Here is a 144,179-nt window from a genome sequence, read left to right as displayed (position 1 = left end):
TCACAGTACAGAGATAATACACACAGTGATGTCACAGTACAGGGATAATACACACAGTGATGTCACAGTACAGAGATAATACACACAGTGATGTCACAGTACAGAGATAATACACACAGTGATGTCACAGTACAGAGATAATACAGTGATGTCACAGTACGGAGATAATACACACAGTGATGTCACAGTACAGGGATAATACACACAGTGATGTCACAGTACAGGATAATACACACAGTGATGTCACAGTACAGGAATAATACATACAGTGATGTCACAGTACAGAGATAATACACACAGTGATGTCACAGTACAGGGATAATACACACAGTGATGTCACAGTACAGAGATAATACACACAGTGATGTCACAGTACAGAGATAATACACACAGTGATGTCACAGTACAGGGATAATACACACAGTGATGTCACAGTACAGGAATAATACATACAGTGATGTCACAGTACGGAGATAATACACACAGTGATGTCACAGTACAGGGATAATACACACAGTGATGTCACAGTACAGGAATAATACATACAGTGATGTCACAGTACAGAGATAATACACACAGTGATGTCACAGTACAGAGATAATACACACAGTGATGTCACAGTACAGAACTGCAAAAAAATTTATTTTACTGTCTCACATTTGCGAGTGGTCTACAGTACTAGGCACAGCCAATTTTATACGCATGGTGCTATGTCTGTATACACAGAGACTCCCTCTTAATTCTTTGTTTGGTGGTAGTCCCAGGGGTTGGACCTTCACTGATCAACCTTTGATGGCATCTCCTAGTCTTGTAAAAACCTTCTTAGGGTTCACACGATACAAAATGGAGCGCAAGCTGGCACGTATACGGGCGCAAAATAACGCGGCGTATACGCTCGTAACTCCCATTGAAATCAATGGGATCTTTTCGAGCACGCAAAAGGCTGACACGCGTATACGTGCCAGCTTGCGCTCCACTTTACATCGTGTGAACGCACCCTTAAAGGGGTTGTTTTTGATGTTTTCTTTGCATGTCCTATTTCAACTCAATGTTCAGAACAGGGGCGTAACTACCAGGGTAGCAGTGATAGCGGCTGCCACAGGGCCCAGGACATCAGGGGGCCTGGTGGCAGCTGCTACCGCTGCAGATTTTTTTTTTTGTTTAATGGGACATCACCTGCTGTAGTAACTCGGTCAGGTGGTGGGAGGGGGGGCATGTCAAAAGCATGGGGCCCCACCATTCCTACTTACGCCGCTGGTTCAGAAACTTCTCCCTTTCCAGCAGCTCCATAGTATGATATGGTGGAGAAACGTACAGTATAGCAGACTGTGTATTCTAGAAATGAAATGCAATTACTCAGATTGGACAGGAATACGTGCCTTGTCATCTCCCCAGCGCTGTACATCACTGTCCTGCCTCAGGGCGCAGCAATATGGAGCTGGGAGGTAATTAGCAGACGCCATTACTGTCACTTCTGCTAATTATCCATGTTTAGTTAATGAGCACTGTATCCTTGTACATCTTCATCCCTGGAATGCTACTGACACAGCCAGAATGACTAGTATGTATACCTGCCAAACCCAGATAAAGTGCAATTACTAGCAAGGATTGTTTCCCTCTTGTTTGCTGGCATTGCGGGGTCAGTCTGGAGGGGAGTCCTACAGAGGCTTCAACCACACTACAAACCCATGCTGATGTCTCTGCTACTTATACTCTTGGTAAACAGACATTCAATTTTAAGGCTAAGGCCTCACAGGCCGTAAACGCAGTGATAAAGCGCTGCGGGAAGAACCGCTGAGTGATCACATTGCGGTTCTTTCCACAGCGCTTTGAAGAGAAAGTTCACAGAGTTTTCCTCTGTGGACTTTCTGTTCCCATTATATCTACGGGAAAGCCGCCCGCGTTTACGTAGATATAATTAACATTCTGCGATTTGCAAAACTGCAACGGCTTTGCAAATCGCAGCGTGTCCGCACTGCGTTTTTTTCCACAAAGTGGGCAAGGGATTCTCATGAGTCCCATCCCCTTTGCGTGCACTGTAAAACGCCGTGATTCTTCCCGCAGCGTCTCCGCTGCAGGCAAATCGCGGCGTTTACGTCCCGTGGGGCTCTGGCCTAAATGTAGATTGTGTGCCCCATATAGGAATCACAACGTACTTTTTTTTTCTTGGGAGGAAATCCACGCAAACACGGGGAGAACATACAAACTCCTTGCCGATGATGTTCCTGGTGGGATTTGAACCCAAGACTCCAGTGCTGCAAGGCTGCACCACTGAGCTGGTGTTGTCCTGTCTGTGTGATGGATTGGTATGTGCTGTAGAGGGGGATTGTTTGGATTACCTGAATGCCTCTGCTGATGGAGATCTACTTGTGTATTTTTGCTGACTTCTATATAGAAGATTTGTCCTGTGTGGTGTAGTATATAGAGGATCTGTCCTCTCTCCTGTGTGGTGTAGTACAGTGGGGCAAAAAAGTATTTAGTCAGTCACCAATAGTGCAAGTTCCACCACTTAAAAAGATGAGAGGCGTCTGTAATTTACATCATAGGTAGACCTCAACTATGAGAGACAAAATGAGAAAACAAATCCAGAAAATCACATTGTCTGATTTTGTAAGAATTTATTTGCAAATTATGGTGGAAAATAAGTATTTGGTCAGTAACAAAATTTCATCTCAATACTTTGTTATATATCCTTTGTTGGCAATGACAGAGGTCAAATGTTTTCTGTATGTCTTCACAAGGTTGGCACACACTGTTGTTGGTATGTTGGCCCATTCCTCCATGCAGATCTCCTCTAGAGCAGTGATGTTTTGGGGCTGTCGCTTGGCAACACGGACTTTCAACTCCCTCCAAAGGTTTTCTATAGGGTTGAGATCTGGAGACTGGCTAGGCCACTCCAGGACCTTGAAATACTTCTTACAAAGACACTCCTTCATTGCCCTGGCGGTGTGCTTTGGATCATTGTCATGTTGAAAGACCCAGCCACGTTTCATCTTCAATTCCCTTGCTGATGGAAGGAGGTTTGCACTCAAAATCTCACGCTACATGGCCCCATTCATTCTTTCATGTACCCGGATCAGTCGTCCTGGCCCCTTTGCAGAGAAACAGCCCCAAAGCATGATGTTACCACCCCCATGCTTTACAGTAGGTATGGTGTTTGATGGATGCAACTCAGTATTCTTTTTCCTCCAAACACGAGAAGTTGTGTTTCTACCAAACAGTTCCAGTTTGGTTTCATCAGACCATAGGACATTCTCCCAATACTCTTCTGGATCATCCAAATGCTCTCTAGCAAACTTCAGACGGGCCCGGACATGTACTGGCTTAAGCAGTGGGACACGTCTGGCACTGCAGGATCTGAGTCCCTGGCGGCGTAGTGTGTTACTGATGGTAGGCTTTGTTACATTGGTCCCAGCTCTCTGCAGTTCATTCACTAGGTCCCCCCGCGTGGTTCTGGGATTTTTGCTCACCGTTCTTGTGATCATTTTGACCCCACGGGGTGAGATTTTGCGTGGAGCCCCAGATCGAGGGAGATTATCAGTGGTCTTGTATGTCTTCCATTTTCTAATTATTGCTCCCAACAGTTGATTTCTTCAATCCAAGCTGGTTGCCTATTGTAGATTCAGTCTTCCCAGCCTGGTGCAGGGCTACAATTTTGTTTCTGGTGTCCTTTGACAGCTCTTTGGTCTTCAGCATAGTGGAGTTTGGAGTCTGACTGTTTGAGGGTGTGCACAGGTGTCTTTTTATACTGATAGCAAGTTTAAACAGGTGCCATTACTACAGGTAATGAGTGGAGGAAAGAGGAGACTCTTAAAGAAGAAGTTACAGTCTGTGAGAGCCAGAAATCTTGATTGTTTGTAGGTGACCAAATACTTATTTTCCACCATAATTTGCTAATAAATTCTTACAAAATCAATGTGATTTTCTGGATTTGTTTTCTCATTTTGTCTCTCATAGTTGAGGTCTACCTATGATGTAAATTACAGACGCCTCTCATCTTTTTAAGTGGTGGAACTTGCACTATTGGTGACTGACTAAATACTTTTTTGCCCCACTGTATATAGAGGATTTGTCCTCTCTCCTGTGTGGTGTAGTATATAGAGGATCTGTCCTCTCTCCTGTATGGTGTAGTATATAGAGGATCTGTCCTCTCTCCTGTGTGGTGTAGTACTGTAGTACAGTATATAGAGGACCTGTCCAGTGTGGTGTAGTATAAAAGAGGATCTGTCCTCTCTCCTGTGCGATGTAGTATATAGAGGACCTGTCCTCTCCCCTGTGCGGTGTAGTATATAGAGGATCTGTCCTCTCTCCTGTGTGATGTAGTATATAGAGGATCTGTCCTCTCTCCTGTGTGGTGTAGTACTGTAGTACAGTATATAGAGGACCTGTCCTGTGTGGTGTAGTATATAGAGGATCTGTCCTCTCTCCTGTGTGGTGTAGTATATAGAAGACCTATCCTATTCGGTGTAGTATATAGAGGATCTGTCCTCTCTCCTGTGTGGTGTAGTATATAGAGGATCTGTCCTCTTTCCTGTGTGGTGTAGTATATAGAGGATCTGTCTTCTCTCCTGTGTGGTGTAGTATATAGAGGATCTGTCCTCTCTCTTGTGTGGTGTAGTATATAGAGGATTTGTCCTCGGTATTAGTGTAGCATGTCTCCACACGTTTTTGCTCTAGTGTAGCATGTCTCCACATTCAAAAAACTCATAGTAAAGGGAACTGACGAGCAATTTCAGCAATGATGTTGCGAAACGGAGTCTCTTGATGCTGCAGTCTCCACCAATATTCAGCCAAATGTCCTGGCAACAAATTCGGCGAAGTACCACGCATCTTCCACAGAATTTCCCTTTTGACATGACCCCAATTTGCCTCGATTCTCTGGGTGTTGACGCCGGTGAAAGGGTTTATAAAATTTTGTTGATGATTTACAGTACAATGAGTGTACTGAAAACCAAGCCAATTTGGAATATTTGCATAAGCTGCCCACTCGTCCGACCAAATTTCCAATCCAGGAGCGATGTGACACTGAATAATGGCCTGAAATGTCGGTTAATTTCGGGGTAGGACGTGAAACATCCTCAATTCTTGCACTCCATCCGGTCGCTTCCAAGCAATGCCAAGCCATGTATCGCGTTGTTACTAAGCCTGATATTTATACCTACTCTGCACTTTCGCGATGTGGAGAATGACAAGGGACCCCCAAAGCAGGCTTGCTTGGGGGACACATGGTGGCATGGTACCCCAAAATGTGTGGTAAATTAATAAAAATTACTTTTTCTCCTTAGGTTCACTCAGGGAAGTAAAGATAGTGTAAGCTGTGCTCTGTAATTCAAATTTCCTGCCTTTTTTCACTTACCTCAGCTGATGTGTAGTTCAGGGTCAAAGGTCATCACTAGGCAGATTTCACTGGTTCTTCTGGAAGACGTGGAGACATACTGCACTACGGTACACATTATGTGGAGACGCGTCTAATCATTTTTGCGCGCTTTTGCGATGTGGAGATGTGGAAACATGCTACACTAATTCCTCTGTCCTCTCCCCTGTGTGGTGTAGTATATAGAGGATCTGTCCTCTCTCCTGTGTGGTGTAGTATATAGAGCAGGGGTCCTCAAATTGCGGCCCGCCAAGCACTTCTGTCTGGCCCCGCAGACAACGCCGGCAGGCGTGCATTTATAATGAAGCTCCTGGGGAGCTCAGGCCAGGCCATGGAGCGCACTTCACTTTACCTATTGGAGGGCACCGCTCCCAATGTCTGTGCGACCTGCTCTTCCTCCGGCCCACTGTTTTAAAAAGTTTGAGGACCTCTGATATAGAGGATCTTTCCTGTGTGGTGTAGTATATAGAGGATCTGTCCTGTGTGGTGTAGTATATAGAGGATCTGTCCTGTGTGGTGTAGTATATAGAGGACCTCTCCTGTGTGGTGTAGTATATAGAGGACCTGTCCTGTGTGGTGTAGTATATAGAGGACCTCTCCTGTGTGGTGTAGTATATAGAGGACCTGTCCTGTGTGGTGTAGTATATAGAGGATCTGTCCTGTGTGGTGTAGTATATAGAGGATCTGTCCTCTCTCCTGTGTGGTGTAGTATATAGAGGATCTGTCCTCTCTCCTGTGTGGTGTACTGTAGTATATAGAGGATCTGTCCTGTGTGGTATAGTATATAGAGGATCTGTCCTCTCTCCTGTGTGGTGTAGTATATAGAGGATCTGTCCTGTGCGGTGTAGTATATAGAGGATCTGTCCTGTGCGGTGTAGTATATAGAGGATCTGTCCTGTGTGGTGTAGTATATAGAGGATGTGTTCTGTGTGGTGTAGTATATAGAGGATCTGTCCTGTGTGGTGTAGTATATAGAGGATTTGTACTGTGTGGTGTAGTATATAGAGGACCTGTCCTGTGTGATAAGATATTCCTTTAATAGTCCCACAATGGGGAAATTTCAGTGATAGTTTCATAGATGGTACAGTAGTATATAACAAGAGAGAAACACATACAAGCTCATGGCAGATAGAGAAATCCTATGAATCATAGCAACTAAAACGAAAGAAACACAGACACACTGCAGGATCATTTAGTTCTCTGTGTGGAGTGATGTTAATAATACAGCAGAATGTGGTTGGAGGACACGAGGAGGGGGGGTCACAGCATGTAGATATAACAGGCAAAAAAACATTTTTGCAGAGGTGGGGACATATGCAGCTATCATGATAACATGTGGTAGTTCCTTTGGTAGGTAGTGAGATCTCCTGCTCACAGCTGATAGTTCGGTATCTTGCATCAGCACTATTGTCCATTAACCACAAAAAAATGCCCCAAATGTCCTTCATCACTAGCCCTCCTCCTCCTCCTTACCACTGTGTTCTACTTCCCCAAAGAAGTCTGAAGCCATTCAGGTATACATGGTGCTGTTCTCTTGCCAAGCTTCCATAACTCCTGGGGTAGGTGGGTAATGGTTTCCAGGCTGTAGCAGAGTCCCACGTGTCCACAGTAATAGAAAGAAATACCAGTCAGCTGTAGCATCCTCACACATCAGCAATAGACACCAAAAATCATCTCCTTGAACGAAGAAGTCCGCATTTCCATGTAGGTTTTCCTCCATGTCGCATGGTGTCCTGGGGGGATGGTAATAGGCACATGTGTAGACACAGGAAACCAGCTGAAACCAGGTCTTGAGTCCATGTTTTACAATAGAAACAAAAGGAACAAAAAACTCCACAGGGTCTTCCATTCGATTTCTAGTTGCTAATTCATAGTGCTAGTTTCTTGGTTACAGGATTTTTGAAGATACAGAGAAAAGAGTGAGAAAGGAAAGATAAGGTTGCTCCCAGCTTGGAGCCCTGTATTGAGGCAGCCACTAAGGGCGCCAGGAAAGGATGCCAGGAGGATGCCACTAAGGGCGCCAGGATGTAGTATATAGAAGATCTGTCACCTTTCCTAATTTACCTACTTTAGTAATTTCTTACATTTTTCATGAAATATCAATTCTGGAGCACCTCTTCTTATAACTCTGCATTTGACGTTCCTCTGTTATTCCTCCTGTTAGGGAGCATTCACACTACTCCGTGCCTGTCCTTCCCTGTCCGCAAGTGAAGATGTCCGACTTCTCAAGCAGACAGAAGAAACCCTGCATGCAGGGTTTTTCTGTCCGCTTGAGAAGTCGGACATCTGTGAATGACAGGTGTCACGGACACAGCTAGTGTCCGCTCCTAATGTCCGTGCCAGATTTTGAGCGGACACTAGGAGCGGACACTTGTCCATTGTGTGTTAGTGTTGACGTTGTCAGAGGGTTGCACCCCTACACAATATGAACCTGTCTGCACTTGTCAGACACTGTCATCCTTTGAAGCTACACGCCCTTACCTGTGCAATTATTTATACATTTCTAGGAGGAATAACAGAGGAAAAGCACAACGTATAGATCTAAGAAAAGATGCTGCAGAAGTATAGATGTATGCGCAGCGCTGACAGCGCCTCTTTAAGCGCACCGTAGACCTTTAGGGGAAGAGCCGGAGCTTTTATCTGTAGCACATCTGGTCCATAAACTATATGAAGAGTGATCTATCCCCGCTGCCCACAAAATATGATTTGCACTTGAACCACATCTTGTGATTCTTTATGTGCATAGACATGAGGCGTCGGTGCGGCGGCCGCCTCGTACAGCAGCCCCGCGCTCGCTGATTAAATTGTGCTTATGTTCACAGCTACGGGCTCTTCCCTTGAAATTTCACAGCGCCTGCCGGTGTTCATTTGCATTATTTGCCGCACGGGTAACTGGCAGGATTTTTCTTTTTTCCCGCGCTGGTAAAATATGTACGTCGTCTGCCTGTTTATTGTGTGTGTCTGATGGATCGTCCAGCTTTGGCTATGTTTGTTATAGACTGAAATAGATGGAGGGCTGAAGCGTGCCGGGTGCCTTTGATATGCGGAGATGAACCTGCGTGATTTACTGCGGGGAGCGTGAGCTGATTATAAAACCCGGCTGATAAAGAGTCAAGGAGACATCTTTTATGACAGCCGTGTATACAGCGCCACAAAGGTGCATGCATCATAAATGACTGCATAAAGCAAACGCCGGCATTAGGAGACATTACATCAATACATCCCTGGAGCCGGCGGCCTCCTCGGCACACCTGCGGCAGACGGAAGATGCTCATTGTTTCCTTAGGAAACTTTCTTAGCTTGGATGGGGTATAGAAGACCTTTTAGTGCCCAAGATGGAGGGTTTCAGAGTTTGCCCCTTTATCCAAGTTTGGTCAATTGCCCTCTCCTTGTTCCATGTTGGTTGCCCATATTTTTTAACTAGTGTCACGCTTAAAGGGATTCTATCATTAAAATTGTATTTTTTCTGCTTACCACGTCGGAATAGCCTTAAGAAAGGCTATTCTTCTCCTACCTTTAGATGTCTATTTCGCGCCGCCGTTCAGTGGAAATCCTGCTTTTCGTTGATATGCAAATGAGTTCTCTCGCAGCATTGGGGACGCCCCCAGAACTCTCCAGTGCCGCCTCCATCTTCGTCTGTAACAGCCTTCGCTTTGCGTCTTTTTCCGGCGCTGGGTTCAAACTACGTATGCCCGCCGGCCACAATAAAATGGCCGCTCACACTTAGTGTGTAAGCGGCCATTTTCTTGTAGCCGGCGGGCATGCGCAGTCGGCTTTGCCCGAGGTCTAGCTGTTTGAACCCAGCTCCAGAAGACGCATAGAGGCCGTTCCAGACGAAGATGAAGGCGGCGCTGGCGAGTGCTCTCTCAGCATTGAAGACGCCCCCAGTGCTGTTTGAGCGCTGGGGCCCGCCCCCAGTGCTGCAAGAGAACTCGTTTGTATACCGACAAAAAACGGGATTTCCACCGAAAGGTGACGCGGAGAAGACATCTAAAGGTAGGAAAAGAATAGCCTTTCTTACGGCTATTCTGACGTGGTAGGCAGAAAAAATACAATATTAATGATAGAATCCCTTTAAGTTTCTTGGGCCCACCAGATTCCAGGGTCCACTCTCCAACAACTAGGAAATAAACCATAGTGCCCTTTGGGTGTCTTCTTCTGGACTATTACTATATAGCCTCGCCCCCCCAGAGGATCCGCCAACACTGCCTAGGACACTTCACTACTTAGGAGACCTCCAGCAAAACCACCGGACCCAGAACCTCTTCTTTAGACCATAGAAGGAGACAATGACAGAAACATCCCCAATGTCTGTCATTCCTCAAGGTTTCGCTGCCAGCTGGTCTTCTTACCTGTCCGGCAGTATCTATATGACTGGGGGGTTATAGGTTGGACTTGATGGACCAGTGTCTTGAGCCAACATCTACTGTGTAAGACCTGTCTGCTGGAGTCTGAATGATGTGGGCCCTAATTTGTAGTCCAACCTTGATCCAGCCCTACCTGTCCTGTGCTGGTAGATCCAGTTTGTATATTGAGTAGCAGCTAATCACTGGGTGTCCCAGGTGTTGACCACTCACTGACCTGTCCTAAAGCTGAATGGCCATATACCTGACATTAGCATACGCTTGGCCCGGGATATTTAGACAAGTGTGCTTCAGCCTCTTTTTCGCAGTGTTGACTAAATGGCTGACTCTAGATTGCAGCAGGTAGGTGTCCAACCCTGGATATCTGCATGAGAAAGTCAATCTGAATGAGAGACCATATGTCTGATCAAAGACGTGTGCACAAGAAAGTGTAAGCCTGGCCCGGGGAGTCTGGAGGATGAGTGTCCTCTAATGCAAGGATGCAGAGGCATGAGCGAGGGACTTTACTCCAAATCCTAAAACTGGAGCTCAATATCCAATCCAATGTAAATAGTAACAACAAATGGCTTACCTATAGTCACTAAAACAGGACAAGGAGTTATAGAAATGGTTATGTATCTGACTTTCTGCTGTATCTATCTATCTGCTGTATATATCTATGTATCTGCTGTTTATATCTATGTATCTGCTGTATATATCTATATATCTGCTGTATATATATATCTCACATATCTGGGCCACTGATATTTCTTGTTTATCATTTTCATCCCTTTCTTTTTTCTCATAACGTTCTATTATCTATCTCAAATCCGTCTTTTCCCCACATTTATCTATCCATCCATACAACTATGTATTATCTATCTCATATCTACCTTTTCCAACATCTATCTTTATATCTATTCTTCTTTGAATCCATCCATCTATTATCTCATATCTCTGTTTTTCTCCAATAATTACAGGAGACATCATATCTGTATTTTTGCCATATTTATCTATATCCTATCTCTCTCTCTCCTATCTATCTATCTATCTATCTATCTATCTATCTATCTATCTATCCATCTATCTATCTCCCATCTATCTATCTCTCTCCTATCTATCTCCTATCTCGCTCCTATCTATTTCCTATCTGTCTATCTATCTATCTCCTATCTATCTATCTCCTATCTATCTATCTATCTATCTATCTATCTATCTATCTATCTATCTCCTATCCATCTATCTATCTCCTATCTATCCATCTATCTATCTCCTATCTATCTATCTATCTATCTCCTATCTATCTATCTATCTATCTATCTCCTATCAATCTATCTATCTATCTCCTATCTATCTATCTATCTATCTATCTATCTATCTATCTATCTCCTATCTATCTATCTATCTATCTCCTATCTATCTATCTATCTCTCTATCTCCTATCTATCATCTATCTCCTATCTATCTAATATCTATCTCCTATCTATCTATCTATTTATCTATCTATCTCCTATTTATCTATCTTCTATCTATTTATCTATCCCACATCTATCTATCTCCTATCTATCTATCTAATATCTATCTTCTATCTATTTATCTATCTCCTATCTATCTATCTATCTATCTATCTATCTATCTATCTATCTATCCCATATCTATCTATCTATTTATCCATCTATCTATCTATCTATCTATCCCATATCTATCTATCTCCTATCTATCTATCTATCTATCTATCTATCTATCTATCTATCTATCTATCTATCTCCTATCTATCTATCTATCTATCTATCTCCTATCTATCTATCTATCTCCTATCTATCTATCTATCTATCTATCTATCTATCTATCTATCTATCTATCTATCTATCTGTATCTTCCTCCCACATCTCTCCTCCTATTATCTATCCCTCTCCATCTTTATAGATATCCTCTGTGGCCATGTCAGACACTTTTGCCCTTCTGCCTCATTGCTCCATGGTGACCCCATCTCTATACTACTACCATTATACATGGCCGCCCCTTCATGTACCCCCGGCTATCTCCTCAGCAGTATATGACCCCGGCCCTCCCTCCTCTGGATCCTTCTAGAATCCCCCATAGGCAGTGTCAGTCATTGCAGGCTTTCACCACTAGGGGAGCTCCTGTCTCCATTCCCGGGTGTGGCGGCTGTGGAGAAGCTCAGGGGCGGTGAGTGTGATGACGTAAGTACTGTGCGTATATAGTATATGGTTGTTACACATCTCTGACACTCTGTAGGTCCTGCGGACTGTGAGTACTGCTCGGCTATGTATACTTGTAGTATGTACGTCAGGGAGTAGGGCTGAGGCCTACCTGCTGCAGGCTATGCTGAGACTTGTAGTCATCCGGGGAGTGAGCCCAGAACTACTTGTGGCTACAGTATATATATATATGGTGGTATATAATGTTACAGACAGAAGCCTTGTAGGTCAGTACAGATGTGTGTAATACATGAAATTACTACATGTGATAATTGATAAACATGATGGTTTTATCCTCTATTATATCTGTAATATAGACCATATAGAAGGGACAGCTATTACATCTAGTGGTGACATATATAGATCAACATCTCGCTATATATACTCACATGTATTATCTTACGATCTTGCACACCTTGCACCAGTAAGCCTCAGTTTACACACTTGTACTTGCACACCTTGCACCAGTAAGCCTCAGTTTGCACACTTGTACACCTTGCACCAGTAAGCCCCAGTTTGCACACTTGTACTTGCACATCTTGCACCAGTAGCCTCAGTTTGCATACTTGTACTTGCACACCTTGCACCAGTAAGCCTCAGTTTGCATACTTGTATTTGCACACCTTGCACCAGTAAGCCTCAGTTTGCACACTTGTACACCTTGCACCAGTAAGCCCCAGTTTGCATACTTATACTTGCACACCTTGCACCAGTAAGCCCCAGTTTGCACACTTGTACTTGCACATCTTGCAACAGTAAGCCTCAGTTTGCACACTTGTACCTGCACACCTTGCACCAGTAAGCTTCAGTTTGCACACTTGTACTTGCACACCTTGCACCAGTAAGCCTCAGTTTGCACACTTATACTTGCACACCTTGCACCAGTAAGCCTCAGTTTGCACACTTATACTTGCACACCTTGCACCAGTAAGCCTCAGTTTGTACACTTGTACTTGCAAACTCTACACCAGTAGCCTGTTTGCTCACTTGTACTGCACACCTTGCACCAGTAAACCACAGTTAGCACACTAGTACTTGCATGCCTTGCACTTGTAAGCCTCAGTTTGCACACTTGTATTTGCACACCTTGCACCAGTAAGCCTCAGTTTGCACACTTATACTTGCACACCTTGCACCAGTAAGCCTCAGTTTGCACACTTATACTTGCACACCTTGCACCAGTAAGCCTCAGTTTGCACACTTGTACTTGCAAACTCTACACCAGTAGCCTGTTTGCTCACTTGTACTGCACACCTTGCACCAGTAAACCACAGTTAGCACACTAGTACTTGCATGCCTTGCACTTGTAAGCCTCAGTTTGCACACTTGTACTTGCACACCTTGCACCAGTAAGCCTCAGTTTGCACGATTGTACTTGCACACCTTGCATTAGTAAGCCTCAGTTTGCACACTTGTGCTTGCACATCTTGCACCAGCAAGCCTCAGTTTGCACACTTGTACTTGCACACCTTGCACTAGTAAGCCTCAGTTTTCACCGGTGTGCCTTGTAGTGTAATCTTGTGCTCCATTCTGGTGTCGGGTTTTTTTTCCATTTATTTGATCTGATTCATTGTAATACACAAGTGCAGAATAAGGACGTGTTCACATAGGCTACTAAGAATGTCAGTACACGCAGACTATGCTGCAGCAGTGTCCACATTTATCTTATCTCCTAAATCTCCTGTGTGAACCTATCAGTACATACCCTGTGTAATAAGGGAGACTTGTTATTTACAGGCAGGTTTGTGGTTATGTACAGGGAAGTCATCTCAGGTAATAGAAGGGGAACAAAAATATGACTGTCAGTCTCTTATAGCAACGTATAGACATATAGATCTGTCAGCTACACGTGGGTGGGGGAAAAGGAGCGCCATATGTGCAGACAGTCTATACACTAATAGACAGGCAAAATGAGAGACAGAGAGACTGCTATGAGATTGACAAATATGAGAGATGGATGGATGGATGGATAGATAGATAGATAGATAGATAGATAGATAGATAGATAGATAGGAGATAGATAGATAGATAGATAGATAGATAGATAGATAGATAGATAGGAGATAGATAGATAGATAGATAGATAGATAGATAGGAGATAGATAGATAGATAGATAGATAGATAGATAGATAGATAGGAGATAGATAGATAGATAGGAGATAGATAGATAGGAGACAGACAGACAGACAGATAGATAGATAGATAGATAGATAGATAGATAGATAGATAGATAGATAGGAGATAGATAGATAGATAGATAGATAGATAGATAGGAGATAGATAGATAGATAGGAGATAGATAGATAGATAGATAGATAGATAGATAGGAGATAGATAGATAGATAGATAGATAGATAGATAGATAGATAGAAGATAGATAGATAGGAGATAGATAGATAGATAGATAGATAGATAGATAGATAGATAGATAGGAGATAGATAGATAGATAGAAGATAGATAGATAGGAGATAGATAGATAGATAGATAGATAGAAGATAGATAGATAGATAGATAGGAGATAGATAGATAGGAGATAGATAGATAGATAGATAGATAGGAGATAGATAGATAGATAGATAGATAGATAGATAGGAGATAGATAGATAGATAGATAGATAGATAGATAGGAGATAGATAGATAGATAGATAGATAGATAGATAGATAGGAGACAGATAGATAGATAGATAGATAGGAGATAGATAGATAGGAGATAGATAATGAAATAGATAGATAGGAGATGATAGATAGATAGATAGATAGATAGATAGATAGATAGATAGATAGATAGGAGATAGATAGATAGATAGATAGATAGATAGATAGATAGGAGATAGATAGATAGATAGATAGATAGATAGATAGATAGGAGATAGATAGATATATAGAGGGATAGATAGATAGATAGATAGATAGATAGATAGATAGATAGATAGAAGATAGATAGATAGATAGATAGATAGATAGATAGGAGATAGATAGATAGATAGATAGATAGATAGATAGGAGATAGATAGATAGATAGATAGGAGATAGATAGATAGGAAATAGATAGATAATAGATAGATAGATAGGAAATAGATAGATAATAGATAGATAGATAGATAGATAGATAGATAGATAGATAGATAGGAGATAGATAGATAGATAGATAGATAGGAGATAGATAGATAGATAGAAGATAGATAGATAATAGATAGATAGGAGATAGATAGATAGATAGATAGATAGATAAGATTGATATACAGTATATGAGATAGATAAAAAAAATACACTTTTATAGCAGCACCTTATATATATATCCTTTCATAAAAGAAGGGTGCACACCTGAAGGATTCAGCATGAGATCCCAAATATGTGTATAGCAAGAGTAAGCAGCGCTCCAAAATAGTGAAAAAATCTTCAGTACATTTATTCCAACTGAAACTTTCTCAAGCAAAGACGTAGTGCAAATGTGTACAGTGTGCGTGATACGTGTGCATTGTCACTGACCTGTATGTGCCGTGTCACTTATAATACATAGGTACATATTTGCTCTATGTCTTTGAGAAAGTTTCAGCTTTTTGAACCGAAACGTCGAAGTTGGAATAAATGTACTGAAGATTTTTTTCACTCTTTTGGAGAGCTGCTTATTCTAGATAGATAGATAGACAGATAGATAGAAAGAAAAGTAGATGGGAGAGAAAGATAGATATGAGATAATAGATTAATTGATAGAAGGATAGATAGGCGATAGATAGATAGATAGATAGATAGATAGATAGATAGATAGGAGATAGATAGATAGATAGATAGGATATAGATAGATGATAGATAGATAGATAGATAGATAGATAGATAGATAGATAGGAGATAGATAAGATAGATAGATAGATAGGAGATAGATAGATAGATAGATAGATAGATAGATAGGAGATAGATAATAGATAGATAGATAGATAGATAGATAGATAGATAGATAGATAATATATAGATAGGAGATAGATAGATAGGAGATAGATAGATAGATAGATAGATAGATAGATAGATAGATAGATAGATAGATAGGAGATAGATAGATGGATAGATAGGAGATAGATGATAGATAGATAGATAGATAGATAGATAGATAGGAGATAGATAATAGATAGATAGATAGATAGATAGATAGATAGATAGGAGATATATAGATAGATAGATAGATAGATAGATAGATAGATAGATAGATCGGAGATAGATAGATAATAGATAGATAGAGAGATAGATAGGAGATAGATAGATAATAGATAGATAGGAGATAGATAGTAGATAGATAGTAGATAGATAATAGATAGATAGGAGATAGATAGAGAGATAGATAGGAGATAGATAGATAATAGATAGATAGGAGATAGATAGATAGATAGATAGGAGATAGATAGATAGATAGATAGATAGATAGATAGATAGATAGATAGATAGATCGGAGATAGATAGATAATAGATAGATCGGAGATAGATAATAGATAGATAGGAGATAGATAGATAATAGATAGGAGATAGATAGTAGATAGATAGATAGATAGATAGATAGGAGATAGATAGATAATAGATAGATAGGAGATAGATAGATAATAGATAGATAGGAGATAGATAGTAGATAGATAGTAGATAGATAATAGATAGATAGGCGATAGATAGAGAGATAGATAGGAGATAGATAGATAGATAGATAGATAGATAGATAGGAGATAGATAGATAGGAGATAGATAGATAGATAGGAGATAGATAGATAGATAGATAGATAGATAGATAGATAGATAGATAGATATTAGATAAATAATAAAGTACAGTACATCAGTGATAGCTAAGGCTTAGTTCACATCTGCGCTGGAGTCTTCATTGGAGACATTTGCAGAAACGGCCAAAAAATTGACAGAGAGAAAAGTATTGCCATTTTCGGTTTGGAAACAGCGTACTCCATTATAGTGAATAGAGTCCCCTGGTGTCCGTATGTAACCGCTATTTTAGCGGAGCAGAACGATGGAGAGCCTGGTGCAGAGGTGAACCTAGAGTCAGATATGAAACACTCTTATGGTACACGAGCCATATGTCACTGGGTTGGAGTCCTGAGATTTTCCGGACCTGTAGGCACCGTGCACCACCATATAGTGCCTCCCTGATGATAATACAGTATAGCATTACTATTACGATCTATACATCCATTAGTAAAATATATACCGTATTTTTCGGACTATAAGACGCACCGGACCATAAGACGCATAAGGTTTTAGAGGAGGAAAATAGGGAAAAAAAAAATTTTAAGGAAAAAAAATTGGTGAAATATTTAATAACCTAATAATGTAATATTTCACCAATGTGAATAGAACTGGGGGCTTTCGGACAAAGAGATACCAAATGTGTATGTGTTTCACAGTAATGTTTTTGTTTTATATGTATTCTAGGGATATGGGGGTGATTTGAACATACCTATCTATCTAAATCTATCTATCTATCTATTCTATCTATTCTATCTAATCTATCTATCTATTCTCATCCATGGATGGAAAGAGACACCCTGCAGTGAAGCTATGCAAGAAGAGAAAAAGGGGCGGGCCAGACGGGTGAAGGAGGTGTGGTTTTCTAAGCAAACTTGAAAACACGCCTCTTTCACCCGTCTGGCTCGTCCCTCCTTCACTGCCTCTCAGATCTTGCTCTTGCAATGAAGCCACACAGGCAGGGAAGTAGGGGCGGGCCAGACGGGTGAAGGAGGCGTGGTTTCGAGCTTGCCGAGAAAACCACGCCTCCTCCTCCCGTTTGGCCCGCCCCTCCTTCCCTGTCTGTGTGGCTTCATTGCACGAGCCAGATCTGAGAGGCAGTGAAGGAGGGGCGGGCCAGACGGGAGAAGGAGGCGTGGTTTTCTCGGCAAGCTTGAAACCACGCTTCCTTCACCTGTCTGGCCCGCCCCTACTTCCCTGCCTCTCATATCTCGCTCCTGCAAACACGCGACACAGACAGGGAAGGAGGGGCAGAGCAGGCAGGCACCGTGCTGCTCTCCTTTTGATTCTCATAGACAGGACACAGACGCTGCACACGCTGCATTCGGACTATAAGACGCACACACATTTTCCTCCCATATTGGGAGGAAAAAAGTGCGTCTTATAGTCCGAAAAATACGGTACATACTTCCCAAGCATAACGGATTCAGAGGGATAGTCCTGGATTCTTAGAGGGGGACTGGGGGCAACTGGAGGGGGACATTAAAGAGTAGAGGTAGCTGGAGGGGGGAATTAAACTGGAAGCAACTGGAGGGGGACATTAAATTAGGGACAAGTGGACGGGGCATTAAACTGGGGGCAATTTAAAATCCGGGACAACTGTAGTGGAACATTAAACTGTGGGGTTGCACGGGGATTTTATACTGTGGGGGCAATTGGAAAACATAATATGCGGGAATATCATGTTAGGATGACCGTAGGGGCACAAAGACAATTGGATGGGATTGGGCGGAGTCAAAGTAGAAGTGGGAGGGGCTAAATTTGCAGCATGTTGTGCGTTCCGTCACTCTTTCTGTCCTTTAATATTCGGGTCGGATGTATACAGTAGTTATTATCTATCATTAATTTCTGTACATAAACTGTGATGACTCTGCTCACTCTGTCCCAGCCTACACATCCAAGCTAACAAGTGAGCCACCGGACACAGAAGATATCAGGTCTAGAGATGAGCGAATACTATTCGAAACGCTAGTTTCGAATACCCCGCTCCCATAGGAATGAATGGGAGCGGTCGAACTGCAAGGGGTTAAGTGCTGGTTGCCGGTGCCAGCCGGCGCGCGGTCGCTCCCATTCATTCCTATGGAGTTTCGAATACTATTCGCTCATCTCTAATCAGGTCGTTGCATGTATCTAGTGGCCGATGTTAAACTGGAGTATTATAAAATAAAATAACATTTTTGGATTGACACAAAAGTACGGTAGATATTTGCATATTTTTTTGCAGGATATACGTCTTTAATAAACAAAAACATAATACGGACCATTTCCATCCCAGAATCCATCCCCCCCTCCCCCATTGTCATCGTGTACAGTTCCAGCTCCGCGAGCGCGAGTATCTCCCAGAAACAGATCTGCGTTTCTTCTGATAAAACTGTTCAGTGGGATGAAAATAAATGTAACTTTGATTTATTATCCTGAGTGAAATTGTCATTGCAATTTATCCTTGTGGTAAGTACATCATGAAACGGAGGAACTACATCGTTAAATCAGCGCACCGCCGCTCGCCTCTAAAACTGTCACAGCTTGATAAGACGGGTGCAGGGTGTACGGGAAAAAAAATACCGCACGGTACAAGCACAACAATAAAATAATTATGGTAACACTAAACAAAACAGCCGCGTGACAGCGCCGGTAATGGGGCCGCGTAAATGGAATTAAAACTGTGTCGTGGAGGGTAGAGGTGAGTAATGAAGAGAGAAATCACTTAACAGGGACGGGCGCAAGGGTACGGGGAGTGACCTCCATATAGCGGCACGTTCCCGGGAATTAAAGGAGTTATTATAGGACGGCAGGAGTCTGACAACCGGAATCCAGGTTCGGTTCACATCTGCGTTTGGGCCATTCCCGTTCCCCTCTCCGCATGAAAAATGTGGACAAAAAAGTCCTGAAAGCAGCACTTTTCTCTCCACGTTTTTCGTGCGGAAACCACATGGACCCCATTATTGTCTATGGGGTCTGTGGGTTTCCTTAGGAAACCGCTTTTTTATGCGGATTAGATTTCCATTCAGGGGGTCTTCCCAAACAGAAGCTTAGGTGAAGATGTGAAGCGGGCCTCAGATATTCTCACAAATGCTACAGCCATTCCAGTACTTACCAAGCACAGAGCCGTACAATTGTATAGCAGGTGTGCTTGGTATTATAGCTCAGCCCATTCTCTTGAATGGGACTGAGCTGCGATCAGACAATGTGACCAATGAACATGACGTTGAAGGGATCCTATCATTAAAACGCAATTTTTTGTCCCTAACACGTCGTTTGGTATAAATCACGTTTAAATCACATTGTTCGGAATAAACAAACAGCAATGGGGGGCGTCCCCAATGCTGCGAGAGAACTCTCCAGGGCCACCTCCATCTTCTTTTGGAACGGCCTCTTTTCGCTTCTTCCGCCGCTGGCTTCAAACTTCTAGGCCTCGGGCAGCTGAATGCAGGCCACAAGAAAATGGCCGCTTACAATATTGTGTTAGTGGCCTTTTTCTTGTGGCCGGCGGGCATGCGCAGTCGGCTGTGCCCTAGGTCCGAGGCCTAGAAGTTTGAAGACGCCATGAAAACCCCGTTCCTGAAGAAGATGGAGGCGGCGCTGGAGAGTTCTCTCGCAGCATTGGGGACGCCCCTTATGCTGTTTGAGCGCCTGGGACCGCCCCCAGTGCTGCGAGAGAACTCATTTGCATATAGATGAAAACCGGTATTTATACCGAACAGTGGCGCGGAGAAGACATCTAAAGGCAGGAGAAGAATAGTCTTTCTTAAGGCTATTCCTACGTGATAGCCACACAAAAAATTGAGTTTTAATGACAGGATCCCTTTAAATAGATTGTGAGTGCTAAGGGAGCATCGCTGCTTGCTTCAAACAGATGATTCATGGGGGTCCCCAGTGTCAGACCCCATTGGATCTTCAATTGATTACCTATCCTAAGGATTAAAGGCAGAGTGCTGGAAAACCCCTTTAAAGGGAGTCTGTCCACTGGATGAAGCTTATTAACTACTTCGCTCCCCATGACGTAGCAATATATCAGGGGTGGGCGCCTGCGAGTGTGGGTGGGTGAGTGTCTTTGTATGCGAACCCTTAGGTTCAAAACAGAACCCATTGAAATCAATGGGCTGTTTTGGAGTGCCACGCTCCGACATGTGTATACGTGTCTAAATGAGCGGTGCGCTTACGCCGTGTGAAGGGGCCCTGACTTTCATGCCAGTGCACCACACAAAGTTTAGGGCATTAAAAAATGATGATGCCTTTTTTAAACTTTTTTCCTCCTGGAAAGAAAGGGTTAATATAATGTGGTCAGTGAGCTCAATATTTCCCAAAATGGAGGAGTAGAAAAGTACAACTCTGTGCAAAATAACAAGCCCCCCCCCCCCCCCTATGACTGTATCTACATTAAAATGGAAAAAGTTATGAACGTGACAACGGAAATAAAAACCAAAAAAGGGCCCATGTTATTAATGGGTTAACCCATCACCACAGTTATACGGGTCAGGCTCACCCAGATGTAACGCCTTTTGGAGTGCGGAGCGCAGCTGTTTGGAGCAACGGAGCCGCCCTCAGTGCTCCCGACTGCTCATTTACATATTGTGAAGTAAATGGATATCTCCACAATGGAGGCGTGGATTTTCATGGGGAATCTTAAGTTATCTAATTTTACAGGTTCAATATGCTTCACCCTGTTGATAGACTTACATGCAGTTTTTGTTGCAGAATAAGGGCTAGTTCACACGGGGACAAGGAGGCGGATTTTGACAGTGGTTTTCGCCTCAAAATCCGCCTCCACACAATGGTGGTCTATGGAGACCATTAGCGCAGAAGCAAGCTGCGGCTTTCGCTTGGCGGCAGCAACTTCCGGGGTCGGCCCATTCATTTGAGCCGACTCCGGAGGGGGGAGCCGCCACCACGATGGTTGCGGCAGGCGGGTTTTGGCTCCCCGCATCACTCTCAGTGCCAAAATCCCCCCCCCCGTGTGAACAAACCCTAAGTCCTATTTGTATGAATGGCGCTTGCAGAAATGCATGTGCTTGATGCCGAAACAACCCTATTCAGATGTATGTATCGGATCTTCTATCGCAGAAATTTCTGCCTCAGATCTGCCACACATCATTATGCTAAATGTATTGCCTTTGTCTGAACCCCTTTGCGCCCCAGGCCGTAATTGTACATCATGGGAGCTGTGTAGTTGCCGCGAGCTGCCTTAATATTATGGGACTACAAAAACGCAGCAGTTCAGCTTCGCTTTGTACAGACAACACCCAGACCGTGCTGACGGAATTGGAGATAACTCAGATTCTGGCTGATTGACCCCCCTGGATGCCGCGAGCGATATTGATCATGGCATCCAAGTGACTACAAGTAGACAAAACGTGGGTAGCAAGCCATACAGAAAAATAACACGTTCATGTTCCTTAGTGAGACGGAAAATAAGGTATAACTGAACCCAGAATGTTAAAATGATTAATGGGGAACACAAAAGATATATTTACAATGCAAGAATAATTGTTTTATAGGCACCTCACCTCCCCAGAAAAAAAGAGTGATCGAAAAAGGTAAATTCACACAGGGCTTTTTGGACCGGAACCTGAAGCGGAGGCCGTCTCAGGTTCTGGTCCAAAATACGGGTAGCCGCAACTGAATGCCGGGAGCCATCTTTTTGGTCAGGATTTTGAGGCGGATACGGCCTCAAAATCCTGACCAAAAAACTCTGTGTGAACTTACCCTTATACAAAATGATACCAGTATAAACTACGGCTAACTCCACAAAAAACAAGCCCTCAAATAGCAGTAGTCATGAAAATAGAAAATTGGTTGTATAAGCCGATGTTCATACTTGTGCCAGAGTCTTTTCTTCTTCCTGCATGAAGAACTTTGGGTTCATTCACATGGAGTTTTTTGGAAAGGAAAAAATCCGCTTCAGGAATTAGGAAATGGTTCTTTGAGGCTGAAGCCCCACATTGCAGAAACGCAGCTTTTTTTGTTGCAGATTTTGCTGCGTTTTTTGAGCCAAAGCCAAGAATGGATTTAACTGAAAAGAAATGTCTAAGTGCTTCCTTTATATTTTCCATTCCTTTTCAATCCACTCCTGGCTTTGGCTCAAAAAAACGCAGCAAAATCTGCAACAAAAAAAGCTGCATTTCTGCGATGTGGGCCTTCAGCCTCAAGCTGTTTTTGGAGCGTTTTTTGAGGCGTTTTTTTTTTTTTTTTCCTCCAGCGCAGTGTATGGAACTTGAAAAAACCACTAGCGGTTTTGGCAATTCCATACTCAAATCCGTGACGTGGATTTTCCGCCTCCCATTGACTTCGTTGGTTTTTGCAGGCGGAATCCGCCTGAGGCCGGGGTCCCACTGGATGTAAACGCCGTGATTTGCCTGCGGTGGAAACGCTGCAGGAAAAATCGCTGCATTTTACAGTGCAAGTAAAGGGGATGGGATTCATGCAAGGTGGCTTCATGCAGGACAGGAGCGTAGCGATGTCTCAGGCCCCGGCACATGTGCCGGCGTCTAACCCTCCCCGGCATTCGCCTTCCTATTACAGCGGATGCTGGGTCTGTATTAGACTATAAGACACACCCTTCTTTTCCCCCAAAATTTTGGGGAAAAAAAGTGCGTCTTATAGTCCGAAAAATACGGTAAATAAAAAAATTCCATTTCAAAAAATATTCAAAAGAAATTATGGTAAATATTTTTTTTATGTTTCCCACTTTTGGCCACTAGAGGGAACATCATTTGTGGCAATGCACACAGCTCAAAGGAGAATTTGGACCAAAACTGACCCTGTCTGCTATGCTGCTGCATATTAAGTTGTTTAAGGACCATTGATGAGGTCTTCATAGGTCCTTAAGCAACAGCTGTGACACATATACAGATCTGCACTGCTACACTAACTTATAAGAAGTACTTAATGGGTTTTTATGGCCCCCAGGGGTTTGATTTATACTGATAATCTATCTGCAAGTCCGATTGATGCATGTTTGATATGCCCATGTCCCAGAGGTGGAATCTACTGTAAAGGATGGGGCCAGATGCAGCTCGCATTCTGTTCAAGTATGGGTATGTTCACATGGGAGAATTTGCTGAAGATTTCGCCCCCGAATCCAGGGCAGATTCCACCCAGAATCCTCCTCCCATTATTTTCAATGGGAGGCAAAGATCGCAGCAGGACACGAAAAAAAGAAGCATCCTGCTCAGTCTTTACACTCGGCACTCCCTGCCCATTAGGCCCTGCATCGACATACCGGCGGCGGAAAATGAAGAGGAATTTCTCTTCATTTTCCACCGTGTGAACTTACGCTAAGGGTTCGTTCACACAGAGTTATTTGGTCAGGATTTTGAGGCCGTATCCACCTCAAAATCCTGAGTTCGTTTTTTCCAGGAGCCATTTGTTCCGGCTCCCGGAAAAAGAGGCAAGATGCTCATTCTTCACGCCTTTTTACCTCGTGATTCAGCCTAAAGACTCCCTCCTCCCAACTAGGCCCATTCATTGGACCTAATCCGGAGTGGAGTGCGCGACAGGATGCCGCAGCTTTCAGTCGTAGCTACCTGTATTTTGGACTGGAAACTGAGGCGGCCTCCGTCTCAGGTTCTGGTCCAAAAAACCCAGTGTGAACTTACCCTAAGGCTCCGTTCCCACGGAGTAACGCGCCGCTCATTGAGACACGGAGCGAGGCGCTTCAAAACAGATCCCATTGATATCAATGGGTGCCGGCTTACGCGCAGTACACATTGAAATCAATGGGAGACTTTATAACCCATTGATTTCAAAGGGTAGCGCGCGTAAGCCGGCACCCATTGAAATCAATGGGATCTATTTTGAAGCGCCTCACTCTGACACGTATTTACACGTCTCAATGAGCGGCGCGTTACTCCGTGGGAACGGAGCCTAATAGCAACCTGATCATCTGATTAGTGTAGGGTCCGGGTGTCGACCCTTCCCTCAGATACTGATGTTCTACCTGCGGGTCATAAGTAAAAAGAGAACATCTGGGGTCTGGAAAAACCCCTTTAATATGTGCTGGTCAGATAGCTGCAGCAACCAGATGAATGCTGTCTTTTTTGCTGTTTAGAAGCTTCAAGTGTAGCAGTGGAAAACTGTATTATTTGTCAATGTGATTGCTTAAGGACCTTTAGTGATGTGATCAAGGGTCCTTTAGCAGCTAGAAATTGATACATTGACACAGTACAGAGATAATGCTCCCTCTAGTGGCTGACAGAGGCAAATTTAAAAAAAGAATTTGATCATTTTCTATTTCCTTACATATGAAACAAAAAAAGCTACAAAAAAAAATTAGTAATTTTCAGTAATAAAACTTTTTTTTGTGGAACATTCCCTTTACAGAAGTTTTCCGGGTTAATATATATCAGTGACCTGTTATTTGGCCATCCGTATCAGACCAGCGGAGTGGGGGTGGGGGGTCCGACACTCAGTACCCGTCCAGATCAGCTATTCTCACTAGAGTACAGAAGCCAACTCTATTCTTTGAATGTGGAAGTGCAGTAACCCGGCCCGGCCTATCATTAAAACTCATTTTTTTCTCACTAACACGTCGGAATAACCTTAAGAAATGTTATTTTTCTCCTACCGTTTGATGTCTTCTCGCAACGCTGTTTGCTTGAAATCCCGTTTTTTGTCGGTATGCAAATGAGTTCTTTTGCAGCACTTGCGGCAGGCCCCAGTGCTCAAACAGCACTGTGGGCGTCCCCAGTGCTGCGAGAAAACTCTCTCCAGCACCGCTCCCATCTTCTTCAGCAACGGCCTCTTCTTTCGTCTTCTTCCGGCGCGTAGAACTGCAGGAGCGTACTGCGCCTGCTCGCGTAAGCGGCCACAAAAAAATGGTCACTGCAAACCCATTCAAGTGTATGGGTTTGAAAACTGGCTGCCGTATTTCCATCCCCTGTCCAGTTTCTCGGGGCAGTAGATGGAAACCCAGCAGGATTGCTTAAAGTGGGCACAGGCGCAGGTGTGAACCCGTACTTATTTGTCATATATCAGACGTACATTTACAGGTCTCCTAAGAACTTAGATATAAGTGATGGAAATCAGAAAGATCTTGACATTAATACTTTGCTCCTTTACAGCCAAAATGACCGGACGACCTCCAAAGAGAAAGTTTTCCGATGCTGGTCACAGCTCCTCTGGTGGATCACCTCGCCAGGTATGTCGCAGCGTATGGACATAGATACTGAAATGATGTCGCTCAACCTAGAATCAAGGCCTTATTATTACATTTGTTCTGCCATAAGGTCTTGGTGGCCTTTTTTGTCTTGTGGCCTTTTTTGGACTACAAGCTCCAGCATGTATAGAACCTCTTTAGCAAAGCCATTAATACATCTCACAAATCACCCGTCAAGAAAAAGACAGGCGGAATCCGCCTCAAAATCAGCTATTAGAAGGCTTTTTTTGTAGGCTAATTTTGAGGCGGATTCCTGACCAAAAAAAACCATGTGAACTCAGTCTCAGGGTAAGTTCACACAGAGTTTTTTGGTCAGGATTTTCAGGCCGTAATCGCCTCAAAATCCTGACCAAAAAGACGGCTTCCATTGAAATCACTGGGAGTCGCTCAGGAGCTTTTTCTGACTCCCGGAAAAAGAAGCGACATGCCCATCCTTCTGGCCTTTTCGCCTCACAATTCAGCCTGAAGATACTCCCTCCTCCAGACTAGGCCCATTCATCGGCTTTCAGTCACGGCTGCCTGTTTCTTGGACCGAAACCTGAGGTGGCCTCTGCCTCAGGCTCCGGTCCAAAAAACCCCATCTGAACTTACCCTCAGGTGTATTCACATCCAACACGTCTGACTGTTTCATCCAACGGTTTCACCTGACAGACCTCATTGTAGTCAGTGGAGTCCATTGGACACTGCTGTTTTAGTGTCTTACCCCTGACAGATCAGAACAATGGACGTGCAGGTGTGAACGTCATCTTATTGGTATTTTTGCACTCATCTTGCTTGGACTCTAGGACCCCCGACATACCTGGTCCTGTACTCGCCCATCCCTCCCCCTGCATTACCGAGAACAAAAACATCCATATTCTTCTTTACCGCAGCTGGAGGTGCAGTGATGTATGTGGATAGGATATGAAGCCAGGTGTCCATTGTTCTGATCCGTCAGAGGACCTGAAGAACAGACAATGGACTGGTAAAATACCAGACACCAATGGAGCCTGAGGGACCCCATTCACCATAATGGAGGCTGTTAGGTGTCCATGGGATCTCCGTTCTTTTTAACTGGAGTCAAATTTGTAGGACTTTTCCATCCAGTGATTTTAGACGGACACTGCATCGGGGTAATTGAACAGAGACTCCGACCCAGATTTGGCCTTGCCTTACACCACCTGTTTTTTGGCTTACCTTGCGGCAGATTTTGGTGAACTGTGACGTTTTAAGTCACTCCCCTTTCCAACAAGCCTTACCCTTTCGCGCCCCCTTGTCAGATAAGGTAAAAAAATTGCCTAAAGCTATTAATAAATGTGGTAAAAAGTACAATTGGGACATGATTTTGGTGCATTTTCACTAGTAGATCTCCCCCAATGACTTGCTTTTGCAGATTTAGCACCATTTTGCTATTTTATTTTTTAATATTATTGTTTTTGACCTCCTTTTTGCATCTTTTGTTTTTCCCAGGGTTACTTTCGAGATGATAATGGATCTGCCAGGGACAGCAGTCATGGCAGCAGCAAGGAGGATAGCAGCACCACATGTATGTATGCCCACTATTAGGGTGCATGCACACTACGTAACGCCGGGCGTGTATGAGAGCCGTACACGCCGGCATTACAGCAGACTGCCGAACACTTCCCATTCACTTCAATGGGAGTGCTCGTAACAGCGGCGTTTACGAGCGCTCCCATTGAAGTGAATGGGAAGTGTTCGGCAGCCCTGCTGTAACGCCGGCGTGTACGGCTCTCATACACGCCCGGCGTTACGTAGTGTGCATGCACCCTTACTATGTACTTTTGGCATGAAAATATGTGATGTCATGACCCATCCTTAGAATAGGTCATCAGGATAAGATCGAGGGGTAAAAGGGGATATCAGAGGTCTTATGATTAACTGTTTATTGAAGTCTCGGGTTCATTGGTCACATGGGCATGCTGCAGCTCCATCCTTTACAGGAGATAGAAATTGAGCTGCAATACCAGGCAAAGCCACTGTACAATATACAATGCTGTGCTTGGTAAACAGTTAAAGGGATCCTATTATTAAAACTCAATTTTTTCTCACTAACATGTCAGAATAGCCTTAAGAAAGGCTATTCTTCTCCTATCTTTCGTTGTCTTCTCAGCGCTGCCGTTCGCCCGAAATCCCAGTTTTCGTCGGTATGCAAATGAGTTCTCTCGCAGCACTGGGGGCGGTCCCCAGCACTCAAACAGCACGGGGGGCGTCTCCAATGTTGCGAGAGAACTCTCCAGCGCCACCTCCATCTTCTTCAGGAACGTCCTCTTCACGCGTCTTCTTCTGACGCAGGCTTCAGACTTCTAGGCCTAGGGCAAAGCCGACTGCGCATGCCCGCCGGCTGCAAGAAAATGGCTGCTTACACAGTATTGTAAGAAGAAGAAGACGCGTGAAGAGGACGTTCCTGAAGAAGATGGAGGTGGCGCTGGAGAGTTCTCTCGCAGCATTGGGGATGCCCCCAGTTCTGTTTTATCGCTGGGGACCGCCCCCAGTGCTGCGAGAGAACTCATTTGCATACCGACAAAAAACGGGATTTCTACAGAACGGCAGAGAAGACATTTAAAGGTAGGAGAAGAATAGCCTTTCTTAAGGCTATTCCTACGTGGTAGGCAGAAAAAATTAAGTTTTAATGATAGGATCCCTTTAAGAAGTTGCAGTTCTCACCTAGACACCGCTTCCCCTTCATATAGTGCAGGGGTAGGGAACCTTCGGCTCTCGAGCTGCTGTGAAACTACAACTCCCATCATGCTCCATTCACTTCCATGGGAGTTCCCAGAACAGCAGAGCAAGTATGCATGCTGGGAGTTGTAGTTTTGCAACAGCTGGAGAGCCGTACGTTCCCTACCCCTGATATATTGGTTCAGAAGTCAGACCCCCCACTGATCCGATATTCATGACCCATCCTGCATCCTCCTTGAAGTATTTTGGTTTCAGCAAACTGAAACTGCTGCCAGGAAATCCCTTTCAAGGGGCCCTATCAGCAAAATGATGCTGTATGAGCCCCACATATGCGTGAATAGCCTTTAAAAAGGCTCTTCAAGCACCGCTAATCTTATTTTAAACCCCCGTCCCGTTTTAAAATAAAACCATAAAAACATATATGTAAATCATACCTATCGTGCACGCTGGGCGGTGATGCATGGTCAGATGTCATCTTCTAACACACCTTCCTCTTCTTTCAGCGACGCCCTTCGGTCCTGCCTCTTCCCCGGCTTAATCGTTCTATTCTTTCGGTGGGATTGGTTCAAATCCGGCGCGTGCGCTTTAGCACTGTGCAGGCTCCGACGCCATTTTTCTCAATGGCAGATCGCGAGCGTACTGTGCATGCAGTACGCTCGCATAGTTCTAAGGGGAACTGAGCATGCTCAGTATCCCATTGAGGGAGGGAGCGCTACTGCGCATGCGCCACATTTCAACCAATCCGGCCGGGAGAAAAGGACGATGAAACCGGGGAAGAACCAGGACCGGAGGGCGTCGCCGAAAGAAGAGGTAGGCGTGCCAGAAGATGACGTCGGATTGTGCATCACCGCCCAGGGTGCACGTTCAGGTATGAATTACATATATGTTTTTATGGTTTCATTTTAAAACGGGACGGGGGGTAAAATAAGATTAGCGGTGCCTGAAGAGCCTTTTTAAAGACTATTCACACATATGTGGGGCTTGTACAGCATAATTTTGCTGATAGAGCCCCTTTAATGACCAAAAAGTTTTGGTGTTTTTCCATCTTCCCATACCAATAGCCAAAACATTAACTACCGTGATGACCGTCAGCCATGTCCGTTGCTATTGTCCGTTACAAGATTTTTTCAATGGACCCTAGCTGAACCGTCAGAAATCTATTAAAATTTCCATTCATTTCAATTGGGATTTTATCTTGTGTCCATTTACACCCAAGTCCGGTTTTTTCAAAAACAAAAAAAAATTGTGGGAATTAGTGTACACAAATCCCAATTTTTTTTTCTTTTTTGCGATTGTCTATGTTCTGTACATCTTAGGGGACATTCACACGGAGTAACGCCGGGCGTGTATTACAGCCGTACACGCCGGCGTTACGGCAGATTGCCGAACACTTCCCATTGACTTCAATGGGGGTGCTCGTAAACGCCGCTGTTACGAGCGCTCCCATTGAAGTGAATGGGAAGTGTTCGGCAGTGTGCCGTAACGCCAGCGTGTACGGCTGTAATACACGCCCGGCGTTACTCCGTGTGAATGCCCCCTTATACATCTATAGAGCTTTTGTTACCAAGTCCATTTTATTCCAGCAGACATAAACCTACATGCAGGACTTTTCTGACCAAAAATCTCCGTGTGGACTTAGCCTAACTGTATGAGGGTTTGGTTTTTGCAAGACAAGTTGTAGTATTTAATGACACTATATTAGGGTAGATAGGTCGCTCAACTTTTTTTTTAAAACTCTTTCTGGGAAGGAATAGCAGAAACAGCAACACTGCCATTGCCTTTTTATGCGATGAATTGTGTGTGGCTGAAATAATCTGATAAATATATTCAGTGGATTGATATGGTCACATTCATACCAGATTTGTATACTTTTTGAAAAAAATGTTTTACTTACTGCAATGTAAAGGCCCTCGACACTCTCCAAAACCTAACTTTAACAAAACCTAACTTTAACGTCATTATTTTTTTTGTAAGAAGACCTGACGTTTTTAATCGATGCCATTTGGGGAACATAAACACTTTTTTTTTTGGCATCCGAGAAAAAATTGCAGTTGTGGCATAATATTTTGGTATTGACGAGTCACAATGGACACAGCAATACTCGATGTTAAATTTTTTATTTACTATTTTTTAGTTTTTAGTATAGTTTGTTAGGCTTACATAATACATTAGACTACCTATGTACTATAATGTATTACCCTTCGTTCACATTTGCATTGGTATTCCGTCTGGGGGAGTCCGCATGGGGACCCCGGAACACAACTGCAATTAGTGTGCAGTAAAAGCACACGGACCCCATAGACTATAATGGGGTCCGGGTGCTTGCCACGCGCTGCCCGTAAGAATCATGCGGGCAAGAAAGTAGATTGTGAACTGTGTGCAGAAAACCAGGCATTGCTCATCACCTGCCCAATACAATCGCAACAGTGAAACATGGTGGTGGCAGCGTCATGCTATGGGACAGGGGCAGGACGACTGGTTGCAATTGAAGGAAAGATGAATGTGGCCAAGTACAGAGATATCCTGGAAGAAAACCTCTTCCCGGGTGCTCTGGACCTCAGACCGGGCCGAAGGTTCATCTTCCAACAAGACAGTGACTCTAAGCACACAGCTAAAATAACAAAGGAGCGGCTTCGGAACAACTCTGTGACCATTCTTGAGCCCTGACCTCAACCCAATGGAGCATCTCTGGAGAGACCTGAAGATGGCGTCCACCAACGTTCACCATCCAACCTGACGAAACTGAAGAGGAACTGCAAGGAAGAACGGCTGAGGATCCCCAAATCCAGATGGGAAAAACTTGTTGCATCATTCCCAAGAAGGCTCAAAAGGGGGCAAATTCTCAACACTGAGCAAAGGCTCTGAACACTTATGACCCTGTGAGATTTCGGTTTCTCTTTTTTAATAAATTTGCAAAAATATCTACATTTCTGTTTTATTTCTGTCAACTGAGCGCACATTAATGAGAAATAAAATGAACTTTTTTGCTTTTAGCGAACGGATGCAATGAAACAAAGTGAAAAATGTGAAGGGGTCTGAGTACGTTCCGTACCCACCGCCTGTCCCATAGCTTATTGAGTACAACCCAGACATATTCATCTTTTTATGTATATGCAGATCAGTTTCCTGTGTGCTGGGGGCGAGGACTGTCAGATTTGCTTACAGACAGCGGTGACACTAGTATTGGTTTTGAAGGCATTTTGGAGGTGACAGACTCCCTTTAATCCTCTTTACTGAACTGATCAGCGCTGACTGGCCCGGGGTACTGTAGTGTTCCCGTTCCTAATATGGTTCCTTGTGTTTTATTTCTACGCGGTGTCAGATAAGTGATTTACCCGGGGAGCAGAGCCAACATTCACACATTTTAGATGTAATCAGTTTGTAGTTGGGTGACATGAGTTATATATCGGCGCTGTCAAGATCCTCACTCTGAGAAGGATGACGGCTGTTTTTTGTTTTTTTTTTGATGTTCTCTCGTCATTTGGAAACTCGAAACGAAGAACGTTTTTTGAAAGCACATAAAATACCCGATGGTCCGCACCGAACTAAGAGGCTGAGGTGCGCTTCATTTAGCATGCAGCACAATATAGAAAGGAAGAAGACGTCGCCTTATGAGAAGTAGCTCCAAGTGTAAAATACAAAGCGTGCCATACACCGGCACGAGAACAAAGGGTCGCAGCTGTATTGGGGAGTTTGGAAACCTCAGGTTCCTTGTCTACGTGTCACTCATCGACTCCCGCAGATGAAGAGTGAAGCTGGATCCCGCAGAGCCGAGCGCCCCTTCAATATTCTGCCGTGACAGGACCGCAGGATACGATTTGATAAGAATACAGCACATCTGCTATTAACAATTAGAACAAGCATTGGCTCCCGAGCGATCTGTTCAGGTGGGTTTAATGCATTCTCCTCGGAGTGTGAAGGATTGGCTTTATTGGCAGTCAAAAGTCGGCACCTGGGAATAGGTTCAACTTTAAAGAAAAACTTAATAAAAAAAGAAAACATTGCAGTTTTTTAGTCTCTGTTCACATCACGCCATAAGTGTATATGTCAAGGTTTTTTCCAAATGTATACGCCTGACAGAAGGCTCCAACAGTAGGGCTCTGTCTGTATATAGGCAAACTGTACAGACAATAACCTATCTGAATAAAAAGTTGTGTGTTATGTGGTTTTTGTGCCTGTTTATAAAAGTGTGGATGACAACGCATTTCAGCACAGTCCAGTCACATTAATGTGACCACCTGTCAAAATCCAGAATAACCCCCTTTGGCAGAGCGGACCGCTAGGAGACGTGCAGGAAGAGAGGGGATGTTATGATCACTGGGATATTGAGCCATGCCGACTCCAGTGCCGTGGCCAGCTGCGCTAGGTTACGCGGTTGAGCATCCATGGCGCAAACAACCCGATCGAGGTGGTCCCACAGATTCTCCATTGGGTTCAGGTCTGGGGAATTTGCTGGCCAAGGGAGTACGGTAAACTCATCCTGGTGCTCCTCGAACCACGCACGTACACTGTAAGCTTTATGACACGTCGCATTGTCCTGCTGGTAGATGCCATCATCCTGAGGGAAAACATTTCACATGTAGGGGTGAACATGGTCCGCAAGGATAGATGCATACTTGTGCTGATCCATCGTGCCTTCCACAATGATGAGTGCACCCAGATGGCTGATGACACGTGCCTTCTGCCATTGGTTATTTAACGTTGACATCAAAAGTAGGCGGTGGTCACATTAATATGACTGGACTGTGTAAAATTGTGGTCAACAGCGCATTTCAGCACAGGAAAAAATTATATATGATGTATACCAGTGTGACAAAGGAAAAGAGGATACTCCTGTATGCTGGGGCCCCACGTTGCGAAAATGCAGGCAGAAACGTTGCACAAAAATGCTACATTTTACAGTACCTGCATAGTGCATGGGATTCTGACTATTTCCCAGCCACACATTGCTGAAATTTCAAAAACTTCTGCATTTTTCTAAATCGCAGCAAGTCAACTGGTATATGGAAGCTGGAGTATTCTGTATAGGTATATTAGGGGCAGAAAGTTTTCCTCTGCAGACTTTCCATGAAAACGTGATGTGTTTCTGTCGCTGACATTTATTTCTGCACTGTTTTTTGGCATTGATTCACTGCATGGGGCTTTAGCTTTGGTTCAGTGAATGGAACCCATTTGGAGGGAGGCCAAGAGATTAGGACAAGTAGTAATGGTGGTCATGGTGGAAAGGATCTCTACTAGATCTTCTTCTTAATGGCTGGTGCAGTACTGAGGGGGTCTGCAGGTTGTGTGATGGTGGTTGTAGAGTTTCCCCAGGGACACATCCTAAGCAAGCTGTGGAGTCATAGAGTCATGAAGTCAGGAAAAAAGTTATTGACTCTGGCTTCATAATAAATTATTTTTAAATTTTTTAATGACATTATACAATTAATAATATTGTATGGTTAGATCTATAGCTTTTTGCATAGTTACTTTCAAAGTAACTATGTATCTGAGTGACTGAGAGTTTTACTGCCTCTGGCTGACCGAGCCTGCCAGACACTTGTGAAGGAGTCAGAGTCGAAGCAGGAGTCCAGCCAGTAAAATCTCCATTAACCTGATGGTGGTTGGAGTACCCTTGGAGGTCAATGCAGGGGATGGTGGTTGGAGTGCTTTTGGTGGTCAGTGCAGGGGATGGTGGATGACGCTCCCTTGATGGTCAGTGTAGGGGATGGTGGTTGGAGTGCCATTGATGGTCAGTGCGGGGGATGGTGGTTGGAGTGCCATTGATGGTCAGTGCGGGGGATGGTGGTTGGAGTGCCATTGATGGTCAGTGCGGGGGATGGTGGATAACGCGCCTTTGATGGTCAGTGCAGGGGATGGTGGTGGGAATGCCCTTGGTGGGTCAGTGCAGGAGATGGTGGTTGGAGTGCCCTTGATGGTAAGTGCAGGGGATGGTGGTTGGAGTGCACTTGATGGTCAGTGCAGGGGATGGTGGTTGGAGTGCTCTTGATGGTCAGTGCAGGGGATGGTGGTTGGAGTGCACTTGATGGTCAGTGCAGGGGATGGTGGTTGGAGTGCCATTAATGGTCAGTGCAGGGGATGGTGGTTTGAGTGCTCTTGATGGTCAGTGTAGGGGATGGTGGATGACGCACCCTTGATGGTCAGTGCGGGGGATGGTGGTTGGAGTGCCCTTGATGGTCAGTGCAGGGGATGGTGAATGACGCGCCCTTGATGGTCAGTGCAGGGGATGGTTGATGATGTGGCCTTGATGGTCAGTGCAGGGGATGGTGGATGACGCACCCTTGATGGTCAGTGCAGGGGATGGTTGATGATGCGGCCTTGATGGTCAGTGCAGGGGATGGTGAATGACGCGCCCTTGATGGTCAGTGCAGGGGATGGGGGGGGGGGGACATCACAGTTTACAAACTGGGTAACTGGCAGTTTCCTAATGAAGAACAGGCAATCACTTCTTCCCGATGCTGGAAGTGCATTTCTTAGGCGTGTCCACTTAAGATGGTACTTCTCCTTGTAACAATCTGTTTCTCCTTTGCTGGGACAGTCTGTATCTTTAACAGTAGACTTTCATTCTCTAAATCTACAAGATGTCTGCAATGCCCTGGCTGCAGGGGGGTAGCCATGCAGGTATTTTGGATGCATGCTTTCTATTAAACCCAATCTGCTCTATCAGTGATGCACATGGTGACTTGAGACTAATCCTCAGACAATGAATCGCCTGCGTTCCCATAAATACTACCGACACGGCATGTCAGAGCCAAATCACCTCAGGTTCAGTACCTGAGCAGTGTCTTTCTTTCTGTGCCACACGTTACTTCTAAAGCACTCCGAGAATAATGACTACGGGGGATTAAAATTCTGAACCTGGCGCCGTCCCCAGCGGAAAAAAAGCCAGAAAATATAAGTCTTTCATCTTAGAATCTCAGAACGAGGAAAATATCACATAAATATAGATGATGTTTATTATGGTGAAGAATGTTTGAGAATGAAATTGATTTTACCTTCAGAGTGACACTAGATCTTATTATATCATGGAGGGAAACGGGAGAGAAATGTCTGCAGGGCGGCAAACTTCTCCTTGTCTGTGGACTCTGCCTAAGTACTTGTTTCTAGCCGGTGACCATAATATAAATGACACCATCATACAATGCCCAAAATGAGTGATGAAACGGAGCCGCCAGTACCCATACATAAGTCTGGTCAGTGGGAGAAGTTGGCAGTGTGTTGGTGGTTCGGAACAAAATTTCTGAGTAAAGAACAAAGTAAACCCAGACAGGACTCCTAGGACAGACTGTGAGAGTCCGGATAACACCTCCCATACACCATGAATGACAGACTACAGTGTAGACACATCAGTGATATAGAACAGGGGTAGGGAACCTTCGGCTCTCCAGCTGCTGTGAAACTACAACTCCCATCATGCTCCATTCACTTCCATGGGAGTTCCCAGAACAGCAGAGCCAGTATGCATGCTGGGAGTTGTAGTTTTGCAACAGCTGGAGAGCCGTACGTTCCCTACCCCTGATATAGAATGATAGACACATCAATAGGGAGAAGTCATTCAATCGCCGTGCGGGAGGGGTTAACAAGATTCTCAATGCCAATCACTGTACCTGGGTGGGGTAATCAGGACTCTCTTATTCTCTCCTAGGAGTCCTGTCAGGATTAACTCTGCTCAAGATAATATAACCCTATATATCACAGAGCTCAGCTTCTCTCCTCTATCATATAATCCTATATATCACAGAGCTCAGCTTCTCTCCTCTATCATATAACCTATATATCACAGAGCTCAGCTTCTCTCCTCTATCATATAACCCTATATATCACAGAGCTCAGCTTCTCTTCTTTATCATATAACCCTATATATCACACAGTACAGCTTCTCTCCTCTATCATATACCCCTATATATCACAGAGCTCAGCTTCTCTCCCTCTATCATATAACCCTATATATCACACAGCTCAGCTTCTCTCCTCTATCATATAACCCTATATATCACAGAGCTCAGCTTCTCTCCTCTATCATATAACCTATATATCACGTAGCTCAGCTTCTCTCCTCTATCATATAACCCTATATATCACAGAGCTCAGCTTCTCTCCTCTATCATATAACCTATATATCACGTAGCTCAGCTTCTCTCCTCTATCATATAACCCTATATATCACATAGCTCAGCTTCTCTCCTCTATCATATAACCCTATATATCACAGAGCTCAGCTTCTCTCCCTCTATCATATAACCCTATATATCACAGAGCTCAGCTTTTCTCCTCTATCATATAACCCTATACATCACATAGCTCAGCTTCTCTCCTCTATCATATAACCCTATATATCACAGAGCTCAGCTTCTCTCCCTCTATCATATAACCCTATATATCACAGAGCTCAGCTTCTCTCCTCTATCATATAACCCTATATATCACAGAGCTCAGCTTCTCTCCTCTATCATATAACCCTATATATCGCAGAGCTCAGCTTCTCTCCTCTATCATATAACACTATATATCACAGAGCTCAGCTTCTCTCCTCTATCATATAACCCTATAGATCACAAAGCTCAGCTTCTCTCTTCTATCATATAACCCTATATATCACACAGCTGAGCTTCTCTCCTCTATCATATAACGCTATATATCACCGAGCTCAGCTTCTCTCCTCTATCATATAACCTATATATCACAGAGCTCAGCTTCTCTCCTCTATCATATAACCCTATATATCACCGAGCTCAGCTTCTCTCCTCTATCATATAACCCTATATATCACAGAGCTCAGCTTATCTCCTGTATGATAAGACTACCCCAGTATTAATGGCATATGATACGTGGGGGCCCCTATCTCAGTGTACTTAAGATAATGACTTTTAATAACGATTTATTGATCATTTATGGCGCCTTATAGTTTTATTTAATGCACTCTGACGACTTTATACTTTAATATTTTCACTATAAAATATGTTTTTTTATATATATATTTTTACTATTACCCCATTATCTGCTTCTTGTGCAGTTCTTATTGAGGGATATTTTTTTTATTAGTTTAGATCTCATTCTTCTTTAGGTGCCCAAGGAAAATCAAAGTGTCTGGAAAGGGAAATTGCATCTGGCGCTCCCATATTATTGTATTTATTTCCAGAGACTTGTCTATGCTTTAATACAACCATTCATCTCTTTATAGCAGCTTCTTCCCGGGTCATATTTTTTCCTCATCCAGAGGGCTTTTTTTTTTTTTCTTTATATGAGGGGCTCCGGCGGCCATAAATTGGCGCTGTCAGGGGACGGGACGGGGGCTTGCCATAGGTATAATATGCTCCTCACTGATTAATATTGCCCTGAGTGATGCTGCGGTTCACCTACGGGAGGAGAAAATGTTCTTCAGGTCGGCAGTTTCATTTTTTTAAGACCGTCCTGTTGTTTATGTTGTCTGAGCGAAATCTCTCTCCAGACAGTTCAGTCGTATCGCGCGTCCGCTTACTAGTCTGGGGATGAACTCGGAACAGACAGGAACAAATTAGGTAGTGGTCCCATCTCCAATTGTTTTTCCTCCATTGCAGGTCAATTACCAAGCAGAAGGATGAAAAACCGCAGCGCGCACTTTGTCTTTTGCACCTTTACTTGGCGTGTAGAGTCTTTTTTATGCCAGAAGATTTCATAGTCCAAAGCCAATGATAATGTGCATTGATAATAGGCAGGGTCCAGCAAATGTGCAAATTTTGTTGCTATGGAGTATCCAGGTAAAAACCAGAATATAAAATTAGGCTAAATTAAGAAGGACCTTTCATGTCCTCGGGCACATGCGGGTTTTAATACTGGTAGAAAGCCGACAATGCGCTGAATTCAGGGCACTGTTGACTTTCCTGTTACCAGGCTGGAGATATCCTTGTCATTATAAGGGCAACAATCTCAGGCCACTGTCAGAAGGGAGTTCCTGATAGTCTAGTTGGGCTGTGAGGAACGCCCCTCCTGACAGTAGCCGTCCATAGACCATAGTACTGGCCGCCACTCTCTCTTTTCCGGACAGCCTATTTGTCTTTTTGGCGTGCCATTATTACCATCAATTATATTATATTATTACTACCTATCTACAGCGGACCCTGCGGGCTTCCTGAGCGGAGGGATCTTTGTGTACTCATCCAGGAATACCCTAAATTCTCTCTAGACAATTTGAAGAGTCTGATGAAGGCACTGAGGTGCCGAAAAACATTTTACTCTGCTCTACAGAATAAATTTACGTTACTTCGCATACCTGAAGTGTGTCGTTCCATTTAATACTATATACTGGGTTGGGACCCTACGACCACGAAGTTCCATTCAATTGGACCTTGCATCCCTCTACTACAAGTAGGTCTTCGTACACCCTCTGGGTCTCATTAATAAGAATCAGCACCCCTTGAAATGCGTCGTAGGGCGGGTTCACACCAGTTTAGCCTATCTGGCAGGTTTCCGTCTTCCGCCCCGAGAAACTGGACAGGGGACGGAAACCCGATGGTCGGTTTTCAAACCCATTCACTTGAATGGGTTTGCAAAGTGACCACCCGTATGCGTTTTCTGTTTGTCCGCGACAAAACTATTTTGTTAACCGGACACAACGGGTTTCATGGCTTTTATTAACTGCCAGTACACGGCTCGATACAATATAATGGATCTATACACACAACCATTTGTTTTAATGATCTATACAAGTAATCCCTTAAATAACGTATATCCATCTAACAGGCCGCTTTCATGGTTCCCTCAATAGAGTAAAATCTATTATGGATCCGTGAACGTGAATTACCCTCAAATGTATACTCAGTCATGAAAAAATTCCTTTTCATAGCCAAGTACATAGTACTGTCGTGTGACATTTCAACCAATCGTCCATTACCCTGACATGTACAGAAACCACCTCAAAATCCTCATCAAAATTTCCTCCCGCTCATTTCAATGGTCAGTAGCAGATTTTTTTCCTCTAGCTGATGTTTTCTGCTAGAGCGACCGATAGCCACATGGCTTATCTTCAGGCAGATTCCACTATTTAAAGGGATCCTTTCATTAGAATCCCATTTTTTAAGACTAACACGTAGGAATAGCCTTCTTCCCCTACCTTGAGATGTCTTCAAACGTTAGGGGCGTCCCCTGTGTGACCTCTTGTTCCAATGGTTTCTTCTGGATTTAAATGTTGGGCAGAGCCGACTGCACAGTTGATGCCATTTTCTTGTGGCCGCTTACACAAGCGTACTGCGTAAGCGGCCACAAGAAAATGGCCGCGGACATGCGCAGTTCTGATTGCGCATGCGTGACATTTAAGTCCAGAAGAAACTATTGGAAGTAGACATAGCAAAGAGGCATGCCAGAAGAAGACCGAGGCCGTCACTGGAGAGTTTTCTCGCGGCATTGGGGACGCCCCCAGTGCTGTTTGACCGCCGGGGACCACCCCCAGTGCTGCAAGAAAACTCATTTGCATACTGAAGAAAACCCGGATTTCTACCAAACGGCGTCACGGAGAAGACATCTAAAGTAGAAGAAGAATAGCCTTTCTTAAGGCTATTCCTACGGGTTAGTGTTAAAAAAATGGGATTCAATCCCTTTAACCCCTTCCCGCCGATGACATATTTCAATTTTCGTTTTTTAATGCCCGCATTCCAAACCCCATCACTTTGTTATTTTTCTGTTGTCCGAGCCATAGGAGGGCTTAATTTTTGCAGGACAAATTGTTCTTCATTATGTTACCATTTATTATTCTGTACAATGTACTGGAAAGCTGGAAAAAAAATTCAGAATGAGGGGTATTTAGAGAAAATATGCATATTATAGGTCACAATGACATGTCATCTGTATTCTATGTTTCGGTACAATTCCAGGGATACCAAATTTATAAAGTTTCATTTACATTTTAACCCCTTAACAAAAATCTAAAACTTTGCAAAAAATTTTTTTTTTTCTAAAAGTCACCATATTTTGACACTCAAGTTTTTCTTGTATGTACATGTATGTCAAAAGGGTTAAAATTTGCCCCAAGAGCCCCGACAGGAAAAGTTTTCTCTGGTCAGGGAAATGAGTATTAAGGGGTTAATATAATATAGTGGGTGAGAACATAGTTCCATGGTGTCCAGTGAATCCCACATGATGATCTTCTTCCTTTTCTTCCCTCTGCATTGTCTTAGGTATGGTGTCTGCTGGAAAAGGCCCGAATGTGGTTGCAGAGCGGGGACGGCGACTTAAACACATTATGCAAGATTTGGGAATCACCACCAGGTCGGCCATGGCTCATGTTAAGAACTGCAAGACAGGTATCGACACAGTCACACTAAATAAAATTACTGGGGGGAATTCATCAATCCCTGTACGCCAGAAAACTGGTCCTCTCCTGTCCCATATGTGCATCACAACCCCCCTTGTAGGTGGGACAAGGGCCCCTCAGCCGATATATTTATTAGAGTTCACGCCAGTTTAGTGGCATGAATTATAAAGGACATCTACACCAGTCTTAGGGCCCGTTCACACGGGCACAGAGGGGGCGGTTTGTGGCGTGGAATCCACGTCATAATCCACCCCCTCACAATGGTGGTCTATGGAGACCGCTAGCAACATGACCTTTCTTGAGGCAGATTCCGCCTCAGGAAGGCAATAGAAGTTAATGGGAGGTGGAAACTGTGCCACGTTTTTTTTGCTAAAAACCGCGGAATCCACGTCATAATCCACCCCCTCACAGTGGTGGTCTATGGAGACCGCTAGTGTTCTTTTTTCCGCCAGCCGCATGTTGTCGCTAGCGGAAAAAAGAAGTGAGCTGCCCTTTCTTCAGGCGGAATCCGCGGCTGACTCAGCCACGGGATCCGCCTCGCGGCAGCATGCTTCGGACTAGGTCCATTCATTTGGGCCTATGCCAGACCGGAGTGCCACGACTGTCGGAAGTTGCGGCAGGCGGATTTTGGCCATATTCTGACGCGACTTCCCACGTCAGACTATGGCCAAAATCCGCCCATATGTGAACTAAGCCTGTCATGTGACTTAGCAGAAACCAGCACAGAGCAGGTGAGTACCCCTTAGGACCTTTTATGTAGGGGGCATTGTTCTTGAATTTTTAGGATGCCAATGAAGACTTGGTACTGGATTTCGGATGTTCGAAGCCGCTTTTTCTGATCTCCGTCAGTCAGTGTGTCCTAGTCATCCTGCGGCAACACTGAGAGAGTTGATGGAATCATGACTGCTGGGTCAGACTATACCCTGGGTCTGTTTGTAGTCTGTAACCATAGAAACATATTGATCTGTAAAAGGGTTGTATACACGAAACAGCGCAAGAATTGTATCCAGCAGATGTATGACATGTCGTATCGGAATGGTAAGAGTCTGAGCTCTTTGTCCACATGCGGAGTAGAAGGAGTGTATGACTTATTCTTTTCTTCAGGTTGCTGTGTAAAATCTCCTCAGGTGAACACGTAACCGAGGTCTCAGTAATAATGTATAAAGTAGCACAATAAACACTCGCTTCCTGCGGTTTGTACTTTATTCAGCCCAGAACCCCGCTGCTTTACCCAACCGTTCTGCCGCGCTGCCGGCCTGCCTATAGGTTATCTGGAATAATGACAGTCAGGACTATTTATTTTCCATTTCATTGCACGAAATATTTTGTGTTACCGGCAATACCTTTACATGGAAAATGCCGTCTGTAGAAGAAATGACCTTAAAAGACAAGATAAGAGTAGAAAAGAGGAAAGTAGTCGGGAGAGTTCATAGGAGAAAATGTGTTTTTTTGCGTGTCGCTATCTTTCAGGGTGCTGGGCAACTAACAGAAGGCCTATAGGTTTGGATTAAAGAGGTTTTCTGGGAAATAATGTTATTTTTTAAATAGGCCAGGGGAGGTGAAAAAAATAAAAAATCATACTCACCTCTCCCGGGTGCTTCGGTGTCCTTCCAGCCCGCACTGATCCTGCTGCTTCGTTGTCTTGAAGTAAATTCCTCCCCTGCTGTGATGTCCTTTGTCCTTCACTGAGTCCAGTGAATGGTCTCAGCGGTCATGTGTGCGCCTGCAGGACCCGACAGTGCTGAGAGCATACCGCAGCACTGGGGAAGGGGAGGAAATTTTTTTTTTTAAACTTATATAAAAAAAAAAAAAAATTAATTACAGGATTACATAGAGCAGACTTAGATAGTGCATGCTTAGGCGGGGTCACAAGGGGTGCACCAGCATCCAGTCGCGCACTCGGATTCACGAGGCGACTCCACCTGAAGAATGAACATGTCCGTTCTTTTTTCCAGGAGCCAGAACAAACCGCTCTCGGAAACAAGAACTGACCAGCTCCCATTTATTTCAATGGGAGCCATCTTTTTGGTCAGGATTTTGAGGAGTATAGGGCCTCAAAATCCTGACCAAAATACCCCGTGTGAACTCAGCCTTAAAGGCGTTAAGAGAGAGATTCATGAGTGTCTGGCTACTGGGCCCCCAAGGATTAAAAGAAGGAGGTCCTGGGTAAACCATTTGAATGGCAAGCAAGAATACTTTTAAAAACTTTTCAGACATCAGTCTCATTTAATAGCCCATGAGATTCTGGACCAAAATGTAATGTACATTAATTAAAAATATTGTTTCTTTCTGTCTGAAAAAACTCAGTAGTTCCTGCTACTATGAATCTCTCTTCTACCTAATTTGCAGTTCATTCCCTGTTAGTAGGGAAGATCTGTCCATAGATATCATTATAAAGTAAGATGTCTTCACAAGTGAGTGGAGGGTCTTTTCTCTTTAATAAATTGAATCTAGAGGGGAGGAGATGATTCTCCTCACATCCTCCACAGATGTCTGGAAACTGCTTTCCCTGTGCCCTGGACTGCACTATCTCACAGTTGACAATGTAAGACAAGTCTTCTATGTACGATGTACTACTCTTCTATGTATCTACCTCTAGCTGCTTGTGCAGTTACAAATGAGATATTAGTCACATACCGTTTTCCTGACTGTGCTCATAGAGTGCTCATTTCCTGTGTCAGGGATATTTTTAGTAGCATCATGCCTGGATGTATTTGCAGTTCATTGTCCCTGGATCTCCTATATTATGCCCTTGGGCTTCTGTCAACTATTTGTTTCCTATTTTACAGTTACTGCTGGCAGAATTACATGTAAATAACCCAGTAGTAGTTATGATGGATAGGGAAGGGAGGGCAGACTGCCCACAGCCTCAGAAACAAATGTAAAATGTGCTGCAGCCATAATGGGGCTATTAGCTTGAAGAACTGATAGGACACCAGGAATGAAGGCTTGTATGGTCATAGAACAGACTATCCAGCACCGCACTGCACCCTGCACATGAAAAGTCAGGTACCCTTTAATAAGAGCAGACTGGTGACTACACGGCCCCAAACATTAGAGACCACATTTCTTTTTTTTGCTAAGGTTAGGACATCAATTTCCCGAACTCATAAATCCCCTCTAAAGTCATGTTCTTTTTACGATATAAATATATGACCACTTGCCGCCAAGACTTTAAATACTTGCACAGTCCATTACACGTCTGATAAATTATACATCCAGACAATGAAGTGAGGAGGGGGGCACCTCCCTAGATAGGGTCCAGTCCCCTTAGTAGTTAAAAATTGATGGTTAAATAAACCTGACATAATGCATTATCATTATTAATATTTGATCGCCGGTAAATGTTTCGTGTATGACCTCCACCATGTCTGACTGTTGGCGTTGTCTTCTTTTTTGTAGGCCTCAATTCCATTCTTGGTAAATAGTAGAATGATGGGCTTTACCAAAAAGGTCTTGGGCTCATCTGTCTACAAGACGTTTCCCAGATTAATTTTGGCTATAATCTGCAGCGTAGCTTTTTTTTAATATCTGGGCAAGCAGTGGGGTCCTCCTGGGTATCCGGCCTTAACCTTTAATTCACGTTGACAGATTGTTTGCACCGAGACTGATACCCCCTAAGCCTGAATTTCTTTGGAACTACATTTGGGCTGCTTATCCATCATCAGGACTTTCCTGCGTTACAACCAGTTTTTCTCTTCCGTCCATGTCCCCAGGGATATTAGCTACAGCGCCATGGGGTGTAAAATTCTGGATTATGTTGCGCATCATGGACCAAGGAACCTCAAGCTCTCCGGAGATGGACTTGTCACCTTGAGATTGTTGATATTTTTCGACAATTTTGGTTCTCAGTTCTCTTCTCCTCTTTCTGTTCTCCATGCTTAGCGTGTGACAAACAGACACACAATGCAATGTCCGTTGCGTGCTTTATTAAAAACAATTGCACCGATCCAGGGGACATCGAGAGTTGGTGCAAAGCCATCGAGAAATGCAGGATTGGCAAACGTTATGGCTGCATGGTGGGGCTGAGATACTGATGACACAAGACTGAGACTCCTCCTCAGATATTTCACGAATTGTTGGGAGGACTTCTTTGTGGTGTGTCTCTGAAGTTTGGGGGGGGGGGGGGGGGGGGGTTGATTTCTTCCTTAGAAAAATTGACTAACTATTCATAGAAGTGTCACGTACCTTCTTTATCAGGTCATCTTGGCCATGTGTTGTCGGTGTATGTCTGTCTAAGCTCATGGTAGTCCATGGCTAGCATCCTAAGGTGGATGGGAAATAGGAACAAATAATGCCCTCACAGGTACAAGATGGTGTTATGGCGCAAGACTGAGATTCCTGTTCAGACGTTACATGACATGTTGGGTGGTTAAACTGTGTCCTCCCTGTCCTGGCGGACTATCAAGCTAGTATAGGGGTTATGGCCGTAGCATGGACTGTGGTGGTGGCATACTCATCAAACCCATCCCGTGAAGTTGTATCACGTAGCGATGTCCATGGTTGAGATGACATCTTTCTTCATGGAGTCCATTTGTGGTTGGTTCTGGCTCATGGTGCTCCCTGTGCTGGCTGCTCTCTACTGTTGGTTGGGAGGTTTGGGTTGGAGCGGATGTTAATGGCTGGTCCCTTATACCATAGAGGGGATATTTTTCTCTTATTAGTGATGTCACCTAAAATTTGATGTCTGTCTTCTAGAGCTCTTCTCCAGAGCTAGATAGAGCAGACATAGGAAGAATGAAACTCTCTATTAAAGAGTGTTCTTACAGGGCCGAGATGGTATTAGGCTACGATGAGATATTAATTCAAGAAAGAACAGAAACATCGAATTCGGAGCCACAAATAAGTCAAGAAAATGGCACCGGTGTGACAGTGCAAAAGTGTCTTCTAGATTCTTAGACATTTTAGTATGGAATAGAAAGTTTCCATCTCTAGATGATTCATTTGAGATATTAGCTTTCCATTTCACTTCACCATTACATATTTTCCTAGCCGGTCTGACAACCTACTGAAGTAGACGTTAACTAAATGGTTAGTTTTACCTTTGTCACATGTTATGGAATAACAAGTGAGAATGTGGGGTTTATAAGTCTGTATTTACACGTGCAGTTTTTGTTGCAGTTTTTAGGCAATAAAATGATCAATTGCAGGTACGGACACGTTCATTTCTATGGGCCCAAATATCTAGCTGTAGTTTTCCCAGCTGTGTCCAAAACATAGTGAAGAGCCACAATACATAGAGTAAGTCCTAGACTTGTCTGTTTTTACGCCTCGGTCTATTCATTTCAATGTATGGGTAAGTGACAACCCATCCGGGTGTCATCTATGCTGTTTTTTTACGCTGTACACGGACCTGCACATGAGACCTTATAGTAAAACACAGTTATTGATGGAAAAGTATGGAGACCTCTTTCTTATTACTTTTTGTTCTTTTTGGATCCACTCCTGGTAGAAGCATCGACTTACTGTAGGCACATGATGGCCCTGCTACTAGGTATTGTGGAGTGAACTTCATGAGGCTTAAATCACACATTTAGTTTTTGATGCAATATAATGTACAGGGGACAATAGGGAGAGCATTATACTGTGGGGGGCACTAAGGAGAGCATTATACTGTGGGGCATTGAGTATGAGGAAAGCATTATACTATGGGGCACTGGAGAAAGCACTATACTGTGGTGGAACTGAGGAGAGCATTATACTGTGGGGGCACTTAGGAGAGCATTATACTATGAGGGCACTGGGGAAAGCATTATACTGTGGGGGCACTGAGGACAGCATTATACTGTGGGGGGCACTGACGAGAGCATTATACTGTGAGGCGTTGGGGATGAGGAGAGCATTATACTGTGGGGGCACTGAGGAGAGCATTATACTGTGTGAGGCACTGGGGAGAGCATTATACTGTGGGGTACTGGGGAGAGCATTATACTATGTGGGGCACTGGGGAGAGCATTATACTAGGGGGGGCACTGAAGAGAGCATTATGCTGTGGGGGGCGCTGGGGAGAGCATTATACTATGGGGCACTGAGGAGATCATTATACTGTGGGGGGCACTGATGAGAACATTATACTTTGGTGGGCACTGGGAAGAGCATTATCCTGTGGGGGGCACTGAGAACATTATACTGTGTGGAGCATTGGGGAGAGCATTATACTGAGGGCATTAGGAAAAGGGGGTCACTGGAGAGTATTATACTGTCTGGAGGATTAGGCTCTTAGGTATTCTTTTCATTTTGGAACTTTATGGTGAGGGATTTCTTTTGTATATCAATGAGTTAGTCTGTGACTAGCACCTTCTGTTGAAAGAATGAGACTCATAGTGTACTCTATTTGCTCAGGGGTCATCTGTTTTGGTGCCCACCCCCAATCTCTCTCACGGGCTATACATGTAACTTATTCGCAGCCTTATACTCAGTATTGACTTACACACTCACATTCCCGGTGGTCACAATTATCTGTGATACTTCTACCTGAATGGAGGAGGATCTCATCATTAATATTGATGGTGTGATAGAAATGTTCCGTATTATGTAATAAACGCTTCCACCTCTGTGTTATTAAATATACTGCTATCTACAGGTTCTTCATCCTCACGCGGTTACCTTTTAATAGACGGGTCATGTAATGAAGCAGAAGCAGATTTCTTGCTTGGAAAATGCCGTCACCCCCTTACCGGAGTGCGTGCAGAATAAAAACCATAAATAGCGCCTTCAGTGGCCCGATTAAGTCGAGCCCAGTAATAACATGGACCCGTACCAGGCTTTGTGTTCTCCTGGTCATTGTGACACCTGGCCGCCTGAACCACGTAATCTTCTCGTACTCCTTTGTGCCTAGATTGGACATTGTTACGGCGTCAAGCTGTGTACCCAGGGTGGAATGGATGATAAATAGAACGAAACGCGGCCAGAATAGAATTTACCTACAACAAAACCTTCACGTATATCGCCCGAACATTCTGCTTTTTCCCATTACAGCTGTCCGGCGCATTACAGTAAGCGTACACACAGTGTGAATAGAGCCTTATGTAATTAGTTCCCGGCTTGTTAACAATCCTTTCTCCAAGTCTTATACAAGAATGGAAATGCTGCAGCATTGTAGTGCAAGACCTTGTTCACACTACTGTTTTTTTTTTAGCTGTATTTTACTCACAGCTCCTTTTTAAAAGGGGTTTTCGTAGGCAGTGGTGAACCTAACCTCTCTGCTGCCTGAGGCGGGCAATCAAAAGATCAATTGAGTCTGGGGTGGTGTTGTTCATCTTTTGATTGTCCGCCTCAGACAGTGGGGGGTTGGGGGTGCTAGCGGTAACATTACAATAAATACAGTGCAGTAATATTTTGTGCAGTAATACTCACAGGAGACGTCTTCCCACATTTCCTGTTTCTTCCCTTTGGACCGCCATCAACACTTCTTCCAGCTGTGACTTGACTCTGTAAAGTTTGCGACACATAAATATTTGACTCCTCACTTCTCCACGAAACCAAACACTATATATAATGTCCCACAGAGGCCCCTGCAGCCTATATTATGCCCCACAAAGTTACAATAGACTGTGGGGCATAATAGAGGTTGCAAGGGGGGGGGGGGGGCGCTGTGGTGCATAATAGAGGTTACAGGGGTGACGGTGGACTCTTCAGTGTTTAGGTTGGAAAAAGTTTTTTTTAAAAATTGCCTCAGTTGCCGCCCCTCCGGAGTGCCGCCTGAGGCTGTTGCCTCACCTCAATAGAGGTGCAGCGTTGTTCCCAGGATATGGTATAACATGCAGATCAATCGAGGTCTGACCGGTCAGACACTCAATAATCAGAACAAGGAAAGTTTCTTCACCCTTTCAGTATGGAGCGGTGGTCGGAGAGTACCCATTGAAATAAACGGAGCAGTGCGCGCACTCCCTGACCAACTCCATTCACAACATGGGACAAAACTTCTGTTATCCTATGGATGGGGAAAAACTTGTTCCATGGGAATACCCCTTTAAGACTGTGGGATCTAATTGAGACCAGATACATGATGAGTGTCATGACTCTTTAATGAGTATCAAGTACCACGGACACCTTCGTAGATCTTGTGCAGTCTATGCCTTGATGAATCAGAACCATTTTGGTGGCATGTGGGGGACCTACATGATATAAATGCAGGTGGTCATAAAGAGGTATTCCCAATCTCAGAATCCCGGCTTTCTTATGATACTATAACTATTTTTGTAGGTAGTATAAAACCAAAGATACAGTCATTTAAGGCCGGGGCCAGAAACACGGCGTTTTACAGTACTTGCAAAGTGGATGGGATGCAAAGATCGTTGCGGTTTTGGAAATCGCAGCATGTTAATTATATCTACGGAAATGCCAGCGGCTTTCTCGTATATATAATGGTAAGAGAAAGTCCACGTAGGAAAACTCCGTCAACTTTCTGTTCAAAGCGCTGCGGGAAGAACCGCAGCACTTTAGTACAGCGTTTCCGGTCCCTGGGGCCTTAGCCTAAGAGACCATCCCTCCTATGGTAAATGCTTCAGCTCTGCAGAGTCTCAATATAACTATGTACGGACTTTCCCTAGTAACAGTTAGAGTTGCCAAGGAGAATGTTACAGCTTTTTTTACAACAAGAAGGAAGTTAGATAGGGTAATAGCGTATATTACAAAATATGGTTATGGGAAAAATATGCAAATCTGCTTTCCAAGATGTAAATAGGAAAACAGTGACTCTGCTTGCTAGCGGGCCCCAGCGCTCAAACAGCAATGAGGGCGTCCCCACCGCTGCCAGAGAAGAGTCTCCAAGCGCCGCCTCCTTCTTCGCCCGCCGCGTCATGTTCAATGTCTTCTTCCGGCGCAGGCTCGTAACCTAGTAGATCAGACTGCGCAGGTGCACAGGCCACGGGAAAATGGCCGCTAACAATACTGTGCAAGCAGCCATTTTCCCGTGACCTGTATGCCTGCGCAGTCTGCTCTGCTCTGCTAGAAGTTACGAGCCTGCTCCGGAAAACATTGAAGATGACGTTGCGGACGAAGAAGGAGGCGGCGCTTGGAGACACTTCTCTGGCAGCGGTGGGGACGCCCTCATCGCTGCGGGAGAACTCATTTGCATACCGGTAAAAAACGGTATTTCTAAGGAACGGCGCAGCAGAGACCACGTCTAAAGGTAAGAGATGAATAGACTTTCTAAAGGCTATTCCGACGTCTTATCCACAAAAAAAAATGTTTTAAAGGGGCTCTATCAGCAAAATCATGCTGCTAGAGCCCCACATATGCGTGAATGACCTTTAAAAAGGCTATTCAGGCACCGTAAATGTTATATTAAACTACCCCCTAGTTTTAAAATAAAACCCTAAAAAAGAATGTTATTTACTTACGCATCGTGCACGCTGGGCGGGCATTCAGGGTGTCTTCTTCTTCATCCACGCCTCCTCTTCCTCCGATGTCCTCCGGTCCCATCCTCCTCCGGCGCTCGCGGACTGACACTGATTAAAAAAAATGGCCTCGGCGCCTGCGCAGTAGCCGTAGTAGAAGCCGCATGCTACTGCGCATGCACCCAGGCCATTTTTTAATATCAGTGTCAGTTCGCGAGCGCCGGAGGAAGACGGGACCGGAAGACATCGGAGGAAGAAGAGGCGTGGAAGAAGAAGACGGCGTACCCTGAATGCCCGCCCACAGTTCACAATCCGTAAGTAGATCACATTCTTTTTTAGGGTTTTATTTTAAAATGGGGGGGTAGTTTAATATAACATTTACGGTGCCTGAATAGCCTTTTTAAAGGCTATTCACGCATATGTGGGGCTGTAGCAGCATGATAGAGCCCCTTTAATGGTAGAATCCCTTTAATGCTATGATGCGAGATCTAGCCAAACTAGTCTGGTTTGGCAGAGAGGAGAGACTTCTAGACCAGGTTCTGGGGATATTATCACTCCTTTTTGAACGAAGGGTAACTGAGGCTGGTACATTTAGCCCCAGTTGCAGGAGAAATCCAGCCTCCTGCACGTTGGTATATAACTTATAGAGCTGATCTGGGTCTTGTAGGACCCAGCAGCTCTTGTAAGACGCTGATCACGGTGGATCACCTGACCGCCAGGTCAGAGGGCAGCCGCATCATAGCAACGCCCATAGCAGTGTATACAGCGCTCATTGAGAAGGCTGGGAAGGTAATAAACCCTCCCTGCCTTCTCTTTGAGAGCTCCGGCTGAAGTTACAGCCAGCTCCCTGTTTCAGCAGCTTCTTGATATCGTGCAGTTTCTGAGTTCTTCTTGAACGTACCGGTATGTCCTTGCAGAACTAGACAGCCACCTTCCAGACATATATACCCAATGGGTACTCCGGAAGTGATTAAGAACTGAGGCTGTCTGACCCCTGTCTCATAGCCACATTAAGTGGAGCGGTGGCCATCTGTTTGCAGCTCTCTCCATCCAATTCTATGAACTTTTCAACAAGTACAGATGTGTGCGGCTCTTTGGATTGTATTGAGTTGGGGGATTTCGTAGGGACACAATCCAACTATAATTAAAAAGAAAGAACTTCAGCACTCCTCTTTGATGTTGAAGATTACAGTACTTTATTTAAAGTGATCCATATTTAGTATAGGAATACAGAGAGGGTAACGTTTTGGCTCATTGGGTCTTCATCAGACTCTCCACTGTGGTAAATGGAGAAAAGGATATGTAGCTAGGACGATCCCAATGACGGAGTAGGGGAGCTGACTTTCAGTGACTGACGTTAGCAGTGGGACTGCCATAAAGACATAGGCCTTCATATAATGCGGTGAGAATACCCCTTTAACACGGTTGTTTTTTCTTTCCCCTTTTGCATCGTACCACATGACGTCGTATGGACAGCGCGTCTGTATTCTGGCCTATTAATAAATAATGGGGGTTCCGTCACTCCGCGGCGGGCACAGGGCGACTCATTCTCTTTCTGCTGATTATTTATTTATCGTCTGTTGTCTGCGAGCCGTCGTTTTCTAAGACATTCTTAGAGCACAGACAGGCCAAGGCTGTATATAGTTCTATACATCGAATTACAGAAGCCTGGAGTCACAGCTCAGTGTCTCCTAGAGAATTGTATGGCGTACACCTGTCTGCTATAAACTAATTCTGGGGCATCTGTTTATAGAACTACATTGTGCCGTTCCTCTGTTATCCCTCCTGGAAATGTATGGTCAACTGCACTTTACTATCCTTCTTGTCTGTTTGTATCTATTACATAGTATGGCGCCACCTGGTGTTAAGAGTGCACAACTATGTGCATGTCCACCTAAATGAGCTGAATGCTGGTGGACACACATTCTCAGTCGCTCTCCCCACAGCCAGGTCTCTCCATAGTGACCTTCTGTTTACTAGGGGGCAGCCAACAGAAATAGCTTTCAGCCCTGCTTGCTGGAAAAGGAGAAGAAAGTCTACTGTAGGTGGCAGTATAGCTGGGAAGACTGAAATGGGGAAGAGGAGACTATATTGTGAGCTGCCAGAGGAGGAAGGAGACTGACTTATCCGGGGTCTGCCGCAGCAGCACCAAGGAGGACTCATGGAATCAAGAAACACTGCAAGTTATTAAAAAAAACACCTATTAACAGACTTTAAGGTTTTTCAGTATGAAAATGATTCAGGGGATAATCGTATTAAAGGGGTTTTCCAGTATTATATTTATCGATGGGGTCTCTTCACTACTTACCAAGCACAGCGCCGTATATTGTATAGTGGCTGTACTTGGTATTGCAAATCAGTCTTCTTTTGAATTGGGACTGAGCTGCAGCACGGCCATGTGCACGATACACAAGATGTCACTCGCCCGAGGAGAGGAAGTGGAGCTCAATATCTTAGTCCTGTGTAAAGCCACTTTAATGCCTTTCTGCAGCAGGTGGCCACCAAACTTTTTGTTCTTGTTTTTAGGAACAAGTGGAGAGCCTGTCAAACTTCTGACAAACATTTTTGGCTTGGGACTGCCACCCCAGTGGTGTCTGTACCAGTACCATGTGGACTACAACCCTGACATCGCTTCAATGAGACTGAAGGCGGCACTGCTGTACAGTCATGGAGATGTCCTGGGATCCGCCCGCGCTTTCGATGGGGCCGTACTTTTCCTGGCGAAAAAACTTCAAGACAAGGTAAGAAATGATAGCGTGCTTACGGTACAGCTTTCGGTACATCAGTACTAGTTTAATGGGAACCTGTCAAATCGCACTGTTTTGAAAAGTAGGGGGGGAGTATAAAACTTTTATATTTTTATTATGGGAACAGATAGCTTTATAAAAGGGTGATTTGGGGATAAACCCCTGGTCCATAAGGGCCTGTGGATGGTTTAGTGTCCCCTATAAAGGGTTACTCCCATCTCGACAAATAGCTACAGATTAGGAACGCATCTGCCACGAGGCAACATCAGGCTGTCGCCTCAGGCGGAGCCAACTATTTAGGTCAATGATTTTTTCCGCTCGAGGAAAAAGGAACCTATTGAATTCAATGTGAGGCGGTTTTTTGAGCCGGATTTTGACGTGGATTCCGCATCAATATCCAGACCAAAAAATCCCCTGTGAACCTGGCCTTACAGGACCCCACTGCCATGTGTTATGTATAATACATAGTATGCTGTAATGAGACCTTTGGGAATTTTTTTTTTTTACTTTTTTTTCGACTAGACTGTGATCTACTGATCACTGGTATAGTTCTCATGAAATACTAAAGTGTTGCCATGTATTATGACTACCCTTATAGAAAGTGGAATGCAATGTTATTAAAGGGGATGTCTGCTCAAAAAATTATATATATATAAAAGTCCTGTTGTTTTTTTTCACCCATAGCAATTTATTTCACATTTTATATATGAAGTCCACTCGTTGCCCCCAGGCACAAGGCAGAGCTTCCTATTAGAGATGAGCGAGTACTGTTCGGATCAGCCGATCCGAACAGCACGCTCCATAGAAATGAATGGATGCACCTGGTACTACCGCTTTGACGGCGGCCGGCCGCTTAACCCCCGCATGCCGGCTACATCCATTCATTTCTATGCGAGCGTGCTGTTCGGATCGGCTGATCTCTACTTCCTATGACAGCATGACATTCGATCTGCCCGTCACATGGTCTGTTTTTCCGTCTGAGTGGGCGGAGCTAACAGGAAAGTAACAAAAATCACCGCCTCATCCTGTCACATGATCCCTCCCTCTTAGTCAAATAGCCACGCCCCCACGATCTTTCCTGATTCCTGCTAGCAGGGTTCTGGAGTCGGAGTCAGGGCCAGTTTAGGTTGGAGTTGGAGTCCAGCTTTAAAAAAAAAAAAAATCATTATTTTAAATTATTTTTCAATTTTTAATATCGTATAGTTAATTAAATGCAGAATTTGCTACATATTTGCTTTTGGTCAGTAGATTTTTAATAAATTAGAGGATCTTTACTGCTTCTGACAGACATTTATTAGAGGTGGAGTCGATTATTTGGCCTACCTACTCCACAGCCCCTCCTGCTAGCCCCACCCACTCAGACTCTTAGCCCCACCTCTTTATGGTCCACCTGCAACTGCATTTACTAGTGAAACTTATGTCATCCATGTCTTGTGTAGGTAACAGAACTGACCAGTACCACCAGAAGTGGGGAAGTAGTGAAGATCACGGTGACCCTGACCGGCACACAAATACCCGGATCCCCCATCTGCATCCATTTCTTTAGTGTTCTGTTCAAAAAGTAAGTTCTCTGGAATTACAATTGCAAATATTTGCAAGCTTTAGGATTATTTTTACTATAGATAGAACCATGGAAGTTAAAGCAATCCTATCATTGGATACCCTTTTTTTCCCCCTCCCTAACACGTAGGAATAGCCTTAAGAAAGGCTATTCTTCTCCTACCTTTAGATGTCTTCTCCGTGTTTCTGTTCGGTAGAATTCCGGGTTTTCTTCGGTATGCAAATGAGTTCTCTCACAGCACTGGGGGCGGTTCCTAACGCTCAAACAGCACTGGGGGTGTCCCCAATGCTCCGAGAGAAATCTCGACCGACGCCTCCATCTTCTTCAGGAGCGCCCTCTCCCTGCATCTTCTTCTGTCCTGGGTTTCAACCTTCTAGGCTTCGGGCAGAGCCGACTGCACATTCCCGGGCCACTAGAAAATGGCCGCTTACACAGTAAGCTGGTGTAAGCGGCCATTTTCTTGTGACCGTTTACACAGTAAGCTGGTGTAAGCGGCCATTTTCTTGTAGCCCAGGCTTGCACAGTCGGCTCTGCCCGATGCCTAGAAGATTGAAACCCAGGACGGAAGAAGACACAGGGAGATGGCGTTCCAGAAGAAGATGGAGATTTGGCGCTGGAGATCTCTTTCCTAGCATTAGGGACACCCCCAGTGCTGTTTGAGCACTGGGGCCCGCCCTCAGTGCTGCGAGAGAACTCATTTACATACCGAAGAAAACCCAGATTTCTACCGAACGGTGGCGTGGAGAAGACATCTAAAGGTAGAAGTATAGCCTTTCTTAAGGCTATTCCTACGTGTTATGGAGGGAAAAAAAGGGTATCCAATGATAGTTGGGCCTTTATATAGATTGGGCCTTTAAAAAAAAATCACTTTATATAAAAAATATGTTTTACATAAAAACTTGATTTGGTCACACTTTCCCTTTAAGGATCAGCAGTTGCCTGACTTATTTTACAATCGTCTTCCCAAGTCAGAAATGTTTACAGGTCACAAACAGAACATACGGTTAGTGTCCCTTTAACTGGGGACGTCTCTGTCATCTTGTCCCGCACGTCTATTCTTCACTTATAGTATTAAATAATTTTTTTTTTATCAAAACACAGCAGAAAATATAACGTTGCTGACATTTCCTCTTGTGTCGCATCCACAGAAACCTCACGATCTCAGCGGCATCGTGCACAGCAATTTATCTCTGTATATAACAGATAATAGAAGCCTGTTCTGGCCGCACTTTACTCTCCAGGAAAATAGAAGACGCCAGAAATCCTGGAATTATAATCAAGTGTCTATAGGATACAGCCCATGTGCCGTGAATATTATATAGCTGTCTGTTGTCACATACATGATGACAGCTATATTGCTCCGAGGCATACACATTGTAAACCACAGTAATAATACCTCCTTTTATTGTGGTGTTTACAAAAATTTACAAAAATTTGCATTGCTCTGTGTGACCATTTTCAGGGTGCACCCTGTTACCTCTAACATCTGTCTTACCTATATAGTTTGTATTATTTTTTTATATTTGATGTAGTAATATCTGTATTTTGTGCCGTTTTCAGGGTGTTTAAATGGCTCAACATGTACCAGGTGGGACGTAACTACTTCTGCCCCTCAGACCCCGTGAATATTCCTCAGCACAAGTAAGACAAATACTGTAGTGTTACTCTGTCACTATATACCATACATAGACACATCTGTACCATTTTACCTCTCCTCTTGGTTCACGATGACTAGCTTTTCCAAACAACACGATTTCATGATATTCTGTCACAAGATGTCTATGCCCTGTGTGTCTGTGGGTGGCCACCCAGTGGTTGTGATGTGCATTGCAGCCTGCCAAGAGATTGCATGCTTCAATGTTGTATTAAATTGGTTTTCTGAGAAATCCGAGTTATTAATCAAATTAGAGCTAAGACAAGGGTAGACACGTCATAGACTAAAGAGAGTCAGTCTATGTGAAAAATCTCACAGCGCCCCCACAGGGGAATCTAAGTATTGCGTATGCGATTCAATTGGATGTCTGTACAACACAGGACAGATCCTCTAGAGCAGGGTTCTCGAATCTATGGCTCGCGAGCCAGCTGTGGCTCTTTTGATGGCTGCATCTGGCTCACAGACAGGGAGGTAACTACCGGGCCGCGGGCCCCACAAGCAATATTATACTCGGGGGGTCTTTTCAGACCCCTGAGTATAATGGTCAGAGGCCCAGGAGAGGTAAGTGAACATAAAAAACAGTGTTACTTACCTCTCCGGGCAGGCTTTGGGCCTACTTGCATGACATCCAAGATGTCACATGACCAGGGCTTGCATCCATATGCGTCGCGACAAAAGCCTCCCGGGCACATGACGTCCTAGATGTCATTGAAGATGGCCAAAAGTGGCGGAGAGTGCAGCGGAGCCAGGGAGAGGTAAGTAACAGTGTTTTTTATGTTTTTATCCCCCCATGATCTCTGATTATTATACTCGGGGGTCTACCATTACTTTTTGATAGAATGTGTCTCAGTAGTCAGACTTTAGAAGGAAGGAACTGCAGTGCTGTTTTTTTTATGGCTAAAAATATTGATAATCTGTCCTAAGGATAGGTAATCAGTATATTGGTGGGAGTCTGACATGCAGCACCCCCACTGATCAGCTGATACACAGAGAATGCAGTGGCTGAACTGCAGCTTAACTCCTAGTCAAGTGAATGGTCTGCAGTACCCGGTCTGACCACTACACGGAGAACGGGGCTGTCTGCTTCCTCCCCATATTCCTTTAATGGATGGAAATATGTAAACAAGATGGTACTTTCTGACTTCTGTGTAGGTCTGGATGGATATTATTTAGTATTTCCTCCACATAGTTCTAAAATGCTTCCCATAAAGATCATGTCACCATACACCTCAGTACAGATTGTGCAGTGACATTTTGTAAATAGCTTTTTGTTGAAATGTGAATTAAAATTTTCAAAATCTCATTAAAGAACCCAAAGTAATACAAAATACTAGTAACTATACATTCCTGAGGTGTGAGACAGGCGTTACATAATTGTATTCAGTTATCTGTCACTTACTGTGTACGCTATACCTGTGATACTAAAGATCAGACCTAATGTGCCCGCTCCTTATCTCATTCCAGAAGCATGGGCATAGATGGATAGATAGATAGATAGATAGGAGATAGATAGATAGATAGATAGATAGATAGATAGATGATAGATATTAGATGGAATTAATATAATAATGTACAGCACCATGGCATTAAAGGTATTCTACCATTAAAACTTTTTTTTTTGTAGATAAGACGTCGGAATAGTTTTAGAAAGGCTATTCGTCTCTTACCTTTAGACGTGGTCTCTGTTGCGCCGTTACTCAGAAATACCATTTTTTACCGGTATGCAAATGAGTTCTCCCACGGCGATGGGGACGGGCCCCAGCGCTCAAACAGAAATGAGGGCGTCTCCACCGCTGCCAGAGAAGTGTCTCCAAGCGCTGTGTCATTCTTCGTCCACCGTGTCATGTTCAATGTCTTCTTCCGGCGCAGGCTCATAACCGAGTAGAGCAGACAGCGCAGGCGCACAGGCCACGGGAAAATGGCCGCTAACAATACTGTGCAAGCGGCCATTTTCCCGTGACCTGTGCACCTGCGCAGTCTGCTCTGCTCTGCTAGAAGCTACGAGCCTGTGCCAGAAGACATTGAAGGTGACGCTGCGGACGAAGAAGGAGGCGGCGCTTGGAGACACTTCTCTGGCAGCGGTGGGGACGCCGTCATCGCTGTTTGAGCGCTGGGGCCCGCCCCCATCGCCGCGGGAGAACTCATTTGCATACCGGTAAAAAACGGTATTTCTAAGGAACGGCGCAGCAGAGACCACGTCTAAAGGTAAGAGACGAATAGCCTTTCTAAAGGCTATTCCGACGTCTTATGCACACAAAAAAATGTTTTAATGGTAGAATTCCTTTAATATAATAATGTCCAGCACCATGGGATTAATATAATGTACAGCAACATGAAATTAATATAATAATGTACAGTACCATGGGATTAATATAATAATGTACAGCACCATGGAATTAATATAATAATGTACAGCACCATGGAATTAATATAATGTACAGCACCATGGAATTAATATAATAATGTCCAGCACCATGGAATTAATATAATAATGTACAGCACCATGGAATTAATATAATAATGTACAGCACCATGGAATTAATATAATAATGTCCAGCACCATGGAATTAATATAATAATGTACAGCATCATGGAATTAATATAATGTACAGCACCATGGAATTAATATAATAATGTCCAGCACCATGGAATTAATATAATAATGTACAGCACTATGGAATTAATATAATAATGTACAGCACCATGGAATTAATATAATAATGTACAGCACCATGGAATTAATATAATAATGTCCAGCACCATGGAATTAATATAATAATGTACAGCACCATGGAATTAATATAATAATGTACAGCACCATGGAATTAATATAATAATGTACAGCACCATGGAATTAATATAATAATGTACACCACCATGGAATTAATATAATAATGTCCAGCACCATGGAATTAATATAATAATGTACAGCACCATGGAATTAATATAATAATGTACAGCACCATGGAATTAATATAATAATGTCCAGCACCATGGAATTAATATAATAATGTACATCACCATGGAATTAATATAATAATGTCCAGCACCATGGAATTAATATAATAATGTCCAGCACCATATTCGTTCTTTTCTGTTTCTTAAAAGTGTCATTAAAGTGAGATACTTGTAATCCGCGACCATTCTGGGGCACATTTTCCTTACTGTCATATTTGTCAATTCTTTCTGTTCATAAATATGTCGTGCACCATCAATTTTGGCGCAAAGGTAGACAGAGACGTGTCGGACATCGATTGATCAATATGCCACAGTGTGTTAGTTCTAGGAACCAGTAATAATGTGAAGATTATCCGGATGGTAAAACCTCACAATATTGTAACGTGTCATTTATCTTATGTGCTCGGCCTTATACGTCGCGTGACAGCCGCGCACCGGCAGATATTAACTCGTTCCTGTCTCCATTCATAGGCTGGTCCTGTGGCCCGGATTCTCAGTGTCTATCTCATACCTAGAGAAACAGCTGACAATGACGGCAGACGTCAGCCACAAGGTCCTGCGCAACGAGACGGTGCTGGACTCCATGAATGACCTGTACTCCAAGATCTCCAAAGAGAGGTTCACCGAGGCCTGTGAGAAAGAGTTTGTGGGGTTGGTAGTGCTAACCAGGTACGGCTTATTACTGAGATTACAAATTACTGAACCTCAATTATTCTTCTGATTTTGTCTTACTTGAGAGCTGTAACTTTATTTTGTTCAGTGGCGTTGCTGTGTGAGGTTTTGATTTCTGTATTTTGGGGTGTTTTTTGGAAGGACTATACTATTAAACCAATACTCAAGAGATCCCTGCACCCTTGTGTTGCCACAGACGCCAGTGATTGCAGCATCACAAGGGTTGAGGTTGGAGTATACCCCCATCTTGATCACAAGGGTTAATGAACCGGGATTGGAGTGTTCTCTGATCTTGGCCATTGACTGGGCAGAATCACAAGGGTTAACTGGTCAAGATTGGGGTATAGATTGATATCTTGGTTTGGCTTGTACAGCATTACAAGGGTTAATTGACCGGGATTGGAGTATACTCTGACCTTGGCTTTTGCCTTTGTAGCACCACATGGGTTAAAGGGATTCTACCATTAGAATCCCTTTTTCAGATAGTATCACGTCGGAATAGCCTTTAGAAATGTTATTCGTCCCCTCCCTTTATATTTCTGCTCCTCGCCGCCATTCCGTTCATATACTGTATTTCCCGGTATGCAAATGAGTCTCCAGACAGCAAAGGGGGCGCCGCGTCCTTCAAGTAGTCTTCTACCGGCAAGCTTGCGTTCAGTATCTAAATTCCGCGCATGTACAGTTGGCTTTGGGCATTGGCGAGTGCACAAGTCTGTTCGGCCATTTTTACTGTGGCCGAGTGTACTGTTCCTGTAAGCGACCACAGTAAAATGGCTGAACAGACATGTGCAGTCGGCTCTGCCTGAAGCCCAATGGTACTATCTGAAGAAGTGATTCTAATGATAGGATCGCTTTAATGATCCGGGATTGGAGTATACATTGACCTTGGCTATTGCCTGTACAGTATCGCAAAGAGTTAAATGGTTGGGATTAGGATTCTCGGATCTTGGCTATTACCATGCGGCAGTGTGACCACACTAGCTTAAATGTACAACAATGGCTGCCAAGTACTGTAACTCTTGGCACTGGGAGCGTCTGAGATTTTACAAGTCCCCATGCTAGGTAGGTCTGTGTACCAATAAGGGGCGCAGTAACGTATAGATGTCCAGGACTCACAACCGTTCATGGATATATTGACACTGTCTATTCTTACATTATTTTACAAAGCTTTTACACTTTTTTTTTGGTATATTAGATACAACAATAAGACCTACAGAGTGGATGACATTGACTGGTCTACCAAACCCACAGACACCTTCCCGAGAAGAGACGGCACTAAGATTTCTTACGTGGACTATTATAAACAGGTACAATGGATTTTATATATTGAAATATTGTAGGCAAGGGGCAGGGCATTGTAAAACCTTGGTGGGCCCAGTGCAAAAGTTTTATAAGTGATCCCCCAATCACCGCCACTTAGACATACCTGACCCGCATGAATTATATAATGTGTCCCCCACATAGTATAATGGCCCTTAGTGGCCCATTACACAATCAAATGCCCCTGTAGTCACACATTACCTGCACCTCCCCCCCCCACACCAACCAGACATCACATATTAACCTGTCCCAACTCAGTGACCCCCTAAGACATTATATTATAATGTGCCATTCAGTTGCCCCCACAGTATAATGCCCCCCTCCAGGTTGGCCCCACTACTATGACACTGCCCCTATCTGCCGATTAGGTGGATTTTCTGTACAGGGGGAAATTGTTTATGAAATGTTTGGTCGGTTTTTAATACAGTAACATATAGGATTGTGCTTTACTGGGTCTCTCTTTTTCTAGCAATACAATCTAGAGCTGACGGACTTATTCCAGCCCATGCTGGTTAGTAGCTTGAAGGCGAGGAAGAACGAGACATGTGACTCTCCCAGGGTTGTTCATCTGCTACCAGAGCTGTGCTACCTCACTGGTAAGGGGTATCAATTATAGCTCGGCCACAGGAGTCCAATATAAAGCCATCATTGTTTGTTGAACTTTGCTTCATGATCAGAAAATGAATAGATATAGTGATTTAATCCTGTATTATACTCCAGAGCTGCACTCACTATTCTGCTGGTGCAGTCACTATGTACATACATTACATTACTTATCCTGTATTATACTCCAGAGCTGCGCTCACTATTCTGCTGGTGCAGTCACTGTGTACATACATTACATTACTTATCCTGTATTATACTCCAGAGCTGCGCTCACTATTCTGCTGGTGCAGTCACTGTGTACATACATTACATTACTTATCCTGTATTATACTTCAGAGCTGCACTCACTATTCTGCTGGTGCAGTCACTGTGTACATACATTACATTACTTATCCTGTACTGATCCTGAGTTACATCCTGTATTATACTGCAGAGCTGCGCTCACTATTCTGCTGGTGCAGTCACTGTGTACATTCATTACATTACTTATCCTATATTATACTCCAGAGCTGCGCTCACTATTCTGCTGGTGCAGTCACTGTGTACATACATTACATTACTTATCCTGTACTGATCCTGAGTTATATCCTGTATTATACTGCAGAGCTGCGCTCACTATTCTGCTGGTGCAGTCACTGTGTACATACATTACATTACTTATCCTGTATTATACTCCAGAGCTGCGCTCACTATTCTGCTGGTACAGTCACTGTGTACATACATTACATTACTTATCCTGTATTATACTCCAGAGCTGCACTCACTATTCTGCTGGTGCAGTCACTATGTACATACATTACATTACTTATCCTGTATTATACTCCAGAGCTGCGCTCACTATTCTGCTGGTGCAGTCACTGTGTACATACATTACATTACTTATCCTGTACTGATCCTGAGTTACATCCTGTATTATACTGCAGAGCTGCGCTCACTATTCTGCTGGTGCAGTCACTGTGTACATACATTACATTACTTATCCTGTATTATACTCCAGAGCTGCGCTCACTATTCTGCTGGTACAGTCACTGTGTACATACATTACATTACTTATCCTGTACTGATCCTGAGTTACACCCTGTATTATACTCCAGAGCTCGCTCACTATTCTGCTGGTGGAGCCAGCAGTGTTGTACACTTAGTAGGACCTCCTATATTGAATGTTGGAGCCTATGTTGGGCCCCATACCCATTAGATTGTGATCAGATGGCCACCTATAGGAGATTAGTATGCAGCCTCATCCCTTCCCTTCCTTGGTGACAGGAAGTCTCAGCCTGGGACAAGAGCAAGTACAATTCCTGGAAACACAGCGGATCACAAGACTTGCACATCACCTGGCACACACACTTGGGTGTATTTTTACCCTGCTATACCCCTGCACAGAGATCCCGGCACTGGGTAATGACGGGCACATTGTACATTAATACACGGATGGAGCTGACGCGTTACTTCGCCAAAAGACACGCATGTCATTAAATATTTATCTATGGCTCATAAAACAGATACAGCGTACATTACACTCGGCGTTCTGTCAGACTCCCACTCCTCATCTAGACTCATTTGTCAGGAGCGTACAGCCTATTAACTACTGGGGTGCCAAATACAATGTCACGACGGTGTTTCTACTGAAACGATTGGTATCATGGCAGGAGCTCTTGTCTTTGCACAATACTCTAATAATGCACCCCGCCATCACGTTACATGACCTCTCTGCCAAATCCTACATGACTGCCTAGATGTGACCCTTACAGGAATGTATAGACATAGTAGATGGTGTAGCATTAGGCAAGTCAAGGAGGGGGACGTGTGCTGTGACAGGGGCCATGAACGGAGCCCAAGTGACTGTATCTCTATATATACAGCACATTGTGTACAAATGATCATGGAGATTTATGAAGACTGGCGTATGCAACTCCAGTCTTCATTTCTGTGCACCCATGATCAGCCCGTGTGCCTACACTGAAATCTAGAACTTCAGACATCATTTGCAACAGTAAATTTGCTTAAATTATATTAAATCTTGTTCCCTTTCATGGTCAAGGTCAAACCAGAAAAAAGTTGCAAATGTTTGCACAAAATCCAATTTGCTTAAAAAATGTTGCAACTTTCTTGTGCCTTGTATATCTTATAACTGGCATGCAAGGCATAATAAATCTACAGTGCTTGGTATTCAGTGATTACTATAATGGGGTCCATGTGCTTTCCGCACGGTGTCCACACGGAACATGCGGACAGAAAAGTAGTTCACGATCTACTTTCCAGTCCACATGACTCGAGCGGGCAGCGTGCAGAAAGCACACGGACCCCATTATAGTCTATGGGGTCCATGTGCTTTCAATGCACAGCGCTTGCCAATGCATTTGGGAGTCCGTTCGGTCTCCCCGAACGGATTACCAACACGGATGTGAACCAGGCCTTAGCTGTGGTTCATTACATGGAGCCTTAACCCTAATGGGGAAAAATGGATTTATGTATTGTGTAAGTACTTTGTAGTTTACTTTTTAGGAAGTTCAGTATACAAATGCCGGATCATGCCATAATAAACTGCAATTCTAATATTTGGGGTATATCTGGATGACAAACTGACTGGAGGTTGAATGCTGACAAGAAGCACAAGATGAGGGCTATCAGGATGTTTTTTCTTCAGTAATTTGGTACTTTATTGTATTTATTGGTCTATGGGAAGAATATGCAAATCTGACTTCCATGACGTAATTAGGAAGCCAGTGCCTCAGTCATGCATCCCAATAGAGGGCGCCCACTGAGAATGTGCAAGTCTGTCTTCCATGATGTAATTAGGAAGACAGAGCCTCAGTCAAGCAAACTAATAGAGGGCGCTCCCTTTAACATCATGCCGATCTTCTCAGAGGCCTTTGTTTGCAATGATGTTGAGATTTTACCAGTTACAGTCTCTCAGCCAAGGACAGCTGTTTCGATGTTATTGCATCTTGTCAGCTTGGCGCAGAGAGGACTGACCTGGCAGAGGTCTACTCAGAATCTTCTAGCACTCAGTAGAAGTGGGGGCCTTGTTTTACGCAACTGCTGTGTGGATGGTAATGCCAGGACGGGGTGTAAAATAGATTGATAGGGTGCAGTAGCTAGGAGATATTTTGACTACTGGCAGTTCATTGTGAAGCAGAGGTCTCTGGAGAAACTTAAAGGGGTTGTCCCGATATGGACACTTCTTCCCAGGAGTGTCCGATCGCTGGGGGTCTGTTTGCTGTGTTGACTAGTGATCTGAAGGACAGGGGATCGAAAGTTACCATAAAGCCTCCTTGTGAATGGAGATCCAGTGTGCTTGCATGACCAGCACTCCATTCACTTCTACGGGGCTGGAGTTTACCAGTCCTGGCAGCCCCATAGAAGTGAATGGAGCGCCGGTCATGCAAGCAGACTGGATCTCCATTCACAAGGAGGCTTTACGGTAACTTTCAGTCGCAGTCCTCCAGCGTTTGGCCCCCAGCGATCAGACACCTACTCCCTGTCCTGTGGATACGGGATTTGTCCTGATAGGGGTGCTGGTGCCGCTATCAATCCTCTTAGATGCTGCAGGTACTCTATAGGTTTATGTTGCAGATTGCTCCTTTACCAGGTAGTGAGTGGGGGAGAGTGAAGACCCCCCAGCACCTTCACCTATCAACTGGTCATCTACAGGGATCCCCAGAAGATTCCCGCAGCAAACATACCCCAATCTTTGATGGTTTTTCCCACGGCGACTTGCAGCTGCCTAGGGTAAAATCAGTTAGCAAATTTGCACAATTCAAGACACCCCTTGTTTGTATCATGTGGACTCCTCACCTCGGTACGTGCAGGTTAGGAGACTGTTTTTCCTTGCAGGCGATAGGATGATACAAGGCAGATTTAATCTCTATGTATCCAGTATTGTTACAGTCTCTTACGCTCCGCAGTCATACTATAGATATGTCAGGCGTTGTATAGAACTTGTTTTATGTTGCCAATTTCTTCCCTTTTCTGCATTATCACTAGGGCTGTCGAGCCGCGCACTCACGGATTTCCGCCTGATGAAAGACCTGTCACTGGAAACACAATTAAACCCGGATCGCCGGCAGAAGAGGCTGCAGAGTCTGGCAGAAAACATCCACGAGTAATTCATTGAACTTGCTTTTGACTTGTTTCCATTACAGGAATCCCATAAAAAAATGACCCCTGATAAATTATTGAGCGGGACTTAGTAACTCATGTGTATCCCTTAACTATGTCTGGGAAGGTTGGGGCAGGGGATATTGCTGGGAGTAAATCATCTGCCATTGATTAAGTGTATATCCAGAGTATTCCTGCAGCCGCCATTGTATTAGCATTAAATATGTACGGGGGGGTAGGAAGATCTATCCCAGAAATGGCACCAGGCGGGGGAATCCTGTATAGCATCTTCCGTAAGTAAGTACCGATGTAGCAGAGCTGACGTAGAGCCGGTTCGGTGTAGATCAGAGAGTCTAATTATGTGATGGAGCCAAATTGTACAAGTCAGATCCATTGGAGACACACTTAAAGGGATTGTCCAGGACCGGATGGTATTTGATACTGATGACCTATCCAATGCCAGGACCCGTCCTGATCAGGTGTTTTGCCTGGAAAGTCATTATACTAGGTATATCTAGTATACCTATATGCAGGGCCATTTTAATAGATTAGGGGGAACCCTGTTCCCACAGACTTCCAGACTCCGGCTTTAATGATCTCTACTAGAGATGAGCGAACACTGTTCGGATCAGCCGTTCCGAACAGCACGCTCCCATAGAAATGAATGGAAGCAGCTGGCACGTCCATTCATTTCTATGGGAGCGTGCTGTTCGGAACACCTGTTCCGAACAGTGTTCGCTCATCTCTAATCTCTACGTCTCGGTGCTCATGGCGCATTCCTACTTCAGACATCATTAGCTGAAGGCTGAATAATAGAGCATGGAGCTGATAGCTCTGTGCTCCATATTGTATTCAAGCTCTGTGTCCTAAGGACATAAATAGAGTTGAGATCACTGTCTGCCACCCGGAACAGCGTGACAGCACCCGAAATGTGTGACTGTCTCACTCAATCCCTGGCGGCTTAGGGGGCCCTTGCTACCATAGGACTCGGAGAAGCTGCATTGTTGGCCCTATGGTTAATGCGGCCCTGACTATATGAGCGCAGCCAGGCTGAACGTGGATGGGACCGGTCGTGGTCGACGCCTCAATCCATTTCAATGGGAATCATGGATGTAGCCCTAGCACAGAACTCAGCTGAACTCCCATTGAAGTGAATAGGAGCGATGAACACCTCCAGTACCGTCCACATTCAGTCCTATAGGCAAATCCCTTTTAAGTTAAAGGCATCCTATCATTGGATACCCTTTTTTTTACTAACACCTAAGATTAGCCTTAAGGCTATTCTTCTCCTACCTTTAGATGTCTTCTCCGCACCGCCGCCGTTCGGTAGAAATCCCGGTTTTCTTTGGTATGCAAATGAGATATCTCGCAGCACTGAGGGCTGTCCCAATGCTTCGAGAGAAATCGCCAACGCCGCCTCCATCTTCTTCAGGAACGGGTCTTCTTTGCGTCTTCTTCAAACTTCTAGGACTCGGGCAGCCGACTGTGCATGTCCACAGGCCACAAGAAAATGGCTGCTTGCAATACTGTGTAAGCGGCCATTTCCTTGTGGCCTACGGGCAAGCACAGTCGGCTTTCCCTAAACCCAGGACAGATAAAGACACAAGGAGTGGGCGTTCCAGACGAAGATGGAGGCGGAGCTGGAGAGTTCTCTCGTAGCACCGGGGACGCCCCCAGTGCTGTTTGAGTGCTGGGGCCCGCCCCCAGTGCTGCAAGAGAACTCATTTGCATATCGAAATAAACCCAGATTTCTACCGAAAGAGAAGACATCTAAAGGTAGGAGAAGAAGAGCCTTTCTTAAGGCTATTCCTACGAGTTAGGGAGAAAAATCCTATCCGAAGATTGGATCTCTTTAAAATGCATCCTAACATTAAAGGGCGGTCCAAGAAGGTCTCCTGTTCCTCCTCTATTTCCCAGAGCGCCACTCTTGACTATGGACACTGCCTGGCATTGCAGCTTGCCCCATTCCTTTAAAGTAGTCCCATTTTATTTTCTAATTCTAGACAGCCCCTTTAATGGAGAGCCGTGTGACTGTGTGTGCAGCTCATTAGGCGGCATAAGGCAATGTATTTCTTCTGATAACATTTCTCGCAGTTCATTAGCCCGGTCATATAATGATTGTATTTCACCCTCATTCATTTCTCTGTGTATACACTTGATTTATTGGCTGCTCTGTAGTGAGAAGGATGCCGGGTGCACTTAGCAAACCTCTTATAAGTTGGCACCGGAACACCATATATATTTAATGACATGAGAAGATCCTGTTTCGTGCCACCTTCCTATACTTTGGTTTTGCCAGAAAGGAAGGCCGGTCGGTGACAGAAGTAACACCGTGCATTATTAATGTGCTGATTAATGATTTTTTCACAGAAGTCGGGAGGCGAGCGCAGAAATAAACAAATGGGGCCTAAAACTGCAGGGCCAGCTGTTGGTCACCGGACGCGTCATACCGCCGGAAAAGATTTGCTTGAGGGATAGTATAGTAAGTGCCTGAATTCTATTGTACTGATCTGTAAGTAAAATACGGATTACATAATGAACAAAGTAGTGGCGCGGTCATTAAATTATTTGGGATGAGAGGGAAGGGGTTAATCTGTCAATGTAAACGCGTTTCCCTGTCTGTAAGTCTGGGGCGCACTACATTCAGTAGAGGCCACTGGCTTTGCGTTTTAGCAATTATTTGGAAAACCTATGACATCATTGATGATATCACAGAAATACCATGTGACAGGGAAAAGACTAGAAATCATGAGGACAAGATCAGTAGTTATCAGAGAAACCTTGACAACTTTGATGACATCACAGGGATACCCGGTGGCAGAGAAAGGACTCAAAGACATGAGATCGAGACAAGATAATCAGTTATCAGCGGAACCATGACATCATTGATGACATCACAGGGATAGCCTGAGGTAGAGAAATGACTAGAAGGCATGAGGTCAAGACATGATCATTGATGACATCACAGGGATACACTAAGGAAGAGAAAGGGCTAGAAGACCTGAGGACGAGACAAGATAAGCAGTTATCTGGGGAACCATGATAGCATTCATGACATCACAGGCATACACGAAGGCAGAGAAAGGACTAGAAGACCTAAGGTCTAGACAAGATAAGTAATTATCTGGGAAACCATGACATCATTGATGATATCACAGGCATACACTAAGGCAGAGAAAGGGCTAGAAGACCTTAGGACGAGACAAGATAAGCAGTTATCATGGGAACCATGACATCATTGATGACATCACAATGATAGCCTGAGGTAGAGAAATGACTAGAAGACCTGAGGACGAGACAAGTTATCTGAGAAACCATGACATCATTGATGACATCACAGGCATACACTAAGGCAAAGAAAGGACTAGAAGGACAAGACAAGCCTGTGTCTTCTCTGTACGTACCTATATATAGGTAACTAGTAAACAGGGATCTATATATGGGAACAGCAGGGAACACGCTCAGGAGCTCATTAGTAAAAACAAATGATATATTGTAAAAATTTGTAAATTTTGAAAAAAAAAATGATAAAAATATATAAAAATTAAAACCTTAAAGCACACACCCCTCCTAGCCAATATGTACTAATAATAGATACAAAGACTTGACACTGTAACAGATGTGTTATATGATGGAACCAAATGATCAAAGATTGACCGCATTGAATTATAATGGGCTTTGTGTTGGGTCCCATTATATGGATGGCAAGACATATGACAGCCATATTGTTTGTCAGCCATCCTAACACTTACAAAACTTTCCTCTTCCAGCGCCAACCTATGTCTGCTGCAGACTGGTCTCGAGATACTCGGGACGAGAGAATGATCTACGCCAAGCCTCTGTCCAACTGGATTCTGTTGTTCAGTCACCGCAGTGGAGATGTTGCAGAAAAGCTAGTCCACTGTCTGATGAAAGTGGGCGATGGGATGGGCTTCTCTATTGAATACCCCAAAATGTAAGACAAAGACATCCTGTGTTTTTCATACCATTTTACCTAGCTATATATTGCTTATTATGATTTTTTACATAACAGGAAGTGTTATGATGTCACGCTGCTGTATAATCTGTATTGTCGCTTCCTGTTCTATGGAGATCACTTTTCAGCAGTCATACCGTTATCATCACAGAAAGGATTACACAGACAGATAAGGCCTATATTTACACTGGATTCGCCATTCACATCTCCCCTCCTTCATCCTGCACAATGACCTTTGCCCAGGTCGCAGAGCATGCCCACAATACTCTCCCATAAAAGTTGCTGAGGGATATTTTTTCGAAGCTGTGCATAGCAGATTTCTGGCATTAAAAGTCAGAAAATAAGTTTTTGCTTAAAAAATATAAAGGACTCACTCCACTTTTGTGTAAATAGGTAGAAAAGTGGGTGTGGTTAGCTTGTCAAGCCGACGTATGCTAGATTTATCGAATGCTGCTCGAGTCACAAAAATTACCACAATTTCACTCCAGTAAGGGTGTGGTTCAGAAAATGGAGAAACATCTCAAGACGTAAAGTAGTAGTCTTAAAGATGCAACAAATGGGAGTACACAGCAGTTACATGAAGTGACGTGGATATAGGGGGTGGTGCCTATTACTAGCAGTCACAGGAATTGATGTGGACATAGGGGTGGTACCTATTAACTATCAGTTACAGGAAGTGATGTGAACACAGGAGGTGGTGCCTATTACTAAGTCTCATAAAGTGACATGGAAATAGGGAGTGGTGACTAATAGTAACAGTTACAGGAAGTGACATACACATAGGGGGTGGTGCCTATTACTAGCAGTCACAGGAAGTGATGTGGACACAGGGGTGGTACCTATTACTAACAATTACAGGAAGTGCTGTGAACACAGGGGGCGGTGCCTATTACTAAGTCCCAGAAAGAGACATGAAAATAGGGGGTGATGACTAATAGTAAGTCACACGAAGTGACATGCACATAGGGGGTGGTGCCTATTACTGACAGTCACAGGAAGTGACATGCACATAGGGGGTGGTGCCTATTACTGACAGTCACAGGAAGTGACATGCACATAGGGGGTGGTGCCTATTACTAACAGTCACAGGAAGTGATGTGAACATGCTTTCCGCTACCTAGTAGTGGAAAAAACAAGCGACATGACCATTCTTGCCACGGATTCTGTGGCTGAATCCGACGCGACACTCCCCTCCCGACTAAGTCTATTCATTTGGGCCTAATCCGGAGCAGAACGCCACGACTGGATGCCGATGCACTGCAGCAGCGTCCAGTCGTAGCTAGCCGTTTTTTGGATGAGATTCTGAGCCGACCTCCGTGTCAAAATCCGGTCCAAAAATCCTCGTGTGAACTTAGCATTATGGTGTACTGATTTTACCTAAGTAGGCCAGGGCTACACAGTGACATCGGCTGCAACTCCCGTTGTGCTTTTCACTCTCCGACTTCCTCACCATCGTAAATGAATAAGAGTCGCAGTGTGTCCCTGAGGGTGCTGCAACTATGTTTGGGCTTAGCTGGATTTGCAACACCCTCAGGATCACAGTGTGAGCCCTTTTTCTTGCACAGTGATCATGTAATAGGAGTTGTAGCCAAAATTGCCACGTAGAATCCTACAGCGTCCCAATATATATGCCATTGCCATGCGGTGCCCAGACAGTCCTTTAGTACATGTAGGCGCCTAGGTAAATGTAGGCCGCTTCACAAAAAGTTCTGTGGGCAAACATTGACAGAAACAGCAAAGAGAAGAGGAACCTAATGATAAGATTACTAGAAGTATGCAGCTGCCTTTCCATAGGTCCATGCACCAAGCTTTGGCTGACAGGTGTATCCCTAGCACTGGCAGAATTCTGAGTACAGCTCTTGCTGTTACCGGACCGCGGTGTATGACAATAGGATGTAACTACTTATAGTTTTCTTCCTATAGTTACCTTTAGCCTACTTTTCCAGCTTTGCTGTGTGGATCTATTTTGTAGGCTTTGTCGGGCCTTGTATATTTAGCAGTGTCTGTATACGAGCGCTACCAATCCCCCCTCGCATTGTTCCGTTGACAAAGAGGCGCCGTGACGCAGAGCCTGAGCCATTAGACAAAAGCCCCAGAGTTAAATCCGCCTTGATTTGGGAAATGTGCGGCAAGTCTTCTCCTCGGCTTTTCATCTCCACAAATAAAGTGACACATAAGGGATTAATAAGAGCGTTTTGTCTGCATCGTCTTCTTTTTCAAGTCTGAACATGGGCGAGCGGGGAGGCCGAGACGCAGGAGATAAGAGTTTAGTGTAACAATAATAAGCGCTCTATTTTCTAGCGATCTGCATAATAGGAGCTGCAGGAGAAATCTAAGATGTGAGGCCGCCGCGCCGCTCCGTCTCTTTGTTCGTCGCGTGTTTGCTTTTGTTTTTCCCCTTTCATTTGTTTGTACACACGTCTTTCAGTACCGGTAAATGTAGGCCGTGTTACAGAAAGTTCTGTGGGGAAACATTGACGGAATCAGCACGTGAAGAGGAACCTGGTGGCGACATTACTGGGAGTCTGCACAGGTCCGATACCATCCGATAGAGCGCCATGGGACTCTATGTAAAAAGTGAGGGTGCAGGTGCTGAGTGGCACAGTAAAAAAAAAAGTATGCAAAATTTCTAGTAAACTGTGTGCCGGTTGGTGAAGGCATTAAAGGTATCCTATTATTAAAACTTTTTTTTTTTTTTGTGGATAAGATGTTGGAATAGTCTTTAGAAAGGCTATTCATCTCTTACCTTTAGACGTGGTCTCCGCCGTTCCTCAGAAATACCGTTTTTTACCGGTATGCAAATGAGTTCTCTTGCAGCGATGGGGGCGGCCCCCAGCACTCAAACAGCGATGAGGGCGTCGCCACCGCTGCCAGAGAAGTGTCTCCAAGCGCCGCCTCCATCTTCGTCCGCCGCGTCATCTTCAATGTTTTCTTCCGGCACAGGCTCATAACTTCTAGCAGAGCAAACGGTGCAGGCACACAGGTCACAGTAAAATGGCCGCTTGCTCAGTATTGTTAGCGGCCATTTTCCCGTGGCCTATGCGCCTGCGCGCTCAGCTCTGCTAGAAGTTACGAGCCTGCCCCGGAAGACATTGAACATGACGCGACGGACAAAGAAGGAGGCGGCGCTTGGAGACACTTCTCTGGCAGCGGTGGGGACGCCCTCATCGCTGTTTGAGCGCTGGGCCCGCCCCATCGCTGCAGGAGAACTCATTTGCATACCAGTAAAAACCGGTATTTCTAAGGAGCAGCGGAGACCACGTCTAAAGGTAAGAGACGAATAGCCTATCTAAAGACTATTCCGACGTCTTATCCACACAAAAAAAAAGGGTTTTAAAGGGGCTCCATCACTAGGAAAAGTCATTTTAACTGATCACACCTTTGCATAGCTTTTAGAAAGTCTATCCCACACTTACCTATAGTATGTAGATTGCCTCAGTGGTTTCTGAATAAGTCCGTTTTTATTCATATGCTAATTAGACTGGTGCACGATAGATCGTGCACTCCTCTCCCTGTTGTTTTCTATGGGAGACTGCTGATGATGATGATGATGATGACTCAGCTTCCTGTTTGCCTCACACACATAGGAGATAGAGAGATAGAGAGGAGGCTGCTGGGAACTTCCTGAGCTGGCTGGAGGCTCATTAGCATATGAATAAAAACGGACTTATTCAGACAGCACTGAGGCAATCTACATACTAAAGGTAGGAGTGAAGTAGCATTTCTAAAGCCTATGCAAGCATGTGATTAGTTTAAAATGACTTTTCCCAGGGATAGAGCCCCTTTAATGGTAGAATCCCTTTAAAGGTATCCTATCAATAAAACACAATTTTTTCTGCCTACCACAGGCCACAAGAAAATGGCCGCTTACTTACTATGTAAGCGGCCGTTTTTCTTGTGCCCGTGGGAGGCACTGCCCAAGGCCTACAAGTTTGACTGCCTGCGCTGGAAGAAGACTTGTGAAGAGAACATTCCTGAAGAAGATGGAGGCGGCGCGGGAGAGTTCTCTCACAGCATTAGGGACGCCCCCGTTGCTGTTTGAGCGCTGTGGACCTCCCCCAGTGCTGCGAGAGAACTCATTTGCAAACCGACGAAAACCGGGATTTCTACCAAATGGCGGCGCGGAGAAGACACCTAAAGGTAGGAGAAGAATAGCCTTTCTTAAGGCTATTCCTACGTGGTAAGGAGAAAAAATTGTGTTTTAATGATAGGATCCCTTTAAATGGAAAAAAAAAACCCGTAGCCCTCTGTCCCTGGAGCTCTATTGTCTGCCGCCAGTTCTCTTTCAGTTTGTGCCAGGGCCATGTTGCCCAAAGCTCTGAAGCCTACGTGACCACTGAGACCAATCAGTGGCCACAGCAGTTGCTGGAGAGGGATCGGAGAAGTCGCTCACATACGTCACCGGGTCCTTAACAGCGATCACTGAGAACAATGATTGGTCTCGTGAGCCTCAGGACTTCCAGCACAAGACTGCAAGGGCACACGGACAAGACCGGTGATTATGATTTTATTTTTATTTTACACCCCATGTGTTACTCCAAATCATGAACATCCCCTTTAAAGCCGGGCCCACGTTGTGGTAATGCACCTACAAAGTGGTTAATCCCATCCACGTACTGCATAAAAAATTGCAACGGAACAAAAATTCGGAAATTCTGCGATTTCAAGAATTATTGTGTTTTTGTAAATCGCAGCATTTTCCGTATAGGTGTATACATAACAATATAATATATCGGCTTGGTATCACACTTGTATGTTCTGGAGGTGGCGTATTTATTAGTATATCATAGTACGGCACATGCATTATATGGGGGTGTTTTTTATGGCACTAGGGAGTGTATAACACGGGATGGATTCTGGTTTAAAGGGGTTTTCTCACAAAAGCAAATCTATAGGATAGGGGATAACTTGCAGATCAGTGAGGGTCCAACTGCTCACACCCCTACTGAGTAGGAGAACAGGTGACCTTCGGTTCCCCATTCTGAATGGTGGTCAAGCAGCCGTTCATTTCAATGGGTGTGCCAAAGATCGCCAAAGTACAACGCTTTGGGTTAGAACTGTTCAAATGTTGCTCACAGGTCACTGTAACAAAAACACCCAGCAGCGTGTGTGCCCGGGTCACACGAAAACTATAAGTCTTATCGCTCCTATAGTACACCCAGTACATGAAAGGGATCCAGATAGGAAGCCATAGATCATGAGCTGTATACACTAGTGCTAAATATATGACTGGCTAGGGGCTCCCTCTAGTGCTAAGTGAAGGAATCACAACCTATATGTGTTGGCTGCAACTGGTGGCTCTCCAGTGGTTGGCTGGGCATGCTGAGACTTGTAGTTCCTCAACAGCTGGAAAGCAACGATTTGCAGGTAACTTTTTTTTTATATTATTTTGGCTCTGTATACACCTGATATTTGGTAAAAAAAAAGTTTAAAAAGTGATATCTAAATTTGCACATTTGTCTTTGTAGTCCAAACAATGATAAAGGATCGTATTTCCTATATCCATGTCCATATACTGCTGTATTTCCTATATCCATGTCCATATACTGCTGTATTTCCTATATCCATGTCCATATACTGCTGTATTTCCTATATCCATGTCCATATACTGCTGTATTTCCTATATCCATGTCCGTATACTGCTGTATTTCCTATATCCATGGCTGTATACTGCTGTACTTCGTATATCCATGGCCGTATACTGCTGTACTTTTTATATCCATGGCCGTATACTGCTGTACTTCCTATATCCATGGCCGTATACTGCTGTACTTCCTATATCCATGGCCGTATACTGCTGTACTTCCTATATCCATGGCCGTATACTGCTGTACTTCCTATATCCATGGCCGTATACTGCTGTACTTCCTATATCCATGGCCGTATACTGCTGTACTTCCTATATCCATGGCTGTATACTGCTGTACTTCGTATATCCATGGCCATATACTGCTGTACTTCCTATATCCATGGCCGTATACTGCTGTACTTTTTATATCCATGGCCGTATACTGCTGTACTTCCTATATCCATGGCCGTATACTGCTGTACTTCCTATATCCATGGCCGTATACTGCTGTACTTCCTATATCCATGGCCGTATACTGCTGTACTTTTTATATCCATGGCCGTATACTGCTGTACTTCCTATATCCACATGGCCGTATACTGCTGTACTTCCTATATCCATGGCCGTATACTGCTGTGCTTCCTATATCCATGGCCGTATACTGCTGTACTTCCTATATCCATGGCCGTATACTGCTGTACTTCCTATATCCATGGCCGTATACTGCTGTACTTCCTATATCCATGGCTGTATACTGCTGTACTTCCTATATCCATGGCCGTATACTGCTGTACTTCCTATATCCATGGCCGTATACTGCTGTACTTCCTATATCCATGGTCGTATACTGCTGTACTTCCTATATCCATGTCCGTATACTGCTGTACTTCCTATATCCATGGCTGTATACTGCTGTACTCCTATATCCATGGCCGAATACTGCTGTACTTCCTATATCCATGGCCGTATACTGCTATACTTCCTATATCCATGGCCGTATACTGCTGTACTTCCTATATCCATGGCCGTATACTGCTGTACTTCCTATATCCATGGCCGTATACTGCTGTACTTCCTATATCCATGGCTTCCTATATCCATGGCCGTATACTGCTGTACTTCCTATATCCATGGCCGTATACTGCTGTACTTCCTATATCCACATGGCCGTATACTGCTGTACTTCCTATATCCATGGCCGTATACTGCTGTACTTCCCATATCCATGGCCGTATACAGCTGTACTTCTTATATCCATGGCCGTATACTGCTGTACTTCCTATATCTATGGTCATGTGCTGTGATGGGACCAGCTCAGCATTACACACCTTGTCCTCAAATCCACATGTACAAAAAATCCAAAAATCTGCCCAGTCCTGAACCAGGGAAAATAACCCAGCACAGAATTGGTTAAAGGGTCCTGTTTGTTAAGGGGGAATTGGTGGGCACCTTATTCACCTTTGCTAATCTTTACCTTCCCAATTCGGATCAGATTGGTTCCCTAGAGCGCATCTTAGATAAATTATCCGATTTTGCTGAAGGGACCCTTTTGGTTGGAGGGGATTTCAATCTGGCTTTAGACCCCTCCTTGGATGTCTCTCGAGGTATCTCGCACATGTCTACTCGTGCTTTATGCCGGGTCCGTAAACTTCTTCATTCCCACCAACTGATTGATGCTTGGCGCACGATCCACCCAGATGGTAGGGACTACTCGTTTTACTCACACCCCCGAGATGTCTACTCAAGATTGGACTATTTTTTCGTCCGTCATTCGGATGTGCCATTGCTGCGGGGTTCCACGATTGACCCTATAACTTTCTCTGATCACGCGATGGTCCATGTTGATCTGTCATCCCCCTCGAAGAGGCCTAGATCCTGGCAGTGGCGCCTTAATGAGTCGCTTCTCCAGGATGTGCCGACTTCCCTGGCAGTCACTTCCGCACTTGAACTCTACTTCAAGGAGAATGACACGCCTGACACCTCCCCTGTTATGCTTTGGGCGGCTCATAAGTGTGTTATCAGGGGGGTGCTGATCCAACATGGCTCTCGCTTGAAAAAGGAGAGGTCTAGGGAACTTGCTGCACTGATAGCCGACGTGGTCTCTCTGGAGCAGTCACACAAACGCTCGCACGCGCCTGATGTTCGCACGGCTCTTCTTCTGGCTCGCAGGAAATTGCGTGAGAGACTTGACGTTAGAACCCGTCGCCTCTTAGCTAGGGGGCGCCGACACTTTTATGAATACGGGAACAAATGTAGTAGAACTTTAGCCCGTTCCCTCCGGGAACAACGCTCTCGTAACTTTGTCCCCCTCGTCGCCGGGCCCTCGGGTACGCGTATCACGGATCCGAATCGCATCGCGGAGGAATTTGCTAACTTTTACCGGCGCCTCTATAACTTATCTCCCCACTCTGCGGTTCCTTCGAGTCCCCCGGTTCCTCCGTTGATTGATCGGTACATCTGCGAATCAGGTTTACCTCGTCTTTCGGAGGAAGCTCTGGCTTCCCTGGAAGCCCCTATTAGCGGTGAGGAGGTTGCGCAGGCCCTTGGATCTATGCAGCCTAGTAAGGCCCCCGGCCCGGATGGCCTTCCCGCCTCTTACTATAAAAAGTTTGCGCCTTTGCTCTTGGGTCCCCTGACGGGTGCCATTAATGCGGTTTCTGACGGTGCGCCGTTGCCCCCAGATATGACCAGGGCCCACATCACGGTCATACACAAGGAGGGTAAAGACCCCACCCTGTGCTCCAGTTACAGACCCATTTCTCTCCTTAATGTTGATCTAAAGGTTTTCTCCAAGGTCCTGGCTACACGCTTAGCCCCCCTCCTGCTTGACCTGGTGGATTCTGACCAGGTCGGTTTTATCCCCTCTAGGGAGGCCAGGGACAATACTGTTAAGGTCCTTAATGTTGTTCATTTCGCCCGCTCCCGCAATCGCCCGCTATGTCTTCTCTCCACTGATGCGGAGAAGGCGTTTGACCGGGTGGGTTGGCCCTTCCTCTTTGCGGTTTTGGACCATATTGGCCTTGGCCCCTCTATGAAGTCCTGGATTTCCTCACTGTATACTGACCCCTCCGCATCCACGAGAGTCAATGGGTTCTTGTCCTCCCCCTTTCTGATCAGAAATGGCACTCGCCAGGGTTGCCCGCTCTCCCCCTTGATTTTTGTCCTCACTTTGGAGCCCCTTCTCCGGACACTCAGAGCTAATTCTGCCCTATTAGGTGTTGAGATGGGGGGCAGACACGTGAAAATAGCGGCTTACGCGGACGATCTCTTGTTTTTTCTGCGCGACCCGTCGACTTTGCTCCCGGTCCTGATGTCGGAATTGGAGGTGTTTTCCCGTTTGGCTAACTTTAAAATTAATTACCAAAAGTCGGAGGCGCTTGACGTCTCGCTCCCCCCGGGCCTTAGGGCAGCTCTTACCCTTGCTTTCCCCTTCCGTTGGTCTCAAACTGCCATAAAATATCTCGGCGTTTGGATCCCTAGTTCTCTTGACGAACTCTTCTCCCTTAATTACCTGCCGCTACTTAGGACGGTCCGCCTTGATCTGAAAAAGTGGTCCAGAGGCACTTATACATGGTTCGGCCGTTGTGCCATTTATAAAATGAATGTCATGCCCAGATTTCTGTATTTGCTACAAACCTTGCCCATCCATATTCCTCCTAGTTTCTTCAAATCGCTCTACTCTGATCTGATCCGATTTGTTTGGCAGGGTAAGCGCGCCAGGCTGGCGCGTACCACCCTGACCCTCCCGAAAAAACGGGGCGGCCTGGGTCTTCCTGATCCTCGCCGCTACTATGAGGCTGCTCTTTTGCATCGGGTTCTGGATTGGTGCCGTCACTCTTCCTTCAAGCAGTGGATCTCCTTGGAGGGTTCCTTTTCACATGTCCCGTTGCACCTGCTCCCCTGGCTGGACCCGGTCCCCACCCCTGCCCTCTCCTCTCACCCCACGATTGGGCCTACCCTCCGGGTGTGTCGACTGCTCTTTCGCAAGGACGGCCTTTCTCCCTCCCCTTCCCCCCTTCTTCCTGTTTTGGGCTCTCCATCCTTCCCTCCGGGGTTTTCTCCAGGCCCTTTTCGCTCGTGGTTGAGGGCTGGTGTGCAGAGGGTCTTCCATTTCCGAGCCAATGGTCAGTGGCGCCCCCTTAGCGACATTCAATTAGACATGGCTCTCCCTGCTTTGGGGCCCTGGAGAGGGCTGCAGCTCACTCATTTTCTCTCCTCCTTCGCTGACCCGACCTCCTTTGATAGATCTCTTACGAGCTTTGAGAAAGCCTGTGTTGGCACTGGCCTTCAACGCCACTCCCTGTCAGAGTTTTATGCCCTTTTGGTCTCCCCTCCTCCGGACCACAGACCCTCTTTCCTCTCCAAGTGGGAGGCTGACCTTAACCTTTCCTTTTCGGACGCGGACTGCTCTAGAATTTTGGAGCTTGCTCACAAGAGCTCATTGGCCTGTAAATACCAAGAGGCGGGCTACAAGATCCTTACTAGGTGGTACCATGTCCCTTCCCTTCTACATAAATTTTTCTCGTCTGCCTCTCCTCTTTGCTGGCGATGTGGTTCGGAGGAGGGGACACTTCTCCATGTTTTTTGGAGCTGCCCAGTTCTGAGAGAGTTCTGGGATGGTGTCCATCGTTTAACGTCCCAAATTTTTCAGACTGATCTGCCGAATTCCCCGGCCTGCTTCCTCCTTCATCTGTCTGGGGTCTCCCGCAAGGCCTACCGGAAGTCTGCAGTTCGACACTTGATTAACGCAGCCAGGGCCTGTGTCCCGGCCTTGTGGAAATCCCCTAATCCCCCGTCTCTTTGCCACTGGGTTCGCAAGGTGGAGGACCTCCAAGCTATGGAGGATCTCACGGCGTCCTTACGAGATGCCTATGATGTCTTCCTTGGGGCCTGGACCCCTTGGATCCTCTTCCAGGGCTCCGACCAATACAGGTCCATTGTGGGCTGTGGGTGAGGTCTTGGAGTGGGTTTGTCCCGGGACTCCCCCCCCCTCCCCCCTTTTCTCCTTTTTCCCTATTCCTTTCTCCTCCCTGTTGGCTTCCCCCCGTTTCTCTTTCCCCTCCCCCCCCCTCCCTAGCTTACCTCTTGTCCCCCCCCCCCAGATGGTTTTCTCCTGTTTCATTCTGTTCCCCCTTCGTCCTTTTTCATTTTATGTAGTGACGCAGTGTCGGCCGCTCCTCCCCTGTATTGTTGGTTGTGGTGAGGTCCGGCCTTTGAATTTGTCGGGCGACCCTCGTTATGGTTGGGTCCCCCGTGTTTTGTTATGTGATTGTTTTTGATTCATATATCTTTTATTTTCTCTCCTCTGTGACCTTGTTTTCATAAATAAAGAATTTATAAAAAAAAAAGAATTGGTTAAAGGGATAGTGTCATCTCTATCCCCATTATTCTATCCACATACTTCTTTATAATCTGTACATTACTTTCTGATTGTAACTTTTTTTTTTTTTTAAAGGGGTTGTGCAAGACTTTAAAACAGGAGGTGACCTCACGTCCATCGGTCACATGGCATCGTCAAATTTCGGTCCCATTAAAATGAATGAGGCCATGTGACAAAAGGACATGATGTCACTTCCTGGGATGAAAGCAGCCATGTTTTCGAAGTCCTGCATAACCCCTTTAATTCTATTCTGTATGTGTATACGAGGGGCAGCCATCTTGCCCGAGCTGCTGCAACAGCATTTAGAGATCTGCTTTACAGCAGCCACCCAGGACCGTAGGTACTTGTAGTCTGGAGATGTTCAGTTGATGTCTATGAGATTGTTCTAGGCATGCTCAGTGACCTAAGGGGGTAAATGAGCTGTGATATCACCGATTGTAAATGGTGGTCCCTACATTACCTTCATATAGGTGATAACTTCCATTGTAATCCAGCCTGTGCTGATAATAAGGTAACTTCTGCAAATCTCCTGCAGAACACATTAGCCTTGATTAGGTTAAGTGGCCAGAATGAATATTGCAGGATTATAAGATTTAAATATATATTTATATATACATGGAAAATTAAACTAAATATCATTACCAACATTTCTTTAAATATATGCTTAGTATAAAAATAAGTTAAAAATATTAGCTGTTTTTTTCTGGTGACGCCTTCCCTTTAAATGGTGACTGTCATTCAAACAAACTGTCCACAAATGAATAGTACAGGTGAATAGAAGAAACTTTGTAATATATCTTATTAGAGAAAAATGCTTCTTTCTTCTCTGACCTGACTGTTTCCCTGCTCAGCCACTCTTCACTAATGTGAATTTCAGTCTCAAATTTCTGCTGTATCCATCTGAAGATGGACTGTAGGTTACATGACTCAGATTATACAGGTCTATAGAAGTCTATGGAGCGGGGAGTGAGCAGGAGCTGAGAGAGACAGGGACGGAGGTTTAGCCTAAATGGTTAAATATGTCCTATTATTTGACGGCCCCTTTCACATGAATGGACTTTAATGAAGCCATAGGAATACAACTTTAGTCTGATGCTGGAGCTAAATGGGAAGTTTCTATGACAGCCCAAGTACTTCAATCACACCAGTACAGGTCAGTACTTCTCTATGTAGGTCCTGCATGGTCATGAGGCTGTTTATGAGTGAGAATGAGACAGGTATAGAGCAGATTCTCCTCTACTTACTGTGTGCAGCGTATGGCAGCTGATCTCAACTCACCAGCTCAGGGAGAACTGCAAGGTAGAGGAAGAGCCTGCAGAGGGGGGAAACGTCTAAAAACCAACCACTATAAGACATGTAAGACCAGAAATAGTCTTACTCCTTATATACGGAAGATACGCTTTAAGGAGCAGTTGTCATAGGAATGGATAATCCCCATGATAGCTGCATGTGTTGGCAATAGAGTTCTTAAGACAGACCATGTGTAAGTGTTACGTGTACGACTCTTTATATCTAATAATATTATATCTCTGTTTTCTAGCGTACAAGTAGAAGACAGCGCAGTTTCCTTCCTCCGTGCCCTGCAACAACATGTGAATCCTGATCTCCAGCTGGTGGGTAGTGTCTGAAGAACTACAAGTGCGATATACTGGAAAAGTTAGGAAAAGTTTTTATTTGAGAATTGACCTCACACTTTTTTGCTGGTTCACATTACGCTGGCGTTGGCCAGAAGTGAGACTCGGATGTGAGTATACACGTGCATGCCAGCCACAGCTATAATAGTGCCAGTTACAGCGCCTCCCGTTGTCAGCTACAGCTCACCTCAAAATTGGCAACCAATGTGATCTTATAAATCATCCCCATAGTGGAGACGCACTTCTTATCCCGGCTTTTAAAGGGGAACTGTTACATTATAGGGCTGAGACTCCATAGCTGTAAGCTCCCCCTAGTGGTGGCCACAAGTGACCAGATTTTTATCAGTTGTAGAGGTTGTCCCACATTCAATATCTATTTATTTTGCTTACTTGTATGGCATCAACATATTCCACAGCGCAGGCAACACAATCTAAATTCCTTATCAGTATGTTCTTAGAGTATGGGAGGAAACCCACGCAAACACATGGACAACATACAAACTCCTTGCAGGTGTCATCCATGGCTGGATTTGAACCCAGGCCTCCAGTGCTACAAGGCTATAGTACTAACCACTGAACCATTATGCTGCCCAGATTTGATCATAAGTGGCTGATCACTGAGGGTCCTACTTCTGGAACTCCCTGAAGTCATAAGAACCTAACCCTAAGTAGAATGTATCCTACTAATATTATGAATGTGTGTTTGGATGTTTATTTCTCAATCACACAAAAACGGCTGAACGGATTTGAATGAAATTTGGCACATGTAGGATTTTGCTGTTCGCTTGGAAAATCGGACTTCTTTGCAAACGGATACTTAAGGATACCCACGGACACTACATGGTGTCCCATTTAAAATAATGCAAATTACAAACGGACACAGCTAGTGTCCAATGCTAAAATCTTCCACGGACATTAGCATCGGACACTAGCTGTCGGACACTGATGCTAGTGTGAAAGCCCCCTTACCCTCAGTGGATTGTGTACATGCATCTGCATATTATCTGATCAGCTCCAGGCAGTGCTGACAAACATGGACAATCACCTTTAATCCAAATTGGCAGTTTGCCAATTTTCAACATGCCTGGAAAAAGAAAATCTAATTTGTCGCAAACAACAACAGCTATGAAGGTAGCCAGAAGTCACAGAGCTCTCCTCAAGCGGAGCTGAGGAAGATCATCGACACCAACAACACACTGATTACATGGCGTCCCAGTGAGTTGCTGAAATGCTGGAACAATCACAGGCGCAGTGCAAGAAACAAGTTCAGCGGCAGGCCAGCTTTAGAGCTGCCGAAATGCTGGAGCATACGGATCATCAACGCCAACAACACTCTCATTATATGGTGTCTCAGCAAGCTGCTGAGATGCCGGAACAATCACAGACAAGGCACAAGGAACAATTCAGCAGCAGGACAGCTTGAGAGCTGCCGAAACGCCGCAGCAGGCAAACCATCGCAGGAATTTTCTGAATATAGGCAGATCATCAACCCCAACAACCCGCAGACGAAGTTGCTGGCAGAGTCTAGTAGGTTATAAGTTGTCACTGTGAGTAGTACTATTAAAGGGATTTTTAGGGACTTTTTAATTGAAGACCTATCCTAAGATCTATAGAGGTCAGACACCTGGACTTGCTACAGATCAACTGCTTGAAGCTTCTGCTTTACACTCCACATGACATCATGCTTATCAGTCACATGACTTGATTGCAGCTCAGTCCCATTCAAGTGAATGGGCTGAGCTACAATACAATGTACAGCACTGTGCTGAGGTAGGGCTGAAATGTTCACCCAAACACGAAATTTCTTTAATTGGTGACAAATCCTAAGGATAGGTCATCACCTATCTAGCCAGGAACACCTCCTTTAACTGCATAGTTTTAGACCTATTGAAATATAACATTTGATGATGATCAAAAGTGGACATTCCCTTTAAAGGGATCCTATCAGTCAGACAACATTTTTTCTAAGTACCATGTCGGAATAGCCTTAAGAAAGGCTATTCGTCTCCTACCTTTCGTTGTCTTCTCCGCGCCGCTGTTCGCCTACAATCCCAGTTCTTGTCGGTATGTAAATTAGCTCTCTCGCAGCACTGGGGGCGGTTCCCAGTGCTTAGACAGCACTGGGGTCTTCCGCAATGCTGCGAGAAAACTCTCTCCAGTGCCGCCTTCTCTTCTTCAGCAGCGTCATCTTCAGCCTCTTCTTCCAGCGGTGGCTTGTAACTTCTAAGGCCTCCGGCCTTGGGCAAAGCAAACTACGCATGCCCACAGGCCACAAGAAAATGGCCGCTTACATAGTAAGTTACATTGTAAGCGGCCATTTTCTCGTGGCCTGGGGGCCTGCGCAGTCTGCACTGCCCGAGGCCTAGAAGTAAGAAGACACCGCCGGAAGAAGAGAATGAAGAGGCCGTTCCTGACGAAGATGGAGGCGGCGCTGGAGAGAGTTCTCTCACATCATTGGGGACGCCCCCAGTGCTGTCTGAGCGCTGGGGCCCGCCCCCAGTGCTGCGAGAGAGCCAATTTACATACCGACAAGAATCAGGATTGTAGGCGAACGGCGGCGCGGAGAAGACAATGAAAGGTAGGAGATGAATAGCCTTTCTTAAGGCTATTCCGAGTGGTACTTAGAAAAAATGTCTGAATGATGGGATCCCTTTAAGGCTAACGTGCCAGAGCAAGGGTTAAAGTGAGCCTTTCCTCTCTGGCAGGTACGGTGATTATTTTGGTCCCGGTATATACATTAGGGGCTTTTCTTCTGACATAACAATAACACACGTCATGTTCTATAAAACCTTATTAAAATTCCTGATGAGTAAGTAACACGTTCTCGGCGCTGCTCGTAGCAATTAGATGAGGCGGGCGTCCTCCCTGCTCGCAATGATTTGTTTAATTGCAATTGTATGCGGTGGTAAGAGTCGCCCTGGGGAACCGGTGTCTCAGCTCGGTGCAAATATAAAAGTCGGTCCCAGAATCCAGCCTTGGGTGAAGACGAGACCGGCTTTTATGTTGGAGTGAGCAAGACGTTGGTCCACAGCCATGTCACATGAGACACAGCAGGAATACACTTAAGGAGGACCTGGAGTATCTATATTTAGAACTCTATGTTATGTCATCCCTCTGTTATCCCTCCTGGAAATGTATCAGAAAGTTATACAGTTATATAGCGAAACAGAATAAGATAATCCTTTAATAGTCCAACCATTAAATACATAATACAGAGTTAGGCTGTGTTTGCTTTACAGATCAGCTTTGCATTATACATATGTATACTGTGATGGGAGATTTATACGGAGTCTGACTTCTATAGGAATATAATTGCCTATGTTATTCCTTGACACATGTTGTTACAGTTTACAGACATACAGAGGCCCATCCAAGGCCAAGATGACATACTGTCAGGTGAATGGAGCCCTATATGGCTTCCAGCAAAGGCGTCTCTATGTACGGCTTGATTTACTGTGTTTGACGTTGGCTTGTTCCCCTGATTTTGTTGTCTGCTGACTACCTGCGTCTTACTCCAGTCTGTTTGTGACCTCTGTACCTGTGCTGCCAGTCCTGACCTTCTCATGCCCGTCTGCATGAACTCTGCCTTCCCTGACCTATATGCCCTTCTTATGCTGTTGCATTTATGCTGCCAGCCCTGACCTTGGCCAGTATTCAGACTGTTTCTGTCTGACCCCTGCACTGCCTGGTCAGTAGTAATCTGTTGGTCTCTCTGCAACAAACTCCAAATATACTGGTGGGATTAATGGGTGAAGACCTGGGTCTCCTGACAGATAGTTGGCGCTGACGCTGATGCCCCCTGAGCCTGCAGGACAGCTTGGATTTCTTTGGCACTTGATTGGGGCTCATCCACCGTCCGGACCATCCTGTGTTACAACCTTTGATCATTTTTTTCTCTTGCGTCCAAGTCCAGGGAGATTAGTTACCGTGCCTTAGCTTGTAAGCATCTTGATTAGGTTGTGCATCGTGGCCAAAGGAACATCAGGATCTCTGGAGATGGACTTGTAACCTTGAGATTGTTGATCTTTTTAAACAATTTTGGTTCCAAAGTTCTCTTCTCCTCTCAGACACAAAAGCAAACATTGAGTCAACTTCTCTCCTTTTTATCTGGTTTCAGGTGTGATTTTTTATATTGCCCACACCTGTTACTTGCTACAATTTTGTCCGACCCATTTTTGGAGTTTTGTGTGAAATCATGTCCAATCTGCCTATTTTTTGTGTTGTAACAATACAAACAAAGGAAAGAAACGTGTGTAACAAAACGTGTAATTGCAATAATTTAATGGGATAAATACTTCATTTTGTGGAAAAACTTAAGGTGTGCCAACACCTATGACTAGGACTGTAAATATGGAGGTGATGAGAGGTTCACAGGTCTTTTTTTTTTCTACCAGAACAGTTTCTGGAGCTTGGGGAGTGACAAACGGCCGAATCTTCTATTTCTATGTTCTTTTCTGCCTCATTCATTTCTAGTTTTAGTATCCCTTTAAGTAGCGTTGCGGTGCTAGTAGTTCTGTCATCTTTATGTAGCTTCTTATTGCTTCCTAACAACCTAACGGCTTGATTTAAATGAGAAAGCCCTTCCTTAGTACAGACAATGACATATATATTTGTATATATATATTTGTTCCGGATGATTATAGCGGCTTCAGTCAACCGCAAAAACAAAAATATAGAATGATACGTAATATTTCCCGGCAGATAATCTTATGCCTAAATTGAATACATATTAAAACAAAAGCAGAAGGAACAAATGCGCCATTTGAAAAAAAACAAGCTTTATTGTCAGCATCATTACAGAAGAGACTGTGATTAAGAAGAGGATAAATCAACATGACAGCCCCCTCGTCGCACCGAGCCAATGCGCCGTAATTAGAGGAGCGGTCGGAAACCGAACTGTGAATGTCAGTGTGTTAAGTAATAAATCCACAAAGGTTTGATCACAGCGGAGCTCAGTCAGGTTTTCATCTGGCATGAAGCGATTTAGGCCGCCATTTTAAGAGGTGAATATTCATGAGCGTCTTAAGCTAGAGGAACATGACTGAGTATGCATGGCAGAGGGGCACAGGTGACATTCGGATGACCTCCGAGTATCATCCATTCTGCATTGACTTCAATGGGGAGGTCACGTTCCGCACCATTCCGATGCCATGGAGCAGGATAGGACCGGCGCAATAATCATCAAAGGCTTGGACCCCCCATTAGGAGAGACTCGGCCTTCACTCTAGGTCATGTGTGTGAGGCCTTAGGACACAGGGTAAATGCTATGTATAGCTCCACATGTATCTTCTTACATATCCACCAGTAAGGCCAGGTTCACCCAGCGTTTTTTGGTCCGGAACCTGAGGCGGAGGCCGCTTCAGGTTCCGATCCAAAATACGGGTTGCTGCGACTGGATGCCGGTGCAGTAGCTGTGACTGGTGCATCGGCATCCAGTCGCATTCTCCACTCCGGATTAGGCCCAATAAATGGGCCTAGTCGGGAGGACAGAGTGTTTTCAGGCGGATTGATTTCAATGGGAGCCATCTTTTTTGTCAGATGCAACCTCAAAATCCTGACCAAAATATCCCGTGTGAACTCAGCCTAAGGGTCAGTTCATACAGAGTTTTTCACAGCCGGATTATGACGTGGAATCAGCCTAAAAAACTCCCATTCATTTCCGTGGGAGTCACTCGAAGTTTTTTTCCCGCTAGTGATTTTTTTTTCAGCTTGTGGGATAAAAGCAACATGACCTATCTTCAGGCGGATACCGCAGCTTAGTCAGTCTCGGCGTCCGCGGTTCGAGACTCCCTCTTGATTACGCCCACTCATCCGGGCCTAATCAGGAGCAGGATGCCACACGAAAAAGCTGGCAACGGAAAATTAAGAGGAATTTCTTATTCATTTTCCGCCGTGTGAACTGACCCTTAAAGGGCTTGTATATTGATGAGCTATCCTCAGCAAAGGTCATCAGTATGTGATCGGCGGGGATCGGACACCCAGGACACCCACAGATAAGCTGGTTAAGGTGGATGGGGTCTTGTCACTGAATACCAAGCATAGCGTGCACATATCATAGGAGCTGTGCTTGGTATTGCATCTTAGCCCCATCCACTTGAGTGGGACTGAGCTGCTGTATCATGTAACTAATGAACGTGACATCATCGGCGCAGGGAAAGGCTATACCAACTGATTGGCGGAGATCCTGAGTGTCAGACCCCCATTGACAACGTATTGGTGACCTGTTCTAAGATCAGATCTATATGTAAGTCCCTGAAAACCCTCTAAGGTGCCTTAAAGTGAAGCGCCGCTTTTTGACAACATGTCATTTTTAGGGCTAAACAACCTCTAATCTCCATGTGAACATACTCTTACAAAAATGGATGACTAGCCATGCGAAGTGCAATTTATGGGCTTAAAAGTCATCATTGTTAACAACACATCATCCATTGCAAGAAAGGGAATGTGCTGCGGACGCTATGGAAGCTATATGCGGAACAATTGATCATGTTAGCTGCAGTGTTGTCTTCCTTTGATAGTACATACAGAACGGGAGATTCTATTCACTCGGCAGAAGCATGAAGGACATAATACATCAGGATTGTGCAGTATTGATTTAAATAAAGCTTTGGGGTGAGATAGAAAACTTACCAATATCTGCAGCAGTAGGCCTGTATGTGTTTATCTCTTTTACCCCTCATCCCCCCTACCCTCTCCGTAGAGCAACTGTAATTTGATACCTGTTTTTAGCGTGACTAAGTAGTTTAGGAGGGGTGGGAAGATGGAAAGGAAACTGATAAGTGGAGAAAGAGGCATTTTTTTCTGATAAGATATTTTACAGTTTCTTATGTTCACTTTTATAATTGATTTATGCAAAAAATTTTTTGCAAATTTGTACATTCGGCCCTTTTCTTCCCTTCAGGTCTTTTGTATTCTGCCCTCCCAATCGAAAGACAACTACGACTCCATAAAGAAGTATCTGAGCCTGGAGCAGCCGGTCCCGAGCCAGTGTGTCCAGAACCGGACGCTGAACAAGCAGAACATGCTCATGAGCGTCGCTAATAAAATCGCCATGCAGATCATCTGTAAAACCGGAGGAGAATTGTGGGCCGTGGAGATTCCTGTGAGTATGTCGCCCTCCCTCCAATCCTGTGTTTCCAGGACTAATGGCGCTCATGTTCTTACAGCTCAAGTCCCTTATGGTGATCGGGATAGATGTCAACAAGGACGCCATCCATAAGTCGCACTCAGTTGTGGGCTTTGTGGCCAGCACAAATGCAACACTAACCAAGTAAGTATGTACATGAATACATCCATTTAGGATGACCCCCATTTGCATAGGGAAACCCCCAACTTCTAGGGGGCAGATAGTCGGCAGATAAGAAACAAGGAGGCTTGGCAAGATGTAGACAACGCATTCAGCTTAATCTCCCCAATGGTGGAACGTGATGCGACATCGATGGTGACATGAAAAGATCATGGCAACCACATCACAGCATTATAGACACAACCTGACAGCGGTGTGCTGTGACCTGGTGCCGGTGTGATGTGACATGACATTACTATGTATGTCACTAACTAGAGGACCGGTACAGTGTTTGCTTCTTAAAGGGGACCTTTTAACATATCCACCAACTCCAACTTTTGGCATCCTTTAATAGGCAGAGCTCCACTGATTCCAGTGCAGTTGGAATTTGTTCTCTATCCCCCTCCTGTTAGGTAAACAGACTCTATTGTCAGGTGGGCGGCCCTAGACTGTATGCTTAACCCCAGGACCACCCACCTGACCGTTGAGAGCCTAATTAGCATATTGGTTGCTTAGACTAACAGGATTGGTGGGGGCTAGAGAAAAATTTCCATCTGCACAGGATTAAGTGGAGGGCCGATTATTAAAGGGATCCCATCATTAGATTCTCTTTTTTTTCTAACTAACACGTAGGAATAGCCTTAAGAAAGACTATTCTTCTCCTACCTTTAGATGTCTTCTCCGTGCCGCTGTTCGGTAGAAATCCGGGTTTTCTTCGGTATTCAAATGAGTTTTCTCGCAGCACTGGGGGCGGTCCCCAGTGTTCAAACAGCACTGGAGGCGTCCCCAATCCTGCGAGAGAACTCTCCAGCGACATCTCTATCTTCTGGAACGCCCTCTCCCTGTGTCTTGTTCCGGAGCTGGGTTTCAATCTTCTAGGTGTTGACACAGTAAGCTGGTGTAAGCGCCCATTTTCTTGTGGCCCGGGCATGCACAATTAGCTCTGCCCAAGGCCTAGAAGACTAAAACACAGGATGGAAGAAGAAACAAGGAGAGGCTGTTCCAGACGAAGATGGAGGCGGCGCTAGAGAGTTCTCTCGCAGCATTGGGGACGCCCTCAGTGCTGCCGGAGAACTAATTTGCATACCGAAGAAAACCCGGATTTCTACTGAACGGCAGCGTGGAGAAGACATCTAAAGGTAGGAGAAGAAGGCTATCCCCACGTGTTATCGAGAAAAAAAGGGTATCCCTTTAAAGGAGTTGGGATTGGTGGAGGTGGTGAAATGTCCTGTTTAACCCCTTAGCGACACGTAGTGTGCTATTACGTCCTGAGCACCAGGTATTTGGCACAAATGGATGTAATATTATGGCCGTCCGCTCATGTAGAGACCCAGGACGTCACAGGTAGTGACATCACGTGTTCTTTGCTGATTGGCCTCAGTAGTCACATGCAGTGGGGTCTTCCCCCAGAAGACAACAATGGACCGGACCAAGCTGGAAGGCGCCAGGGAAAGGAAAATATGATTTATTTTATTATTTTTTCACCGCCTCCATCCGATTTAAAAAAAAAAATTGTGCCTGAACATGAGTCCTAAGTGATAGAAACTTTTTTTTTTTTTAACGTTTTGCAGAATTCTTCATCTCTTATTTTTCACTTTTTAGTAAACTAATTCCTAAATGTAAATTTTTAGTCGGAAACAGAAGATCAGTTTCGGCAGATAGTTGTTTTTTTTACACTTTAGGCCATTTAATATCTCAGAATATTCTGGCGTTCACTTGAAGAACGGAGTTAGTGAATTTTTTTTAAAAAAAATTTTTTTCTTTTTTCAGGTGGTTTTCTCAGTGTATCATTCAGAAAGCGTCGACAGATTTTGCTGATTGCCTGAAAGTGTGCATGAAAGGTAATTTGGCCGCCAGGCCCGCAGCCGCTATGATTGGCAGACGGCTCTCCCCGTGTATTAATCAGTCCTGAAATATCAGACAGCGAAATAGGCAGCGAAAACATGTTTACAATTAATCTGCATAATGTCTTGTGCGCGCCGAGTCTGCTACACGCACCACAAACACAGATATTCCTACTATAGGCGCTTACCGGCAGGATGGAACAGAATTTTAATCTACCGTAACATAAAACCAATGGTTGCAGGTCCTAGAGCTACACGACACTCACATTTATATACATAATTTATACCGTATGCCATTTTACCTTACCGCAGTCTATGGTGAAAAAGAAGATTACCAATAAAATGTGCTGCAATGATATTATTCATTCCTGCTTCAGTAAACTGCACGCAGAACTGTAAGACACATAACAATCTTAAGGAGATCTGCTGCCCCACACCTTCCCTTCTTTTCATAAGCCTGAGTTGTGTTTAACTGTAAGGCACCTGGCTGCAGCAGCAGCTCCCCTTCACCCCCCCCCCCCCCCCCCCCCCCCCCCACTGCTTTGTCTTTGTCTGCAGCATGCGAATGTCCACCTGGTCAGACATTTGTCACATGAAAATGAAAGGGCTTGATAGAAACATAACTTTTGTGATCTGTGCGAGATTTCTACAAGAGCTTCAGGAAATATTGTTAGAAATTTAGTTTCTTCTTTACATTTTTTTTTAAGGCCAGGTTTAGTGATCTGTTTTGTGAACTTTTCTGTCTGAGGGGAGTCCTTCTCCCCCACCCATCCACTCATAATAATAATAATAATATTTTATTTATATAGCGCCAACATATTCCGCAGCGCTGTACAATTTGTAGGGTTCAAATACATACAGAAAGATACATTACAAAGAAAGTCATTTCACACAATGGGACTGAGGGCCCTGCTCACAAGAGCTTACAATGTATGAGGTAGAGGGGGTGACACAAGAGGTAGCAGGGGCGGCATTACTTATACAGTATTCAGACAATGTTGTAATAGAAGTTACTGTCATTACACAAACATAAAACTGTATGAGCCGTCACTAGTCGTGTCCTTTAATATGTGGATGGAGCTTGGACCTATAAAGTTAGCATGAGATGGCATCATATCATGTGGGGAAATGTGGGAGCGGGGACAGAGGAGGGTTAAATTTTGGGGATTCTAATTATAGTACGGAAGGGTTTACATTAGGAATTGTGATAGGCCTGTCTGATAAGATGCGTCTTTAGTTTGCGTTTGAAACTGTAGAAATTGGGAGTTAATCTGATTGTCCGGGGTAGAGCATTCCAGAGAAGTGGTGCAGCTCGGGGGAAGTCTTGTATACGAGCGTGGGAGGTTCTGGTTATAGAGGATGGAAGTGTTAGGTCATTGAGTGAGCGGAGAGCACGGGTTGGGCGGTAGACAGAGATGAGGGAGGAAATGTATGGAGGGGCGGCATTATGGAGAGCCTTGTGGATGAGGGGGATAACTTTATATTTTATTCTATATTGAATAGGCAGCCAATGTAGCGACTGGCACAGACCAGAGGCATCGCTGTAGCGTCTCGCCTGATAGATGAGCCTGGCCGCTGCATTCAGAATAGATTGTAGAGGGGAGAGTTTAGTGAGGGGAAGACCGATTAGTAAGGAGTTACAGTAGTCAAGGCGAGAATGAATCAGAGAGACAATAAGTGTCTTTAGTGTATCTCTGGTAAGGAAAGGGTGTATTCTGGAGATGTTTTTGAGGTGGAGGTGACATGAGTGTGCGAGTGATTCAATATGAGGGGTGAAGGAAAGGTCTGCGTCAAACATGACCCCGAGGCAGCGGGCATACTGCCTAGGAGTTATAGTAAGGTCTGAGACTGCAATGGATATATCAGGGACAGATCTGTTAGATGGTGGAAACAGTAGTAGTTCAGTCTTAGAGAGATTTAGTTTCAGATAGAGTGAGGACATGATATTAGAGACAGCAGAGAGACAGTCACGTGTTCTGTATGAGTGCAGGGGTGATGTCCCGGGAAGATGTGTATAATTGGGTGTCATCAGCATAAAGATGGTACCTGAGGCCAAATCTGGCGATGGTTTGTCCAATGGGGGCTGTGTAGAGAGAAAAGAGCAGGGGGCCTAGAACCGAGCCCTGAGGAACCCCAACAGCAAGGGAAAGAGGGGAGGAAACAGCCTGCAAATGGTACACTGAAAGAGAGATAAGAAAGCCTGTGAGTCCTGCTTCCCCCCACCCACCCACCCACTCACTCATAGAGAAAGCCTGTGAGTCCTGCTCCCCCACCACTTATAGAGAAAGCCTGTGAGTCCTGCTCCCCCCACCACTCATAGAGAAAGCCTGTGAGTCCTGCTCCCCCCACCACTCATAGAGAAAGCCTGTGAGTCCTGCTCCCCCCACCGTTCATAATGAAAGCCTGTGAGTCCTGCTCCCCCTACCCACTCATAGAGAAAGATTGTGAGTCCTGCTCCCCCCACCCACTCATAGAGAAAGCCTGTGAGTCCTGCTCCCCCCACTCATAGAGAAAGCCTGTGAGTCCTGCTCCCCCCACCACTCATAGAGAAAGCCTGTGAGTCCTGCTCCCCCCACTCATAGAGAAAGCCTGTGAGTCCAGCTCCCCCCACCCACTCATAGAGAAGGCCTGTGAGTCCTGCTCCCCCCTCCCACGCACAGGGATTGAACTATCTACTTGTAAATACATATAATAGACATCTATCCTTGAGCTCAGCGTCTCGGCATATTGTTGTAAATCTATATGACTCTGACACTAAAGAATAGTCAGTAGAAAGGAGAAGTGACGGAGTATTCTTCTATTCAGTGACAATCCATATGTGCACACACTCCTAACAGCAGCACAAAGCCACGGATGATATGAGCGATATACATTGATAGCGGCATTACGTGCCACTCAGGTATCTAATGAAAAGTAGCTGGACTTTTATGAGCTGTGGCAGACAGCTATTATCTGAGGATGAAGATAAGAAGTGGAAAGTATAATGTGTTCTCAAGGACTCCATATCCCGACTCCTAATACAGAACACGCGCTGATAAGCCTTTGTGTCTCTATTTATTCAGCGTGGAGATTGGAAGTCCTTCTGAACATTATCTTACCCTGACCTGAATGGACAATATCTGCACTGGTGACATGGAAAATAAGCTGGCGTAGACGTAACGTCCCAGTGCGATGTTCTGCAGACTCCTGACTATCCTGACATTTATTTTATTGCTTGTATAGCACCACAACCCTGTATGGGACAATGACATTAGTTACTGTCCCCATAGGGCTCCTAATCTACCTTAGACACATTTGTGCCATTCGTTGTACTAGGAAACTGGTTTACTTTTAAGAAAGCCTCATAAACAAGGCAGAGAAACCAGTTTTTCCAGCTTTTCATTATAAGAAAAATTCACCTATGCTCTTTGTACTTGTCTTGTTCGCCACCTTTGTACTCTGTCCAGCTCTATTACCGTATATACTCGAGTATAAGCCGACCCGAATATAAGCCGAGGCCCCTAATTTTACCACAAAAAACTGGGAAAACTTATTGACTCGAGTATAAGCCTAGGGGCGAAAATGCAGCAGCTACTGGAAAATTTCGAAAATTTAAATGGTCGGAGTTTTTGGGTGCAGTAGATGCTGGGAAAGGAGAGCGGGTGTCTTGGTTGTCTGTCTGCCCCTTCCCTGAGTTTGAGGACTGGGTTTTTTTCTTCCCCCACTTGGAATTCAGCCTGGCTAAGTATAGGGTATCTGCAGTGCTCCTATTAACCCCTTCCCAACGGAACAGGAGCACTGCAGATCCCCTATATTCAGTAGACCAGGCACTTTCAGACACAGGGAGACCTAATGTGTTTGTGTGTCACAGTCACTTTCTACTTTTATATGTATTCTAGGGAAAGGTGGGATTTAGAACTTTTATTTTTTATTTTTTTTAAATCTTTTTTTTCTTTTTTCTTTTTTTGCACTATTTTATGGGAGATTCTATACATTGATATTGTGGCTGGTCAAAGAACCCCCCCCCCTCCTAAAAAAAAAAAAAAAAAAATGAATTTTTTTTTTTTTTGCTGACTCGAGTATAAGCCGAGGGGGGCTTTTTCAGCACAAAAACTGGGCTGAAAAATTTGGCTTATACTCGAGTATATACGGTATATTCTATCTGTAGAGTGTGGAGTCTAACCCTTCATTCACATCTGTGTTGAGTGAGTCCGCATGGGGACCCCCCTGAACGCAATACTGAAAGCAACTGCAAGCGGTGTGTAGTGAAAGCACACGGACCCCATAGACTATAATGGGGTCCGTATGCTAGCCGTGCACTGCCCGCACCTAGATTGTGAACTACTTTCCTGTCCGCATGATCCCTGCGGAGATCTGACAGCAATCACACAGACCCCATCATAGTCTATGGGGATCCGTGTGCTTTCACTGGCACACCGCTTGCAGTTGCGTTTGGTATTCCGTTCAAGGGGAGGGGGGGTCCTCATGCGGACTCCCCTGGGCGGAATACCAACACAGATGTAAACAATGGGTAAGACCACAGCCCATGTTTAATAGGAGACCATACTAATGGTTATTGGTGCGGGGGGTTGATATTTGAATCAAAGGTTTTAATCTCTCCCTATTTGCGTCTTAAAACTTAGATACTTTTGCTGTTTCCCGGCATTCAGTTCTTCTACTTAAAGGAGTCGTCCATGGAGTAATAATTTACTTACCTCATCCTGAGATTCGCAGATGATGGACCTTGTGAGATCTGGGGAGGAGTGACTTGGGGGGTGGATCGATTCAGGGTGCCCAACATTGCCTCGGATCATATGACCCAGGGGTGGTAACGTCCCAGGACCAAATACAATCCCTGGACAACCCCTTTAAAGCAAACCTCTGGTTTACAATAAAAAAATTCACAATAAATGCATAGCTGAAATACATTAAAGTGTAAATGCCTTTTCACTTTTACTAAGAAAAATGGCCGCTTACACAGTAATTAAGCGGCCAGTTTCTTGTGGCCCGAGCATGCGCAGTCGGTTCTGCCCGAGGCCTAGAAGTTTGACCACCAGCGCCGGAAGAAGACGTGTGAAGAGGACGTTCCTGAAGAAGATGGAGATTTCTCTAGCAGCATTGGGGATGCCCCCAGTGCTGTTTGAGCGCTGGGGCCCGCCCCCAGTGCTGCGAGAGAACGTATTTGCATACCGAAGAAAACCGGGATTTCTATCGAACGGCGGCGCGGAGAAGATATCTGAAGGTAGGAGAAGAAGAGCCTTTCTTAAGGCTATTCCTACGTGTCAACGAGAAAAAATTGTGTTTTAATGGTAGAATCCCTTTAAATATAATAAAATACATTTGTATTTATGGGGAACCACAGGGCGGTTTTATCTTACTGGGCACCGATGCCATCTGTTGCTTTGTTATTCCCATTAAATAATAGCAGCCATACTATTAGTGAAGCCAAGGCGCATTACCTTTATCTACATGAAATCTCATCTGGCTTTTACCTGCCCGGGCTGTCAGCTTGTACTTTTTAATACCGCCATTATCAGATGTTATCGCCTGGGAAACAGCTCAATAAATATTCAGTCCCATTGTAACGTCAAGTGCCGCACACTATAAATCAGAATAGCCTCTTTATTACTATAGCGCCAACCTATTCCGCAGCACGGGTCATGTAGGGACAAAATGAGACATTACAGAGTAATAAATCGATTCACACAATAGGACGGAGGGCCCTGCTCACAAGAGCTTACAATCTATGAGGTAGGTGGGGAGATACTAGCTGTGCTTAAAACAACGGAGCAGCCATTTTTATGAGATAAAGCTGTATGAGCCGGTACCAGCCGGTGTCCTTTTACGTAAGGATGTAAAGTGCTCTCCGATGTGGGGCAGAGTTTGCAGCGGAATGTACTTGGATAATTGTCAGAGTTACGTCCTCGTGTCATCCAAGTCCGTGCCATGGTACACTCACGTTCATCGGAATGGACCATCATGTCCTGTGGGATAATGTAGAGGGAAGAAGGGTTAATGTGGGGTGAATAAGTGTAGTTTAGAAAGTGGGATAGGCTTGTCCTATAGACGTGTTTTTAGCAAGCACTCAAAGCTGTACTATTGGGTGCTAATGTGATTGTCTGGGGGTAGCGCATTCCAGAGGACTGGTGCAACTCTGGAGAAGTCTTTATAGATCCTCTCTGTTCTGCCTAATAGTGAGGGTCTCAGATCCTCTGCGGCTATTGCCTCCATATTTCCTAAAATGGTACATTGGAAGATGTTGTAGGTCCCCTGCGTAGAGCCTTAAAGGTAACCTGTTACCAGGTTTATGCTTTTCTATCTGAGGACAACAGACTGATTTCAGCAGGGCCACATACTTGGCAATATGATGTATTCATAATTAGAGATGAGCGAGTACTGTTCGGATCAGCTGATCCGAACAGCACGCTCGCATAGAAATGAATGGACGTAGCCGGCACGTGGGGGGTTAAGCAGCCGGCCGCTGTCAAAGCGGAAGTACCAGGTGCATCCATTCATTTCTATGGAGCGTGCTCGCTCATCTCTATTCATAATGCTAGCTAGTTTCCTCTGTACACATAATCTGCTTTCTCTGCCCTTCCGCAGCCGTTTGTGCATACTAAAATAATAAGTAAGTGACCCTTTACTAATATCAGGGTGTCCATCAATACTTAATGAGGATCTTCAACTAATTCGAGCTCTTTCCATCCTTTAATACATGTCCTACGCAGTTTCCAGTACAGCTGAAATTTTTTTCTCTAACCCCCTCGGTTCCTGAGCAATAAGTGCTGTTAGTTTTGGTGACTGATGTGCTAACTAGACTCTCTAATGTCAAGTGATTGGAGTCAAGCAGGAGCATATAGTGGAATGGTCCTCACAGTCCCCAAACATATACCCCCCTCAGTATCCCCATATGTAGTATAATGGCCTTCTTAGTATCCCCACTTGTAAAATGGCCCCCACATTTAGTACTATGACTGCCTCACTGCCTTCAGCATGTAGTATATTGAATCCCGTAGTGTCTCCACGTGTAGAAGAATGGCCTTCTCAATGTCTCCACATGTAGTAGAATGACCCCTTAGTGTCTCCACGTGTAGAATGACCCCTTAGTGCCCCACATGTAGTAGAATGGTCCCCACATGTAATACAGTGCAATATAATGGCCCCCATAAGGGCTCGTTCACATCTGCGGCCCGGTCTCTATACTTAGGTTTCCGTTTCCTGCCTAAAACACAGGCAGGAGACGGAAACCTGCAGGAGACTTTCTCACCCATTCATTTGAATGGGTGAGAAAGCTGTTCGGCCATGCGCGGCGGTGAGCGTTTTAGGCTCTCCGCCGCGAAACCGGGTTTTATAATCCAGACACAGAGTCGGACATGCAGTACTCTGTGTCCGGATTTAAAAATGCCATGCAGAAGACGGAAACCATAGAACGGAGACCCCAAACGCAGGTGTGAACCCAGCGTAACCAGCGATTTCTAAGGATCAAGACAACACAGGCCCCGTCCAGCTGACCTTACACGTGACTATAGTCTGTGACTTACGTCGTTCTTTGTCTTCGCTTTAGGCGCCATTGAAAAGTGGCAGAAATGTAATAATGACCTGCCCGGCCGTATCATCATCTATCGGGACGGGGTCGGAGACGGACAGCTGCAGATGCTTGTGGATTATGAAATCCCTCAAATTGTTAACTTCTTTAAAGAGTCCGGAACTGCGTTCAGGTATGATGGCAGGAACGTTGGCGTGTCCTTGGTGAGCAGTGTAATACGTATTAAAAGTCGCGCTATTTAGGCTCGAAAAGCTGAGAAAGTACTGACCTTATGAGGTCCAGGAAGAGGAGGAAGGGCACATGAAAAGACAAATAGACTGTATATATATAAAAATTACTAAATATTTTATTATAAATCATACATAAAAAGCATATAGTAATCAGCAGATGATGATGAAAAAATGAGTACACAGACATACACCATGAACATCCTAGAACAACACTATTAGATAGAAATATACAGAATATATTGAAGGGTATACAATAAATAAATATATATATATTCAAAATACCAATATGTCAATCAAATAGCTAATGTTACAATAACATTAACCATACCCTTATAGTGATGTAAAAATACAACTCCTAAACTACAGGAATCAACAGGAAAGAAACCACACCATCAGCAAAATCCATATAATTAAATATCCCAACACTGATGAACATAAGTATACAAAGGATTTAAACTATGTAGAGACTAATAGTACAGGAACAAATGCCATAAACAATTCTACACAGACAATGCTAGGGGGGAGGGGCTGAAATAGCCTATTAACTGAAATGCATTGGAAAGGTCCTGATGGATATAACAGTATTCTATACCAGGAAAGAGTATACCTCTAACACATAAAAGTGTGATCAATCAATAGTCAAGGATACAATAATAATAAAAGAGTTTGTACTAACGGTGCACAAATAAATATAAGTATCACAACTATATTCATAGGCATAAAGAAGTCCTGTTACCTGAAGACATGTTGTCTAGAGTGTTCAAAAGTAAGTACAGAGCCCTGTGGCCGCGCCTTGACGCGTTTCGCCTATTACTAGGCTTCCTCAGGAGGAAGGGCAGCCATTTTTATGGGTGCTTATATCTGACCATGTCATGCATAAATTTGCATTACTTGTACCTCTGGGCAACCCGTCGCTCTTTGATCGCACAAAGGGAGTCACTACTAAAGCCACCATGTGACCTTTGGCAATCTGTAATAATCCTGGGTTGCATTACCAGACACAGCCCATAGACAGGTGTGGCGCTGTTTCTGGATGTCAGCAGCCATGTTGTTCTAACCCCTTTAATGCGTTTATCCACATGACTTTCACTGCTTATATCTCTGCCGTAGCCCTAAGATCACGGTGGTCGTGGTGAGGAAGAGATGTACCGCCAGGTTCTTTGGCGAAACTCACCGAGGAATACAGAACCCGCCACTGGGAACCGTTATTGACAGTGAAGTTACGAGACCAGAATGGCAAGTATCCGTATCAGTCTCTGAGCCAGGAATATAACCCTGCAAGAAAAATCATGGAAGCTGTTGTGATTGGTTGTTATGGGCAACAAAGACAGATTTTCTTTTAGGCGGTTTTATAAATATACCATAGTTCACACATCCACAGAATCCACGGCGAGACTGAGCAGGATGTTTGTGTTTCCAGTGGGGTTGAGCGATCGGGATCGGATTCTGATCGGCGATCGAGTAAATTTCACGATTGGGATCGAGATCGGCTGGAAAATGATCGGAAATCGGACTTTAAAATCGATCTTGAAATCTCAAGATCGGCTCAACCCTAGATTCCAGCGTTCTGCTTCAGTCGCTGTCTCCCATTGTTTTTATGGCTAAATCTGCTGCTGCCTCAAAATCAATGTGAACATGCACTTAGGCAAGATTCGGTTCCGTTTTTCAGCCATGCTAGTCCATTGCAGCGAGTTATAGACGCTGATAGCAGCTTTAACCCTTTCCCGACATCCGCCATACTAGTATAGCGCATGTCGGGTGTTTAACTATGTCGGGCGGCCGCCATAGCCGCCGGGTGTCTACTGTTTTACACGGGGACCGATCGGAGGCATTAACCCCTCCGGCGCCTCAGTCAAAGGTGCTGCCATTTTGCCAGTGATCACTGGAGCAAGCTCCGGGGCCGGCGTTACATTATTATGACAGCCAGGAGCCTTGTAATGGCTCCTGGCCGATCTGTAGTCTCTTTCTTTTGCAGGCTGGTCTATGCAGTCTGCAAAAGAAATGATTTTTTGCAATGCATTAGCATTGTCATGCATTGCATTAGTGATCAGACCCCCTGGGGTTCAAGACTCCTAGGGTGTCTAATAAATGCAAAAAAAAAAAAATTAAAAAAAGTAAAAAAAAATATATAATTTTTTTTTTAAAAAAAAGTATTAAAAATTCAAATCACCCCCCTTTCCCTAGAACACATATAAAAGTAGTTAAATACTGTGAAACACATACATGTTAGGTATCCCCGTGTCCAAAATCGCCCGCTCTACAAATCTATAAAAATATTTTTCCTGTATGGTAAACACCGTAGCGGGAAAAATAGTCAAAAGTGCCAAACCGCCGTTTTTTCACTGTTTTGATTCTGATAAAAATTTGAATAAAAAGCGATCAAAGCAATAACATTTCCCGAAAATGGTAGAACTACAAAGTACACTCGGCCCCGCAAAAAAGACGCCCTATGCATCCCCGTACACGGACGTATAAAAAAGTTACGGCTGTCAGAAAAACGGACTTTTAGAGAAAAAAAAAATTTAACACAGTTTTGGATTTTTTTTAAGGGGTTAAAATGTAACTAAAACCATATAAATTTGGTATCCCCGGAATCATTCCAAAACACAGAATACAGGGGATATGTCATTTTGGCTGCACAGTGAACGCCGTAAAACCAAAGCCCATAAGAAAGTCGCAGAAATGCATTTTTTCTTCAAATCCACCCCACTCTGAATTTTTTTCCTGCTTCCCAGTACATTATACAGAATAATTAATGTAGGCATCATGAAGAAAAAATTGTCCTGCAAAGATTAAGACCTCATATGGCTCTGGGAGCGGAGAAATAAAAAAGTTATGGGGTTTAGAAGGAGGAGGAGTCAAAAACGAAAAATGAAAATCAAAAAATGCCATCGGCGGGAAGGGGTTAAAACCCATGAATGTCTATGGATCTGTTCACACGGCAATATCTGTGTCCCTCACAATAAACAAAGACAGAGCATATCTTTTGCAGGCCATCAAAAAAGCGGACATGTAAATAGATCCATAGACATTCATGGCTTACAAAACGGCCATGTGGCTGTAAGTGTGAATAAGGCCGTACTGTTTTACCACGAGATTACAGAATGAGGTGACATGTAATGGTATAATATAATGATATGATGGTTCCCTCCTCCTTCCCACAGGTATGACTTTTTCCTCATTAGTCAGAACGCCCGACAGGGAACGGTGAATCCCACCTACTACAACGTTCTGTACGACACCAACTGTCTGAAACCAGATCACCTGCAGCGCCTGACCTATAAGATGTGTCACCTGTACTACAACTGGCCGGTGCGTGCTGTTATCTCCCCCCTGATATATTAGGACATATAGACAATGTACACCACTCAGGACCCCCCACTATTATACATTTCCATTGGATTTACCGGGTTCAGACCAGATAACAGGATTTTCTCTATCTCTACTTTCCTGCATTTCTTAATTCTGTGCAGATTATTCAAAACCGGTGAGGGATTTTATTTGTGAGATATCAGTATATAGGAGATTTACACTGTATTATCCAGAGCAGACTGAGCGGCTGTATACAGCGGGATATACAATAGCGGTGCTACGGGGACCTCTGCTGGTGAATGTCAACATGTGCACCCAGACTTACCTTTATACTCAGTGATTACAATGCAATGAATGACAGTTTTTCTCGCAGTGCTTTTCATACAGAAAGTCCACAGAGTTTTCCAATGACTTCATTGATTTTTATTGTCCCTGTGATAAGAGATCAGGCTGCTGCGGATTAACCAATTGCAGAACTTCATTAAATCTAATACATCTGTACATTGCACATGCGATACGCACAACGTGTACCCGGGATGCTGCCAAAACAGGGATCCCATGAGTGTAGCTGAAGACCACGGGGTACAGAGGGGGGAATCACTGTAGGGTCCTTCACTATACCAGGAGTAGGAAAACATCAGCTGCACTATAATGCTGCCCCCTCGCTTTGGGAGGACTAGGTGCAGCCATGTATGTATTTACAGGTTCACTTCAAGGCTGGATTCACATCTGTGTTGGAGCGTCCACTTAAAATCAGCGGAGAGAAATGTCCTCCTTCAGTATAAAACCAGCGGAAACCTGGCAGACTCCATTATAGTCTATGAGGTCCACGGGTAAACGCTTTTTAAGCAGACAGGCTCTCCGTCTTATGAGTCCCCATGCGGATATGAATGACGGAGACCCAAAGACTAGTGTGAACCTAGCATAAGTGGCACCGAGTTATTGCAATAGGTATGAGGGTCAGTTCACATGGAGTTTTTTGGCAGCGGATTTTGAGGCGGAATCTGCCTTAAAATCCGCTGCCAAACCAGCTCCCAGTCAATGGGATCCGCTCGCTTCTTTTTTCCGCTAGCTAGTAGCAGAAAAAAGAAGCGAGATGACCCTTATTGCTGCGGATTCCGTGGCCGAATCAGCTGCAGCGCGAGGCTCCCTGCCCATTAGGTCCAGTCATTTGGGCCTAATCCGGAGTGCGTAATGTTCACACGCAGCATGCAAATTCCCCTGTGTGAACATACCCTAAGATTTGGTAAACACCCATATTAAAATCCGTGACTGCACAGATGTGTTTGTTGTCTGTGGAGATGGATAAAGCTTTACATGGGGGCTAGAAAATAGCATAGAAAAAGCAGCAGATTTGTTCACTAAATTGGTATGTGAACTGTAACTTGACTAAACTATGAAACTACAGAGAAAAAACAGTGCTGACTTAGGGTAAGTTCACACAGAGTTTTTTGGACCGGAGGCCGCCTCAGGTTCCGGTGCAAAAAAAGGGTAGCCGCGACTGAATGCCGGTGCACTGCATCGGCATCCAGTGGCGCACTCCGCTCCGTATTAGGCCCAATGAATGAGCCTAGTCAGGAGGAGGGAGTGTCGTCAGGCTGAATCACGAGGCGAAACGGCCTAAAGAATGAGCATGTCGCTTCTTTTTCCAGGAGCCAGAACAAACCGGCTCCCAGAAAAAACACCTGAGCGGCTCCCATTGATTTCAATGGGAGCCGTCTTTTTGGTCAGGATTTTGAGGCGAATACGGCCTCAAAATCCTGACCAAAAAACTCTGTGTGAACTTACCCTTTTTACTTTTACCGGTATGCTAATGAGTTCTCCGCAGCAATGATGACGGGCCCCAGCGCTCAAACGGCGATGGGGGGTCCCCACTGCTGCCCGTGAATCCGCTCCAGCGACGCCTCCTTCTTCAGCTGCATCCTCCCCTTTTCTGTCGTCTTCCTTCTCCATTAGCTCTGCGCAGTCTTGCCTTGCGGCCTCGAAAATATGGCCGCCAGCCGGTATGCACAGTTCTACCAGTGTCTCGCTGGCAGAGCTGACTGCGCAGGCATCAGAGCTGACGAGCTGACGTCTAAAGGTAAGAGACGAATAGCCTTTCTAAAGGCTAGTCCGACGTCTAAAGCACAAAAAACTGCATTTTAGTGATAGAATCCCTTTAACGGCATACTGTGGCTTTTCAGATCTCCAGCTTGTCCCTTTTCTTGAGGATTTCTCTTGGGTTTTCACCACTGATTTCGCTTTTTGCAGTGCACAAGTGAAATCCATAATGAATTTGCATAGAAGCAGATAGGATGAGTATTTGGCACCAGTTCCTAGTAGAATCCATGGCGGAGAATATATGTCACGCCAGGCCTGACCTCACACCTCTGACCCGGCAGATGGTGAGCTGCTGATATATGGGGAAACTCTAATAGTCACATCCATGGAGTCTCAGAGCTGCGGCCTCAGCGTGAGAATAAATTGTCCGGCATCGGTTATTCTGTCATAACCCAGAATTATCAGACTGCTGCAGGTACTGAGCCTGTGGTCCTCGTCGCCGAAACGTCATCCGTCACCTAACACATAGACGAGACGCCATTACTCACACGAGACAATATTCATGAAGAGATACCTATCACTCCGCAAGACCGAAGATGACAGGAGGGACTGAACACTGCGCCATAGGAAGAACAGATAAAAGGTTCCTGTGCAAAGCACAATAAACCCTTTGCTGCCTGAATTTTGGACAGTGCTGCTATTTCCAAAACCGTTCTGCAGGTTTCCGTTTCCTGCACAAAACAGAGGCAGGAGACGGAAACCTGCAGGACTCTTTCATACCCATTCCTCCACAGTCACAGATCCTGTGTTTTGGATCAGAACCTGAGGCGGCCTCCACCTCAGTTTCTGGTCCAAAAAACCTGCGTAAACTTCCCCTTTCTCCTGCTGACGGTCTGCACTGTGGGGAGTGACAGAACCAGCTTGGCTATAGAGCAATGTTTCTCAACTCAAGTGCTCAAGTACTTACAAGTAAGAAAAAGTCCCAAGTACCCCCAAAGTAGCGATCACGTATAAATATTACCATTCAGTACAATGGCCCCCTAATACCCCCATATCTAATATAATGGCTCCCTCAGTGACTGAACATGTAGTGTATTGGCCCTTCACTAAGTGTAATGGCCTCTTGGTGCCTCCATGTCTAAGGAATACGGCAGTGGCGGGGTTGTGGTCCATGTGGTGGAGTGTGATGGGAACAGGTTATGTGCACTACTCAATACAAAGATGGTTGGCGGCTTTATTTGCTATACAAAGATGGTTCCTTCCTATGTGTCACATTATGTTGTATTTGTCACTTCCTCGCAGGGTGTGATCCGTGTGCCCGCGCCATGCCAGTATGCCAAGAAACTCACCTTCCTTGTTGGACAAAGCATCCACCGTGAGCCCAGGATTGAGCTTTCTAACACCTTGTTTTACCTATAAGTTGCAGTTCAGCACAGTCTGATCATTGTTGGTAGGATGGACGTGACATGGAAGACGCCGCCCTTGTGGAATAAACAGGGACTTGCACTTATTTCCCCTTGTCTGACACCCTGAGTTTATCTTTTGACATTTGTTACCTAAGTTTATAGAATTTTTTAGGATATTTTTTGCAACGTTTTGCAGCATTTTTCTGTCGGTATTAAAGTTGTGTTATTTGCAGTCGGTTTGTTTCTCCTGTATAGAACATGAAAAAGATTCTTAAATTAAAGGCGATCTTTCCTGTCATCCGAGATGTGCGGTATTATATACCAGCAGTATGTCAGACCCCCAGCAATCTCAGTTACAGAGGACCTTTCATGTCCTCAGAGATGTGCGGCATTACATACTGGGGGACGCGCCCCGGTGCTGGAGACATCACTACCATTAATTTCAGCATTGATATTTCTGTACTGCAGGCGTCATCACTGGGTATTAAAGAGCGCCCCCCTCCTCCAAAACCTTGTACTGTCAAGGGGGCGTCGCTCACAACCCAGTGCTGATGCTAGGTTATAAGTCCTGCCTTTCTGACAGTGGAGATTGAGTGCCAAAGTTAACCCCTTCCCGCCGATGGCATTTTTGGATTTTCGTTTTTGACTCCCCTCCTTCTAAACCCCATAACTTTTTTATTTCTCCACTCTCAGAGCCATATGAGGTCTTAATCTTTGCAGGACAAATTTTTCTTCATGATGCCACCATTAATTATTCTGTATAATATACTGGGAAACTGGAGAAAACTTCACAATGGGGTGGATTTGAAGAAAAAATGCATTTCTGCGACTTTCTTACGGGCTTTGGTTTTACGGCGTTCACTGTGCAGCCAAAATGACATGTCCCCTGTATTCTGTGTTTAGGTACAGCTCCGGGGATACCAAATTTATATGGTTTTATTTACATTTTAACCCCTTAAAAAAAATCCAAAACGGTTAAAAAAAAAAAAAATTTCTAAAAGTCGCCATATTCCGACAGCCATAACTTTTTTATACGTAAGTGTACGGGGATGCATAGGGCGTCTTTTTTTGCAGGGCCGGTTGTACTTTTTAGTTCTACCATTTTTGGGAAATGCTTTTGCTTTGATCACTTTTTATTCAAATTTTTATCAGAATCAAAACAGTGAAAAAAACGGCGGTTTGGCACTTTTGACTATTTTTCCCGCTACAGCGTTTGCCGTCCAGGAAAAATATTTTTATATATTTGTAGAGCGGGCGATTTCGGACACAGGGATACCTAACATGTATGTGTTTCACAGTATTTATCTACTTTTATATGTGTGCTAGGAAAGGGGGGTGATTTGAATTTTTAATACTTTTTACATTTTTTTATATTTTTTTTTTACTTTTTTTAAAAAATTTTTTGCATTTATTAGACCCCCTAGGGGTGCTGAATCCCAGGGGGTCTGTTCACTAATGCAATGCATGACAATGCTAATGCATTGCAAAAAATCATCATTTCTTTTGCAGGCTGCATAGACCAGACTGCAAAAGAAAGAGAAAGCAGACCGGCCAGGGAGCCATTACAAGGCTCCCGGCTGTCATGGAAACGTAACGTCAGCCCTGGAGCTTGTTCCAGGCACCGGCGATCACCGGCAAAATGGCGGCGCCCATGCGCCACCCAGAAAATGGCGCCTCCGGCGCCGGAGGGGTTAATGCCTCCGATCGGTCCGGGAACCGATCGGAGGCATTAGCACTGGGTGTCTACTGTGTAAAACAGTAGACACCCAGCGGCTATGGCGGCCGCCCGACTCCCAGGTGACCGCCATAGTTAAACACCCAATATGTGCCGTACTAGTACAGCAGATGTCGGGAAAGGGTTAAAGGGATTCTATCATTAAAATTGTATTTTTTCTGCCTACCACGTCGGACTAGCCTCAAGAAAGTCTATTCTTCTCCTATCTTTAGATGTCTTCTCTGGGCTGCTGTTCGGTATATAATCTGGTTTTCGACGGTATGCAAATGAGTTCTCTCACAGCACTGGAGGCGGTCCCCACCGCTCAAACAGTACTGGGGGCGTCTCCAGTGCTGTTTGAGCGCTGGGGCCCGCCCCCAGTGCAGCAAGAGAACTCGCTTGCATGCTGACGAAAACTGAGATTTCTACCAAACGGTGGCCTGGAGAAGACATCTAAAGGTAGGAGAAGAATAGACTTTCTTAAGGCTAGTCCGACGTGGTAGGCAGAAAAAATACAATTTTAATGATAGAATCCCTTTAACAGTGCCATATCTCCAGCAATGGGGCGCATACCCCAGAGTGTAATACTGCACATCTTAGAGGTCATGAAGGGTCCTCTTTAATGACGTAGGTCATTGATCGGTGGGGGGGTCTGGACCGCTGTGAAGCAGCAGCAGCACTCTCTCAGCACCACCTCAGCTTCTCGGACTACATGATGTCACGTTCACCAGTCACATGACCTCATTTCAGCTCAGTCCCATTCCAGTGAAATGGGCCGAGCTGTGATACCAAGTTCAGCCACTATACAATATACAGCGCTGTACTGCCCTGCTCACTGAGATCTTGCAGCTTCTTCTAACATCCTGGTTGTCAGATCTCCACCATCCTTAAAGGGAACCTGTCAGGTTGATTTGGGACACTAAACCAGCCAGAGGTCCTTATAGGTTTAGTGTCCTGAATCGCCATCTGTCTGTGCCTGCATATTAAAAAAAAACCTTTATACTTACCAAGAGATGAATCTTATCGGACTCCTCTCTGGTGCTCCCGGCACCTGCGCTGTTCTTCAATGAAGCTGAGGACATACATCCTGACTTCACTGTGCAAGTGCCAAAGGTACGGCGTATGCGCACTGAAGACAGCGTGTGCGCCTCTGGCTGCGTCAGGGCATAAAGGTTTTTTATTTTTAATGTGGGCACAGATGGCTTTATAACAGGGCAACTTAAGGACCTGTGTATGGTTCCACATCACCCTGACAGATTCCCTGTAATTGGTGACCTATCCTAAGGAGTAACATAATGTGTACAGCACCGGCACTGCTACATACAGCAACTTGCACTATGGTTGGGGGTCTTGGGTGGGGCTGCCTGGTTATTGCTCCTTTTGCAGGTATGGCAGTATGCACCAACATACTCTACATCATCCTTAGTGTTACCATTGTGTATACTATAGTGGGCAGTGTATATATATTGTTTGGTTCCTGTAATATATTTCCCTTACCTGAACAGTTCCTTCTGCTGCCACTAGGTGGCACAAACGAGACATGACAGAGGTCGCTCATCACAGTCTGCAGGCAGCAGGTAAGACAGGCAAGCCCCCCTGTTGTCAGGTTTGGTGGGGTCTCAGCGGCCCTATGGATTGAGGATAAATACTTTTTGTGACGTAAGCCCTTGAATGAATGGATAAAACAGAATATTCTGGATTGCAGAAAATGATAAGAAACTCATTTTTTTTACTTACAGAAATTTCCCAGTTGGATCTCTCTACTGACCCTACACATAAGATAGTTGTTGGCTTTCCATACACATGCACACTCGACTCCACAGAGCAAACTTGCCACTGGATATCCTCCATGAATACCCTGACGGGTGACTTGTGGCAAGTTATTAAACATATCTCATCCATATGCTGCTCAAAAACATCAGTGACGCTGCTGGTTGTCCTTGCCTTACCCTGGGGGCGCAGAAAGAACCGCGGCATGAACACATTGCGGTTCTTTCCTCAGCGCTTTCAACAGAAAGTTCGCAGAGTTTTCCTCTGCGGACTTTCTCTTCCCATTATATCTATGGGAAAGCCGCCGGCGTTTCCGTAGATATAATTGACATGCTGCGATTTGCAAAGCCGCAACGGCTTTGCAAATCGCAGCGTGTCCTCAATGCGTTTTTTTCCGCAAAGTGGGCATGGGATTCACATGAATCCCATCCCCTTTGCTTGCACTGTAAAACGCTACGATTTTTCCCACAGTGTCTCCACTGCTGGCAAATCGCAGCGTTTACGTCCCATGGGGCCCCAGCCTAAAGCAGGTTATCTGGGACTATGTTATGGATGGCCTATCCTTAGGAGAAGCCCTCACTGTCATATTACTCCTTAGGCTGAGGCCCCATGTAGAAAAAATGCAGCTTTTTTTGTTGCAAATTTTGTTGCGCTTTTTTGAGCCAATGTCAGGAGTGGATTGAGCAGAAGAAGAGCTTCCTATATATTTACATTCCTTTTGTGGTCACTTCCAGGTTTGGCTCAAAAAACTGCAGCAAAATCTGCAACAAAAGAAGCTGCGTTTCCGCCATGTGGGGCCTCAGCCTTAGGGAGCCTTCACATGGAGTATACGCTCCGCCCATTCTGAACGTAAAAGTCGTTCCGAATGAGCGGAGCGTATACTCCGTGTGAAGGCTCCTTTACGATGGACAGCGCCATACATTTTGCAGTGGCTGTGCCCAGTACTGCAACTAAGCACTTTGTAACCTCTTCCAGCCGTAGCCATTTTTCAATTTTTAGTTTTTTCTCCCCTTCTTCCAAAAGCCATAACTTTTCTGTTTTTCCATTCACATAGATATATGAGAGATTACTTGCGGAACAAATTGTACTTCGCAATTGTACCAGCTGGTAAAAAATTCAGAGTGAGGTGGAATTAGAGAAAAACTGCGTGTGCACAACTTACGGGGTTCATTTACTGTGCAGCCAAAATGACAGGTCACCTGTATTCTATGGGGCGGTACAATTATGGTGATACCAAATTTTATTTATTTTTTTAACCCCTTAAAAAAAAATAAAAAAGTTCTTGGCGTCGCCATAATCGTAACTTTTTATTTCCGTGTCTTTTTTGTGGGGCCAGATCTACTATTTAGTTATACCCGTAAAGGGGAATGTCTATTGCTTTGATCAGTTTTTATTCAACTTGTTATGGGACGTGGCACAGTGTTCACCAAATGGGAACATTGCAGAGAACAGAGCAGTGATGGAGAAAAACCTGCACAGATAGCATCAGTACAGGAGGGGGAGCCGTCTCGCCTGAAGAAGCCTGGAGGGTAAGCATAATGGGGGTATGGGAGTAGGAATAACAATCCGTGTCCGGAAATGGGAAACAGATCGTCACCGGATATTCAGAAAATGACTTGTAACAATTGATCACCACCCCTGGATCTGATTGCGAGGTTTGCCATACACGCCAAAAAGAAATTAGGGAGAGTGGGGTTAATGCCTATGATCAGTGCTGCCATACCTAAATGAATGGGACTGAGCTGCAATACCAAACACAGCCTCTAATCAAATGTATGGCACTGTGCCTGAGAAAAAGTATATGGTCTTAACTTATCATGAAGGTTTATGGGGCTACAACATGACAACTATTCCAGGTATATGTGCATTCTGACCAGTGTAGACTACAAATGATGCTGTTCAGGCTCTTTACTGACCCCTTCTGGTCACAACCAGTACTGCATCTCCTAAAAACTAGGCATCTTTTCAGTAAAACCCATATGACTGTATATGAGGTTGTAGCTGGAGGCGTAGCGGTCACCCTATCCTATATTCCACACTTGTATCCATAGTGGGATTAAGTGTCTGGCTCAGGATTAAAATGAGTTAATTTATGCAATAAACCAAATCATATTTCAGAGGCAGAGGTCGCGGCCCAGACTCTAATCCTGTAATAAGCCTGATTTACTTGCCTCAGGATAAGTCTGCTTAAAGCTGCTGAAAAAATAGGTTTAGTGCAAGAAGCAGCAAGGTGTATCAGGGCTGGATGAAATAAGCCGCTTATTCTAGTGTGAATAGTGCTATAAAGGTCAGAAATATAATATATGTAATAGTCATGTATGGATGTGATCTGGGTGGTACGCTAATGTAGTCAGCAATGCTTATAGGACACATAAGCATCCTATAGGAACAAATTGCTACACCCCATAGCCAGTGCCCTCACCAACATCAATGCCTCCGAGGTCAGTAGTCAGGTGCTGTCCCCCTGTAGCCCTATGAATACCTTCTCTTTACCATTCTAGTGGTAACAGTGGTTCCTTCCACCCCTTCCTTAGTACACCAAGTTCCCCAGGTAGTCACAACAATGTCTGGGCTAGGAGCCGTAGGGATTACAGCTGCAACCAGGCCCAGAACCCAGTGGCCCTACAGGTCATCCTCACAACATTAGGGCTGGATGTCCTTTTTCATCCTTTTTTATGGCTGGCAGTCTGTGCATTGTAAATTTATGACCCCTGCCCTATAATACACTTCTGATACACAGCCTTCCACTGTCAGGAAGGAGAAAACTAACCCTGCAAAAGAGAAGTCTTACAGTAGGGCCCTGACGTTGCTTTACCTTTTGATGCAGTGACAGCAGTGCCTTCCCCAGGGCTGTTTAACCATGTCATATATACTTGTAAGCAGTTCTGTGACGTCACTGTGCCTTTTATCCCCTTAAAGGGAGTCTATCACCAGATGCCAGCATGTCACTCCAGTCCTCCAGATAGATAGGTTAGTGTCACCAGAACCAGCATAACCTATAGATAGCTAACCTATCTATCTGCAGGGCTGGGGTCTGGTGACTCTAACGTATCTATCTGCAGGGCTGGGGTGATATGCTGGTTCTGGTGACAGTAACCTATCTATCTGCAGGGCTGGGGTGATATGCAGGTTCTGGTGACACTAACCTATCTATCTGCAGGGCTGGGGTGATATGCAGGTTCTAGTGACAGTAACCTATCTATCTGCAGGGCTGGGGTGATATGCTGGGTCTGGTGACAGTAACCTATCTATCTGCAGGACTGGGGTGATATGCTGGTTCTGGTGACACTAACCTATCTATCTACAGGGCTGGGGTGATATGCAGGTTCTGGTGACAGTAACCTATCTATCTGCAGGGCTGGGGTGATATGCAGGTTCTGGTGACAGTAACCTATCTATCTGCAGGGCTGGGGTGATATGCTGGTTCTGGTGACAGTAACCTATCTATCTGCAGGGCTGGGTGATATGCAGGTTCTGGTGACAGTAACCTATCTATCTGCAGGGCTGGGTGATATGCAGGTTCTGGTGACAGTAACCTATCTATCTGCAGGGCTGGGGTGATATGCTGATGCTGGTGACACTAACCTATCTATCTGCAGGGCTGGGGTGATATGCTGGGTCTGGTGACACTAACCTATCTATCTGCAGGGCTGGGTGATATGCTGGTTCTGGTGACAGTAACCTATCTATCTGCAGGGCTGGGGTGATATGCTGATGCTGGTGACACTAACCTATCTATCTGCAGGGCTGGGGTGATATGCTGGGTCTGGTGACACTAACCTATCTATCTGCAGGGCTGGGTGATATGCTGGGTCTGGTGACACTAACCTATCTATCTGCGGGGTATGTCCTTGCCCAGAAGAGGTGGCATTTAATGGTCCAGACACCTGCTGCGGCATTCGGGTGGGAAAATGAGAACATCTTAAGCTACTATTGAAGGTTATAATGGGCATCGACCAAATAATAACGATGCGGCCGACCCCACCAAACTCAAAACAAAGCCTCGTGTTTTTTGGGCTTTTTTTGTTCATAGGATATCGGTTTGCCTTTCGTGTAGTGTAAAGCCTCAATATACACGACCATGTGCAATGTTCGGGTCAGTAAAAACCGCACAGATGACACTCAGATTGGTACCCATGGTTTTCATTGACCCATACACTGAAATGAATGGACTGAGCTGCAAATACGGAAAGGTATAGGACCTAGTCCGTAATTTGCATTTCTTCTTTACGGCCCGGACACAGCTGCAAAAACTACAGCTGTGTGTATGGGGCCATTGACTTTTGTTGTCACGGTGCATCGAGTTATCAGATTCAAGTTGAAGGTTGCTCCATTTGTCATATACTAGATCGTCAGTATAGTTTGCTGTGTTGTGTATGGGATGCGGTCTGGCACAGCAGAGACCGGGGTATGTCTGGCAGCCGGGCAGCTGATGGCATGTCACAGCACGGTCGCCTCTTTTGAAATTCAGAGCAATCAGCGATTTCCAGGCCTTACGTAGTGAAAACTAAGCAAGTCCGGGCAATGGCTGCATATTTCCCAGCGAGACATCATCCAGTGCACTCACACAGCCCCGCGCCGCACACAGCACCAGCCTCCTCCTCGGCATCCACGTTTTTCTAGAAGACACCGCTGAAAAGGTAAAAGAAACTTTGCATTTTACGTAAATTCCATTCCAGGGGGGTTTTGCTGCTCAGTACCCGTGTCTATGGCTGTAGAGGTCACTGTTTTTGGCTCATTCTTAGTGCAACTTTACAGGTTGTAATAACGCTTACCGTATAGCAGTGCAAACAAGTGAGATCACGAGGCGCGAGGTACAAAAGGCCTTATGCCTCAGTCACATCAACCAATGAATTGTATTGTGTTACGTCGATTTTTCCTACCCCTAGATGCATCAAAGTTTCATTACTGTGAATTTACTATGTATGGATGTCTATTATTTGGCGTATGTTGCTATTGTGTTGTTAATCTTGTGTATTACAATGGCGGGTTTATATACAATCGGTGGAAAGCGTGTGACCGTGTGGGTGTTTTGTTTTTTTAGACCTTAAAGGGGTTGTCTAGGAATTACAGCTTTTTTTCCAGGAGGCTGAGGAAGGTAAAAAAACTCACCTGTCCCCCAGCTCCAGTGTCCCAGGCCACCGTCTGGTCCAGTGGTGCTGGGGGCTTGTTCTGGCGGAGGGTCCTCACCGCTTAGGCCATTCAGCGACCTAAGGAAAGGAACCGGGGCGTCACAGGCGACATATGCGAGTGACATCACGGGTCCTTTCCTTAGGCCACTAAGGGCGCTGGTTGGTCTCAGCAGTCACGTGCAGTGAGGACTTCTGCTGGAACAAGCCCCAGGGCACTGCTAAGGGAGCGTTCACACTACCGTCGGTGTCCGACATGTAGTGTCCGCTCAAAATTTGTCACGGACACTAGATGTGTCCGTGACACCTGTCATTCACTTGAATGTCCGTGACACCTGTCATTCACTTGAATGTCCGTGACACCTGTCATTCACTTGAATGGGCATTGGGTGCGTTCTTTTGCACTCCGTGCCCGTCCTTCCCTGTCTGCAAGAGAAGATGTCCGACTTCTCAAGCGGACAGAAAAACTCTGCATGCAGGATTCTTCTATCCGCTTGAGAAGTCGGACATCTTCTCTTGCGGACAGGGAAGGACGGGCACGGAGTGCAAAAGAACGCACCCGATGCCCATTCAAGTGAATGACAGGTGTCACGGACACATCTAGTGTCCGCTCCTAGTGTCCATGACAGATTTTGAGCGGACACTAGGAGCGGACACTACATGTCGGACACCGACGGTAGTGTGAACGCTCCCTAAACCAGACAGCGGACTGGGACAGAGAGCCGAGGACAATGGCGTATGGTTTTTAATGTTTTTTCCTGGACAACCCCTTCAAGGGGATTTGGCACTAGGACCGGTTCCTTTACAGTTATGGTATGTAAGCAGCCGGAATAATGTGCACAACTATGAGGGAGCCTTCACACGGAGTAAACACGCGTGTATTTTTGCAAAATACATGTGTAAAAGTAAGACTCCCATTGACTTCAATGATGTTTTTTACACGTGTAAAAATACGCCTGTAAAATGTGTGAAGGCTCCCTGAAATGACTCCATATGTGCCATATATTAGAGCTCATCTGTCACCATTGGGATCTTCCTATCGGTGACAAGTCAATGATATAGCTGTCCTTTCCCCTGTATAGTAAAGTCATGCAGCTTCCGGGGATCACCGGGTATGGTGGAGCCAGTGGTGAAAAACGGACAAAACAGTCTGTTTTTTCGATACCATTTTGCCTCTGTCTAGGAGCGTTCATCACAGATCCATCATAGACTTGTGTCTATTGAGGGATCCATGAAAATGGACAAAATAGGACAAGTTCCCTTTTATAACAGACCGTCAAAAACCCCATAGTCTGAATAGGTACACAGAGATCGGTGCTGCAGATTTATTATCATGTCTAAAAGAAAACCAGTCTTTGTTGCCCATTGTAACCAATCGCAGCGCAGCTTTCACTGTGTATTTTGCCTTTTGAAAATGAAAGCCGTGCTCCGATTGGTTGCTATGGGAAACAAAGACATGATAATAAACCTTGCCCCGATATCTTCTCAAAGCTGCCGGGTGGTGGCCGTTTCGTTGTTGGTTGTGATGGCCTCATTGCTCACTTGGAAACCCGATGGTTGGCACCAGGGCTTGTCTGTTCCATAAAATAGACAAGACCTGTGTCTGTGTTGTATTGTGGTGTTGTCTGTTACTCAGGTTCGACTGGTATGTCAGAGTATTAATGGATCCTCCAGCCCAGCAGAGTATTAGAGGATCTCCCACACCACCAGAGTATTAGAGGATCTCCCAGACCACCAGAGTATTAGAGGATCTCCCAGACCACCAGAGTATTAGATGATCTCCCAGACCACCACAGTATTAGAGGATCCTCTAGACCTCCAGAGTATTAGAGGATCTCCCAGACCACCAGAGTATTAGAGGATCCTCTAGACCTCCAGAGTATTAGAGGATCTCCCAGACCTCCAGAGTATTAGAGGATCCTCTAGACCTCCAGAGTATTAGAGGATCTCCCAGACCACCACAGTATTAGAGGATCCTCTACACATCCAGAGTATTAGAGGATCTCCCAGACCACCACAATACTAGAGGATCTCCCAGACCACCACAATACTAGAGGATCTCCCAGACCACCAGAGTATTAGAGGATCTCCCAGACCACCAGAGTATTAGAGGATCCTCTAGACCTCCAGAGTATTAGAGGATCTCCCAGACCACCAGAGTATTAGAGGATCCTCTAGACCTCCAGAGTATTAGAGGATCTCCCAGACCACTAGAGTATTAGAGGATCCTCTAGACCTCCAGAGTATTAGAGGATCCTCTAGACCTCCAGAGTATTAGAGGATCTCCCAGACCACCAGAGTAGTAGAGGATCCTCTAGACCTCCAGATTATTAGAGGATCTCCCAGACCACCAGAGTAGTAGAGCATCCTCTAGACCTCCAGAGTATTAGAGGATCCTCTAGACCTCCAGATTATTAGAGGATCTCCCAGACCACCAGAGTAGTAGAGCATCCTCTAGACCTCCAGAGTATTAGAGGATCCTCTAGACCTCCAGAGTATTAGAGGATCTCCCAGACCACTAGAGTATTAGAGGATCCTCTAGACCTCCAGAGTATTAGAGGATCTCCCAGACCTCCAGAGTATTAGAGGATCTCCCAGACCACCACAGTATTAGAGGATCCTCTAGACCTCCAGAGTATTAGAGGATCCCCCAATAGGTTCAGAATCCTACAAAAGATTGAGCATGAAAGAATCAGCAGAAGACAACCCCACTTCTCACTAGGATTTATTTCAATGTTACCTTTACAATCTAGGTGAACATTTCCTGACGCCTCCATAAGATCTGCCTTACCTCTATAAGACTTGGCTCCAGAACTTTAAGCCTTGAGGGTTGAATTCCTTCTTAAGTTCCATGACTCACAACTAGAGCAGTTACAACAACCGGTCTGACAAATCAGAACTGGTGCACTATGTATACAATGTGCAGTAAGACACTAAAATATGGTGAAAGGGTTCTGTGTGACCAAAGAGTTGTCTCACCATTGTATAAGTAGTCACATATGGACACAGGGCCAAGTACAAGGAACAAGCAGGGAAGGTAACTGCATAAGGAGGAGTTTGCACAGGGACATATTTAAGGAGGCCAACCCAAAATTTGTTGTCAATCATACATACTGTGTGTATGATTTAAGCCGTCACCAGGTCTGAGAAGCCCAATGACATACCTCATCTGTATAGTGCTGTCACCCTAAGTATTTTGTTGTTTGTTTGTTTTTTTTCATTCAAATCCATTAAGCCATTCCTCAGATATAAGCCGTTTTAGGGTTTACACAAGTTATGGTCTACTAGCCAAGTGGGCGGGAACACTGCCAGACATATTGCACACAGAGACCTCGCCTTCAGAGAAACTACAAGGTTATCGCCCACTTGATAGCAGATCCTAATTTGCATCAACACTAAAAGGGCTTATATCTTTGGAATAGCTGAACAGATTTAAATAAACCAAACAATAAAGTAGACAATAAGCATGACATAAGCAGTGATATCTCCACAGCAGAGACTCTGATTCACAAAGGGCAAACACTTTCATTCTGGTAACAGTAACCTATCTATCTGCAGGGCTGGGGTGGTATGCTGGATCTGTGCACCCATTGTACAAATACAGTGCTGCTGTGGACTTGTGTAGATAGATAGATAGATAGATAGATAGATAGATAGATAGATAGATAGATAGATAGATAGGAGATAGATAGATAGATAGATAGATAGATAGGAGATAGATAGATAGATAGATAGATAGATAGATAGATAGGAGATAGATAGATAGATAGATAGATAGATAGATAGATAGATAGGAGATAGATAGATAGATAGATAGGAGATAGATAGATAGATAGATAGATAGATAGATAGGAGATAGATAGATAGATAGGAGATAGATAGATAGATAGATAGATAGATAGATAGATAGATAGATAGATAGATAGATAGGAGATAGATAGATAGATAGATAGATAGATAGATAGATAGGAGATAGATAGATAGATAGATAGATAGATAGATAGATAGGAGATAGATAGATAGATAGATAGATAGGAGATAGATAGATAGATAGATAGATAGATAGATAGATAGATAGATAGATAGGAGATAGATAGATAGATAGATAGATAGATAGATAGATAGATAGGAGATAGATAGATAGATAGATAGATAGGAGATAGATACATAGATAGATAGATAGATAGATAGATAGATAGATAGATAGGAGATAGATAGATAGATAGATAGATAGGAGATAGATAGATAGATAGGAGATAGATAGATAGATAGTAGATAGATAGATAGATAGGAGATAGATAGATAGATAGATAGATAGATAGATAGATAGATAGATAGATAGATAGATAGAATTTGCTTCCTATAAACTTTCCAGAATTATGACAGATATAAAGAAGACATTTTTGATAGAATGATTCAATTTTCCCATTCCAGCTCTGATGTTGGACGTGTCCCTATTGATTATGTCACGTCACCTTTAATAAGGCCTTCACCTTGTGTCAGACATTACACTGAAATATTAGACAATTTAGAAGCCATAAATGTTTTACGGCCGTAGTCACACTCTATAAAACCCGCACACTCCCATATTGAGAGACGGTTGGCTTAGGTTATTTTTTATTGCTGGGTAAATGTAGCCCATATTTCACAGTGTTTTATGATAATTAGGACTTGTGCGAGGAGAGACTCCATACAGCAGTGGTTTATTGAGAACCTTAATGTGTTGGTTTATGGTAATTTGTGTAAATTGCTGTATAGTGGACACTTTATTCTAGTTGGCACTAAGTAATGGGTGCAGGTTATTAGGAAATGAGAAGGAACCGCATGATGAACTGGTCCACCTAGACATAGAAGGCTATAAACATGGTGTATAATGGGTACCTATGCCAGAAAAACCTGTTGTGATGTGTCAAATGTAGTGTTTGAGAGTCGAATTGGAATGGACATGAGTGACCCCACCATTGGACCAAAACCAAATGACGCAATAAAACGTGAAGCCGTGGCCTAGATCTTTCTATCTTCTGTGGTTTGCCATAACCTTTCCATATAAGTCTTTCCATCACGGAGAACGTTTCAACTTTTCTCGGTTTTGAGGATATGAGCTCTTACGGCTACATCGCAGTTGTTGACCTCTGTGGTCTTAATGATCATGATTGTGTTACCGCTCCAGGCAAAGGTTAAGAAGAAGTTGTACTCGGCATCCGGGTCACACTGAAACACATTGATCAAGTAGATGTCTTGTACACAATCCTTAATGTGAATTCCTTTAGGCTAATCTTTTTGTGAGACCAAAAAAAGTGCTGATTCCAGATGATAGGTTTAGCGAAGACTAGAATGACATCTGCTACAGTGTGATATGGAGGAGATGGAAATTTGTGGCATTGCTGACTTGCCACCAGGACCCTCAGAAGCATGGAGCAGATTCGAAGCATTCCAAAATTACAGACACTACAGTCTCTGAGGACGTCACCTCTTATTTCAAAAACAAGATGACAACATCAGCTTCAGTCCCCGCAAAATGTCTACGTTCATCCTGCTTCTTCACCGTTACTGATGAAACAATTTCCATTCTACTCTCCAAATCGCACCCCATCACCTAGGCACGTGACCCAATCCAACCAGGTCCTCAACCTTACCATTGTGTTTATCCCCATCACTAACCACTGGTGCCATCTCCTCTTCCCTTAAACATACAACCATCACTGTCCTCCTTAAGAAGCCATCCTTTGACCCATCCTCTCTGTCCAATAGTCACCCAATCTCTCTACTATTGTTACACAGTACAATCTGCTCCACAGTGGCCCCCACACAGTACAATCTGCTCCACAGTGGCCCACACACAGTATAATCTGTTCCACGGATGGGTGCCCAAAGAGAGGGCTCTCTCTGAGTGTCACCTCTGGCACCCGTGCCATAGGTTCGCCATCATGGGTCTAGGTGGTCAGATCTCAACAATTTGGGTGCATGGTTGTAGCTATGGGGTGGAGAAGGGGTAGATGTTGCTACCGTCACAGGAGGCTGAGGGCCCATTGCAGCAAAACGAGAAACCAATATTATACATGGTGGACCTGCTACAGATTTTGCATTGGGACTTGTGCTTATGCCACTAATGGGGTGCAAAGAGAGATGAGCGGTAGGTATGGAAGGTTCATCTTTATTAGGTCCTCATCAGTATCCGTGGAAGGACATCAAGGAGCCAAGATATGATTTTGGCTTGTCCAACTACGCCATTATTGGCAACATTATTTTAGGCAACATATAAACAAGTGGGGCCATGGGGTGTAAAGAGAAATGAATGGGGGGTATGTCAGCTCCACCTTTATTGGGTCCCTGTCAGTATCTGTTGTAGGACATCAGGGAGTCTTGATATGTTGTCTGCTTGTCCTCTGGGTCTCTCAGGCCCCTTTCACTTTCTGGAATTTGATACAAGGTTCCTCAAACAACATGTCTACCTTAAAATGTTCTCCCAACTCTCATCCAGCTCACTTCTTCCTGACTTCCGGCCTCACCACCGCACTGGGTCAGTAATGAACTACTAACTGAGAAAACCCAACAACGATATTCAATGATGCTCTTTCGAGACCGATCCTCTGCCAGGTGTAACAAACTCTTGGAATTACAGAACTTCTTTGGATCACTTTATACCTCATCATCTGAACAATTAATGTCCCATCTCCTTATCTTCCCCCATCTCTGTTGATGTCCTTCAAGGCTCTGTCTAGGGTCCCCTACTCTTCACTATCTATGCCATCAATATAGCCCAATTGTATTCACTACTTTTATGCTCACAACACTCGCCTTTACCTCTTGCCTAGACGTGACCTCTTTGTTGTCTCATTTTTCTTCTCCGACTTTATAAAACTGAACATGGAGATAAGAGAATTCACCATCTTTCCCCATTTCAATCAGTCCTCACCCCCGACTTATCAATTACTATTCGTAGCTCCACACTCTCTCCAGGCTCACAAGTCCGTTGCTTTGGGGTAACCTTTTATCCTGCCCCATCTACTGTACATCCAAGGTCTTCTGCTTTCTCCCACTTCCAACTAAAACTACTTCTTGAAAATCCTCAACCTCAGGTCGGCAAAAATACTTGTGCAAGCCCTCATCACCTCCCATCTAGATGACTCCAACACCCTTCTCTGCATCCTCTTAGCGAATGCTCTAGTTCCCCCCTGTCTACCCTTAACCCCATCCCCACCTCTCGCTACCCCTTGCCCTGAGAATTCAGTTCGAAATAGTCCATCCACATCTTATCCCCTCCAGACCGCTATGACCTAATCTTCCAAAACCTCCCTTGACTTACCGTAATCTCCGATCCTTATGCAAGATTTCTCCAGAACACCCCATAATATAATAGTCATTTCCCCAAGAAATCAGACTGTACCCTGCAATCGAAACATCCAACCCGAAGACCCACCTAATGAAAGTCTACAACCCGCTGCTGTCACTACATTACTATATGAGGATCTTCTACTTTCACCTATCCATCCCATTTCCCATGTAGATTGTGAGCCCACACGGGCAGGTTCCCTGTGCACATCCCTAAATTTATAGCTGTACTTTGTCTTAGCCATTGAGCGTTTGTAGAAAGCTGGATGGTGACCTGTACATGCGGCGTAATTGCAGCCATTAGTGGTTGTCACTCAACATCTGATACCGTGTAGGAGACCAATATATCTTCACACTTGAGGTCTCAGATGGGGAAGCCGCTCTTTTAAGATCAAAATGTTGTAAATTGCCTTTAATCCCCAGTTTCAGATGTCACCTTAGATGCCTGAACTCTTCTGACAGTCTTACATTACACAAGAGCTAATGGTGGACGCCCTCACTTAGCACCTGGGCGCAGGCAAAGACATGTTCCTTGTTGTAAGCTTTCAGGGCTGTCTAAAGCATAGCCAGATAAACAGCAGAGAGTGGAACGCGTGGTTCTGTGTAACGTTTTCCATAAAGCGTTCCAGTCTCTGTAATGCAAGACCTGGCTTTATACAAAACTGGAAAAGTGCAAGTGCTGCCCCGTGCCAAAACACATCTCAGCAACGTGCAGGACAGAGAAGTGAGAAATAAAGTCCTGGATTTGGGTGTTTCATGGCTTGGAAAATCCAATAATCCAACATGTCCAGATCACGATATACAATACTGAGCCCTGAAAATCAACTGGACATTTCAGTGGATTCATGAATGGAGTCGTAAAAGGGTTTTCCCATTGCACTGAATATTAGAATATGATTTCCTTACTTGGTCGCTGAGGGTCCCACTGTTGGGACCACCAATGGGACTAAAGCGAACCTGATGGCGAACCTTTTAGAGACCGAGTGCCCAAACTGCAACCCAAAATCCACTAATTTATCACAAAGTGCCAACACGGCAATTTAACTTTAATAATGTGCTGATCCACAATTGCACAATTGCACACAATTACAGACCTACAAAATATGGTCATACGAATGGGGCTTTATTGAGCTTTCTGCTCCACTGTGACCCCCACACAGTACAATCTGCTTCACAGTGACCCCCACACAGTACAATCTGCTCCACAGTGACCCACCACACAGTATAATCTGCTGCACAGTGGCCTCCACACAGTACAATCTGCTCCACAGTGATGCCCACACAGTCCAATCTACTTCACAGTGACCCCCACACAGTATAATCTGCTGCACATTGGTCCCCACACAGTACAATCTGCTCCTCAGTGACCACCCACACAGTATAATCTGCTGCACATTGGTCCCCACACAGTACAATCTGCTTCACAGTGGCCCCCACACAGTACAATTTTCTCCACACTGACCCCCCACACAGTACAATCTGCTCCACAGTGGCCCACACACAGTATAATCTGTTCCACGGATGGGTGCCCAAAGAGAGGGCTCTGAGTGCCACCTCTAGCCCCCATGCCATAGGTTCGCCATCATGGGTCTAGGTGGTCAGATCTCAACAATTTGGTTGCATGGTTGTAGCTATGGGGTGGAGAAGGGGTAGATGTTGCTACCGTCACAGGAGGCTGAGGGCCCATTGCAGCAAAATGAGAAACCAATATTATACATGGTGGACCTGCTACAGATTTTGAATTGGGACTTGGGGCAAAGAGAGATGAGCGGTAGGTATGGAAGGTTCACCTTTATTGGGTCCTCATCAGTATCCGTGGGAGGACATCAAGGAGCCAAGATATGTTTTTGGCTTGTCCAACCACGCCATTATTGGCGACATTATTTTAGGCAACATATCAACAAGTGGGGCCATGGGGGTGTAAAGAGAGATGAATGGGGGGTATGTCAGCTCCACCTTTATTGGGTCCCTGTCAGGACATCAGGGAGCCTTGATATTTTGTCCGCTTGTCCGATTTTGTTTCCCTTTCTGGAATTTGCTGAAAAACAAAGACTTTAGAGGTTTTGAGAATAAATACGTGACATGTCTGCGGCCTCTATAGGTCATGTGCTTGTGCTATGGACGTATCAGGTTTTGTAGAATAATGAACGCGTTTCAGTCCTTGTTTGCATTACGGATTGGAATGTGGTATGAAAGCTTCACATTGTGTGCACAAAGCCCAGCGCCACGCGTATTGTGCCTCGCCAGCAGTCACAGCTAAGCCTACAGACAGACATGCCCCTGCCTGTGCCCAGGTGCTAATGGAGGGTGTGCACAGTTTCCTGTTGTGTAATGTAATACTGTTAGAAGTATTCACAAGGATATCCTATGGGGCCGTGATAGTAGCGGAGGAGTACAACCTACTACAATCCAGTAAGACTGGGAACTAAAATATTACTCATTGTGGTAACTAAAAAATCCTTATTTAATATGCCCCCTGAGACGTCTGGATGTAAATATAGGAGGTGCCAAGGTGGCATTGGAGCCTAAGATGGTCAGTCCAACTAGAATTGCCAGGGTCTGCTGACATTAAGTTCTATTGTGGAAGCTGCAATATGGAGGACAATGGGGCCCCAGCCAAATCCTGTGGGAAGGAGAGCTGAAACCAGGCTTGTCATGTCCTTCTTACCTACTGACTGAGGGAACCTGAAATATACAACCCCCCTCCCCCTATACCTATACACCATTATAATAATGTTAGAATATCATATCAATATTATATAATGTTAGATATGACTCAGTGGTTAGCACTGCAGCACGGGAGTCCTGGGTTCAAATCCTTCCAAAGACAACATCTGCAAGGAGTTTGTATGTTCTCCCCGTGTTTGCGTGGGTTTCCTCTGGGCACTCCAAAAGACATACTGATAGGGAATGTAGAGCCCTATATGGGACAGTGACTGACAATATCTACAAAGCGCTGCGGAATATGATGGCGCTATATAAGTAAGCATAATAAATAAATAGATATGCTGTGACATCATTGTGTGTATTATCCCTGTACTGTGACATCACTGTGTGTATTATCCCTGTACTGTGACATCACTGTGTGTATTATCTCTGTACTGTGACATCACTGTGTGTATTATCTCTGTACTGTGACATCACTGTGTGTATTATCTCTGTACTGAGACATCACTGTGTGTATTATCCTGTACTGTGACATCACTGTGTGTATTATCTCTGTACTGAGACATCACTGTGTGTATTATCCTGTACTGTGACATCACTGTGTGTATTATCCCTGTACTGTGACATCACTGTGTGTATTATCTCTGTACTGTGACATCACTGTGTGTATTATCCCTGTACTGTGACATCACTGTGTGTATTATCCCTGTACTGTGACATCACTGTGTGTATTATCCCTGTACTGTGACATCACTGTGTGTATTATCCCTGTACTGTGACATCACTGTGTGTATTATCCCTGTACTGTGACATCACTGTGTGTATTATCCCTGTACTGTGACATCACTGTGTGTATTATCTCTGTACTGTGACATCACTGTGTGTATTATCTCTGTACTGTGACATCACTGTGTGTATTATCCCTGTACTGTGACATCACTGTGTGTATTATCCCTGTACTGTGACATCACTGTGTGTATTATCCCTGTACTGTGACATCACTGTGTGTATTATCTCTGTACTGTGACATCACTGTGTGTATTATCTCTGTACTGTGACATCACTGTGTGTATTATCCTGTACTGTGACATCACTGTGTGTATTATCCCTGTACTGTGACATCACTGTGTGTATTATCTCTGTACAGTGACATCACTGTGTGTATTATCCCTGTACTGTGACATCACTGTGTGTATTATCCTGTACTGTGACATTACTGTGTGTATTATCCTGTACTGTGACATCACTGTGTGTATTATCTCTGTACTGTGACATCACTGTGTGTATTATCTCTGTACTGTGACATCACTGTGTGTATTATCTCTGTACTGTGACATCACTGTGTGTATTATCTCTGTACTGAGACATCACTGCGTGTATTATCCTGTACTGTGACATCACTGTGTGTATTATCCTGTACTGTGACATCACTGTGTGTATTATCCTGTACTGTGACATCACTGTGTGTATTATCCTGTACTGTGACATCACTGTGTGTATTATCCCTGTACTGTGACATCACTGTGTGTATTATCCCTGTACTGTGACATCACTGTGTGTATTATCCCTGTACTGTGACATCACTGTGTGTGTTATCCCTGTACTGTGACATCACTGTGTGTATTATCTCTGTACTGTGACATCACTGTGTGTATTATCCCTGTACTGTGACATCACTGTGTGTGTTATCCCTGTACTGTGACATCACTGTGTGTATTATCCTGTACTGTGACATCACTGTGTGTATTATCCCTGTACTGTGACATCACTGTGTGTATTATCCCTGTACTGTGACATCACTGTGTGTATTATCTATGTACTGTGACATCACTGTGTGTATTATCCCTGTACTGTGACATCACTGTGTGTGTTATCCCTGTACTGTGACATCACTGTGTGTGTTATCCCTGTACTGTGACATCACTGTGTGTTATCCCTGTACTGTGACATCACTGTGTGTATTATCTCTGTACTGTGACATCACTGTGTGTATTATCTCTGTACTGTGACATCACTGTGTGTATTATCTCTGTACTGTGACATCACTGTGTGTATTATCCCTGTACTGTGACATCACTGTGTGTATTATCCCTGTACTGTGACATCACTGTGTGTATTATCCCTGTACTGTGACATCACTGTGTGTATTATCCCTGTACTGTGACATCACTGTGTGTATTATCTCTGTACTGTGACATCACTGTGTGTATTATCCCTGTACTATGACATCACTGTGTGTATTATCCCTGTACTGTGACATCACTGTGTGTATTATCTCTGTACTGTGACATCACTGTGTGTATTATCCCTGTACTGTGACATCACTGTGTGTATTATCTCTGTACTGTGACATCACTGTGTGTATTATCCTGTACTGTGACATCACTGAGTGTATTATCCTGTACTGTGACATCACTGTGTGTATTATCCCTGTACTGTGACATCACATTGTGTATTATCCCTGTACTGTGACATCACTGTGTGTATTATCCCTGTACTGTGACATCACTGTGTGTATTATCCTGTACTGTGACATCACTGTGTGTATTATCCCTGTACTGTGACATCACTGTGTGTATTATCCTGTACTGTGACATCACTGTGTGTATTATCTCTGTACTGGGACATCACTGTGTGTATTATCCCTGTACTGTGACATCACTGTGTGTATTATCCCTGTACTGTGACATCACTGTGTGTATTATCCTGTACTGTGACATCACTGTGTGTATTATCCCTGTACTGTGACATCACTGTGTGTATTATCTCTGTACTGTGACATCACTGTGTGTATTATCTCTGTACTGTGACATCACTGTGTGTATTATCTCTGTACTGTGACATTACTGTGTGTATTATCCCCGTACTGTGACATCACTGTGTGTATTATCCCCGTACTGTGACATCACTGTGTGTATTATCCCTGTACTGTGACATCACTGTGTGTATTATCTCTGTACTGTGACATCACTGTGTGTATTATCCCTGTACTGTGACATCACTGTGTGTATTATCCCTGTACTGTGACATCACTGTGTGTATTATCTCTGTACTGTGACATCACTGTGTGTATTATCCTGTACTGTGATATCACTGTGTGAATTATCTCTGTACTGTGACATCACTGTGTGTATTATCCTGTACTGTGACATCACTGTGTGTATTATCTCTGTACTGTGACATCACTGAGTGTATTATCCCTGTACTGTGACATCACTGTGTGTATTATCTCTGTACTGTGACATCACTGAGTGTATTATCCCTGTACTGTGACATCACTGTGTGTATTATCTCTGTACTGTGACATCACTGAGTGTATTATCCCTGTACTGTGACATCACTGTGTGTATTATCTCTGTATATAAAGGAGACCATATTAATCATGTACTTTTTAAGTAAGTAACTTGCTCCCTAACAATGCTGATGACAGAGTTGGGCTCCTCGGTAACTTGTTATGCCCCTAAGGATGGACATGTGATGGGGAGGATAACACATGGGGTTGGGGTCTTCAGTGTCAGTACGATGGTGACAGAAGTGTAACTTGAAGCTCCTAAGTCCGTTGCAGAATCTAATGGGGCCCCTTCCTTGTACCATTTAGAATAGTAGTAATAATAGGATTTTATGTCGCAGAAGAGCCTCAGGGTCCTCATTTAGGTTGTGTGTGTAGTTTTACATACCAAGTGAACATACTCCATATAGTACACACATCAATATGTCACCCACTCATTTATATGATAAGACAATGTTTATCTAGACCCCGCCATAGTTTGTGCCCCCTCACTGTCGCTCTCCTATATATCTGCTGCTCATATTTTACCATGTTCCTGCGCTCTGTTCTTGCAATGAATGGCGCCTATTGTTAGTCCAGACGTGACCTCTGACTAGTTGACTTTTTGACCTTTTGTGAATGAGGTCACCCAGACTAGCGGCTTCCTGAGCAATTAGAGGTAAGTAATTAGTTATACAGGTTACCTGGAGGAAGGAGGACATCCTCGCCATGTACACAGCACACAATAATACTGTGTTGCAGACGGTATTAAGAAATGTATTGTGCATTGTTTGTCCTGTGGTTACTTTGTGTCTCGGTATTCACATTCACTATTATTGGTACCTGTGCCAGGGGTATGAGGGTAGTCGGCGTAGGTGTGAGCACATGCCCTGGATCCTTAATGCATGAGTTATAACGGGCTGGGCTATGCCGGATTTACACTGTGGTTTGCAGATGTATCAGACGATGGCGGCTGATGTGGTGTCAAAGGGACAATGGTGTATTATTATTAATGCTCCCAGCCCCCTGATGCAAAATCTGCAATAGGACCCCCAACAATGATCAACAGTTTACAGTTAGGGTTGAGCCGATCTTGAGATTTCAGGATCGTTTTTAAAATCCAATTTTCCATTATTTTCCAGCCAATCCCGATCGTCAAATTTGCTCGATCACCAATCGGGATCCGATTTTTCCCGATCACTCAACCCTATGTACAGCCCTGCTGTCATATTACATTGCAGAAGGACTTTGGAGCCCGCTTAGGCCCAAAGGTCTGGGTGCAACTGCAACCTGTGCATATGCTCACCCCATAGTTACACTGCAAAATGCAACAAATCCCATTTGTAATTCATGGAGGATCCCACTCTATGACTCCTATAAGCCCTTCAAAGACTGAATGTGCCTTAGTAAGACAACACTTCTTGTTAAAAACTTTCCATAACAATAGACTGGTCACAAAGTGTCCCCCTGCTGGGACCCCTACTGATCAGCCATAGTCTGTTTGAAAACCTTGAGACTCCTGGGAAAGCCAGGTGAGTTGATGTCAAGTCCTCCAGAGAGGGAGACACTCTTTATAATCATTCTCTACTTTGGTCAAGAGTTGAGGATTCTGAACAGAGGACCCCTCTCTAGTAACCCCAAAGTCACTCATAGGGCATGCAAAAATAGACATCCTCTTCTGAAAGGTAAATCCACCTAGATGAACTATTACACAATACCAGCTCATGGTTTGCTGTAGGAGAGTGCAATCCTTTTGGTGATGTGTGGAGGCCTGCACCCAGGCGAAAACATCAGATGGAGGAGTAAGCCAGGTGCTTCTCTGGCCACTAATATACACCTTGATCCCTCAGAGCCCTGTTTATTACCTGTATGGAGGGCTGTAGTGGAGGCCAAAACTCTTGTTCCGCTGCCTCACCAGTTGATGGTCCAACACTTGGTCACCTGACCAACTCCACTCTACTCAATGGACCTGCCGCCTGAGGAGAGAGGAGTCTTTGACTTCACGGCTTTGGTGTATATTAGAAAAAGAACTTAACCATTTCAGAGAATGTACTGATAAGCTTTATTACTCCCTGGACAACCCATAAGACTTGAGGAAAAATGAGAAATTTAGATGAACCTTCAGAGACCAAGGGTCATAGAGCTTGCTTGGCCTTCACAAAAAAATGGTCCTAACCTCAACCGAATGCAGAGAATTCAGGAAAGACTTAGATCTATTTAGACTGATTATATGGCAGTGTACCACATACGATGTAACATCATGTTGGGTTCTCAAAATGTTAAGACAATTTCTTTGATTTCTTTAGGTGCCATAACACCAAGAGAGTTTTTGTAGGATCATGGATGAGCAATGGCTTCAAGATGAAATGGGCAGATTACCACACATGGGAATCTTTCACCGCATGGGATCCAGACGAGGTATGGTAGAGCTAGGACTACCCATGATTTTTCACAATTACGCCCATGTCCTGTGGTATTGATGTGACCTATTTCAAGTGGAACACTTTTTTAAACTAGCAATTCTAAAAAGAAGCCCTGTTATTTCCTTCATTGGCCTATTCTGTTGGATCATGATTAGAGATGAGCGAACAGTGTTCTATCGAACACGTGTTCGATCGGATATCAGGCTGTTCGATGTGTTCGATTCGAATCGAACATCACGTGGCAAACTCCAAAAAAATTTGATTCCCCTCCCACCTTCCCTGGCGCTTTTTTTGCACCAATAACAGCGCAGGGGAGGTGGGACAGGAACTACGACACCGGAGGCATCGAAAAAAATCGGAAAAAATCATTGGCTGCCGAAATCAGGTGACCTCCATTTTAGACGAATAGTGGATGTCAAATTCGGGTCATATGAGAATGTGAACTTTGTGACTAAGAGACAGGGATAGCTGTACAGGCAGGGATAGCTAGGGATAACCTTTATTTAGGTAGGAATGTTATTAAAAATAACTTTTTGGGGCTCTATCGGGTGTGTAATTGTGATTTTTGTGACATAAACTTTTTCCAATAGGAATGCATTGGACAGCGCTGATTGGCCAGAGTACGGAATTCGACCAATCAGCGCTGGCTCTGCTGGAGGAGGCGGAGTCTAAGATCGCTCCACACCAGTCTCCATTCAGGTCCGACTTTAGACTCCGCCTCCTCCGGCAGAGCCAGCGCTGATTGGCCGAAGGCTGGCCAATGCATTCCTATGGGAATGCAGAGACTTAGCAGTGCTGAGCCAGTTCTGCTCAACTACACCGTGTGCCGAGTGTCAAAAGAGGCTGAGAACTTCCAGCATCAATGGACTGGCACAAGACCGAACATGAAAGGTGGACAATGGAGCACTGGTAACAAGTGAATATGTTTTACTTCTTATTTTGCATCTGCCTTGGTGTCCCCTGTCCAATGTTGGTCCAAGGCTATGTCCTCTCCTCACTGGTTGATGGAACCATAAAAACTTTGGGTGCATATGGATCGCCACAAGATTTGCAGGATCTGGTGGAGCCACCATAAAAATATTTTAATTGCCCCCAATAAACTATTAACCCTTCTATTTCTGAAAGCATTCTTGCGTTGTTGAATTTGTCCACACGACCTAAATCTTTTGCACAGTAGCTGGATGTTGTTTTGCTTACTATGGTGGAATTCGTCCATATGTGCACTGTGGAGCCAGGAGGCCTGGTCTATACCTACCTAGTGAACTGTGATAAACCTGAAATGTTTGTGATGTGTTTGACTTTGCTGGAGGGTGTGAGATAAGCCCGAGGTTTCAATTCACAAACTGCAGCTAGACATGGCCTCGGGGCCTCCCTCGGGCACTTCCTTTCACATCAGTCATAGTTATATAAACTGAAATAATTGCCAACTTCCCGTTCATATCGCAACCAGAAGCAATATGAAGTTCACATAGTATAATGTGCGCATACATCAGCATAGGATGGGTTATCTATACAACAGAAGTTTATATTTGCAATATACAGTAGAGCGTTCGCACCCTGCAGGGTAACTGTACATGAAAGGAACACTAAGACCCCATTTCCTTCAACTTTTCTCCTAATCTCTACTAGCTTTGGTCCTAGTCTGTCTCATATCAAAAGTGTGTGAAATGTATAAGCAAATCTTCTCTGTGTGTCCTTCGAGATCAGTCATCTCCCCCTTGCTCCTTTTCTCAACCCTTTCTTGCCTTGTAAGACAGCTGGCTGCAGCAGGAGCCTCCCCCCACTGCTGTGTCTGCAGTAAGACTGGGAATGCTGATCCTTGTACCTTGACTAAATAGCAGCATAGCTTTTTATCTTATCTATTAGATGCCCTAACGAAATTGTGCTGGTGGGTCCTGCGCACCTACTAAATAGTCCCCTGGACTTTCAGAGACATGTATGGGATAATACACCATAGGATTTTTACCTGTTCATCCCTCTTAGCCATTTGCTAAAACATCATTTTATTCCTTAGACAGCCTACGGACCAAACAGTTATTCCTGCCAACCACCCCATACACATTCTCAGTACACCTGAGTGTGCATGTGTATAGGGTGTAGGGAGATGCAGGTGTTGCCAGACACCTCTGGCAATGGCTTATCTTTGGTAAAAACACAGGACTGGGCATGTTGAAATTCAACATGCCCAATCCTTATATCCTTCAACATCTGTTGTCGGGGACAGACAGTATGCCCTCATACACATTAGTTGTTGGCCTTGCTGACATCAGTAGGTTTTTCTGCCATTCATCTAGCTTGTATGGCCAGTTTAGGAGGGATGTTAAGACCTACTTTACATGATATATGTCTTAGCATGACGTTCTTCATCCAGTTCAGTCACAAGAAATATTCTGACTAGACTCCAGAAGTGATTTTGGGGCACCACCATTGAGTGGGTATGTTGATGTCATATACAGTAGAAGCTAATATAAGAAAACATCCTCTTTTCCTGTCTTAAAGGCAATCTTTCACAAGCCCCATACACCATCTGATCGGCGCTGTCACCCTTAACATTTTGGTGTTTTGTTTATCCAAATCTGTACAGCCATTCCAAAGCTATAAGCCCTTTTAGTGTTGAGTAGTATTACTGTGGTTCCTCTGGGGCGGGGTCTTTGTGTGCTGTATGTCATACAGTGTTACCACCCACTTGGCTAGTAGACGTTAATTTACATCAACACTAAAAGGGCTTATATCTTTGGAATGGCTGAACGGATTTGGATGAACAAAACATCAAAATGCTCAGAGTGACAGCGCCGATCATTTGATCTATGTCAGTGGGCTGTTCAGACTTGGTGACAGGTCCTCTATATATAATATTGCTGCAGAGGCAGTTCATGACGTCCGGTGCAAGTAGCTGAGGGAAGATTCCCTTGTTTTGTACTGCTCATTTTCCCTGCAGCATCCACTACTGGAGAAATATAGTATAACATGAAGTTATTGAAATGAGATCTGTCTATGTAATAATTGAATGGCCCAGGCACCAATGATACCCATAGGCCTCATTTAAAGGCATAGAGTTGTAGGCTACAAATCACTAGATTTTTTTATTTTTTTTTACATCACTGCCATCTATTGTGCCCACCTCACTTGATAAACACTGTGTGCCTCTGGCATGAGTACTGAGAAACGTCCTCCTCCAAACCTCCATTATACGTGGCAGATGTAAGGTACACACAACTGTACAAACAGTAATTCTCGGCCACATGCGGATGAGTTCTCGCCCCACTGCTGCCCCAAGCAAAGGAAAAACTAAATAATCTTTTCACACTTGAAGGAGGTTTATACTAGAAAGTAGTCGCTGAGAATACAAATCCCAGATGTCTCCGCGCAGCGTCTTGTATGATTCACAGAATAAAGTTTCTTTTGTAATTTGGCTAAGTCTGAAATACTTTGCTCCATATTCACACCGCACAAATACTGTAAAACCAACCTGTCGATCAACTGATCGCTGCACATCTGGCTTCAGTATCCCCCATTTATTTCCTCTGCAGCGGCCACTACAGGAAAAAAGAGGTATTACACAGTGGCCATTCAAATGAATGACTGAGTATGGTGATAGTTATTCTTCTTTGCATTTGTCATTTATCCATTGGATAGGTCATACATGATAGATCAGTTGGGGGTTGTCAAAAATTTGGAATGGAAAGGCAAAGCGTATGCTCGATGACCGCCCTATTCCTCCTAGCTGTGTGATTGATGGGGATCGTCATAGTCGGCAATGCAGGCAATGAACAAGTAAGGTTCATGAATGGGACAGAGCTGTAGCATGGCCATGGGACCGATGGAAATGATGTCACTTCCTTAGAAGAAGAAAGACACCATGTTTTCTAATCCTGATTAACCCTTTTAATCCTTTCCCAACATCCACCACAACAGTAAAGCGGATGTCGGGAGATTAAATATGGCGTCCGCTCAGGAGCTGAAGCACTGATCGTGGGCATCGTCTTCAGCGACCAAGTGTTCCTGTTTCATGGGCAATACACAGAGGGATGTCCCTCTATTACACCTCCTGGAAATGGATGACTAAAGTGACAACTGGGCTTACCAGTTTGCTAGGCTATTTCTTTATCTGTCGGGATAAAAGAACACCACGATTATCAAGGTTACCCTTTAACCTTGCCTTTAATTGTCTCTTGTGGATGGGATAACACAGGCCTGTATAACCTATGCGTAAGATTCCTGATCTGCTGCGAGTCAGGGCTACGAAATCGGTTTAATCTGATAAAAAGTCAGGCAGCCCACGGCCTGGCTCCGTGACGGACCCCCGGATTCAGCCATTGTCGGATCCCACGCCCCCACACAGGCCCCGATGGCGGCTCTTTGCGCTCGGTTCTCTTTAATCCACTCACTTAGGGTCGATTTTTCGATCAAAGTGCAGAGAGACAAAACAATGTATTTTTCTACTGATGTTTCTTTCATGTTTTAATAATTTAAGATGATAAAAGAATGTGGAGTTATTGCCGGATTTATCTGCCGCGGCTGTTGCTTGGCAACCGGCGAGAAAAAAGTAGAAAAAAGTGTAAATGTGTCTAACACTCATTTTTCCTTACTGACATGTGTGGGCAGACGGTTGCAAACTTAAAGGAACATGTCGTGAACCCGATTTTTTAAGATATTGAGTAATACAAAATATTCAATTTGTGAGATATTAGATTGGGTTTTCAGGTTTTTTTTTACTCCTAAAGTAGAATTACGTAAGAAAATGGAAAGTCTCGTCTGTCAGCAGCAGTCCTGCGTAATGGACCTGGAGTGTAAAAGGGGTGTGGTCTCAATTAAATGTGGGTGGGGCATATGGGTGTGGCCTAGGTCCATCCAAGTAACAGTAGTGTATATAATAATAATATAATATGTAATATAATAATAATATATAATAATATAATAAATAATTATAATAGATAATATAATGTTACAATAAATAAAATAATAATATAATAATAGTGTAATATAATGTAATCCTATCCTACTCATATTATACATGTGAAAGTTTGGATGTTTGTTCCTCTTTCACGCAAAAACGGTTGAATGGATTTGAATGAAATTGGGCACATAGATAGATTGTAACCTTGATTAACACATCGGCTACTTTGTATCCCGGTAAATGACATGGCATCACGACTGTTATGAATTTATGTTCACATACTATATTACACTGCTCTTGCAGCAGGTTATCTCAGGTCCCAGGGCTGTTATCTCTCTGTGTAAACACATGCTAACCCTCAGTGTGTATACACATTTGCATATTATCTGATCTGGTCCAGGCTGTGCTGACATGCTGACATGGGCAAACACCTTTAATTCAAATTGCCAGTTTGTTAATTTTAAACATGTCTGGAAAATGAAAATCTAATTTGTCGCAAATAGGACACGTTGATCCAGATTTGGAGTCGGGAAGAAATTTGGAAATTTGGAGTCGGGAAGAAATTTTTTCCCCTGAAATAGGGCAATTGGCAGGAGCCTCATGGGTTTTTTTGCCTTCCCCTGGATCAACACTGTAGGGATTGTAGGGTTATAGGTTGGACTTGATGGACTAATGTCTTTATCCAAGCTCATCAACTATGTATGTAACTATGTAAACAACGAAAGCTATGAAGCAAGCCAGAAGTCACAGATTTCTCCTCAAGCGGAGCTGAGGGGGATCATCGACGCCAACAACTCGCTCATTATATGGCATCCTAGTGAGCTGCTGAGATGCCGGAACAATAACAGACACGGTGCCAAGAACAACTTCAGTGCCAGACCAACTTCAGATTGTTAGGAGTATTTAGGTTCATTACTTTCTATTTTTCTTACCTGGGGAGTTTTTGGCTGCGCAGTGTCTGGGGTGGCATCCTGGCTCAACACACAGCCTCTCAGGTGGAGGGCATACAGAGGCAGGTGAGTAGCGCCCCTGTGGGTCGGCCTCTGGAGCCAAAAGTCAGCTTACCTGAACCCTTCCGAGGTAAGAGGTCAGATTTTTTCCGATTTCAAAGGGACTGTCTTTTGTATTTCCGGCTACGGCCGTTTTCCTCCGGTTCTGAGGTACAGAGAGTTGGGATTATTATTACTTTATTGAGAGATGATCCCCTCATCTGGGCACATTCGTTACCAGCCGACTCAGCTTGCTTACTAACTGTAGAGGCGTTTTTCTCCACAATGGGGTTACTGTATGACGACCCAGACAGGGTACGCACGGCTGAGTATAACCTACGACGTGTGGTGCAAGGGGATCACGCTATAGAGAAATATTGCACAGAGTTTCGTAGGTGGGCAGCAGAAGTACACTGGAATGACCCCGCTCTACTTAGTCAGTTTGAGACAGGGCTCTCGGACCAGGTTAAAGACCATCTAGTTTCTCACCCTGTTCCGGGAGATCTAGAGGAGGCCATGCAGCTGGCAATTAGAGTTGGACGGCGCCTCCGGGAGCGTGGAGACAAGAGTCCTAGGGGGGGTTAGCCCTCCTCAATTCTCTGTTTTTAGAGAGGACCCGGGGGACCAACCCATGCAGATTGGGGCCACTGTGCGAAGTGCTGGACCCAAGAGTGAAGGGTCCCGCACAGTACGCTGTTTTGTGTGTGGAGGGATGGGACATGTAGCAAGGGTATGCCCCTCCAGAGAATGGTTCGCCAAGGAGAGTAATAACCCCAGGTCTATTGAGGGTAAAGGGAGAAAACCTACTAAGGAGGGAGGTGTGCATATTTCCTGTACTCAGACTGCCGGGTTGACCCTTGAAGGATGGGTAAATGGGCAGAAGTGCCGGATTTTGGTTGATTGTGGTTCGGCAGTCAACCTTATTGACTCAGAGTTTTGTGAGCAATTAAGGGTGAGTCCTTTGGTCTTGGAGTCTCAGATACCGGTGTGGGCTATTGATAAGACCCCTCTACAGCAAGCTGTCATCTCCAAACAGGTGGAGGGTCTGGAGTTTATTGTGGGTGGCCACAGGGAAGAGATTGACTTGTTCTTGTTGTCTAAATTACCAGCACAAGTAGTGTTGGGGTGGCCCTGGCTGAAGCAGCATAACCCTATTATCAACTGGGAGACCGAGTCAGTAGTTTCTTGGGGGCAGGGGTGTAATGGTCGATGTCTGCCCATATCCGTTATGTCTTTGTCTATAGACAATTTGCCTCAAGAAATATGTGAGTTCAGAGAGGTCTTTGAGGAAAGGGCAGCCAAGACATTACCACCACATCGCACCTATGATTGCTCGATTAAATTTATACCAAATGCAGTGCTACCCAAGACACGGTTGTACAATCTCACTATTCCGGAGAGGGAGGCGCTCAAAGAGTATATTGAGGGGAGTCTAGAGGTGGGGCATATTCGCCCATCTAAGTCCCCAGTAGCAGTGGGGTTTTTCTTTGTAAAGAAGAAAGATGGAGGGTTGCGCCCTTGTTTGGATTTTAGGGAGATTAACAAAATCACGGTGCGGAATCCCTATCCCATTCCGTTGATCTCGGATCTATTCAGCCAGATTACGGGAGCCCGCTGGTTTAGTAAAATAGATTTACGTGGGGCGTATAACTTGCTGAGAATCAAGAAGGGAGATGAGTGGAAAACAGCGTTTAACACACCCCTAGGACACTTTGAGAATCTTGTGATGCCTTTCGGTCTAACCAATGCGCCTGCGTTTTTTCAGAATTTTATTAATGATGTTTTAAGTGCCGTCATAGGGAGGGGGGTTGTGGTCTATCTGGACGATATACTCATTTACACCCCGGATTTGGAGACTCATTGGGAGAGAGTGAGAGAGGTTTTAGATCTCCTGAGGGTTAACCAATTAAGTGCTAAGCTGGAGAAATGTGTGTTCACGGTCAATAAATTATGTTTCCTTGGCTATATCCTATCGGAAAAGGGATTCGAGATGGACCCTGAGAAGGTCAGGGCAGTCTTGGAGTGGCCGCGACCCGAGAACCTAAAGGCGGTCCAACGGTTCTTGGGGTTCTCCAACTATTATCGCCAGTTTATCAAGGGATTTTCTGAGGTTGTGAAACCTATCTCGGACTTGACTAAGAAGGGGGCTGACTGTGCTAAGTGGTCGCCAGAGGCGCTAGCTGCGTTTGAAGAACTGAAGAAGCGATTCTCGTCCGCTCCCATTTTGAGACAGCCGGATGAGAGGTTGGCCTTCCGAGTGGAGGTGGATGCCTCCTCGGTGGGGGTGGGAGCAGTACTTTCTCAGGAGTTCGAGGAGGGTACGCATCCCTGTGCCTTCTTTTCTAAGAAATTCTCTGCCTCTGAACGGAATTATGACATCGGAGATAGGGAACTACTGGCAATAAAACTAGCGTTCGAACATTGGCGTCATTTCCTGGAGGGGGCCAGAAGGCCAGTCCAGGTATTTACTGACCACAAGAATTTGGTTTATCTTGGGTCGGCGAAGAGATTAAATGCACGGCAGGCCAGATGGGCTCTATTTTTTGCGCGGTTCCATTTTACCGTGACTTATGTGCCGGGTTCAAAGAATGTTAAGGCTGATGCTTTATCCCGGTATATGTCGACTGAGGAGGAACGAGAGGCGCCTGCCACTATTCTTGGGGATGGAGTGGTGGTAGCAGTATTGGGCACGAAATTGGAGAAGGCCTTGATCGAAGCGCAACACGCTGCACCTTCCAAGATACCTAGAAACAAGCTTTTTGTCCCAACTACTCTCCGACAAAGTCTCCTGAGGGAGTATCACGAGTCGGTTCTTGCTGGTCACCCGGGGGTTTCAGAGACCATGAGATTGGTGTCTAGGAATTTTTGGTGGCCAGGGTGGAGTAAGGATGTCTTGCAGTTTGTTCAAAATTGTTCGGTCTGTGCAAGAGCCAAGGTGTCGCATACCCGTCCCCACGGTCTTCTACATCCATTGGAACCTCCTAAGGCACCTTGGACTCATCTGTCTATGGATTTCATCACGGGCCTTCCGGTGTCTAAGGGTTTCACGGTCATTTGGGTAGTCGTTGACCGCTTCACGAAAATGTGCCATTTGATCCCGTTTTCCAGGCTGCCATGTGCCAAGACACTATCAGAGGCGTTTATTAAAGAAATTGTAAGGTTGCATGGTCTTCCTGAGGAGATCGTTTCGGACAGGGGACCGCAATTTGTGGCTAAATTCTGGCGGGCTTTTTGCAGCAGGTTGGGAGTTACACTGTCGTTTTCCTCCGGGTTTCACCCAGAGTCTAACGGACAAACAGAGAGGAAGAATCAGGATGTGGAACAGTTTTTGAGGTGTTTTGTTCGAGAGAACCAGAATAATTGGGCTGCCTTTCTCCCCCTGGCAGAATTTTCCCTAAACAACCATGATTCCAATCCCACAGGTACCACACATTTTTTTTGCTCCGGTGGTAGACATCCTGTTTTCGGAGTATTTTCTTCCATTTCTTCCCCAGTTCCGGAGGAGGAGCTATTTTCTAAAAAGCTGCAAGGGGTATGGTCCCGTATCCGAGAGAATCTGGTGCGGGCGTCGCACCAGGCTAAGGTCCAGGCGGATCGGAAGAGAGGAGAGTTGCAGTTCTTCCCTGGTGAGATGGTTTGGTTGTCCACCAAGAATATCAGGTTGAAGGTTCCTAGCAAGAAGCTGGGTCCCAGGTTTGTGGGTCCTTTTAAGATCATCAAGATGGTAAATGAAGTGGCGGCGCAGCTGCAACTACCTAAAAGGTGGAAGATAAACCGGGTGTTCCATGTCTCCTTGTTAAAGAAGGCCAAGAAGGGAACGTCTCCAGTTAAGGTTCCACCAGTTTCTGAGTCCGGGGAGTATGAGATATCCCGAGTTCTGGATAGCAAATATGTTCGGGGGAAGCTACGGTATCTGGTGGCATGGAAGGGATACGGTCCTGAGGATAATTCTTGGGTCCTGGAGTCGGATATGTCAGCCCCCAGACTCGTGGAGAAATTCCACAAGGAGTTCCCGAAGAAGGATGCTCCTAGAGAATCCGGAGTCTTCTCCTTGAGGGGAGGATCCTGTTAGGAGTATTTAGGTTCATTACTTTCTATTTTTCTTACCTGGGGAGTTTTTGGCTGCGCAGTGTCTGGGGTGGCATCCTGGCGCTGCGGGGTTGTCCTGTCGTGGGTATTGGTGCACACCTTCTGACTTGCACGCACGCACTGCTGGTAGGCAGCTTTATTTCCTGGTTGATTAGTCTGTCCTCCCATTTGCACCTGGGAGGAGTGGTCTCTACTCTGTATTTAAACCCATGCCTCCCATGGTTCTGTGCTGAGTGTCGCTTTTACAGAGCTAGGCCTTAGCAGGAGGAGTAGGTGGTTATCTGGGATAGAGGAAGTTCCGTGGTTGGTTTTTGGGAGGTTTGGGTGGACGAGTTGGTTTGTGTGTTTTCCCTTCTGTGTTCACCAATCCTCCCTCTGTGTATAATTGACTGTGTGAGTGAATTTCCTTATCCTTTGATTTCTACTCAGTTTCCCTGTGTTTGTTTCCTAGTGTAAGGTTCCTTCCCATATTGGTTTGGGGGAATCCTTTCCCACATGTTTCCTGTGTGCTGCTTGTGTTGTTAGTCAGCGCACACCCTTGTCAGTCCCTGTCAGTAGCAGCTTCACTTGTTCGTTAGGGGTGACCCCCTTTAGTCTCCAGTCCCTAGAGGTCTTATAGGGCATTCCTTCTCCCACTTCCCTCTAGGCCTACGGTATCAGTGAGAGAGGAGCTGTCGGGGTCAGGCTTAGCCTGAGAACAGCCGACCCACACCCGTGAGGCAGGGACCGGGATAGCTAGTGGGAGTAGTGCAGGGCGAGATTCCCTACTGCTATTCCTTAACCCCGTTGCGGCTACCTGGACTGACATAACACAGATCTGCAGAAATGCCGGAGCAGGCGCAACTTCAATGCCAACAACACACTCATTATTTGGCATCCCAGCGAGTTGCTGAGATACCGGAACAATCCCAGGCACAGCGCGAGGAACAAATTCAGTGACAGGCCAGCTTGACAGCTGTTGAAACTCCGAAGCAGGTGGATCATCAACACCAACAACATGCTCATTATATGGCGTCCCAGGGAGCTGTTGAGATGCCAGAACAATCCCAGGCACGGTGTGAGGAACAAGTTCAGCAGCAGGACAGGTTAAGAACTGCCAAAATGCCGGAGCAGCCAAACCATCGATGGCAGCAAGTTGCTGAATATAGGCGGGTCATCCACTAGGCTAGTAATATATAGTAATGTAATATTATAGAATTATAATATATAATATAATGATATAAAACAATAATAATGTAATACTATTGTAATATAATAATGATCAGATTTTATAGGCAAGGTGCTGCCCACATCTGTCTCCCCCATTGGTGTAGCTATAGGGTTTGCAGAGGTAACAATCCCGTTACGGGACTCTGGATCCTGACGGGGCCCAACATAACAAGAAACCAGTATTATAGAGGGCACATGGTAATGGTGGCCCCCCATTACAAACTAGGGGTCCAGGAGCTTCAAGTTACATCTCTGATCTCCCCCTCACCAAGCCCCCTATATGTATTGTTCCCACTACTGGCTTTAGGAAGAGGGTCCCTTCTTTGACTTTGGCGTTCCCAAGCATTGGGCTAGGTGGGGATTGGAACGACCAATGTATTGTCAGACAGCCCTCAGATCTGTATACAGCTTCAATGGTCAGAAATATTAGGATTTACATGAATTTTTGCTTGTCTTACAGGAAGCTGTAATTCCAATACTATGGCATCTGAGTTCTGGACAGATCAGCCAGGTAAGGCAATGATATATTGTCCGCCATTACCCATCCCCCAAAGCCAGCATTATATACTGGAAGTATTTTCAATGTATACATTACCTTCTTATACTGATCAGTAATCCTAATGAATACCCTGCAGTAAAAGGAGCAGAATTTATGGGTTCTGTGTCATGATGAGGGTCCCATAGATATCCCCGGAGAAAGGACATTCATTTCAATGTAATGGGGTCCCCATTATGCTTCCAGGTGAGGGTCCCAGAGGTTGGCCGGAGACCTACCAGGCATATACGTTATAGGGAAATAACCCTATAAAAGGGTTTTCCTACTAATAACACTTGTGACCAGGACTGGGGATAAATATCTGATCCCTGGCCGCCTGATCATTGGGGACCCCCACCGATCACAAGAACACTGCCCCATATGAATGTAGTGGTGATGGCCGTGCCTGACCACTGCTCTATTCAATACCCTGGGACTGATAGAGATGGAAATGGAAGGGTGGCCATGTATATGGGGTCTTGGATAAACCATGATCACTGGGGGTCCTCGTAGTCTAACCCTCCGTGATCAGAAATGTATCCCTAAACTGCCTAAACCGGGGCTAAAATATTAATGACCTATTCCTAGGATCGCTCATCCATATGTGATTGGTGGAGGTCTGACACCTGCGCTGATGACGTCACATTCACAGGTCACATGGTACAGCAGCAGCTCAGTCCTAGTCAAGTAAATGGGTCTGAGCTGCAATACCAACCACAGTGGACCCAGCATATACCTACAATGAAACAATAAGGACAATTCCTTTAAACTTCCTATTAGACATTTGTGACATTTTCCCCCCCGCTACCCTGCGCTGATCATCACTCATCCTTGTTAGTGAAGCCCCCGGCAGCGCCAAGTCCGTCTCATAAGTCGCTTCTGACCTTGAATACTAAAATATAATTTGCAGAAAGCCCTTCATCCCGGCAGGCGCCATCATCCTGAGTGCAAACCATGTAAAGTTTTAATCCATTTGGCAGCAGACCCGTCACCTCCCTGAACAATGTTTTCCCTTATCAATAATTTGCAACCATTTTTGTTGGAGACTATTGTATTCCGTACCTGCAGCGTATTTCCTAATGCATTGTCTGTGTTCCCTTTTTGGCGTTCATACATAAAGTATGACATATGGCGGTGGGTGACAACATTGGCTTAGATACATGGAGGAGGTAGAGTTAAAGGAACACCGCAGAAAAACTGGTTCCCCTTGAAGAGATCCAGCTGGTCTGTGTATTACATATAGGCAATGCTATACGGGAAAACGGTATGCAAATCAGCTCTCCTCCATAAAGAGGAAAACTGTTACTAAATGACTAGACTCCCCTATGTCACCAGATGCTATGGGGTGTCCTATCCCAGTGTTGGAATGGCCCACTAGAGGAGACATGTCTGATTGATAACTTCTGTGCCCTCATGGGGAAAGCATTAAAGGGGTTGTCCGGGCTGAAATTTTATTTTTTAATTAGGCTGGAGGAGGTAAAAATAAGCACACAAAACATAAGATAAGATAAGATATTCCTTTAATAGTCCCACAATGGGGAAATTTCAGTGATACAGTTTCATAGATGGTACAGTAGTATATAACAAGAGAGAAACACATAGAAGCTCATGGCAGATAGAGAAATCCTAGGAATCATAGCAACTAAAAAAGAAAAAAACACAGACACACTGCAGGATCATTTAGTTCTCTGTGCAGATTGATGTTAATAATAATAAGTATAATAATAATAATAATACAGCCGACTTGGTTGTAGGACACGAGGAGGGGGGTCACAGCATGTGGATATAACAAGCAGAAATTTTTTGCAGAGGTGGGGGGCATATGCAGCTATCATGATAACATGTGGCAGTTCCTTTGGTAGGTGGTGAGATCTCCTGCTCACAGCTGATAGTTCGGTATCTTGCATCAGCACTATTGTCCTTTTAACCACAAAAAATGCCCCAAATGTCCTTCATCACAAGCCCTCCTCCTCCTCCTTACCACAGTGTTCTACTGCCCCAAGGAAGTCAGAGACCATCCAGGTATACATGGTGCTGCTCTCTTGCCAAGCTTCCATAACTCTTGGGGTAGGTGGGTGATGGTTCCCAGGCTGTAACAGTGTCCCACGTGTCCACAGTAATAGAAAGAAATACCAGTCAGCTGTAGCATCTTCACACATCAGCAATTGACGCCAGAAATCATCTCCTTGAACGAAGAAGTC

At 44.7% G+C, this 144,179-nt stretch overlaps 2 protein-coding genes across 2 annotated transcripts in view; both read left to right on the top strand.

The window, feature by feature from the left end:
* The first annotated feature begins 25,740 nt into the window (after nucleotides 1–25,740).
* On the top strand, nucleotides 25,741–105,969 carry PIWIL4 (piwi like RNA-mediated gene silencing 4). Its single transcript, XM_075266122.1, has 20 exons — nucleotides 25,741–25,812; nucleotides 27,280–27,355; nucleotides 40,659–40,784; nucleotides 52,663–52,877; nucleotides 54,323–54,444; nucleotides 56,005–56,085; nucleotides 59,528–59,725; nucleotides 60,924–61,035; nucleotides 61,518–61,644; nucleotides 65,642–65,759; nucleotides 68,126–68,237; nucleotides 69,526–69,710; nucleotides 82,221–82,293; nucleotides 89,216–89,416; nucleotides 89,481–89,584; nucleotides 91,370–91,440; nucleotides 98,987–99,140; nucleotides 100,309–100,434; nucleotides 102,363–102,510; nucleotides 105,853–105,969. The coding sequence occupies exons 1-20, from the start codon at nucleotides 25,741–25,743 to the stop codon at nucleotides 105,967–105,969; spliced, it is 2,538 nt and encodes an 845-aa protein (XP_075122223.1).
* An 8,049-nt stretch (nucleotides 105,970–114,018) lies between these two features.
* AMOTL1 (angiomotin like 1) overlaps nucleotides 114,019–144,179 on the top strand; it is a 98,300-nt gene continuing 68,139 nt past the window's right edge. Inside the window, exons 1-3 of the mRNA XM_075266106.1 lie at nucleotides 114,019–114,080; nucleotides 130,143–130,254; nucleotides 141,904–141,954. Of these exons, the coding sequence (XP_075122207.1) occupies nucleotides 130,176–130,254; nucleotides 141,904–141,954 (130 nt within the window). The 5' untranslated portion in view covers nucleotides 114,019–114,080; nucleotides 130,143–130,175. The remainder of the gene's footprint in view (nucleotides 114,081–130,142; nucleotides 130,255–141,903; nucleotides 141,955–144,179) is intronic.

This window comes from Leptodactylus fuscus, chromosome 2 (genome assembly GCF_031893055.1).
Source record: "Leptodactylus fuscus isolate aLepFus1 chromosome 2, aLepFus1.hap2, whole genome shotgun sequence".
Lineage (NCBI taxonomy): Eukaryota > Metazoa > Chordata > Amphibia > Anura > Leptodactylidae > Leptodactylus > Leptodactylus fuscus.
This window is presented reverse-complemented; position numbering and strand designations above follow the sequence as displayed.

What these genes read in the sequence shown, in the direction of transcription:
- PIWIL4 (XM_075266122.1), top strand. Translation starts at nt 25,741, where the DNA reads ATGACCGGACGACCTCCAAAGAGAAAGTTTTCCGATGCTGGTCACAGC. An exon ending in TTTAGTGTTCTGTTCAAAAA is followed by an intron (nt 54,445 to 56,004) that starts GTAAGTTCTCTG and finishes TGCCGTTTTCAG; the next exon opens with GGTGTTTAAATGGCTCAACA. An exon ending in GAAGTTACGAGACCAGAATG is followed by an intron (nt 100,435 to 102,362) that starts GCAAGTATCCGT and finishes TCCTTCCCACAG; the next exon opens with GTATGACTTTTTCCTCATTA.